Here is a 144,179-nt window from a genome sequence, read left to right as displayed (position 1 = left end):
CAGGTATATAAAATTACTGCTCGTAGATACAGAAATTGCAAGAGAAATGAAGGCGTGAGGATTCGTTAAGTGATAAGAGAGGTAAACAAACTATCGGCCGAATGCCACTCCTGACGAAGTATATGAAGCTATTCGGGAGCATATTCGATCATTGCCGAACCAGGAAAATCATTACAGTCGTCACAGATCTGCAAAAGTTTGCTTGTCTAATGATTTGAATTTGAATATCATGTATACATTCTTTGGAGAAAAACATCCTCTATATCACTGCAATGAACACACTTATAGAGATATTTTTCACTCAGACTTCTTTCTACGGTTTGGTCTTTCCAGAGCTGATACCTGCGCGTACTGTGACAGGTTGTACGTAGAAAAGATATCAGCACAGGCGGGTGAACAGCGGAAAGCTATTGAAGTTCAAAGTAAGTAAGTAAGTAAGTAAGTAAGTTAGATCATGCGAAAGCTGAGATAGCATACAAAGCAATGCCTGCAGATGAAGAAAAAGCCAAACAAAATTCTACGTATGTCGTCATGTTTACTGGTCTACAGCAAGTGCTTTTCTGTCCTGTATTATCCCACTCATCTGTTTTCTATCAAAGACAGTATGCGTGTTATAATCAATCCATTCACAATGCTGGCATAAATGAAGCATCAATGTGTTTTGGCATGAAAGTGTGGCGAAACGAGGTTCAGCCGAAATTGCTTCATGTATATTAGAGTTTATTACCTCGAACTATCAGCCCCTAGCCCCAGGAAAGGAAAGGACTCTTGTACTTTGGTCTGACAGATGTGTTGGCCAGAAAAGCAACTGGCGTATGCTGTCACTATTTCATTACACCCCGATTGTTTACAACAGTGAATCAGAAGTTCCTAGCGTCAGGTCATAATTTTCTTGTGATTAGCTCATTTTATTCCTCAAATGCAGGTGAGCCTATGTTATATAGAGAACCATGTCTAAGGGCTCTAGAATGCAGGATTTCTTAGAATAATTTCTTAAGGCCCATTAAACAGAGTTTTTGTTTCCTCTTTTTCATTATTTCCCTGTCCTTTTTATGCATCCTTTTCATCCATTCCTTAGTTCAGCTACTGTTCTCTTCTATATTGAATGCGTTAAGTTGGTATATTGTAGAACTTGATACTTTAATTCACTTTTAGTAGTAGGTTAACTTATATTAAAACATGAGCTTTTATTCACAGTCTCTTCCCCCCTTTAATGCTGACAAGGTTTTATGAATCCAAGTGAAAAATTTAAATGTTTTGTCGTAGATCATAAAGGATCTTCTGAAACTGAAGATGTACACTCCAACACTGCTGACTCTGCACTGACAGTGTTCTCATCCCCACAGTTCTTCACAGAACACTACATAACATGCTTGTAGTACGGTAGTAAAATATTTCATTTCTAGTTGCTTTTACTTTGGGCTACATTACACCTTATGCTGTTGTATGACTGTGATAAGTCTGCTTTTTTCGTGTTTATGTTTTTTATTTTACATTTGGAAGCATTGAAATATGCTGTTTGAAACAGAACTGCCTTAATGGTTTATGTAGCCCCTCTGATCTCAGCAAAACCAGAGTAGAGAATATGATTTCATTATTTCAAGTTATTTTAATCTGTCTATAAACAAACTCTATGCTGAGAACAAAAAATTATTTAGAACAGTTGTAACGTTTCTAATTGGTTCACACAACTTTTATGATTTGATTGATATGATTGTACATATGAAAATGGTTCATACAATTTAGTGTTTATGCCTATCGCTGCTTCCTTCCAAATTCTGTGTGAGATGGCCCCAATTCCATCCCTGGTATTATACCTTCTGATATGGCTAGAAAATATTTCGCATTTTATATTTTGTTCTCAGTCTCATCCTTTCTCTGACATAAGGAGTAGGCAAGAATAGTAACACGATTCTCAGCACAGCCTTTGGTTATAACAGTTCTCTGCTGGTAGAAATCTTTCTTAAACATTAGTGAAATTCTGAAAGTAACTGTAATACTAGAAATCAATTAATTAACATGCTCATTTGTTAGTGACTGTATTTGTAGATGTGTGCTATGAGCATACCTAATATATCTTATTTTCCACAGGAAAATTTTGAACACGTATCAGAAGTGATAGCTCTGAAAGAAGAAGTTAATTCGGAGTTAACAGAGCCAGGGTCATTGCAGGAAAACTCTCTTGAGGTAATGTACATATTTTGATAAGCCATCATCAGGAAATGGAAATGGGTAGAAAATTGCTCAACAGATACCAGGGTTTGATCCTTCATTTCAAGGCACAGGATTGATAGTCCTACAGAAAATATACTTTTTTTATGAGATTGACTGTTTACTTACCTAGTTTTCACTTTTCCTTCAAGTTGTTCCACAATCTTGCATTATGATTTGTGCAGCAGTTATGGTTATTCCAAAGACCTCTATTCTATTCTATGTTATTTGGGATGTGGTATCATTCCTACTAATAATTTTGAATTCGTAAATAGTTTTGAACACAAAGTAGCTAAGAGATACATTGTTTTGTTACTGTTACAGGATATTTTACTAGTTGTTTCCAAATGAAACACCTTTGTTATCTTATTGATTATATTAATTATTGATTTCTAGATAATACAGTAATTTGTTCATACAAGTTGCAGGTGATATGCCTGTTTACTGTGAGCATTCGCTTGTATACTACACACATTGCAGCCATCTCGTGGGAAGTGAAAAATATTCTTATTCTTCCTAATGTGATCTGTGGTGTTACTAGTCCATTTTGACTTATAATATTTGTACCAGGAGGTACACCTCAACCCCGCACATTTAATAGAAGTGCCTTAAGGAACACTATCCATCGAACAAAACTGGAAACCGCTAATGCATAAAGTTGGGACATTGATCAGAAGATATCACTACCGAATAACTGAGTAATATTTTATTTTAAAGTTTCCTAAACTAACTGGATTTCTTTGTGTTGTTTTGGTGTACATCAAGAAGTTTGAACTTTTCTCCATAGATGTCCCTGCAAAAAACTGAGGTCATGCACCCTGGTGCAAGGTGTCATAATTAATGATTTTAAGGAAGTCTTGTGTTTATATGTTTTCTCAACTAAATTGACTTGCATGTATTTTGATAGTTCATGGTTTGCAACACTTCCTTCTCATCCTGCCAGCTTTGGAGTCTGGCCAATCACAAATTTTCTGTATTTATTTTTCAGCCAATCATAAGCTTCTTGTATCTTTTTGAGTATCCAATAAATTGAGAGGGTGTGGTTGGATTTAGTCCGGAGCATTCTCAAATCCTCTCCTCGGGTATAAAATCCGCGGCTTATTCTAGTTACCTTGCCTTATTCTCATCAAATTTCTCAGTGTGTGTATTAAGACAGGAGGCGGCGTGCCTAATTCTTCGGTAAGAAGTACATCAGCCCAGGTAATGGCCACCAGTTTTCTATCTCTGTACCTATATCCGCAAACTCACCCGAGGGGAAGGTTCTAATCTTTAACTATGTAACCATCTGTTTTCTAAAATGTAAACTTTCTTTCTGTTAATGTAAAATTTCATACAGATTTAAACTGTAAATCGCGGAATAGAGAGTGTGTCACCATCTCCAATTCCCCCTCAATTTATCTTGAGGTGACTACGATTTTGTAATTTCTCTTTCGAGTCACCTCAGTAGTGTGGGATTCCCTAGCCTCTGCATCATCGGGCCACAAGCCCAAGTAGGGTTTTAAAACTTGGTTTTCAAGGAGCACAAGTTTACGACTGCATACATTTTGAGTTGGGGCCAGTATTTTATCCTGTTCTTCTTTTCCACAAAGGCCCAGTATTATGGGTACTAGATACCCCTGTGTAATGGAATTGTAAATTGTAGGTTGTGGCTAGAGAGGCCAGAAATTGTAAGGTTTTGTGTTGTTAACTTGAGTAGGCTGTAAGGAATTGGGAGCACAGCCACCTTAGTTGAATTTAAAGAGCATGTAAACTCTTGTCTGATATTGGTGCAATTTTGAGTGGGGCCTTTGGAAGGCCGTATGTGTAACCTTTGGAGCAAGATGCTCTTGAACTGTGTCTTGGGAGATATCTCTCGTTATCTAAACAAACACAACATTTGTGACGTTGTAAATTGGGGCTGGATGCTCAAAACTTGTAATTTCCAACTCTTGGATTTCTACTCTTGTTTGCCATTTTGTACCTGACATTTTGTTCCTTGTCCTAGTGAAGAATTTTTTAAAGTTTCAGATCTGAAAAGAAATACAAGCTCTATTTTAATGTTTAAATTAATCTTTGATGTCATAGATAGACTCATTCAAGCCGACACCTTTTTTTCACCTCTCTGTATTCCACAGATAATCCTGGAGCAACATGCAATGAATAGATTAGTGATTCAAGAGTAATCTTGCCTTTCTGTTTCATACTTCGTGAGGGATAGTGTTTGTGAATAGGCCTAGTAAGTTCACCGTTACTCACCTGAACATTCGTTACATGAATGAATTCGTAATTACCAGGATACACATTTGATCACTGTCATCGTCCACTTCATAGCAAGCATGTCATCTTCCTTCAGTTTGACTATGTTGCTATGGGGTATTTCATTGTCCATTCATTGAGATATTCATTTCACCATCTCTTCTGGGAGTTCTGGGTTAGCTGCTGAAAATATAGCCATATGGGCAATGTTCTGATGAGAGAGGAAGTATAATCAAGATCAGAGAGTGTAGTAATTGGCTCTCCTATAAGGAAATAAGATGCAGTTAGGTAGTGATTGTCAAAAGGGTCATCATTTAGCTTTGGTGAGAGGTTGTGAGTATGTGTTGTAATAATGGTCCCTTCTTTGTTGGTGAAGCGATATGAATCCATCACTCATCTGAGCTCATAAATCAGACCCTTGACAGCTGCTTCCCAGATTCCACCGAAGTGTGGTGCTACAGGAGGGATGAAATGCCACGTGAGTCCCATTCCTGCAGTTGTGTGAAAAGTTGGTTTTCTGAGGGTTGTCTTGCAGAAAGGCCTTGATTTCTGTAGCTGCTCCGAAGAAGTTTGTGCCGTTATTGCTGTAAATGTTCAGGGGTTGACCTCTATGAGAACTAAGTCGATAAAGTGTGGAGAGAAATGTTGTTGTCGTGATATCAGGTATCATGTCTATCTAGATGTCCTTGGTAGCTAGGCGGTCTAGTCTTGTTCGATTTCACACTTTTTTTACTAGAATTTTGCCAGCGTAGTCTATTCTAGTTTCAACAAATGGGTATGTTGGGGTTAGAGGCACCATTTGTGTATTTCACATTAATTGTTCTGAGTTATCTGCATTCAACTTAGAACACTTGAGACGTGTATGAGTATGTCTTCTTTCCATCCCCTTTGCTGATGTGATACTAAACTTTTCTCTCGGAGTGTTGGGTGCCAGGATGAAGTAGTCGAAGTTGTTCTGCCATCATAATTATATTTGCGAGATGAAGCAGAATTTCTAATGTTTCCACTCCACTAGTATTGGAGTATTGTGCAGTCTTACCCCGATAAGAAGATGGCCTTCTTGATGTATGATTTGATGTATAATCTTTATATGAGTTGATAGTTTCCTACACAACATTAGTCTAACATTTGTATACAGGATTCAACTCCGATACAAACAGTGGACTTATTTCACTCCATGGGTTGTTTACAACAATCTCATGACTGGTCCATATTGAAATGTACATTAATTCAACAATGTTACAAAAGTTTACTGAAATCCATCTATTCAGTACACATTGGGTTCTTAATATTAAGATTTAGATCTTGTCATAATAATTTAAGGGGACATGTTTCGCCCATTGCATGGGCATCATCAGCCGTGATCTCATTCCTAAGCGGTAAAAATCAGGATCCTGATTACTCTAGTCAAATGGTTACATAGAGGAACGTGTGTTATAAAAATGAGGAACTTTGTTGTAAGTTCACAAATGACAATTTACACAATTAAGGCAAGCCTAAAAATATTTGGTGACAGATGCATGTGTTATGAGAGTGGTCCTTTCTTTGTGGGTGAAGCGATAAGAATCCATCACTCTTCTGAGGCGATATATCAGACTCTGGACAGCTGCTTCCCAGATTCCACCAAATTGTGTTGCTGCAGGAGGGATGAAATGCCATGTCAGTCTCATGCCTGCAGTTGTGTGGAGAGTTAAGGCCTGTTTTCACTTGTAGGACTGTGCTGCGACTGTGCTTCGACCGTGCTGTGTCGCCGCAATCGCCAAAGAGTATGAAGCATTCCATTTGCATTGAACAGCAGTTGAGTATTTTCACATGTAGGACTGTGTCCCTATCGTGTTGGTACCGTGCTGTCATGGATCGCCAAGCAGAGCGATTACAGCCCACACAGTCGTCGCCTGGTCTCAGCACAGTACCACATGTGAAAATTAGGAACGGTCGCCCTAGTGTCGCCAAGCCGGACTTCCGTCTTATTTCGGTGGTAATCGGAAGCACTCGGTCGCACGTGATCCAGAGATAAACGAGGACAGAATAACATAGAGTGCGTAGTACGCTGTCTGAGTACTGTGCTCGTTGGTTGAGATACATTGCGTGATAGTTTGCAGTAATAGGTGTGGCGCAGTTGTCTTCCTTAAAGATGGAAGAACAAGTGATCATTTTAGTTCAACAACATGAATGCCTTTATAATTTCCAGCATAGAGACTATGACAACAACCATTTAAAAGACAAAATATGGAAAGATATTGCAGTGCAACTCAACATCACTGGTAAGTTTCTTCTAGAAGGCTGTTATTGTGCAGGAAGATATCGTTTAGGCCAAACTGAAGTGATTAATTTGTACTTCCCCGCTATTTTCAGCTGAAGAATGCAAAAATAAATGGACTTTGCTGAGATCTTACTATAGAAGAGCCTTGAACAGGAGAACTGCGAGTGGCCAGGGTGCCAAGAAAATTAAAAGATGGAGGTTTGAAATGCAAATGGAATTTCTCAAACCTTTTCTACAGGAGGAGAGTAAGTTCAAATGTTTCTTAGGTTATCCGTAAAAATTAGAAACAATTATTATTATTATTATTATTATTATTATTATTATTATTATTATTATTATTATTATTATTATGTTTCAGAACTCACACAAATTTGGACGAAGAACGGGAGGAAAGTGAGGGCACATACGAGTCTGCTGACAATAATGCTGATAATTCAACACCACGATCTACTCCGTCCCCAGCGGTATCAACGGTGTCAATAAAGCGTAAAAGAGCAGCATCACCGGAGTCATCTACACGTACATCTGATTTAGCGACAACGTTAAATCAGTTTATTTCATCCAGAACCACAACTCAGCAGATGTTGGACCCAGCCAAAGAAAACTGATGACGTTCTTCGACGACATATCCGAAACAATACTGAAATTTAATGAACTCGAACAGGCAGAAATTAAGCGGGAAATTTTCAACATTGTTAACAACAAGGAATTAGAAATTCTTCGAAAGGAAGGAATGCAGGGAAACAGCAATATAGTGGGATATAATTTCGCTAATATGAATACTGGGAAAAGGACCCGTCACGTTTCCGCACATGGCAATCTCCCTCATCTCAGCTTGTATGATCCTGGCACAAGTACTCCAGCCATAATACCGAGTCAAGAATCTCATTACCAGTAGCCTAGCATGAAGTACAGAATATAACATTAACATTTTATTTTTTAACTAGTGTCATTTAGTAACAGAACATATGTATCATGTATTGTGCTGAAAATACAGTGAATAAAATACAGTTAAGCAAATTGTACACGTAGGCCCTACGTCTTTGTGTTATCAGTTATTAATCACACCTTCCTTCCATCACAATATCCCTTGTCTAGGGACCCAATTTGTCATTCATTTCACGAAACGTTTCCCTGACTCTTGTAGCCTCAAAACTTCCATGAACCCCAACGTGTGGTAGCGCAGTAAACAGTGATTGCTCAGAACGTATTCTGTTGTCTTCGTAATTGTTTACTACTGGCAGGTCACTGAGTAAATAGTTGTGTAATACACAGACTGCCAACACTACTTTTTCAGCATTTTCTGGGTGCATATGGAGTCTTCCATAGAGTACCCTATGTCTCTGGACAGCAATGCCAAAGGCATTCTCCACTACTCGTCATGTTCTCGACTGCCGGAAATTATAATTCGCCTGCCTTTCATCACTGTGAGCTGTGGATCCGGGGTACGGACGCATCAGATACGTTTTCAATGGGAAAGCTTCCCCCCAAGTATTACATAAGGCATAGGCCCATTACAATTTGGCAACGGTTTAGGACCTGGTATATTTAACGTTTTGTTTTCCAAAGATCTTCTTAAAACTGATCTTGAGAATAGTCCTCCGTCACTGGACTTACCATAACCTCCTACATCAGCAGCAATGAATCTGTATTTGGCGTCCACTAATGCCAAAAGAACTATAGGGAAAGTATGTTTATAGTTATAAAATAGAGACCCACTTCTTGGGAGCGCTTGAATAACAACGTGTTTTCCGTCTAAAGCTCCTATACAGTTCGGAAAACACCACAGATCATAGAATTCTTCTGATATTTTCTTCCACATTTCTTCAGTAGGTTGGGACATTTCTTGTGGAGACTATTATAGAGTGAACAGCTGTCGGGGAAATTCTGTAACTGAAACTCACGGAGATCTGTCCGGCTCCATGGCTAAATGGTTAGCGTGCTGGCCTTTGGTTACAGGGGTCCCGGGTTCGATTCCCGGTAGGGTCGGGAATTTTAACCTTAATTGGTTAATTTCGCTGGCACGGGGGCTGGGTGTATGTGTCATCTTCATCATCACTTCATCCTCATCACGACGCGCAGGTCACCTACGGGTGTCAAATCGAAAGACCTGCATCTGGCGAGCCGAACATGTCCTCGGACACTCCCGGCACTAAAAGCCATACGCCATTTCATGGAGATCTGCGAATTTCCAGATGCGAGATACCTGGAAAATGTGTAAAAATTAATATTAATATCTACTCAGTGCACATTTCAATGTTAATTCAATGTTAATTCAATGTTAATTAACTGCATATATATGCGTATAATGCTAGTGGACATGCAAGTGCCAAATTAACACCAAACGTACACTGATGTACAATCAAAATACTTCCGTACATATGAATATTATTTACCGTAACGTTAATGCTAGTCTCTCTTCTGCACTTATGGATTTCCTCCATTTTGAATTCTTTTTCGTGAGATGTGGTTTCAGTTGTTGAAGCAAAATGTCAAACTATGAGTAACTCATTCGAAAATATTTTACGAATTTTTCTTGGTCATTTCGTAGCCGACCAAAAATTGTGTGAAACTCTCCTTTTTCTCTCGTTGTAAACAATTTATGAAGCCAGTATCGTTTCTTATTTTTCTTCTTCTTTTGTTGTAAAACAATGTACGCTGTACAGGCGATAACTACGTCTTCATCGTTCGGATCCATGTCTCCAAGCTGTGAGCACAGATGCAATGAACAAGGACCACATGACCACAGCACAGTCCTATATGTGAAAAGACACAGTAGGCGACACCGCCATAGCACAGTCGAAGCACAGCCGAAGCACAGTCCTACATGTGAAAACAGGCCTTTAGATTTCTGAGGGTCAATTTGCAGGAAGGCCTTGATTTCTTTAGCTGCTCCGAAGAAGTTTGTGTCATCATCGGTGTAAATGTTCAGCCTACAGCCAACAGTGCATAAGCTCAATGCTCCGCCCATGTCCTCTCCTCCGCCACACCCCCTTCCCCAAATACCGCACAAATAGAATACAAGAAGTGCAAGTGTCATTCGTTCTGATGCTGTAAAGGCAACTAGTTCACACCAGAAAGGTCGAGGGGATAGGTAAATGTATACACGGCCTCTTTCATCAAATTTAACCCTTTCTCGTTATAGATTCTTTACCACACATCCCTCAATAGTAGATTTCAACGTTGAAGCTGTAGCCATCTTCAAGCATGAGCTTCCCCATTTGACTCATAGGACAAGAGGAGGTTATCACATCAGCAAGTAAAGACATACATGGCAACACACAGTCGTGAACATTTTTTTTTTCACTTCTTCAACAAAAATAAGAAGACTGTGGCCTCGCCATACAAATATAGGTTTAACAGAGTGTCCACCCATATGGGAAACCGGGGAATGTCAGGGAATTCAATAAATAACGGGGAAAAATCTCGAAATTTTGTTCTTCTGCCAGATGAAATGGACATACCATATTTGTCTGTTAATAGAAGCATATTTTTCAATTTTTATAACATTAATCTTGGGTATGTCTTTTATGCAAGGAATAAATTGTAAATAAATGTGAATAAACATTAAAAAAACCAAGTGTGATCTCGAATGTGAAGTAACCAATAGCTTCATTAGCTATATGGATAGGCTATAGCAAGCAGTAGCAACTATGATCGATTGAATTTTCAATGTTTTGAGCTGCTTACTATTGTATATTCTGTGTTATTGGGGAAGGACGAGGCCTATATTACGTATAGACAAAATTCCACAACCCAACGGATGACTGTGTTTGTTTACTATGTAATGACATGTGTGATAGTCACTACTTCATAAAATGTATAAACAGACAAAAATCACCGACTGAATGCAGGGAAGTGTGAAATTCGCTTAAACTTAATACTCATTCGAGTGCTCATAATAATAATAATAATAATAATAATAATAATAATAATAATAATAATAATAATAATAATAATAATAATTATTATTATTATTATTATTATTATTATTATTATTTATTATTATTATTATTATTATTATTATTATTATTATTATTATTATTATTATTATTATTATTATTATTATTATTATTATTATTATTATTATTATTATTATTATTAAACGTGCTGATGTAGGTAAACCTTGTGTAAATTTGTAATGCATCGGGACACCGATCGGGCCGCGCCATGTTGAGTTTCTAACCTATCTGATGAAATGTTTCATGACGGATGTGAGTGAATGAGGCTCCACAGTAATCAAGTGATTTGAATGTGTTATACAGCACTGGAAGTGATAAAAACTAGCAGAAATGTTACATTTGTATTTACGAATCGATACACCCACACGTTTTGTTGGTATTGATCTTCTTTTTCTTCCAAATTTGCATTGTAAAGAAAATAGCCCACCAAAACAACGGAGTTGGGAGCCCAGCCACTACCATTGCTGCCAACATAGCGGCCTCATAAAGTGCCTGCTGGATGACTTCATTAATTTGGACAGCTTCCTTGAAAAAATTGTGCAGGCCATTTCGACCCGCATAACAGAAGTGGTCATAAAAGAACTTGAAAAAAGTTTAAAATTTAATATTGAAGCATTTTCAGAGTTACCTGAAAAACTTGAAAGGAAGGAGGCAGAAATCCACAAACGTAAGGAGGATATGGATGCCAAGTGCGATTCATTGGAGCAGTACGGCAGGAGAAATAATGTAAGAATTTTCGGCATCCCTGAATGTTCGAACGAAAGCTGTGATGAACCAGTGCTGAACGTGTACAAAGCAGTAGGTGCAGATGTTAAACTTAATGACGTTGATAGGTTTTACAGAGTAGGATCTCGATCACCAGGGAAAACGAGACCTATCCTCGTGAAATTTTTGTCTTATCACTCACGGCATGATATCTCCACTAGGAAAAGGAAACTGAAAGGCTCATCCACAAAAATTCATGAAGATCCTATGAGTATCAGAATGTCCATCTCGAAGATGGCAATCCAGCATAATGGTCTTACAAACACTTCGACTTACTCAGGAGACATTGTAATCGAGAATGCCAACAGGATGAAATTAAGAGTGTGCCAGTTAAAGGAACTTCCTATGGCATAAGCTTCTGTTGCAGTGCTGCCTTATCACTTGACAAAGTGAGTTTACTCCCATCCTTTACTGTAAGTCACAGCTGAGAACCTAGTTTTTATTTGTTTTCAAGTAGCTTTATCTATGTATTTAAGCATTTTCAGAGTTACCTGAAAAACTTGAAAGGAAGGAGGCAGAAATCCACAAACTGAAGGAGGATATGGAAGCCAAGTGTGATTCATTGGAGCAGTACAGCAGGAGAAATAATCTAAAAATTTTCGGCATCCCTGAATGTTCGACGAAAGCTGTGATGAAGCAGTGCTGCACGTGTGCAAATCAGTAGCTACCTATCTATCCATTTACTGGATTTATTTATCTATTTATCTAAATATCTATTTGCTCATCTCTCTTCTTATCCTACCACCTGTCCATCTACTTACCCTTTATTAGAATTTTTCTAACTGGTTCTAAATTAAGTCAGGCCTCCGTATTATGTCTACATTGATCTAACATCAATACTACGTACAATAAGCTCCTACTTGTGTATTCTGTATGCCTAATCTGCTGTTTCACGTTATCACTGTTATTATTATTACTACTGACAATTTAACTATCTAAAATGCTTTAATTGCTGACCATTCATAGGATGTAGTCGCATGCTGTGTTCTAGTTAGTTTCACTTTAGCAATTGGTAATGCATACCACAAACAGCCGTATTCCCGATGACCATAGCAATACATTCCCTTGTCACACTTCCCCTTCCCAACCCATCCCTTCAACCTGTCTACCTGCTAGTCTATTGACCCAATCCCCACCCCTTGAAGCTGAAATACACATTTTCCAGTCAGCCCTAAATAGACATAAAAGTGCACTTCACATATGTCACCTTAATGCCCAGAGTTTAGTTTCTCAAACTCGTATAGATGAACTAAAAGCGATTATCATACCACTGTCTTTGATATAATCTTATGCAGTGAAAGTTGGTTGAAAGTCAAACATCAGGCTAAGAATCTAGAATTACCTGGCTACTGCCTTCTGAGGAATGACAGACTTGGTTTAGATCAGAATATAAATAATGACTAAAACAGGTAAAAACATTGTATATAGATGGGTTGAATTAGATAATGTAAGGGTGTATTCTGCCCCAAGGCAGGTCCGAACCTCCGCAGAGGTGTTCCTGAACCGCGGTTTATGTACGGTAGCGTGGCCAGTTCCTTTCCGCTCTTCCATTCCATTATCCCCAACAACAGTGGGTGACAACCCATCCAAATCTCGACCCACCCAATATTGCTTAACTTCGGAGATCTCACGGGATCCGTTGTTTCAACACGGCTATGGCCGTCGGCGATGAAATAGATAGGAGATGATTAATAGAGAATAGGGAAATAAGGGAGGAGTAGTTGTTTAAGGAGGGGCAGCTGGATGGATTATTGGAGGTAGAAAACGTGGGTAGGGACTGTGTAAGGCATGGAAAATCGAATTCGGGTCTGGAAATTTAGCATTTTAAAAAATCAGAATGAAGAAGTTGAATAGATTATTGGGTTTTTCAGAAATGTCGTTTAAATTGAAATTAAGGTTGAAGTATTGGTCAAGGTGAATGAAAGAATGTTCATATCTTTTCAGTAGTGTTTAGTAGGGGACCTTTGTTAATAATTTTAATTATTACCATTTCCTGTTCAATTTTGGTGAAATTATGTTTAAAGTCTTGTATGTGTTGTCCTATTGCAGAGAATCCGTTATATTTTATAGCGTTGACATGTTCAGAGTATCTGATAATAAAATTACGTCCAGTATGACCATTGTACGAAGAGCTACAGTTGTTACATTTGAATCTGTATACTCCACATTTAGAAAAGCATTAGATTTATTTTATGAGTTAGAGTTGTGTAATATATCAAGATTTCTGTAATTGGTTCCAAAAGATACTTTCACATTGTATTTTTCAAGAACGTTGGTGACATTACATGCGTCTTGAGTGAAAGTGAATGCAGTGGCCACTGCATATTCCTCTTTCACCACAGCTGTTATAATTGACCCACTGACCAAATTAAATTACGCTTTTGCGGCAATCTCAGTTATAACTCCAGTTATGCCAAAATATACCGGTACAATATCTTGTAGATGAAAGATTTCTTTCAACACTATATACTACTGTATAAATGATATTGAAGTATTAAAAATGTAAAATTTTGATATATTGATGTGTTGTTGGATTAGTAAAATTGGTTTGTAGAAATCCTATGTGTGGTGTGAAAATCTCATTTTCAGTATAAATTGTTGTGTAGAACTATAAATTTAAACTACCTGCAGACTTTATAGTGCTTATGCAGTGTCACTCTACATTATTAACAGTTAACTTTTCTCAGATGCCCAGCTATCTTTTAGCTGTTAATTTTAATACAATAATTGGTTTTACAGTAAAATAATGATAATCATTAAATTTACTCTATGTTAGTTGGTAATTCACCCAGGTGTCATTGAAATGTGTTTGATCTAACCCAGTTTCTTCCCTTTAGAGATAAACTGACCCATGAGTGCTTCTCTATGCCCAGATACCTTCAATCCTTGATTCCATTTACAGCATTTACCCTGTAATTTACTAGTGTTTTCTTACTTCTCTCTGACTATTAGGTTCCAAATATTCCATGGGATAATTCTGGACGTCGGTTTGTCTTCAAACAAGTGTACACGTTGCTTCTTAATGTGGATAGATCTGTGTTGATGTACTACAGTACAAGTTCATAGAACTATTGCGATAAACCTATTTCTTGATTGTTGTCTCATTTTCTCTGTCCCTCAGTGGGAGAAATCGTTTCTTGTGGTGCTGAATGTTCACATTGTCAACAAATGTTAGTTGAAGTGAATTGTTTTTGAGTGTTTTTCACCAACTGAAGTTCTGTTAGGATCAACTTGCGTTAGCTTGATCACCTCAAGAATCATGCCTTTGGCACTGTTTCTAAATACGGTGCTTTCATGGTGTTACTTCGGCCTGTGCTGCAAGAATATAAGCATAAACTTGGAAGCATGATATATCGTAATTCCAATGCTGAAATGTTTGATAAATCTCTTAAAGGGATTCTTGGTGAAAGACATACGGAGAAGCTGCGAGGAGCATAGGTAGGCAGACCATCTTGACTTCAAGGGAGGAAAACACACTCTGCATGGAAAGATGTGCCTTTGGGTTCTATTTTACTCTTCACTTCTCCAAAGTAACCTGATGTATCATAAAATGTATATGAATACTTATGTCCAAAGGTGCATGTAAATCTGGCTATCTGTGAACACCAAATTTTTTAAATTATAACTTACCTCTTAACATATTGTTTGAAATTACATAGTAAGATACACTTACAGTAAGTTCTTTGTAGCTATCGGCCTGCATTTGGGGGATGCCGGGTTTGAACCCACTGTTGACAGTCATGAAGTGCATGTTTTCCATGGTTTCACACTTTCACAGCAAGCAAATTATGCAACTGTACCTTAATTATGGCTAACAGTTGCTTCCTTCCCATTTTCTAGATCTTCATCGCCATGCAACCTATCTGTGTCAGTGTGTTGTAAACCAATAGTAAAAAACAGTTCTTTGGTGATTGAGAAATGGCAGAAATCTTAAAAAAAACAATATTCCATAGGTTATGTTTAATTAACTTTCTTAATAAAGCTTAAATTTATGAATTCTACTGGCTACTGTTCTTTGACCGATAATTACATTGAAATTTTTCACTTTTTTGTCTCTTTCATAAACCAAGGAAACTAAATATTATGTACATAGTCAATGAAAATTTTCAGGCCCATAAGTTCCATAGATTCATAGTTTAAGAATATTTTTGTTTCAGTTAAACTATTGTAATTAGGATACATCTAAATGTGGCTTAGAATTATTGTAGTGTAGTTATTTTATTAGTAAATATTATGGTTTCTTTATTATTACATAATCTTTTCATTTTAGGGGGATTTCTCCCTAGAAACTTGGTTCTTACTAAAATTCTATTGTTTCAGTAAACCTGTTGTAATTAGGATAATATAAGTCTGGTTTAGAATTGAAGAATAGCTATGTTAATTAGATAGTAAGTTGCATGCTTTGGAAAGGCCAGAAATCACATGACATCAGAAATGTCTATGAACTTATCTACCAGAGTACATCCAGCAGGAATAGTGTTGACTTCATTGTGTACGCAAGCCAGCAAGATTGAGTTGCTGAGGTTCAGCGCTATTCAGAGAGCCTTACGTCAATTACACTCAAAATTGCAGCCTCTCGAACTTGTATTTTCTCTGTCACCATCTAGCTGTGACGACCTAGATAAGGAACAGCATTGGCAGGAGCTATGAGATCGTGTTTCAGCGTGCCCTCAAGATGAGTTCCCAGTTCTTTGTGGTGATCGTAACGCGCATGTTAGTCACACAAAAAATTGATATAGCTGCCATGGTGGTAATACCTACGGTATCTGATATGATGATGGGACTCATATTTTGGATTTCACCGAGGCAAATGACTCGGTTTCGGCTAATACGTTCTTTAAAAGTGCATCGATCACCTCATAACCTACACTTGTGGTGACTGCAGTAACCAAATTGACCTTATCCTTGTTTGGCACCCTGATCTCCAACTAAGAAAGGGTGTGAATGTCATGTCATCTGTGTACCTCCTCAGCATGAGGTAGTCATAGCGGATTTAATGTATCGTAGAGGTGGAGGGATAAATGCCCCCGAGAAGATCAAGTGGTGGATGCTTAAATACTAGGAGACCCTAGCAGACAGCATAGATTTTCCTCTCATTGACCTGAATGCAATTGACATCATGCGGACACATGCTACAGATCTTTCACTACAACCGTACCAGTAAACTTGGGTACGACATAACCTAGTTCCTACTGTGTTGAAAATGAAACGTTTTCATGGGTGATTCCAGTTCAAGAAGGGGTGTAGGAAAAGACAAAGCCATACAGTATGTGAACTGGGTTTCACAAAAGACTCGAGAACACAGGGAAAGAATTGTCCTTGCCGAACGTGTGACTAAGACATCTGTTGCTGAATCTAGGCGCACTCACTGTAATGATCTGTGTACAAGGTGTATCACAAATAACTATATTGACTAAGGAATCAGGCATGCTCTTTGTGTGATGTCGTGAATGAAGGAGCATTCAAATTCTCGGCGAAATGTTTCTTTTTGAGGAAATGAAGTTTCATTGTTACTTCCGGGCGTGCAGTTGAAATTGATGAACTTGCTCTATTTGCTATGCCAGAGAGCCAGCAGTTGTGCGTAAGAAAAGGGAAGGGAGGGGGAGTGAAAATTGGGAGACAGAGGTAATGCTCCGTGCGAATGCACAAGTTTCTCGTTCATTTCGCATAGTCGGTTCCGAGCTCCGGTAGGCAGTGTACAGTTTGTTCTACACGAATCGACTACTATGTGAACCCCATAGAAAGAGAAGACATATTTGTACCAAGAATAAAGGCAGCTTTCCAAACCGTTCGCCACACTCTACTCATCCTGAAAAGAGTCCAAAGTCTCTCACTACTACACCATAGTGAAGTATGCAACGAAGTAGGAGGGGGCCATACTGAACATATACTGTAATCAATCCAATGGCCGTGTTGATTCCTTCGTTCAGTATTTCATTGAATTTACAATGTTATGAGTGAAGGAATACACAATCGCGGAGTTGCATCTTCGAGCATGTTAATTTATATAGAATATTACTGCGACAAACAGATGAGAGAGAAGCAATCTGGTGCTTTCCTTGACTTACACGTGTGTTGTTTAACTGTGTGTGTGCAGTTACAGCTATTTAATAAATGAACTGCGGACATTGCCAGGAAGCATTATCTCTGTCTGCATCATACACTACCAATCGCGCAACAGGAAGTAACAATTATTTTCCCCGTCAGTCTGATTGAACCATCGTTATTAACGTAACACAAGGATCCTTGATTTTTTGGTCGGTATAGTTCTGATAAAATCTGTACACTACTGAACTCAAAAGAAGGAGAAAAAGAACTATTTTCCAGCTAACCAAAATTGACACAGGTATTGAACACACTGTGTGCATAAGAGGCAAAGATGACTGGTGATTACAAGACAGACAGGAAATCCTCAATTGCAACAACATTTGTAGAATTTTCTTGCATTGAATTCCCACATCACCCTGTTCCAGATGGTAAGTCCCATCTTATGCATCACATCAAAGGAAGTCGACAGTGCCATTATGAGTATGAAAAACCAAAAAGCGCCATGACCAGATGACCTTCCAAAAATCTTCTGGAAATTATAGCAATTTAAAGAACTCATTATCAACGGGCTGAGAAGCTTCTTCAGAGTTGTCTCTGGATCTGTTCCCAGTCATTGGGCTACAAACATCCTTGTGCCTATTTTTCAGCAAGATGTCGATCCAGCAGTGTGTGCAAATTTTCGTCCAATTTGCCTGTAATTGTACGTGAGAAGATCTTTGAGAGTGTCCTTCATTACCGACTGGGTGAAATCGTTGGCATTATTACTAACCAGTGCATCTTCATTAAGGATGCTGGAACAACTCATGCAATTTCACTGCCAGAATGCTAATTGAAAAGCACTAAGAGCATCAGCAGTGAGAGTACTTTGCCTTCCTTGATCTTGAAATGACTTTTGTGTTCCACACCGTGTGATCCGGTCTGCACTTGTGACCATGGTGTACCAGAAATGCTTATAATTTGGATCAAAATGCTGTAGAGGAACACTAGATGTTGTGTATGTTGCGCTGTCAACGTCTCGGAGAGCTTCTCACTGAAACTTGGTGTGCACACCAGTGTTCCACACTGTCGCCATTGCCCTTTGTCCTCAGCATGGACACCACCACATGGTACCTGCAAGAGGGTGTTCCTAGGACTCTCTTATAAGCAGATGATGTTGCACTTGCTGATAGACCCAGAATGGGACTGCAGCATCAATGTGAAGACTGGAATACCTGTTTCTCACAATACGACCTTAGAATGAACAAAAAGAAGAGTAAAGACCTGGAAGTCATCCGGACCATCTCATGGCTCCATCTAAGTTGATTCAGGTATCTAGGATCATGCCTACAGACTGATAGTGGGGTAGTTGCTGAAGTGCGAATTATGATAAAGGCAGCATGGATGAGATGAAGGGAAGTCACAGGCACACACTGTGACTGAAGGATGCCACTACATCTGACGTTCCGAATATACTGCATGGTACTACGTCTTGTTGCTGTGTACGGTGTTGAATGTCGACAGGCTGGGAAATGTATGGAGTATCAATTTTACAACATGGGAATGTGTATACTCCATTAGTTTTTGGGCATCATAGTCCTGCAGCGCTTAAAAAACACGGTCCACTAGCGAGTGGGCATCACACCTGTCACTCGTGAGGCACAGGACATGTCAGCTATGGTATGGTCGTGTCCTTTTGCAGTATCTGATGCAATTGACAATTTCACCCAGTCCTTTGGAATTACTTTGCAATGTCCATGTGGACCTACAATAAAAATAGATATTGAAAATAAGATACAAAAATTTAAAACTAGAAATCCTGCTGGGATTGGTAACATTTCTGTGCATATACAAAATCATTTCGTTGACATATAGAACCTAATCTGTAGTGCTTAACTTATTAGTGTATGTGTGAAGCAGCTATACCAGATGAATGAAGAATTAGTGTAGTAGCACGCTGTGTATAAAGAAAATGTGATAAACATAAAGCCAATTATTACGTACTAGTCATCTTGACTGGTGTTGCATGCAAGCTCTTGGAATGCATTCTTTCTGATTGTATTATACACATTTACGAAATTACCAACTGGTTTGATACAAGGTAGTTCAGATTCAGGAAGCATTATTCCATTAAAGCTCATCTTGTAGATTCCAGCAAGGCATAGCAGATACATTAGATTCAGGATTTCAAATGTATCACGATTGACATATCTAAGGCTTTTGATAGGGTAGAACTTGGGGAAGACTACTTACAAATATTAGTGCAGTTGGGCTAGATAAAATAGTGGCTAAATGGGTGGCTATAAAGATGTGGCCAAATTAATAGAGAAATATTAACAAATTGAGAATTGAACACATAAGATGTTACCAATTTTTAAGTTTATGACTTTCATACTTGGTATGCATCCCCTTAGCTTTAATGAGTCACTTTATTCAACTGGGCATACCCTCAATCAGTATTTTACACTGACTCTTTAAATCATCATCATGAAACCAAATCTGAGCAAGCTTTTCAATCAGGCCAATTTCTGTCATATGTTTTGGGGACTTTTTCTTTGCTGTCGCCCAAAGATTTTCTTTGGGGTTCATGTCTGGACTGCTTGTAGGCCAATCAAGCACTTTTACTTACATTGTTTTCCTTTAAAAATTCCGTTAATGTTTTGCTTTCTGGCAAGGAGCCTCGTTTTGCATAAAAATAAATTCACTTAGGTCAAACCACTCTTGCACCTGGAGTAGCAGACGGGTTCTTAATACTATACTGTTCACGTCTCGTAGTTCCTTCTACAATATATAGTCGTCCACAGCCGTACCAAGAAAACACACTCCAGACCATCACTGTAGTTGGATGCTTCACTCTCTGCTTCACACAATCTGGACGGAATGCTTCTCCTTCTTTACTTCTGACATATTGACATGCCTCTTCTTCGACAGTAAATACTGATACAAACCTGAAAAAAATGAAACAAATAAGCCTAAAATTAATTGCAATAAGCTGTAGAGTTTCAAAGGAAAATTTCATACTTGTACTGTACTGTACAGTTGCATCAGTTAGATTGGATTAAAATGGAACAATGAATGATAATTTATTAATTACAGTTATTGTCATGGACTTGCCGTTTTGCAGTCATCAGATAAGAAATTCTGGAGATTCTGGGCCCACTGGAACCTCTTTGCAGCCATATCAGGAATAATCTTTGGTATTCTTCAAAGTCGCCTGGCTTTCATTCCAGCATTAAACAACTCTCGTCTCACAGTCCTGGCTGATATGAATGACCCATACTCTCCTAACTTCTTATGTAAATCTGAACTAGTAGCCTCGCGATTATTTACTAAAAAGTTAATCAGTTTTCACTTACTCCTTGGGGTTAGTTTCTTCTTTTCCCAACAGTTTCCAACACGTTGACATTTTGTCTTCCTCTTGTCTTCACATTTTTAAATTCTACTTACAGATTACTATGATATTTGCAATCTAGAATCTATCTCTTGCTGTGAGTATTTTTTCTCAACAAGTAGTTCTCTGACAATGCCTATCTTTCTTTGCGAAAGTTCCTTTCGTCTCCCCATAACCTCAAAATTTGTCAGTTCTCTAGAACCACGGTTAAAAAATTTCATCTCAACTCGTGAATATTGTCAATAACTTTGTAATTTACAGAATGCACAGTCTTAACAATAGGTCACATTATTTACTACCATACAGCAACAATATGCAGATATAGATGATAACAGAACATGAACACTAACAAAAATGTCACAAAAACACATGAATAATGAAATTATATTGTGGTTCTCACTGTAGCCAATATATAAAAAATACATTACTTTTTCTGCTATTGGCTTTACATCGCACCGACACAGATAGGTCTTATGGCGACGATGGGACAGGAAAGGGCTAGGAATTGGAAGGAAGTGGCCGTGATCTTAATTAAAGTACAGCCCCAGCATTCGCCTGGTATGAAAATAGGAAACCACGGAAAACCATCTTCAGGGCTGCCGACAGTGGGGTTCGGACCCACTATCTCCCAAATACTGGATACTGGCCCACTTAAGTGACTGTAGCTATCGAGCTCGGTAAATACATTACTGAGGACAAGGATATCCCAAGGGGTAACTTTATTACCAAACATGTTCTAGGATTAGGCTGTAAAGGTCGATAATTTACGTAAAGATATAAATATATCCTTTACCCTAATAATTGATGATGATGATGGTGCTTGTTGTTGAAAGGGGCCTAACATCGAAGGTCATCGGCCCTCTCCCTAATAATTATGCCACATCTGGTTTATTTCTAGAAAATAGAACTGAGAGCTGTAGAGTTGGTGAAGCTATACTTGATCCTGTAACAATTATGGGATTGGGTCCCACAGGGCAATATTATGAGACTTTTATTTCCTAATATATATATATATATTGCACCCATAAGCGAATTTGCCTAATTTAATTCATAATTAAAATTGAATATTACACATATGAGATACCACAGTGAGGCTGTGAAACTAGCAGTCACAAAGGAACTTTCTGGCGCCAGCCTGACGGCGAGAGAATCCACGAAACTCTTCTCTAGACACGACCAGATTGTAAACCACCCATCCAATAAATTTTATGACACCGCCGGGGAGTGGGCACTTGCTGTTCGTTCTCATGAGAAAAGCACGCGGTGAAGCCTGACCTATTTAGCTAGGACAATAGAGGACCAACGACAGTAACCGCCAATTCGTGGGAGGAAGCGGATGCACCACGTTTTGAAAGAGCGCGAAAGTCTCAACCAATCAGAATATTCTAAATTTGAATGAGCTGTCATACCGGGAGATCTATAATCAGTATCTCGCGATCTGAAGCCCGATGTGGTAGTGAAAAACAGTGTCCTAACTTCTTTATAATATTTGGCGAATTATCAGTGCCAATCTGTGATTAATCAGTGCCTAATTAATAAAATTCAACTTCGAACGGAGGAGTAATAGAACCCAGAATAAGGAGCCATCATGGCTGAACGAGGCCATCCACCGGAAGAAAATAACACCAGTGACGCGCATCATCGTGTGGATTATTCTATGATCATTTCCCGCGGCGCAATATCACATGTGAGTCGGACAGAATTTAGGAAGTTTTGAGTATAAATTTTGAAAACCATAACCTACGGATGTACGAGAAAGCGCTCCCAAGGACTAGATTATTACGCCACATCCCTTCCACGGAACTATTTTCCTGGTGGTGGGAGAAATTTTTATAAAACCCAGCGACCACAGGGTCGAACACTCAGTTACTCAGTGTGAATCAGTTACTCTCAGAATTCTCAGTGCGAATCAGTTACTCAGTTCTTCGCACTCAGTGTTTAGAATTCTCAGTGTGAATCAGTTATTCTCAGTTACTCAGTTATTCTTAGTCGTTCTCAGTGTTTTGAGTCTTACTCAGTTATTCTCAGTTCTAGAGTTCTCAGTGTGAATCAACTCTCAGTGTCTTCGAAGTTCTCAGTTCACAGTTGTTTTGAATGCTCTCAGTTATTGTCTTGAGTACTTTGGTGTTATTTCAGTATTCTTAGTGAATTTACGTTTTGACAGAGTGACAGAGTGTGTCAGAAAAATGCATTTAGTCAGCTTTATTTTGGCTGGTACCAAAGCGATTAGACACTTGTAGGCATTTTAGGAAGCCTTGTATTATTTACTTGGGAGAATATGCATTTCAGAAAATGAACACTTTCACAGACTTTTGCTGTAAATGCAGGGAGTGTAGGCAAGAATTACACTTTCAACTTGAATGAACTCACATTACTAGTCGAGGAAAACAAATTCATGTTCCAGCAGATTTACATAAAAACATTTCTAACCAGTGGGGAGTGTTACATGTGAGATCAGTATATAATTTCCTCCACAACATAAACGGTATTTAGCTTGATTCTACCATTCTACAAACTGTTTGGCAAGCGAGATGTTTATGGGCGGAAACTAGTAAGACAAACGGGAAGGTGATTGACTTTATTCAATGGAGGCCGCAACAGCAGACCTTGAGGGAACAGTTATGTTTCAGTAGGGTTAACGTACTGTAAGCTGTAATGTAAACAGAGCTGAGGGATCGTCGGAAGGCCAGCAGATGTTTGCAGGTAAAGAGCGAGGCGACCTTCATCTACACAACAGGCAGGAGGCTGCAGTGGCATCTTCTAAACTTTCACTGGAGTGAGAGAAATGCGAGTGTTTTTTGTGCTAATATAATCGTGTGTCACGGCATGGCAAGAATGTGTCAAATTTGCGTGTGTAATGGAAATCTGGAATACCACATCACCTTGAAGATGGAATTCTAATTCCCACCATGACCGGGACCGGTGGGTGAACTGACCTGCTTCCACCATACAGGTATGAGCATCATAAAATCATGTAAATAATATGTAGGACCGTGGCAAAATCGATGATCAGTGTAGTTTAGAGTACTAGGTAAGGTTGTAAATAATTCACAGTAAATATAATAATAATAACAATAATAATAATAATAACAGTAATAATAATAATAATAATAATAATGTTTATGTTGCATTTTCAGATAGGCTTATTTTTGTGCACTTTGTTTAAGTAGATGTTTGTTTGCGTGTATTCATGGTTGATTTCTGTAGTATGTCATTTTGACAGTTAGGCAGCTTTTGATTTTGATCTACGAGTGTAATGTCAGTTTATTATTATTATTTCATCATGATTTTAGATCGTTGGTTTTTGAGTTATATTTTCTTTTGTTGGAGTTTTGATGTTATGGACACTACCGCGATGTTTTCAAGGTTTATTTTCACTATTTTGCGCATTTCAGTTTGTTTTATGTTGCGGAATCATCTTTCAGATGACCGGTTTTGTTGGTATTTATCCCGCGGATTTTTGCGACGATTTCGGTTAGACGCGAGTATATTTTATTCATGTAGTTGCGGTTGCGCACGTTTCAACATTTGTGTTTTGAGAGGCAATCTCGTCACTTCCTTTTATAGTAACAATGAGCGCCATTGATGAGTCAGCTCTGTGATTTTTGTGATGTGTTAACAGTGAATGATCGAGAGATCGAGCTAGATGATTAATATCCCTGATGATCTACGTTGATGATGGAAATATGATATTTGAACCATGTCTTGAATTTACATGAGAAGTCGTAATGTGCACGACAGATATTGTTGCCCGCCGGGTACGAGCGAGGCTGTATTGTGGGAATAATGAATTATAATGACGTCGCGAATTAATGAGGAAATAGAAGTGTGAAATGAAGAATTTAACCACGTGCGTTAAATCTGTTACGACATGGGTATGATACTACAGGCAGGAGCCTGTATTTGTTAAATAGTTCCAGGGAGAATAGATGCTCGACAAATAATGCTAGCCAGTGTACAATGTGGACAGAGCGACGAGTCAATGTGTTTTGAATATTTATGTAGAGTCACGGATAACGTGAAAGAACAGTAAATTTTTCCATCAAGGTTAGATAATATTATGTCCAGACATTTGTCGTCTGAAATTTGAGATTGCCGTCAAATTCGCAATATTTTGCTACTCGCAGCGGGGTGTGTTTTCTGGTAACTCCGAGTTTGTTTTGCGCTTTTCTATCCTTGTTAATTTCCAGTAGGCCGCGATGGTGGGATCCAGTTTGTTATTGTTTTCTTTCTGAGTGCACCTTTGACCGTTATTTGTAGGACGCAAGCGCATGTGAATTATTTATATTTGATTTGTTGTAAATAGATAAGTGTAGCTAGGCTAGTTTTGTTTTGATTCCTGTATGTTTTGATCGGAGCAGTGGTTTCTCCGTTAAATTAATGTAATGATGTAAATAAGAGGTTAGATGTTAGGTTTAGTGGGTCATCGATTATGTCACAGTCGAAATAGTAGTGGTATGCTCATACCAGGCATCCAAGTAATTACCAAACTTTCTATTTAAAATCCACTACAATTTTTATTTGGAATGAAGCGATCTTTAAATAAACCAATTGTATAAAACTGCCGCAATAAGTGGTAAAGAAGATGGTACCTGCCTCCATCTAGTGGTGATACCACAAATTTGAATTTATAATGAAAAGCAGTTAGCGGCAAAGTCAATAGAAATTTTAATGTACAAAGATCGCTGTCATTCGATAATGTTAACATCAGGCACTTGGCCTAAATTTTGTTTTATTTTAAGAGTCCAGTCTATCACAGGCAAGCAGTTGAAGTCTGACATGTAGATGAGTGGTTGGATACACTCAGAGTGATGTTACGATAATCGATTTGTTTAATCATGAGAGGTTGTATAAGACAACGGTTATGTAGGAAATGAAAGTGATGTTCATGGTTGTTTTGTTCTTTTTCTAAGAATTATTTCCTTAAGTGATACACTTGCTGAGTGCAGTCCAAGATTATTTAAATTTGGGTATTTTTCCCAAATGAGCAACATGTGTTAAACATTTAATAACTCTGATAAGTCAGTGGATTGATCGACGTAACAGAATTTAATTTACTTTATTGTGAGTCAACTATTTTAATTTCATTAATTTATATTTGAGAGATTGTTTCTCTATTATTTATTTCTATATTTCAAGTAGGTGGTTTTTCTGACCAGAGTTTTTTATACAGAGTCATTTTTATTCAACTTGTAGACAATGTCAAGATAGTCTGGCATATTTTAATTAAGGTGTTTGACCTTCAGTCAGTTTATTCAGGCAGTTTATGTTTGTTTTGTAAGGCAGACCTTCAATTTTTAATATTTTATTTAGTCACTTTTATTTTCATTTGTTTACATTTTTCACTAGTTCAATCTACGTCCAATTTAGCATTTTGCATTTTATTTGAATAAATTAGTCTTTTATTTAAATTTTAATTCAGTCTTGGGTACCGTCATTTTAGTTAGTTTACCCCTTCTTTTCATCTCCCTCACTCCTCTATCAGCGGGTGGCCTCTCCGGGGATATCGAACGGGCACGACTGAGAAGAAGAGTCTACATGCAGCGGTGAGTATGATTTATATGTCATTTATTACAGGAGCAGCCGGCGCAAAGAAGAAAGAAGAGATCACCGCAGTTGGTGCCTTAAAGGGCACAGGGGCCGGAGTGAGGAGTGAAAAGCGTGGCGCCCACCTTTAGGGGCTAGATTTGCTTATCCCCGGGACTTTGCACTTTACATTTTATTTATTTTGTACCCAGACTAACAGCCATGAACATAGATTTACTGAGTGTTGATAAATATGAATGCTGTGATAGTACTGTTTGACAAGTAGTGGTATTAATTATAAATGATATGTTTTGTATAATTTTATCCAAATTTTAGGATAAAATTGTTTTGTATTGGTGATTACTGTGTCTTGCATGTGTTGGAGGTAGTGTTGGGGAACCTGATGGTCTCAGTCGTATTCTCTCAGCATATAAAATGTCGATTAGCCAGGAGCAGTGGGACAGGTTGATTAAAACCATTAACGATTTAAGTGTAACAACCAGTGAGTTGAAATCAAGTCAGGCCGAACTATCGAATAAAATAGAAAGCAGCCAGGCAGAATTAGCTATTGAACTTGTAAACAAGGTAGAAAGTAGCCAAGCCGAATTAGCTGACGATTTGAAATCCAGTCAGGCCGAACTTGTGAACAAGGTAGAAAGTAGCCAAGCCGAATTAGCTAATGAGTTAAAGGCCACACAAGGCGAATTGAAATCCAGCCAGGTAGAACTTGTAAATAAGATTGAGAGTAGCCAAGCCGAACTTGCGAATAAAGTAGAGGCAGTACACGGGCAGGTCTTGGAAGAATTTAAACAGTATGAGATAAAGCTCGAGGAGAAATTCATGAAAAGCCAGGTCGAATTGAAAAAAGGGTTACGGGAAAACCAGGATAAACTCATGCAGGCGTGTAATGCAAACAGGCAGGAGACGATGGAAGAGATAAGGAAGTTAGCCGATGCACAAGTACAAATACAAGAGCAGTTAGACAGCCACAGCGCGACTGTTGAGGAAAGTATGAAGGAAACCAGGGAAATGGTGCAAGATCAAGGCACGGATTTAGCTCGAGGTATCATACTCTTGGAAGAGCGTATAGATAAAATTGAGGATGAGACTAGAAAAGAGATGAATAAAGCATGCGTACAGATTGGAGAGACCCAGGAGAAAACGAGCCACGAAATCATGACCTTAAAGTCGGAGACCCAGGATATTACAAAGAGGTTAACCGAACTGACAGAAAAGATAGCAGAAACTGAGGGTGCGATTACACTCAGCGAGCAGTCAGTAAGACAGGAAGTTAGCGAGGTCATAGAGGGAAAAATCCAGGCAATTAAGACCCAGGGCGAAAACTTGTCGACCTTGGTCAAGATGTTAGTCGACAAACAAGCCGAGTCCCAGATAGCCAGAGAAATTAGGATACAGCCGCAGCACGAGCCGACACAGAGCGAGCCAATAACCCAAATATTTAACATGGAGAGGACAATGCCCGAAAGTACGCAAAGAACTGAAGCTTCCACGCAAATCATAAACATCGTGCGTACGAGTGACGACCAACCGAAGAAATTCAGTGGAACGTCACAAATAACACCAAAAGTCTATCTTAGGGAATTGAAACAATATTTCCAAGACATTAAAGCCCCTGAAGAAAAGAAACTACGCATAGTAGAAAAATATCTCGAAGGACAGGCAAAGACCTGGTACTACGGTTTCGTAGATACTTTTAAGACGTTCGCAGATTTCGAGAAGGCTTTCCTCGAAAGGTACTGGTCCTTATCCACACAACAAGCACTCAGAATGGACTTGTACACTCGCAAGTACATGTCGACGCAGCCCACACGATACTTAGACTTCTTCCTAACACATAGGCAATTAGATTCTCCAGTGTCAGACGCAGAGATCGTTCAGACGATAATCAAACAATTTCCGTCGGACGTGCAGAGAATGCTCATTACAGCGAGGGTCGAAGATCCAGCCCAAGTTGAGGCTATATTAAGGGAGCTAGACGCTACATCCACTAATAACGTACCGCAGAGAGTGACCAGGCAAACGCAGGAACATAGGGCTTACCTAGCTAATGCCGCCAGCGAAAATGCACGAGGCAGTGTACAGGTAAACGGCCCGAATTCAGGTGCTGTACCGCGGCGAGATACGAACACGAGACGCCAGGAGGAAGAAATCCAACGTCCGTGGTTTAGAAAACATAACTACCCAGACAGGCGACCGCGCTACCAAGACAGGCAGCCATACCAACGGAGGTACCTCTCACGTGACAGAAGGCGATGGGAAAATGCAGGAAGAGATAGGCCTTACTATCGCGATCCTGAAAGGAGATGGAATGAGAGAAGGAATTACCAGCGAGATAGGAACTCGGACCCAAGGTATCAAGAGGGGCGCCGATACATCAATGACCTGAGAAACAAACAGCAGCGCGATCCATGGAAGCAGGCGATCGAATCCCAAGACATGAACCCGGATATCACGGGGGCCGAAAGCCTTGAGTTCCAGCAAACAAGAAGGAGAGGAAGCGAGGACCGCAGACCGCTCAATCCGAATGCACCGACGTACGAGGGGACCGGTGCTAGAAAAAAAAAACTTCAATTTCGAATTAGTAGCTCCATTAGACACTGACTCAGCCACAAATTTTACCATTGAGAATGAAGAGTGGGAAGTAGCGAAGGTAGATTCATGGATAGCGCAGCCTGAGGACTTATTAAGTGATGAATTCAAGCAGGAGAGCCCACAAATTTTACCTCTACCTGTGATTAAAGTCAAAATTAATGAAACAAGCATTTTAGGACTTTTAGATACTGGTGCGAGTATCAGCATTATTTCGAGGAATCTGTTTAATGATTTGAAAGAGAGAATGAGCCTACCTGAGATTCCGGTCTCAACAGTAAAAATAAAAGGGATCGTGCCAGACAGGGTGACTACCTGTAAGTCCCAGACATACCTGGAGATGACAATAGGGAGCTCAACCTACAGTCATACATTTATCATAATGGCCAGAGTTAATTACAACGTAATTCTTGGAGCTGATTTTCTAAGGGATACACATGCCGTCATTGACCTTGCAGGGGGCGTGGTGAGATTCCGAAGGAATGGAGGTCACGACAAGGTGGCAATAAATCCGGAAACTGACGAGGACGAAGCAGATGACAGTACTGACGGAGACTTCCACGATATCTTAGGAGCCGAGCATGGGGATGAACAGTTAAATATTTTGGACCATGAGGGGATTTTTACCGACATTTTTATGGTAGATACTGCAGAAGATATTGAAAATTTAATCAATGACAAGGTTGCAGAGTTTAAAGGAACGAAAGAACAGAAAGATCAATTAAGAGCCTTCTTAATTGAACATCAGGCCGTATTCGATTCCAAAGTAGGCCTTATCCCTAATTTTACCTATGTTTTCAATGTTTTGGACTGGGAGCCATACAAACGTAAGCCGTATCCAGTGCCGGAGAAATACCACGAGGAGGTCAAACAAATTATCAAACAAATGGAAGAAAACGGGATCATCTCGAAGCGACCTACTCCGTACGTGAACAGCCTTGTCATAGTAAAGAAAGCCGACAATTCCCTGAGGCTGTGCCTCGATGCTCGTCAATTAAACTCCAAATTAATCCCGGAGAATGATCAAGCCATGCCTATTAAGGACGCAATTCGTCGATTTAGAGACATGGAAGTTTTCACAGGTGTAGACCTGACCAGTTCTTTTCACCATATCCTTCTGCATGATAAGTCGAAGTTACTAACAGGGTTTATGTTTGATCAACAGACCTATGTCTTTGAAAGACTTCCGTTCGGAACACGCAACTCTTCCAGCGCTCTCATACGGGCACTTGACAGGAACCTAACAGACGAAGTCAAAGCAGTTACTACTTTGTACATCGATGACATGATAATTGGAACTAAAACCTTTGAAGAAAACCTCCAAAATTTAAGTAAACTGTTTAAAAACCTTATAGAAACTGGATTCAAGGTGAATATCAAGAAATCACACTTCTGTCAGCCGGAAATCCTATTCCTAGGACACGTGATAGACGGCAAGGGAATCCGACCAAATCCGGTAAAGTTAGAAGCGATAAGTAACTTCCCTAGGCCTACCAAGGTGAAACATATCCGACAATTCCTTGGTATGTGTCAATTCTTTCGAGAACACTGTAAAAATTTCACCGAAGTCGTAGCACCACTACAAGACCTGCTATGTAAGAATAACAGATGGAAATGGACACAGGAAGCAGAGACAGCGTTCTCGAGTACTAAAGAACTGTTAGCCAGGAGCATACGATTAGCGTATCCTGATTTTAACAGACCATTTATCCTTCAGACAGACGCATCTAAAGTGGGCATAGGTGCAGTCTTATTCCAGGAACAGGACAATGAGTGTATAACCAAGGACTATTTAGGCTTTTACAGTAGAAAATTGAGGTCGCACGAACGGAACTACACAACTACAGAGCTGGAAATGCTAGCCATAGTCCAAGCCCTACAGCACTGGCGGAAAGTTATTTATGGGTTTCCAATCGTCATTAGAACTGACCACAAAGCTTTAACGTTCATGTTAAAATCAGCTGTTTCATCTGACAGAATTACTAGATGGTCACTGTTCGTGCAGCAATTTAATTTCACCATTGAACACTGTACCGGCAAGGCAAACATTCTAGCAGACGCCTTGAGCAGGAACCCAAATAAACGTGAAGAGCAGGTAAATTATGTGGACTTAACCCAGGAAGACCGAAATGTACTACTCCGACTGAGCCAGTTACCAACTTTTCAACAGGCTGATCCAATCTTACAGCCGATTATCCAGTATTTCCAAGGAGCAATTCAACAAGGAGACCCTCGTTATGACGAAATTCACAAGGCCGCACAAGAATACAGACTGTTAAATAATCAATTGTTAAAATATGCAGATAAGGATCATACTAAATTGAAGATTGTCGTCCCGAAAGGATTACAAGAAGAGCTAATATGGCATGTACACCGTGTTATTGGGCATGGAGGTATTGATAAGACCGTCGCCACAATTCAGGAAACTTTCACCTGGAAAGACCTAAGGAAAACTGTCAGGGATGCAATAGTTACATGCGACACTTGCCAGCGTGTCAAGGCGAACTCCTACCTTTTAAAACAGAAACCAATTCCCATTCTACCGTCAAAGCCCCGTGAGTTATTCGCGATGGACATTTATGGAAAAATCCCGAAATCGAGGAGAGGCAATCAGTTCATATTAGTCACCATGGATGTATTTTCCAAATTTACAAACCTTTCTCCAATGCAAAAGGCCAATACTAGGTCAGTTTTAAGATGCATTAATAGGGAAATAATTCCGGCCATGGGAAAACCGGAGAAATTATTGACAGATCACGGAACACAGTTCACCTCCGCTGAGTTCAAAACTGGTTTAAGGCAATTAGGAATACAGCATGTTCTGAGTTCAACACGTCACCCAGAGTCGAACCCGGCAGAAAGAGTAATGAAAGTCATCGCAAAATTCAGCAGAATTTATATCCCAGAACAACATTGGCGATGGGTCGATATTCTCCCATTGATCACTGACTGCATAAATAATACTGTCCATGAAGCAACAGCGAAAATCCCAGCCACAGTGCATAATGGCTTACAACCGGCCAGGACGTGGAGTCCAGTCGTCAATTGTCCGCCTGAACCCCAATTATCTCCGGAACTATGTATACAACAGGTACGGGAGCACTTAAGAGAGCAAGCTGACCGCAGGCTGAGGAGAGTTCGTAGAAAAAAATTCCACAAGCCATTACGGGAAGGTGAAATGGTATTGATCCGTAGACCAGCCATCTCCGATCCTGAAAGGAAGTATTACGCAAAATTCGCACCATTGTACATCGGTCCTTACCGCATTGTCCAGAATATGCAAAACAATGCGTATAAAATTAGAAGTTTAGATGGGGAAAACGAAATGATTATGAATGCAGCAAATCTTCGAACATATAAAATAGCACCAGGCGCAGCTCAAGTAAATCTCGTGGTAAAGCCAAGGAGCTCAAACGCAGGAGAAGACGCGTGTACCGGAGCAGAAGAAGAAGATGATGATGATGACCCGTGTACCGAAGCAGAAGAAGAAGATGATGATGATGACCCGTGTACCGAAGCAGAAGAAGAAGATGACCAGGAAACCCTATCAACGCACCCAGGAGACGACAGTCATTTCGAGATTGAGACAGGTCAACAGACAGAAGAGAATTGTCCGGAATGCGAACAGAACTCAGCCGAGATACTAGCAGTCATGAAACAGATTGCAGATGACCTCGAGAAAGAGAACAAACTTTTAGAGAGAGAAATCGGAGAAAAACTCAGACATGAGCAGAGGTATACTTCATAGTCAGAAGTATACATTCGCTTATGGCTGCAAGTATGTCTAGAATATCATTGGTTGAATTGAGAAATCTTCCACTATCGCGTAAGATTTCTAACGGCGTAAGGGGGCATTGCACCCATAAGCGAATTTGCCTAATTTAATTCATAATTAAAATTGAATATTACACATATCAGATACCACAGTGAGGCTGTGAAACTAGCAGTCACAAAGGAACTTTCTGGCGCCAGCCTGACGGCGAGAGAATCCACGAAACTCTTCTCTAGACACGACCAGATTGTAAACCACCCATCCAATAAATTTTATGACACCGCCGGGGAGTGGGCACTTGCTGTTCGTTCTCATGAGAAAAGCACGCGGTGAAGCCTGACCTATTTAGCTAGGACAATAGAGGACCAACGACAGTAACCGCCAATTCGTGGGAGGAAGCGGATGCACCACGTTTTGAAAGAGCGCGAAAGTCTCAACCAATCAGAATATTCTAAATTTGAATGAGCTGTCATACCGGGAGATCTATAATCAGTATCTCGCGATCTGAAGCCCGATGTGGTAGTGAAAAACAGTGTCCTAACTTCTTTATAATATTTGGCGAATTATCAGTGCCAATCTGTGATTAATCAGTGCCTAATTAATAAAATTCAACTTCGAACGGAGGAGTAATAGAACCCAGAATAAGGAGCCATCATGGCTGAACGAGGCCATCCACCGGAAGAAAATAACACCAGTGACGCGCATCATCGTGTGGATTATTCTATGATCATTTCCCGCGGCGCAATATCACATGTGAGTCGGACAGAATTTAGGAAGTTTTGAGTATAAATTTTGAAAACCATAACCTACGGATGTACGAGAAAGCGCTCCCAAGGACTAGATTATTACGCCACATCCCTTCCACGGAACTATTTTCCTGGTGGTGGGAGAAATTTTTATAAAACCCAGCGACCACAGGGTCGAACACTCAGTTACTCAGTGTGAATCAGTTACTCTCAGAATTCTCAGTGCGAATCAGTTACTCAGTTCTTCGCACTCAGTGTTTAGAATTCTCAGTGTGAATCAGTTATTCTCAGTTACTCAGTTATTCTTAGTCGTTCTCAGTGTTTTGAGTCTTACTCAGTTATTCTCAGTTCTAGAGTTCTCAGTGTGAATCAACTCTCAGTGTCTTCGAAGTTCTCAGTTCACAGTTGTTTTGAATGCTCTCAGTTATTGTCTTGAGTACTTTAGTGTTATTTCAGTATTCTTAGTGATTTTACGTTTTGACAGAGTGACAGAGTGTGTCAGAAAAATGCATTTAGTCAGCTTTATTTTGGCTGGTACCAAAGCGATTAGACACTTGTAGGCATTTTAGGAAGCCTTGTATTATTTACTTGGGAGAATATGCATTTCAGAAAATGAACACTTTCACAGACTTTTGCTGTAAATGCAGGGAGTGTAGGCAAGAATTACACTTTCAACTTGAATGAACTCACATTACTAGTCGAGGAAAACAAATTCATGTTCCAGCAGATTTACATAAAAACATTTCTAACCAGTGGGGAGTGTTACATGTGAGATCAGTATATAATTTCCTCCACAACATAAACGGTATTTAGCTTGATTCTACCATTCTACAAACTGTTTGGCAAGCGAGATGTTTATGGGCGGAAACTAGTAAGACAAACGGGAAGGTGATTGACTTTATTCAATGGAGGCCGCAACAGCAGACCTTGAGGGAACAGTTATGTTTCAGTAGGGTTAACGTACTGTAAGCTGTAATGTAAACAGAGCTGAGGGATCGTCGGAAGGCCAGCAGATGTTTGCAGGTAAAGAGCGAGGCGACCTTCATCTACACAACAGGCAGGAGGCTGCAGTGGCATCTTCTAAACTTTCACTGGAGTGAGAGAAATGCGAGTGTTTTTTGTGCTAATATAATCGTGTGTCACGGCATGGCAAGAATGTGTCAAATTTGCGTGTGTAATGGAAATCTGGAATACCACATCACCTTGAAGATGGAATTCTAATTCCCACCATGACCGGGACCGGTGGGTGAACTGACCTGCTTCCACCATACAGGTATGAGCATCATAAAATCATGTAAATAATATGTAGGACCGTGGCAAAATCGATGATCAGTGTAGTTTAGAGTACTAGGTAAGGTTGTAAATAATTCACAGTAAATATAATAATAATAACAATAATAATAATAATAACAGTAATAATAATAATAATAATAATAATGTTTATGTTGCATTTTCAGATAGGCTTATTTTTGTGCACTTTGTTTAAGTAGATGTTTGTTTGCGTGTATTCATGGTTGATTTCTGTAGTATGTCATTTTGACAGTTAGGCAGCTTTTGATTTTGATCTACGAGTGTAATGTCAGTTTATTATTATTATTTCATCATGATTTTAGATCGTTGGTTTTTGAGTTATATTTTCTTTTGTTGGAGTTTTGATGTTATGGACACTACCGCGATGTTTTCAAGGTTTATTTTCACTATTTTGCGCATTTCAGTTTGTTTTATGTTGCGGAATCATCTTTCAGATGACCGGTTTTGTTGGTATTTATCCCGCGGATTTTTGCGACGATTTCGGTTAGACGCGAGTATATTTTATTCCTGTAGTTGCGGTTGCGCACGTTTCAACATTTGTGTTTTGAGAGGCAATCTCGTCACTTCCTTTTATAGTAACAATGAGCGCCATTGATGAGTCAGCTCTGTGATTTTTGTGATGTGTTAACAGTGAATGATCGAGAGATCGAGCTAGATGATTAATATCCCTGATGATCTACGTTGATGATGGAAATATGATATTTGAACCATGTCTTGAATTTACATGAGAAGTCGTAATGTGCACGACAGATATTGTTGCCCGCCGGGTACGAGCGAGGCTGTATTGTGGGAATAATGAATTATAATGACGTCGCGAATTAATGAGGAAATAGAAGTGTGAAATGAAGAATTTAACCACGTGCGTTAAATCTGTTACGACATGGGTATGATACTACAGGCAGGAGCCTGTATTTGTTAAAATTTCCAGGGAGAATAGATGCTCGACAAATAATGCTAGCCAGTGTACAATGTGGACAGAGCGACGAGTCAATGTGTTTTGAATATTTATGTAGAGTCACGGATAACGTGAAAGAACAGTAAATTTTTCCATCAAGGTTAGATAATATTATGTCCAGACATTTGTCGTCTGAAATTTGAGATTGCCGTCAAATTCGCAATATTTTGCTACTCGCAGCGGGGTATGTTTTCTGGTAACTCCGAGTTTGTTTTGCGCTTTTCTATCCTTGTTAATTTCCAGTAGGCCGCGATGGTGGGATCCAGTTTGTTATTGTTTTCTTTCTGAGTGCACCTTTGACCGTTATTTGTAGGACGCAAGCGCATGTGAATTATTTATATTTGATTTGTTGTAAATAGATAAGTGTAGCTAGGCTAGTTTTGTTTTGATTCCTGTATGTTTTGATCGGAGCAGTGGTTTCTCCGTTAAATTAATGTAATGATGTAAATAAGAGGTTAGATGTTAGGTTTAGTGGGTCATCGATTATGTCACAGTCGAAATAGTAGTGGTATGCTCATACCAGGCATCCAAGTAATTACCAAACTTTCTATTTAAAATCCACTACAATTTTTATTTGGAATGAAGCGATCTTTAAATAAACCAATTGTATAAAACTGCCGCAATAAGTGGTAAAGAAGATGGTACCTGCCTCCATCTAGTGGTGATACCACAAATTTGAATTTATAATGAAAAGCAGTTAGCGGCAAAGTCAATAGAAATTTTAATGTACAAAGATCGCTGTCATTCGATAATGTTAACATCAGGCACTTGGCCTAAATTTTGTTTTATTTTAAGAGTCCAGTCTATCACAGGCAAGCAGTTGAAGTCTGACATGTAGATGAGTGGTTGGATACACTCAGAGTGATGTTACGATAATCGATTTGTTTAATCATGAGAGGTTGTATAAGACAACGGTTATGTAGGAAATGAAAGTGATGTTCATGGTTGTTTTGTTCTTTTTCTAAGAATTATTTCCTTAAGTGATACACTTGCTGAGTGCAGTCCAAGATTATTTAAATTTGGGTATTTTTCCCAAATGAGCAACATGTGTTAAACATTTAATAACTCTGATAAGTCAGTGGATTGATCGACGTAACAGAATTTAATTTACTTTATTGTGAGTCAACTATTTTAATTTCATTAATTTATATTTGAGAGATTGTTTCTCTATTATTTATTTCTATATTTCAAGTAGGTGGTTTTTCTGACCAGAGTTTTTTATACAGAGTCATTTTTATTCAACTTGTAGACAATGTCAAGATAGTCTGGCATATTTTAATTAAGGTGTTTGACCTTCAGTCAGTTTATTCAGGCAGTTTATGTTTGTTTTGTAAGGCAGACCTTCAATTTTTAATATTTTATTTAGTCACTTTTATTTTCATTTGTTTACATTTTTCACTAGTTCAATCTACGTCCATTTTAGCATTTTGCATTTTATTTGAATAAATTAGTCTTTTATTTAAATTTTAATTCAGTCTTGGGTACCGTCATTTTAGTTAGTTTACCCCTTCTTTTCATCTCCCTCACTCCTCTATCAGCGGGTGGCCTCTCCGGGGATATCGAACGGGCACGACTGAGAAGAAGAGTCTACATGCAGCGGTGAGTATGATTTATATGTCATTTATTACAGGAGCAGCCGGCGCAAAGAAGAAAGAAGAGATCACCGCAGTTGGTGCCTTAAAGGGCACAAAATATATATATATATATATATATATATAAACAATATGAATAATGAACTTTAACCAGAGATAAGGCTTTTTGTGATAAATAAGTTTCACGATTGTGAGTGATTGCAAAAGTCCTTGACAAATTGTAAGATGGACATCGGGCAATGTTATGTTAGTAAATAGGATGAAAAAGTCAGGTTGGGTGTTTCATAAATAGAATGAGACGTCTCTGGTTTAATAATGGTGTTGCTGGGGTGAAACTTCCTGTGTAAGTACCTAGTTATTAATAATAAGAATAGATCTTCATTGTCCTAATCACATATACAGGATTGAAAATAAAATGTACAGAACTCTTAATGTTGTAAAGGAGAGTGCATATAAAAACTCCAGTATGGCCACAATGAGAGTATGAGACCGTCACCAGTATTACTTGATTAGAGAATATGAAATAATCCACAGAAAGCTCTATTTCTTGTGGGTGATTTCTGACAAAAGAGTTGTGTTACAGAGATGTTGCAAAGTTTCGGCTGGGAAGACTTGGAGGAAAGGTACAAGCTGTTCGATTAAGCAGTATATTCTGAGATGCCATTGGAGAGATGGCTTGGAATGACTAGTTGATGAATAAATTTGAGTCATGTTCTTTAAATGTAGGAAATATCACAACATGAAGATAAGTAGGATTTCAAGGGGACAAATGTTCACTTATAAGAAGATAATTTAATGAATGAAACAATTTACCAAGGGAGTTGTTTCATACAGGTCCACAATCTTTTTCTACATAAACAACCAACAGCACTAAATGGTGTTGATTGATTGATTGATTGATTGATTGATTGATTGATTGATTGATTGATTGATTGATTGATTGATTGATTGATTGATTGATTGATTGATTGATTGATTGATTGATTGATTGATTGATTGATTGATTGATTGATTGATTGATTGATTGATTGATTGATTGATTGATTGATTGATTGATTGATTGATTGATTGATTGATTGATTGATTGATTGATTGATTGATTGATTGATTGATTGATTGATTGATTGATTGATTGATTGATTGATTGATTGATTGATTGATTGATTGATTGATTGATTGATTGATTGATTGATTGATTGATTGATTGATTGATTGATTGATTGATTGATTGATTGATTGATTGATTGATTGATTGATTGATTGATTGATTGATTGATTGATTGATTGATTGATTGATTGATTGATTGATTGATTGATTGATTGATTGATTGATTGATTGATTGATTGATTGATTGATTGATTGATTGATTGATTGATTGATTGATTGATTGATTGATTGATTGATTGATTGATTGATTGATTGATTGATTGATTGATTGATTGATTGATTGATTGATTGATTGATTGATTGATTGATTGATTGATTGATTGATTGATTGATTGATTGATTGATTGATTGATTGATTGATTGATTGATTGATTGATTGATTGATTGATTGATTGATTGATTGATTGATTGATTGATTGATTTTCTTGTTCTTAATGTGATGTACAGAGAGGGATGATTGATATTTCAATGGTTATGATTCAAGCATTGTGCACCTGTTGGGAAAGTGGTAGGTATAATTTGGGATTATTTGATATTAGTCTGAAGTATTTTGGGAAAGAAAGTATATAGGAACATGGAAATGAACAAAGAGGTGACAAGTCAAGTCATGTGTAGAAGGATGGGATCAGGGGAATGTGAATATAAGAGGATAATGAAAATAGCTAGTCATTGTGGAAATAGGGATCAACAGAAAGAGAAGCAAGGAATCGTATTGGGTAATGATTTGGAGAAAGTATATATATATAATTCGCTGGGGCCATCAAGGACCACGTTAAGTCTTGTTGCATTTGAACTTGGCCTTCTTTAGAGCCCAAATTTCCCTCATTCTTTGTGATTGGGCCTGCTTACGCTCCTCTCTCCAAGGGGCACCGTGTCTTCTCTTCGGTTGCTCGTCTCGGTTTAGCCCGTTCGTCAATATTTTCTTGCGGAAGAGATCTCTGTTAAAGGCGTCTTCAGCTGAGATATGTAGCATTTGCAGGTCTTCTTTGGTATTTCTAAACCAGGGAATTGTGGTTTTGGGGTTTGAATCAAAAAGTGAAAAATTTCTTTAGTTAACTTTCTTCTGTCCATTCTTTTCAGACGACCGTAAAATCGTGCCCGTCTTTTTCTGATTGTGTCGGTAATTTTCTCTATTTTGCTGTAGACTTCCTTGTTGGATCTCTTTTGATGGATTCCATTTCTGTACTTTGATCCCAAGATTCCTCTCACAATTTTGCGTTCTCTTTTCTCCAGTTCTTCAAGGAGTCCTTTGTTGGCATTTAGAGACAGGGTTTCGGCTGCATATAGAACTACTGGCTTCAGAACTGTTTCATAGTGACGTATCTTGGTGTTTTGGAAAGGCATTTTTTGTTGTAGATTGTGCGGGATGTTTGGTAGGCTATTTCTAGTTTGCGTACTCGCTCCTGAAGTGCTTCTTTGTCCAGTCCATTTTTCATGATGATCTCACCCAGGTATTTGAATTCGTCTACTCGGGTGATGTCCCCGTATTTTGTATGGAGTTTTGGTGGAGCCTCTTTGATGTTAGTCATTACTTCTGTTTTCTCAAACGATATCCGCAAACCAGTTTGTTCGGCAATTTCCTTTAAAATTTCAACTTGAGCTCTAGCGGTTTCTATGTCGTTTGAGAGAACAGCAATATCATCGGCAAATGCTAAGCAGTCTGTTGCGATCCCCTTGGATTTGGTTCCTATTCTCAATGGACTGTAGTTGGTTTCCTGTAATCTCACCCGCCAGGTTCTGATGATCTTTTCAAGAACACAGTTGAAGAGTATCGGGGATAGCCCATCACCTTGTCGGACTCCTGTTTTGATGTCAAAGGAATGCGAGAGACATCCGTGGAACTTCACCTTGGATTTTGTATCGGTCAGGGTGGCTCTAATTAATGCCAGCAGTTTCAAATCAACTCCAAATTCATTTAAGATATTTAGCAGGACTTCCCGATCAATGGAGTCGTACGCTTTCTTAAAGTCCACAAAGACAGACACATACTGCTTGGACCTTAGTGTATAATATCTGATGATCGTTTTCAGATTTTGGATCTGTTCAGCTGTTGAGCGACCTTTTCTGAACCCTCCTTGGTATTCACCTATTTGATGTTCGACTTGTGCTTCCAAACGCTCCAGGATGGCAAGTGATAGAATTTTGTAAGTCACGGGTAGCTAAGATATTCCTCTGTAGTTGTTGATGTTCTTCATGCTGCCTTTTTTGTGTAATGGATGGATCAAAGCTATTTTCCAATCTTCGCTTGTTCCAAATTTCTTCTATTTGCTTTTGCAAGACATCAAGTGATTCTTCTGGGGCATATTTCTATAGTTCTGCTACTACTGAGTCTTCCCCCGGCGCTTTGTTATTTTTGAGACGGGCAATGTGGCGCTTGATTTCATCTCTGTCGGGTGGTCTGGAACCTGGGTACCTGAGTAAGGGTTCCTTGGTCTCAATGGCGCTTTGCGGTTTAGAGCAATTAAGTAAATTCTTGAAGTAATCTGCCAGAATGCTGCAATTTTCTTCATTTGACGTCGCCAGTGTGCCGTCCGTTCGCTCAAAGCATAGAGATGGTGGTTTATAGCCAGTGAGTTTGCGTTTGAAGGCTCTGTAGTAATCTCTGCTTTCATTCTTCCTAAAGTTTTGTTCTATCTTTTCAATGAGATATATTTCGTATTTACGTTTCTCAGTTCTGACCACCCTAGCTGCTTGGGCACGTTGGGTTTTGTAGGTTTCCCAATCATTTTCTGATTTCGTAGAGTTGTACTGTTTCCACGCATTGAGTCTTTCTTGGAGGACTGATTCGCAGGTACTATTCCACCAGGCATGCTTTTTGCTTCTCTTGATTTCTGCAACGTCTTTGGCGGCCTCAACAAGGAGACTTTTGGCGTTGTTAAAGTCACAGTCATTTGGTCTAGCCTTCTCCTGGGACTCCTCGACCTTTTGCCGAAGTTTATCATTGTCGAAGCGTGTGATCTGTTTGGTTGTCTTCCTTGTGTTTGCGGGAATTGGTTTGAATTTGATAAGAGACACATTGATGCCTTTCTTTACCTTGACATTCATAATCTCAGGGCTGTTTCTCCTGGAGATCGCAACATGATCAATTTGGAACTCTCCGAGAGCTTGGACGGGAGAACACCAAGTCATTTGCTTTCTGGGTAGATGGCGAAAGTGGGTCGACATGGCCTGCAGGTTGTGATTTTCGCAAATGTTCACCAGTCTTTTGCCGTTGGGATTGTTTCTTTTGTGAGCAGGGTAATTTCCTATCACTTTCTTGTACTTCTGCTCACGACCTAGTTGGGCATTGAAGTCACTCAAAAGAAGCTTGACATGGTGTTTGGGGATTTTGTTGAATTTTTCATCCAGTAGGTCCCAGAAATTATCAACTTCGTCTGGATCAGACTTGTTCTTATCGTTTGTAGGAGCAACTAGGGCGTAGGTTTTGTTCGCGCATTTAATTGTGAGTATAGACAATCTGTCATTCACAGGTTCGAAATTTGCAACCAATTTAAGGATCTTGGTTCTAACAGCAAACGCGGTTCCAAGCATCACAGCTCCATTGCGCTTTGCTCTTGAAAAATCGGCAGCCTTCAGATTCAAAAATCTCTTAATCTGGGTACCTTGTTTCCTGTAGGGCCACTATGGATATCTGATTTTCGTGAAGAGCTTTGGTGAGGGTTTTCAGCTTGCCAGTTTGTGTAAGTGAATTTATGTTGAAAGTTGTTAGAAAAGTTTTAGATTTTGGCCTGAGTTTTTGACTCTTCTGGTACACCGAGACGCTCCGACACGTCTCTTGCATGATGTCGAGTCTCCCCCAGAATCCGAACGAGACTCGTGCGCCGTTGCGTTCACGACAAGGGATTTACCCTGGGGTATGTTTCTTGAAATGTTGTGCCATCATGCTTTTTGACTTGATTTTGCTTTGGACGGGTACCCATCCTTTTACAACTAGGGTTGTTAGCCCTAGAGGTTGCCTCAAGATGTTTTCTGGCTTCTGGTCATTTACCAGTCTTCGCCGTAACCCTGGCAAGGGACCAGTTTTTTTCACGGTGGTATTTTATTTCCCTACTACCCTCTGACTCTGCTGGCGGCAGAGCCAGCGAGCTTCCCCAATTCCAATGGGACGCGCCCGATGGAGGTAACCGGTAAATCCCCACACGGGGATATTTATTTATTACGATTATTATTATTATTTGCCTTAAATTGTACATGTACACATACATGGATGTGCCTCCATCCCCACATGTATGTGCTGAATATCACAAATATGTAGGCAATTTTAAATTTACATATTTTCAGATGTTACTCCTTTTATATTGCTGCCTTGTCTACTGCTATCCTACTTTGTGTTCCTTGTCACGTTCGTATCCCTCTTATCATTTTTCTGAAAAGCATTGTCAAAAGAGACTCAGGTTAAGACGCAGCAGGTCATTGTGCAAGTTACGTTACAAAAAGGGGTAAAAATGAAATAAATGCAATTTGTTTTAATCTAATAGCAGTTGTATAGTATTATTTGAAGTAATGACACATGTATATGATTTCATTGTTTGTAAATACTGAAGATATTATGAGTAGAATTATGTAAATAATGTAAATTTATTAAGGATGAGCTGTGTGTTTAATAGAAAAAGTAGTGTAAATTGTATAATACTGTATTTTATGAAATTATCTTCTGTGTTCATTTAATATTTAGTGTTTGATAATAATGTATTTTCGTGTACCATTTGCCACCAAGGTAGACACCTCTTTTTCATTTGAAGTGATTTTGATTTGATTGTTCCTTTCCATTCTTATATTTTTAAAATGGCATATAAATTCTTTATACTCTTCTTGTGCCACTATGAAATTTATAATCTCAGCTGTTTCTTGTTTAGGCCTATATATTTTTATTCCCTTCTTTTCCCGTCTTTATTCTATTCTTTTTGTTTCTTACTTATAGCCGTCCGAAGATATTAAGGAGGATATATTCATAGAAGAACATGCGGATGATCAGCTGTTGCCGTACATCAAAGAAGAAACAAAGTACGTACACTAGAAATCCCACACAGTATGGAATAGGTTGTACCTATTGTAAGAGTTGTGTTCAGTAGTGTTTGGTTTATCTCCAAAATGTGGCCATTTTCATCAGTTTAATCCTTTCTTTACAAGGTTACATTTAAACATTAATATCTAAATAATGTTATTGGTTTATTTTTCTAAAATATTCACAAACTTTATTGTTCCATCATGTAGTTTTATTGAATAAATATCTACAAAAAAACTCTGGTTAAGCTAGATATTTTTGAAGTGTATTTGTTTACAAAAACTTTAAGCAACCATGAAACATTAACAAGAAAGTGACGAGTTAAGTAATGTATAGAAAGATGGGAACAGGGGAATGTGAACATAAGAGGATAAAGAAAATAGCTAGTCATTGTGGAAATGTCTCTGTCATTGCATCATTTGTTCATAACATTCTTATCATCTGAAATGATATCTGCAACTATTGCTTCCAGATATTCTCAGTAATTTTTTTATGTTTGTACCAACTGTGACACACAGAAAAAGCCATGTGTGTAGATTATAAGCTGAATCTACAAATTCAAAATTGCTAGGTTTTATGTACATTGTAGCAATATAATTATTTCAAATTAACATAATTAGGTTCATTAATCAATATAATGATGGCCGAGTTCAATAGTGCGATAATAACTCAAAAATGTCATTTTAATATTTTATTTATTTAGTTAGATTCTTTTTTTTATCTTTTCTGTTTTCTTGTGTGTTAGGTCTGATTCCTCCATTTGCAGATGCCAAAGTAGATAATGTGTTGTAGAATTGAAACTTTCAGATCAGTAGTGCTGCATCTTAGATATCATAGGTTTCAAATAAAACTTCCACATTTTTATAAGCATAAAAAATAATATTGTGGTATTGAATTTATTTTTGGTCCAGTGTTGTTGTCACACTTGCTCATTGTCACCAATTCCCACTATTCATTTAGTGCTAATTGTCAGTCAGGAGGTTGTAGTGTGTTGATTGCAAACACATTTACACAATTAGTATAAACTAATAAAATGGACAGCTACAAGTGAAGTTTTAAATTTGTGCAGGATGCCTAAAAGAATTTCAGATTTCTTCAAGTAAGTGAATTTATTATCTTATAAGAGTAGGTAAATAATAATAATGTAATGATATAATACTATTTCAAAATTGTAACTTTTATCACTGACATTACAAAGTAGCACAAGTGTATATCCTGTTTTCAAACATGTAATATAGTAATGTTTTTTGAACTGTACGTGTGCCATTGGACTACTTGCTAATTAATTTTTTGCTGTCACACCTTTGTTGGTTACTCTGTGAAACGATCTTTGATAATACCTAGGAAATGATTGTATAATCACGGATTGGTGCTCTGAACTGAGCCCTTGTAACGGCAGGTCCTGCAATGGCTAGTCACAGCGTAAGGTTTGACTTCAAACTAGATTAGTGATGGAAACTATGAATTCTGAAAGATTTATCTGATTTTGTGGGTGGTTAGAGTCTTCTCCACTGTAATCTGACGCATTGACGTGTTCCTACTCTACATTCACAACTAGTGGCAAGAAATATTCATTTCAGTTTTCAGAACTGCCCAGCACCAGCTTACATTCTGTCATTAGTCAGAGTACAACCATGCACACAACTGAAGATCGCCCAAATACGTCAACTCTTAGTGGTTCAAATTCTGCTGTTGCTTTGTAATTATTGTGTAACAGTACAAAATAGGCTATGTTAAAGAACAAATATTATGACAACCATTAAAAATGTTGCTTATGAATGCTTTTCACACACAAATGCATATTTAAATTTTTGGATGGAGTTTAAATTAGCTTTCTTGTTCCAAAACATATCTTGCGCAGAGGCACTCTCGAACCAGCAAAGCAACTAAACTTCTGTGTGTTTTCTTTTTCCTTTATATACAAGACAGAGGACTTTCCATTGTCTTTATAGCAAAGTCCATTGTATATTATAGATTTTAGATGCTTCTGAAGGATTCAGTTGACCGGATCTTATCTGCTGCTTCTCACTTTGTTTTATATCTCACCTCAGGTGCTATGATATCCTGGTTCTCATCTCAGCTGTCTACAAATATCGTTCAGCAACTAAAATGACTTCTGTGAAAATGTCTAAAAAGATTTGCCTTGTCAATTTGGTACTGAATTATATAAGAACAGGTTTTAAGATACATAAAACTTCCTAATCGTTGACTTGTGGAAAGACACATATTTCTGAACTTACCTATTAGTGATGAGATTTCCTTCCATTAGTGGAGAGACACATTGCCCTGACCTAAATAATTAGTGATGAGGCTAACTTCTGTTTGGGTAAGGACACATGGTCTTGAGCTAACCACTTAGTGATGCTGTTTCCTTCCACTTGTAGAGTGTCGAGTGTCACATGGCCCTGAGCTGACCAGGTTGTGCCACTCCTCCATGGTCTTCAAATTTATAGACCTGATTGGAGTGAAAATAACAAATTGATCAATCTGATCATCTGCTATCTATGATGGATGTATGCAGAAATATGAATTGCAAAATTCCATTCAGGCTAGAATGAACTGACAGACTCCCCTCATGTTGGTACTTGTAGAACTTTTACCAGATATTCAAACTGTCACTCCTGATGAACACAGCTAATCCTGAAATTTTTATTTTGTTGAGTTATATATTTTCCTTTATAATGCATTCTGTCATTCGAACACTACTGTATTTTGTGAAAATAAGTCTTTTTAGATACTGGACATAGGCTTTAGTGAGAGAATTTGAACGTACTCAGCTGAATGATAGGATGTGTAAAATAGCCGTTGTATCCCGTTTTTATAACAGAATATTGATCAATCTGCTTCTTGTTATTCTGCTTCTTTAGAATAGTCCTGCCTGGCGGTAGGGTCTGGTGTTGTGATTCATTCTCTCCAGTTCGATCTCGGGCCATGTCTGTATGTAGTTTCACAGCTTCCAGGTCGTTGTGAACTTTATCTGTCCTATGCTGTCTTGTTCGTCATTTGCGCCTCTTTTCACCGACTTTCTGTGTATATGCTGACTTTCCCAATATATGGTACTCTGCACGCCACACTTGCCCAAACCAGTGCACATGCCTTTCCTCAATTTTCTTCTGTATTCGTGCAATGCCAAAGGTTTTCTAGTACTGCAGAACCTCGATAATTCGAAATCGGTTAATTCAAAATCCCGCCTAATTCGAAGCTTCTACCTTTCCCGGAAACTTGAGGTACGGTTTTGCATGTTATTTAAATTCTTTAATTCGAAATACGGAAAATTCGTAATTCGAAGAACACTGTCGGTCCCCATTACGGAAATTCAGACTTATACTTCAAAACTGCCTCAACATTTAAGAAAGTTAATATCTTTTATGTTGATTTAAATTCAAAACTTATTCTGTTCATGATAGAATGCGTCTTCCTGAACCTGCTGGGGTAGTTTTCCGTACTTTCACTCACTTCGGTGCGTCTACAGAGTGCTTCATATTTGCTATGTTACAGTAAAATCGTAATTCTATTGTATCCAGCGATTTAAGGAACGCCACAATATCACGTAGCAGGTAGTGGGTGGAGAAGTTGAATCCGCGAACACTGGCGATGCTGACAGTTGGCGAAAAAGCGTGCATATAATCACCGAACAATATTGTAAATGCCAATGAAACTGCATTTTTAAGTGCCGAGCTCAGACGGACTTGGTTTTAAAGGAGATGGTGCCAGCCGGGAAATCGTACAATGGTGGGGTCATTGTACTGAGTTGCAACGCGCTTGTAGCGGGAGACTTTCTTTCCTGGTCATAGCAAAGTTCGATAAGCTACGATGTTTTGAGGGTGTCGGGCACTTCCCGTGCTAGTACAAGGCATCTAAAAATGCAAACAGTACAGTAAACCTAAAAATGAAGCATTTGCACAACAGAGCCAGCATGATATGCCCTCGTCTTTGAATCGTATGTGTTTTTCCTTCGTTGTGTAATGTTATGTTTGCCAGTGATTTATCCAAGTGCGTAAATGCACCTTTTTGGATACTTTTTGGAAATAGCTTCTTCCATGGCATATGACAGTTTTAAACTGTGAATCAAAGTGATTGCATGTTTTAATGGGTCTGAGAACACTTTGTGACGCGGCAATTACCGGTAGAATTTCGAGAGAGGTACCATAGCGGGAAATCGTACAAGGATAGCGTTCACTATACTGTGTTGTAAAATTGTAATGCAGACTGAAGCGAGAGACTTTCTCCCCTCTTCATAGAAAAGTTCTATTAGCCATGATGTTTTGAAGACATCGGGTACGTACTTTCCGTGCAAGTACATGACATCTAAAATGCATACAACACAGTAATTCAATTAATAAAGGACTTGGGCAGGGGAGCTAGCATAGATTTCTTCTCGTCTTTGAATCATGCTCTTTTTCCTTTCATTCCGTGAGGTTATGTTTGTCAGTGAGTTATCCAAGAGCGTTATTTGAGTACTGTAAATGCACCTTTTTGGATACATTTTGGAAAGAACTTTTTATATGGCATTTAAAAGGTTTAACCTGTGTATCAAAGTTAATTGCATGCAGTAACAGGTCTTAAGAATATTTTGTGACGGCAAGGGTTGGCATATCTGAACTACAACTTGGTGGTTAATTCGAAATCGCATAATTCGAAGTCCGATTTTTGCGTTCTAACGGCTTCGAACTAACGAGGTTTTACTGTAACATCGGTTGAAGTGTGATCCACTCTTGTTATGCCAGCCTTCCTCGTAAGCATCTTTGTATCCATGATGCTTAGTTGGCGTTCTACCTCTTTAGCTGCCAACGATTTTGTTGCCGTAGAAGACGACAGGACGGATAACAGTTCGCTAGATCTTAGATTTTAGATGGTCCTTTTCGACGGTCGCAAGGGCGCCCGTTGTCATTCTCCACTTCAGTCAGGTTTTGTATATCCGTAAGTTGACTTCATCAGTAAGTCGGCTATCATCAGAGATTGTGGAGCCAAGATACTTAAATTTCTCTGCTCGTGCTATACCTTCACCGTCAACATGCATGGTTCCAACTCCTTGACGATGTAAAGCTATGTATTCTGTCTTCTTTTTGTTGAGGCGCAGGACATATTGCACTGGTCGATTATTCCAGTCTTTTGTTTGACGCTGGAAATCAAGCCTATTCTTTGCAGCAAAAATGATATCATTTGCATAGAGAATTGTCCACGGTATTGGACTGTGTAGGTCTGACGTTATGGAGTCAATAACAAGAGTGAACAGCAGTGGTTATAAGGCAGGGCCTTGGTTGACTCCTACAGTTATGCGGAATTCATTAGATGCTCCTGCGGCAGCTTGATCATAAGTCTTTGTCTCTTCGTAGAGCATTTATACCCTCTCAACAAGGTGCTCTGGAATGCCATGTTCTTGTAGCGCTGTACCTGCCACGTATTCCGGTTTCTCCGTAAAATATACGGATTTTGAGTGTGTTTTACGGTTGTACGTGTGAATAACGTTATTGTACGGATTTTGAATATCCATGCTTGGTTACGCTTTCTGCGGTCAAATCGGATTTGACTTTCGATAGTGGCTGGTAATACGAGATGCAGTGTTTGAAATGCGACCGGTAAATGAATCGATAATCACATTATCGATTACCACTGTGCTTTTGTCACCTGTTCGACCTCAACTGCTACGTACTTCATTCAATGAGATGTTCCCAAACAAGTAGCAGGCTGCGATTTTGAAGAAAAGAAATCCGTGAAAAATAGCAGGCTGTGAATTTATACAAAACAACTTTAGTAACTGCGTCGTGCTTCGTAGTAGCTGAAAGGCTTTGTTTGTGTATGTGTGTAACATTGACGGTAGTTCTGAAACTCGTGAAATTGTGTGACGAATTTCTAAGCGATCTAGTATTTTTAGTGGTGCTCGTAATGAGTTACTAATAAACTATATTAGGCCTATCAGTCCTTTCGTGAGGCATATTCTGCTTAATTTCCTTGTTTTATACGATCACGGGAAGTGTTCCCAGTGTTAATTAAAAACAGATGAGCACTTATTGAGATGTAACTTCGTGTATTTAATTTCAGGGTTGACCATAACATATAAGTAAAACCTCGATGCATCATTCTTCAGGGGGCAGGGAGGAAAATGACGACGGATGCGGGAAGAATATAAATGCGGGCAACATAAAAAAGGGGGAATGCAAAATAATAAAATACGGGTACTGTATTGGGACATTTTTCGTTATGTAAATATATTATTATTATTATTATTATTATTATTATTATTATTATTATTATTATTATTATTATTATTATTATTATTATTATTATTATTATTATTATTATTATTATTATTATTATTATTATTATAAGAACAGCAATAATGGCGCGTGGCCTCCGGAGCCGGGTGCAGGTCTTGGGAGTTGTAGCGTGATAGGGGATCTACGCGCATATGAAAATGCTGCTCTACCTATTATAAGATGAATTCTAATGTTTAATTCGGCAAACAGACAGCCTCCGAACCATTGGAATGAACCAAGGAAATTTAAAATCCTCGACCCAATCGAAACCCCTTGAACCAAAGGCCAACACGTGCTAACCATATAGCTCATACTAAACATAACGGTATCAAAATATTGCAACCATGATATAGGCCTACGAGGTGGAAATATAAAGCGTGAATTTTACGCCCTTTCATTTCACTTTTCTTTACACATTTCTGAATAATTGAAATCCTTTAAGTTCAGTTCTCTTATTGCAAATTAAAGATACACGTGGATATTACGGCGATAACCTGTATTAGGAAAATATTCCATAGACCCTTTGCAAACGATAGGTTAGATACCCAACACGGCGCGGCTCTCGCAACTCAGCTCAGACGATGTTACAGAGGTTAGAAATTCAACGCGGCGCGTTTCGAATTATGTCACAGCGGCTTGTGCGAAGCTGCCAACTTAGGAACTAGTTACAAGACTAGGCTATGAGAAAAGATTATTGGTTTGGTCCGGCTCGTAACAAGACTATTGGGCAGAGGGCAACAAAGCGGTCAACAGGCCTCTAGCATCCTACACATTCCACAAGGTACGACGTGACTAATCACCCTGTAAGTAATTAAAACGAATCTGGCGCACTGCGCGATTTTCTCTTTTTTTTTGAACGAAGTTGGGAGCCCTAGCCAGCCTATACCGACACAGAAAATGGTGGCAAATTTGAGTGTTACGCTGTTTATGTTTAAATTCTTGTAAATAGGGATACTTCAAGGGGTCGGTAGGTGGGTCGAGGAAAAGCGTTGGCACCAGGAATCTCGTAGTGAGGTTGCGCATGAATAACCTTTGCACAGCACTCCAGCCTACAAGATCCTTGTTCAAGACTAGCAACTCCGAATTGCTCGTACATTCTCGCGTAACTGGTTGCCGCTATTATATGCTAAGCTTATTGAGCAGTCCCTCTAAATTAAAAAAAAACACTTTTGCGTATTTTTTCTTACGTACGATCGATCAATGTAGGATAATTGTGACCGAGGACAAATAATTTTTCGACGATCGATCCGATAAAATTATAGTTCGAGAAACGATAGATGCGGGGAAATTTAACACTGGTTTATATGGAACAATTTTGAGACCGAATAAATTCAACGATGAATATGGGAAAACAACAGTTCCGGGAAAAATGCATCGAGGTTCTACTGCCTTTGACTTGTATTAGTATTGTTTATAATCCCCCCTTGCCGTCATTTTTCATTATGTCTCAAGACTGTTACGCATGCGCGTGTTGTTAAAAATTTTCCGCTTAAGGATCTTCCGGATTTCTCTTTTCGAACGTTGGCAGGTATGGGTTGTGAGGTACCCGATGGAAGGCCTTCTCAGGGTCCAGAAAGTCCTGATAAAGCCTCTTATTCTTTTCACAGTGTCTCTCAAGTAACAGCCCTGCACCGTGGGTTGCTCCTGTTGCACCAGAATGTTTGGCTTGTTGTATGTTTGGCTAAATCGGTAATCCTTTTATCGAGGATTTGTTCGAAATCTGTCATTGCGTGGCTCAGAAGCATGATCGGGTTGTAATTAGAAAAATCGGCAGGACTTATCCTACTTTGAATGGCTACTCCATCGCCAGTCTGTTGGTTTTTGACCGTCTTTGATGATATGGTTGAAAAGTTTGCTTTAAGCACTCTGCTGCTTCCCCCCATTTGGAGAAACAAAACTCTGCCATTGATAATCGGGACAGATGGCTTTCCCTGGTTTCATTTCTTTCAGCATAGCCTGAACATGGGTGACGTCAAATTTCTGCATTGGCCCTTTAAGAGTGGAGGTGATGGGCATTGGTAGATATGGAAATTCCAGTATTGAAATTTAGTCAAAATAATTCCGCCAGTGTACTCGCACTTACCACCAGTCTAATAGAAAATCGTCTGTTACCTCATTGATACAGTAAAAACGTTGGACTTCTTCCGTTTTGCGATGCCTCGATTTGACTAATCCTTAAATATTCCACTCGATTTCGTGCGTGTCAAGTTTTGCATGTAGACCTGCTTACCTGTTTGCTTTTGTTACAGCAACAATCTCCTTCACTCTAGTAGCGGCTTCTTTGTAGGCTTTCCAACGAGCTAGAAACTCATGGTACAGCAGTTCCTTCAACCGTACTGCATACGTAACATCGTTATTGCGAAGCCATGCGTCATAGTAAATCCTTCGTTGTCGTCGCCCAGACTTAGTTTTTCCAGGAATGGAGCGTGCGGCGTCTTTCACTTTAGTCCGACTCATTTCATCTGTGGTGATTTGTGGCATTGTAACATTTTCAACAACGTTGGCCTCCTTCTTCAGGCGCCATCATTTGATCCCATTTCGTCCATTTCCAGCGAAGTATAGGGCTGATGATGACGTTATCCGCAGCTTGCAGTTACTGATCGTGGTTGCATCGCATTTGTTTGATAAGGAACAACTGTTGTCTCTAAAACATCCTTGAGATTCCTTCGTCTGACGAGGATGTAGTCAGTGTGAGTTGGTGGGAGCCACTGTATTACGTGACAAGATGAATATCACGCTTTTTGAACCTTGTGTTCGCGATGATAATTTTCTGCATTATCGGGAATTTGTTGGTCATTATCGTTCCTCTGTCCATATCTATGTGCGCCGTGGTCTGTGTGTTCTTCTTTCCTCCGTCCGACAGGTTTAGTCATATCCCAAGCAACGATAAGATACTCAGCGGTCTTCTTGTAAGGCAGTGCCCAGAAGGCATCTTTGGTTCCCGTGCCCAGGCCAGGTTTGGAGCGTTCCACTGAAAAATTTGAATTTCCTTCTCTGCCCAATGTAGACAAGTTACATCAAGCGATTCTCATACTTTTGCACCTCGGAGATTGAACCGCCAAATTTTGCTGATATAACAATGCCAACACCATTATGTGTTCTTCGGCTTCCGTTTGAAATCAATTAGTAACCTCACCCTATTTCGCATGACTTTTACCGCTCCACCTTTTTCCTGCACCTCACAGATGCCTATATGCCTTCTCTCAAGTTCTGTGGCTAATTTGCTACTTCGTCCAGTTCAGTTATGAGATACAGAATGGGGGTACTTGCTTGCTTAGCCGTCACAACCCGTGTGACGGTAACCCTTGCATACTTTTCATGCTGACTGGGCACTGCCAATGTGCATCCCTTCAAGAGTATGCCCTAACCATGGTTCTGATTCCATGAGTCATATTTCTGTAATCATGTGCCAGTATTATTTTACGGCCGGCTTGTCTTGAAGCATTTTAGAGCTCATGACTGCAGGTAGTTACGCAGCTCCGGATATGGGGAACAGACGCCTTTTGTAGCCGCTCTTCTAGAGTAGAAACACTACGCTCCATTCTGGATTAACTTCCAAAATGGAAGAGTACCTTTTCTGCCAACTGCTTCGTACCAAACGTCTCGATGTCCGCCAATGTTGCCATTGTGCTGTTTAGTCGGCGAGGTCTATAATATTTCGCTCAATATTGCCGGCAGGCCGGTGGTGAACCCGTATCCGTCACCTGGGATGCGCCACGTGCTTCAGCAATGTAGCTGGTTCGTGCAGAATAATTATCAGGCCAAAGTGAAATACCATTTTATTGAAAAACTAATTGTGAACCTGATAAATCACTTCTGACAAAAATCACACAATCACATAAAGAACAATGGCCACAGACATTTGCACCTATTGCTTGGCGTAATGTGCCAATACAATCCAGTGTCATGTTTTCTTCCCCCTGTTGTCTAGTGGTATCTTGTTAGATGATCAAGAGGTGTAGCCTGTCGTATCTGGAATCAATGTCCCACTTTTATTTCTCCACTTATTTTCTCCTAAGAGTGCAGTAACAACACATGGTCGAGGCTCCCACTACTTTGCTTGTGAGGAAGCCTTGCATTCGAATGGGCCATGTGAATTCAGTGCATACAGCATGAATTAGGAAGTGCTACTTCATGTTACAAGGTATTTTTGCCTGCGTGATCGACTTTTCCCATTTTCCTGATCTTACATTTAACCAAGAAGTTTGTATTTCTTGCTCTTCTTTCCTAAAATATACAGAACCAGTATGTCGTGAGGAGACAGGTACAGGCTTGGATGCTATCCTACGATGTTATCATTCAACTAAAAATAATCACTTTGTCTGTGAACTTTGTCTTTCACGTAGCACCAATATACATTACGGTGAAATTCAATGTCCTGTATTCTTGAATTTTCACTCAAGCCTTGATTTTTCATGCTCCTTCTAGCTGTAGAGTTAAAGGAACACTATTAAAATATTCAATGACATGATAGCTCTCATTTGGGTTCAAATTCAGGATATCAGAATTTTGTAATAAAAGACTACGAAAGCCATTCTATTTGCAGGTCCAGACTGTTGATTGCACATCAAAGCTATGTAATTAGAAATGACCACACTGTGATGTAATAGAATGCTACACTGATATGACAACAATGTACAAAGAAATGTGTATATTTCTGTAACTGAAAATAACATTCATAAAATATTAGCCATGGTTCAGCAGATCTGGCTGATTCGGCTAACAATGTTCTCAATTTTATTAACATCTACAATACTAATTCTCTAAAACTACCTCAGCAACAAGGTTATTTCCAAAAATTATTACTTGCTTGCCATAAAGCGCAGAGTGGTTGAAGTAGATCACAACTTCAAACCATGCCATACTTAGGCTAACATGTATTCGGATTTCAAGAGATAAATGTTTTTAGGCGGGACCACTTCTCGTGCATTCTGTAATTCAGGTTGTCAATGAGCTCGCACCTTCGTAAATCGTCAGAAGTTTCTTGCGCGTGATGTCGCGATTCGAGAGAAAATATGCACCACGTCACCGTAATGAGTGAGAGATTTTGAAATTTAGGACTACACTCTGAATTTGACCGCTGATGTAGTTTTCTCTCGGGAATGTGATGTCCATGAGTAACGAGCCCCCTTGCATGGGATATCAGTGAGAGGAATGTTCGGTAGAAATTCCTTTATTTGAGAGTTTTAGTGGAGTTTGCTGTTGAAATATTGGCCACGTGGTTTTTATTTTGTCATTGTAGATCGAGACCCGATGTGAGCAACGCAGATCATCATTCTCTGGATTGCGGAGGACGTTGTTTTACATGCAATATCTGTGGCAAAACCTTAAGCCGGAAAGAGAGTTTAGCAGTTCACGCGCGGACTCACACAGGAGAGAAACCATTCTGTTGCAATATCTGTGGAAAGCTCTTCAACGCTAAAAGCGAACTCTAGAAACACGTGCAGAGAGACACGGGCAAGAAACCATTCTGTTGCAATATCTGTGGTAAGCCCTTCAACGTAAAAAGCACACATACGAAGCACATTTTGACTCACACGAACTTGAAGCCGCATTGATGCAATGTCTGTGGCAAATGCTTTAGGCTCAAACATCACCTAGTTTGTCACACGCGCACACATACCGGTGAGTAGCTGTATTTTTGCAATATCTGTGAAAAGTCGTTCATTAGCAAGGGTGACCTGACATGTCACATGCTTACACACACAGGTGTGAAGCCGTTTTGGTGCAGTACCTGAGGAGAGTCATTCAGAAGCAATGGTCACCTAACATGTCACATACGCACATACACAGGAGAGAAGCCATTTTGTTGCAATATCTGTGGAAAGAAATTCAGAAGTAAAACTCACTTAACATTGCACATACGAACGCATACAGGCGCTAAGCAACACTGGTGCAATGTCTGTGGCAAATCATTCACCCATAGAGGCAGTGTAGCATGTCGCATGAAAACTAACACCGGCAACAAGCACCATTCCTGCATTGTCTGTGGCAAATACTTCAGCCAGAAAGCCCATCTAGCTTTTCACCTGCAAACTTACACAGGTGAGAAGCCGTACTATTGCAATATCTGTGGAAAGTCGTTCGCCAGAAAATATCACCTTCCTCGTCATTTGCAGAGTCACGCGGGCGACAAGACGTAATGGTACAAAGTCTGTGGCAAATCCTTCATCCAGAAAGGCACCCTAGCATCTCACATGGGCGATAAGCCGCACTGCTTCAATGTCTGTTCGATATCCTTCATCCAGAAATGCAGCCTTGGAGGTCACATGGGCTAGTAGCCACACCGCTACAATATTTACATTTAGCTCTTCTCCGGGAGAATTGCATTCTCGAAACACAAGCAGACACACACAAAGGAGTAGTCATACTGTTAAAATGTCTGGCAAATCTTCAGTCAGAGAGTCTATGATGTGAACCTCACTGGAGAGATGGCGCACTGCTCCGTGTTTTGTGGCAAATCGTTCGCACGCAGTACCAAGCTGTAGGTGCACACGGACGAGACGGCACACTAGCGTCATGTCACGCCGGAATGAAGCCGTACGGGATTAAATAAGAATGTTATTTTGCTTTATGTCCCATTAACTACTGTACGAGTGTTCGGAGTTCCACAAGACCTTCTCCAATTCTGGATATGTAGCCAGGCACATGTGATCGCACACAGCAAAGTAGTAAGGAGTTCTTCAGCCAGAACGGCACTTTTTCGGCAAAACTCTTGATGTACACCGGAGAGTAGTCCTTCCCATTTTGCCATTTTCTCTGAGATAAATTCTCAGAAAACACAATGCCAGGTCCGTGTGCGAAAGGATCAGAGGATATTTCATCAGTCACAGATAAATGACACCCGCTTGTTCTAAGCCACGGAAGTAGTATAATAAGCGGGTTCTGCGGCACCTCCGCCGCCGCACGCCTCCGCCCGCCTCCGCCTCCGCCGCCGCCGCCCGAGGGAAATTTGAATTTTGGCGGGAAATTTGAATTTTGGCGCGAGATTTGAATTTGTAAACAAAGCCACGTGCTTTTTGACAGCTGTCATCGACAACAACGCAACGCTAACCTCACTGCTGCCATCTTGACGGGCCTAAACCTCACTAGTGCCAACTTAACCTAACTAGCATGAGGTAAACAAAGCCACGTGTTTTTTGACAGCCACGTGCTTTTTGACAGACAACAACGCATCGCTAACCTCAGTACTGCCATCTTGACGGGCCTAACCTTAGTGGTACCAACTTAACCTCACTAGCATGAGGTAAACAAAGCCACGTGCTTTTTGACAGCCACGTGCTTTTCGACAGATTTGTAAACAAAGCCACGTGCTTTTTGACAGACAACAACGCATCGCTAACCTCAGTACTGCCATCTTGACGGGCCTAAACCACAGTAGTACCAACTTAACCTAACTAGCGCGAGATAAACAAAGCCACGTGCTTTTTGACAGCCACGTGCTTTTTTGACAGCTGTCATCCGCCATCTTTAAACTACAGAGCACCGTGCTGCCCTCTTTCGTCACCTGTCATCGGCAGTGCTGCCATCTTGACGGGCCTAAACCTTAGTGCTACCAACTTAACCTCACTAGCTCGAGATAAACAAATCCACGTGCTTTTTGACAGCCACGTGCTTTTTTGATAGCTGTCATCCGCCATCTTTAATCTATAGAGCACAGTGCTGCCCTCCTTAGCTACTTACCTTTGAAATGTGGTGGCGGATAATTTGAAAATGCTTTTCGACAAGCAGCCATCTTTAATCCAGAGAGAACAGTGCTGCCCCGGTGACGGCAAATTCCACGTGCTCTTGTTTGAAAACAAACTCACGTGCTTTTTTGACAGCTGTCATCTGCCATCTTTAATCTATAGAGCACAGTGCTGCCCTCTTTAGTTTGAAATGTGGTGGTGGTAAATTCCACGTGCTCTTGTTTGGAAACAAAGCCATGTGCTTTTTTGACAGCTGTCATCCGCCATCTTTAATCAACAGAGCACTGTGCTACTATCATGCGGGCAATTTCATCACCTGTCATCCGCCATCTTTAATCCACAGAACACCATGCTGCCCTCTTTGTGGCTACTACCTTAAGCACGTAGTAGCGGGCAATTTGAAAAGTTCTGTTAGCTATCATCCGCCATCTTTAATCAAGAGAGCACTGTGCTGCCATCTTTAGCTAGATACCTTTGAAATGTGGTGGCGGCAAATTGAAAAATTCCACGTGCTCTTGTTTGGAAACAAACTCACGTGCTTTTTCGACAGCTACCATCCGCCATCTTTAATCAACAGAGCATAGTGCTACCCTCTTTAGTTTGAAATGTGATGGCGGCAAATTCCACGTGCTCTTGTTTGGTAAACATAGCCATGTGCTTTTTTGACAGCTGTCATCCGCCATCTTTAATACAGAGAGCACCGTGCTGCCCTCTTTATCGTAGTAGATGTAAATTCGTCACCTGTCATCCGCAGTGCTGCCATCTTTAGCTAGATACCTTTGAAAAGTGGTGGCGGATAATTTAAAAAGAAAAATTCTACAGCAGCCCTCTCTCGACGCTAATTGCATAAGATGGCGGCTATACATGACTCCTTAAGGGTGCTTACGCAAGATGGCTGCTATACACAGGTTCTTATGAGACGCCCTTGGGATGCTTGCGCAAGATGGCAGTTATACATGGCTCCTTATGAGATGCCCTAGGGATGCTTGCGCAAGATAGCGGCTGCTCTTATGGGACGGCTTAAGGGTCCTTGCACAAGATAGCTTGAGACGCCCTAAGGATGCTTGCGCAAGATGGCGGACACAAGATGGCGGCTATACACAACTCCTTATGAGACGCTTTAAGGGTGCTTGCGCAAGATGGTTGCTACTCTTAGCTTAGAGGCTAACGTGTCGTGATAGTTCGATTCATTAAATTTAGGGCTTAAATGCAAAATGTTAAATATATCGAAAACGGTGCACCGTAGAGCAAAACGGACAAAATTTTTCTGCCTAATACCTAGGTTCGCAGTATGAGGAACAAGAAAATCATAGTCTAATGATGGGATCAACGGTTCGGTTCCTACTTAGGCCCTTTGGCATTTGCTCTGTTTTAGCTTGTATTGAAGCGAGTCTTCGTAACATGATCAGGTCTAGCTATGGTAGAGAGTATAACGTACCGTGCAGGTTCGATTCATTAAATTTGGAGGCTTAAATGCAAAATGTTAAATATCTCGAAAACGATGCATCGTAGAGCAAAACGGACAAAATTTTTCCGCCTAATACGTAGGTTCGTAGTATCAGGAACAAGAAAAAACATAGTCTAATGATGAGATCAACGGTTCGATTCCTACTTAAGCCCTTTGCCATTCGCAGCTATCTATTTCTACAAGATGGTGGCTGCTCTTATGAGAAACAAGATGCCTTGAGACGTCCTAGGGATGCTTACGCAAGATGGCAGACACAAAATGGTGACTATACATAGCTCCTTATGAGACGGCCTAGGGGTGCTCGCACAAGATGGCGGCTACTCTTATGAAGAAAGCTAGCTTAGAGGCTACTGCGCAAGATAACAGCTGCTGTTATGCATGTGGTGGAGGGCAATTTGAAATTCTATGTGCTTAATCAACAGAGCACCCTGCTGCCCTCTTTAGCTGAAATGTGGTGGTGGATAATTTGAAAAATTCTTTTGACAGCTATCATCTTTAAACAAAGGCGACTATACATAGGCTGTTAAGGCCTTATCATTCTCCTCCTCCTCCTCCTCCTCCCCCTCCCCCTCCTCCTTCTCTACCTCCTCCTCCGCCTCTTATGTCAAGGCATAGCTTTATATCGAACAAGTTTAAACCTGCATCGCGAAGGCAAGCGTGTGCAGCGATAACATTATTGTGCATGTTTAGACTTTCGAAACATAAGAAGAGTAGAATCAAACGCTGTACTCGATACGACATGTGATCAGAACATTGATTGATGCGTTCAGAAAACAAAATAAGTGATCAAGACTAGAATCGAACAATGTACTCAATACATCATGTGTTTAGAATATGTCAGGGGATACGCTTGTTCTAAGAAGATCAGATTGAAACATAACAAGACTAGAATAGAACACTGTAATCGATGTTGTTAACTTCAACATGTGATCAGAACATTGATTGATGTGTTCAGAACACAAAATAAGTGATCATGACTAGAATCGAACACTGTACTCGATACAACATGTGATCAGAACATTGATCGATGTGTTCAGAACACGAAATAAGTGATCAAGACTAGAATCGAACACTGTACTCAATACAACATGTGTTTAGAACATGTTAGGGGGGTACCCTTGTTCTAAGAAGATCAGAATGAAACATAACAAGACTAGAATCGAACACTGTAATCGATGTTGTTAAGCTCAACATATGATCAGAACATTGTTTGATGTGTTCAGAGCAAAAGTACAATTTTGATGATTTGCGCAGCTAACTCGCTCGGTAAACGATATAGCCAAAGTATATCTTCAAATTATTTACCTTCCATCATTCGTCTTGTGTGTCAAAATCAGTCGAACAAGTTATCGCATAAACATGGCTGAAAAAAAAATCGTGATAGGGTATGGAACCCAGGGGTTACATCTTATCAGAAGGGCAAAAAGGATGAAAGGACTCTTCCTCCTCCTTACCGCACATTCCTTGGCTAAAGGGCTAATGGGCTAAAGGGCTAATGGGCTAATGGGCTAAAGGGCTAATGGGCTAAAGGGCTAAAGGGCTAATGGGCTAAAGGGCTAAAGGGCTAAAGGGCTAAAGGTGCAACAACCTCATCGATCGCTATCAGCAAGAACGCTTGTACTTTGTTAAGTCTAGAAAATTAATCTTTATTGGTAAATGGTTTTATGTTCAGAACAAGGAATGGAACCTAGGGGTTACGTCCTACCTAATAAAATCCCCGAGGTGCGATGAGTTACGTTTTTCGAACTAGTGTTTGGAACACTGAACTTTTCAAGATGGCAAGAGTGAGGTTAGCAATGCTCTGTTGTTGGATTTTAAATTCCACGCTACAATATGCATAAGGTGGCAGCCCTTGAGGTTTACTCCCGTAAAGATGGCAAGAGTGAGGTTAGCAATGTTCCGTTGTTGGATTTTTAAAATTCCCCGCTATAACATGCAAAAGGTGGCAGCCTTGAGGTTTACCGCCGTAAAGATGGCAGCAGTGAGGTTAGCGACGCTCCATTGTCCTTCAAAGTGAGGTTAGGGTTCGTCAAGAAGACAGCTGTCAAAAAAGCACGTGGCTATGTTTACCAAACAAGAGCATGTGATCGTGACTTCACGGTCACGTAATCAATCCTTAGCTCGACGTCGCTAAGAGCAGCATTAGGATTAGCTATTCTTAAAAGTCTTGGGAACAGAGCAGCAGTATGAATTGCTATGTTTTAAAGCGTGTACACATTACCAATCGACTTTGCATGTATCGACTCTCGTACTAAACTTCTGCAGGTAGATTGTGCTGCTATCTTAGCATAACTTATACGCATGAACTTAAAGTACAGAGAATAGCTATGTCTCAAAGCGTGTACACATTACTTATTGATTTTGCATGCAACAAATATCGTACTAAACTTCTTCCTCTAGATTGTACTGCTACCTTAGCATAACTTATACACATGAACTTAAAAGTAGAAAGAATAGCCATGTCTCAAAGCGTGTACACATTACTTATTGATTTTGCATGCAACAAATATCGTACTAAACTTCTTCCTCTAGATTGTACTGCTATCTTAGCATAACTTATACACATGAACTTAAAAGTACAAAGAATAGCCATGTTTCAAAGCGTGTACACATCAACTATCGAATTTGCATGTATTGACTCTCATACTAAACTCCTTCCGCTAGATCGTGCTGCTATCTGAGCATAACCAATACGCATGACCTTAAAGTAAAAAGAATAGCCATGTTTCAAAGTGTGTACACATTACCTATCGACTTTGCATGCAACAAATATTGTACTAAACTTCTTCCGCTAGGTTGTGCTGCTATCTTAGCATAACCTGTACGCATGAACTTAAAGTACAAAGAATAGCCATGTTTCAAAGCGTGTACACATTACTTATTGATTTTGCATGCATCAAATCTCGTACTAAATTTATTCCGCTAGATTGTGCTGCTATCTTAGCATAACGTATACCAATGAACTTAAAGTACAATGATTTTCTTGTTCCTCATACTGCGAACCTAGGTATTAGGCAGAAAAATTTTGTCCGTTTTGCTCTACGGTGCACCGTTTTCGATATATTTAACATTTTGCATTTAAGCCCTAAATTTAATGAATCGAACTATCACGACACGTTAGCCTCTAAGCTAAGAGTAGCAACCATCTTGCGCAAGCACCCTTAAAGCGTCTCATAAGGAGTTGTGTATAGCCGCCATCTTGTGTCCGCCATCTTGCGCAAGCATCCTTAGGGCGTCTCAAGCTATCTTGTGCAAGGACCCTTAAGCCGTCCCATAAGAGCAGCCGCTATCTTGCGCAAGCATCCCTAGGGCATCTCATAAGGAGCCATGTATAACTGCCATCTTGCGCAAGCATCCCAAGGGCGTCTCATAAGAACCTGTGTATAGCAGCCATCTTGCGTAAGCACCCTTAAGGAGTCATGTATAGCCGCCATCTTATGCAATTAGCGTCGAGAGAGAGCTGCTGTAGAATTTTTCTTTTTAAATTATCCGCCACCACTTTTCAAAGGTATCTAGCTAAAGATGGCAGCACTGCGGATGACAGGTGACGAATTTACATCTACTACGATAAAGAGGGCAGCACGGTGCTCTCTGTATTAAAGATGGCGGATGACAGCTGTCAAAAAAGCACATGGCTATGTTTACCAAACAAGAGCACGTGGAATTTGCCGCCATCACATTTCAAACTAAAGAGGGTAGCACTATGCTCTGTTGATTAAAGATGGCGGATGGTAGCTGTCGAAAAAGCACGTGAGTTTGTTTCCAAACAAGAGCACGTGGGATTTTTCAATTTGCCGCCACCACATTTCAAAGGTATCTAGCTAAAGATGGCAGCACAGTGCTCTCTTGATTAAAGATGGCGGATGATAGCTAACAGAACTTTTCAAATTGCCCGCTACTACGTGCTTAAGGTAGTAGCCACAAAGAGGGCAGCATGGTGTTCTGTGGATTAAAGATGGCGGATGACAGGTGATGAAATTGCCCGCATGATAGTAGCACAGTGCTCTGTTGATTAAAGATGGCGGATGACAGCTGTCAAAAAAGCACATGGCTTTGTTTCCAAACAAGAGCACGTGGAATTTACCACCACCACATTTCAAACTAAAGAGGGCAGCACTGTGCTCTATAGATTAAAGATGGCAGATGACAGCTGTCAAAAAAGCACGTGAGTTTGTTTTCAAACAAGAGCACGTGGAATTTGCCGTCACCGGGGCAGCACTGTTCTCTCTGGATTAAAGATGGCTGCTTGTCGAAAAGCATTTTTCAAATTATCCGCCACCACATTTCAAAGGTAAGTAGCTAAAGAGGGCAGCACTGTGCTCTATAGATTAAAGATGGCGATGACAGCTATCAAAAAAGCACGTGGCTGTCAAAAAGCACGTGGATTTGTTTATCTCGAGCTAGTGAGGTTAAGTTGGTAGCACTAAGGTTTAGGCCCGTCAAGATGGCAGCACTGCCGATGACAGGTGACGAAAGAGGGCAGCACGGTGCTCTGTAGTTTAAAGATGGCGGATGACAGCTGTCAAAAAAGCACGTGGCTGTCAAAAAGCACGTGGCTTTGTTTATCTCGCGCTAGTTAGGTTAAGTTGGTACTACTGCGGTTTAGGCCCGTCAAGATGGCAGTACTGAGGTTAGCGATGCGTTGTTGTCTGTCAAAAAGCACGTGGCTTTGTTTACAAATCTGTCGAAAAGCACGTGGCTGTCAAAAAGCACGTGGCTTTGTTTACCTCATGCTAGTGAGGTTAAGTTGGTACCACTAAGGTTAGGCCCGTCAAGATGGCAGTACTGAGGTTAGCGATGCGTTGTTGTCTGTCAAAAAGCACGTGGCTGTCAAAAAACACGTGGCTTTGTTTACCTCATGCTAGTTAGGTTAAGTTGGCACTAGTGAGGTTTAGGCCCGTCAAGATGGCAGCAGTGAGGTTAGCGTTGCGTTGTTGTCGATGACAGCTGTCAAAAAGCACGTGGCTTTGTTTACAAATTCAAATCTCGCGCCAAAATTCAAATTTCCCGCCAAAATTCAAATTTCCCGCGGGCGGCGGCGGCGGAGGCGGAGGCGGCGGCGGAGGTGGAGGCGGGCGGAGGCGTGCGGCGGCGGAGGTGCCGCAGAACCCGCTTATTATACTACTCACGGACGACACTTTTTCTGTTTTCAGACTGGAATTGTGCTCAGTAACACACATTGAGTAGTCTTCCAAATGCGCGGTTAAACGGGTGAACAGAGAGGAATCATATGAAAAAGGCAACATAGTAAAAGACCAGAAGCGCAGGATAAAGAATTAAAACGTTTGAATAAACAATTCAGAGTAGTTAATAAGTATCAAATCATGTCAAATATTGTATGCAGTTGAAGAAATTGTTGCTGAAGGCTGAGCATACCTTTGCTCCCCTTCCCACATGTCACTGGTGTGTAACTTAATTTTGAGTAGACCATTAGCTCAAAACTGTACCTGCTCCCTCGGCTCTTGTACAGAAATATTGTGTCTGTCTACCTGTTCTGAATGCAAGTTGAATGTTCGACTTGTGTGTCCGAAGCTATTCATAAAGGTCACGTAGTTTTCCAGGAGGCGTCTGTAGGCGAGGACTCGTATTTCGACACCTGCAGTATACTCTTGCAAAAGTTTCTCCATTTTCATTTACTGGATGGCAGAGAACTGGCCACTCAATTTTCTCTAATCATACCTCGAGTACGTCACTAAAAATCTCTCACAACTAAACGTCGCAAGTGTTGAAAAGATATAGTGAGTCATATCAAACTGTTATTTGCCTGTTCCTGGTCTTCAGAATGAATCATTAACTCTTGTGCCTCAGGAGGTGTTAATGAAACTTGGTCACTTCCAGACATGATCATCCGGTATCAGGGTTGGCCTACTTCCTTAAAATAAAAGCTCACATAATCTGACTACGTTTATTCAATCAAAAATAGTGAAATATGATGGCGGGTGTGTTTATAAATATGGCCATAAACATTTGCCTGTAGAAAATGACATTAACATAACACTGCAGCTTGGTGATTTCAGGATGAAATTAATCCACCGCAAATAAAGCCTGAAGGGCTATTTACAGAAAACCACCTTGTGGATAAATAGAAAACAACAGCATGAGATTCAATTTGCTCAGCTCCATAAACAACTCAATCGCCTAAATATCAGGCAGTGATCCCCAGACCATTTCTAATTTAGACAGTCCACTAAGTCATCGTCAGCATAGGACAAGTTACCTGGACCCTCAATTAAATCTGAGTAACCTTCAATTCACATCAGTGAGCTATCAAGGTCATCCAATAAAGTAAATGTTGAAGGTCAAGGAAATGTGCCTGATGGCCAAACTGACCCCACATCGAAGTTAATTGAACGTGGCTGATGACCAGATTGACTATTCATTGAAGTTAATTGAATGTTTTTGATGATCAAAGTGAACCTCAAGAATTGGAGGACTTCAAGTGCCAGTGAATTAATGGTGTAATATTATACAACATAAAATAGTATTATTTATATTAAATGTATGAAGTTATATCAAAAACCAAAACAACATGTTGAAGTCTGTGATTGCAATAAATCTATGAAAACCTGTGAAAAGAAATTCTATAGTACTACAATTTTACCCATCTTATAATTTTGTTATAAAGTTTAATCAAACCCCAAAATAAACTCAATTCATGGGTAACCCTTAAACTTTATTGGTCACGGAGTTAAACTACATCCACTTATATAGTCCTACTTAAATATAAACATGCAAAATATTTCAAATTCTCTATGAACAACATGGACATAAATCATGAGTATCCCATAGACTAATGGCACAGTACTACTACATCTGATGGAATACTTTACTCTTTGTGTCAAACTAGAATACTCATCTCTCATCTAAGGGCAGTTGGCTGGCTACATCATTTCACAAACCTAGCATGGCCGAGCAATCCCAAGAATCCATTCCATGCGCTTCAACCACCATCCTATGTTCCCACTGGAGGACATACTAAGGATAATCCTTAACACATAGCTGCACTACGAACATATCAAGAAATGGAAAGCCTAAATATTTAAGGACATCCTTCTGACACCAAAATAATTATTTAAATGTTCAGTGGGAATATGAACTATGACTGTGTTATGGAAACATCAAAACTGGAATAAAAAGTCAAATGTTTAGAACTGTTACTGAGAATCCAGTTTATCATTTCCTTATGCAATAGAATTGAAATTCAAATAACTCCCTGTTTATTTTAACACCAATCATGTTAACGCCCCTTTTTTTTTTACAAACAGGGTCCGCCTCATATAAATGCGAACACCTGTTATCTCATCACACCTGTTTATACCTGCCGTGCTGGACTGGCTTAAAAGTGAGCAAAAAATTCTCTCCACTGACAGCCTTTAACTACAGCACAAATCTACATCCTAATACTTGTATTATCAGACAATTTATCGGTCAACATTATTGCCATTACGAATGAACTCGAGTCTAATGGGATCTGGAGAATATGATATGAGTGTCACTGGTATTAATAGTGTTATTAGATGATCAAATGATCCCTCTGGATATAGGATCCAATTCAATATTCAAACCAGGGACCATACCATATTTCAAAATATTCTGTCCTGGCGATTTTCCCTCGAGCATTATTCGCTGTTAACTCTGGAATATCTACTAGCAACATGTCTCACTGAGTCACATGGTTTCATAACTACATGAAGAAATGGAACGTATCTACCACCGAGAGTTATGGACAGTTACGAAGTTTCTCACCACTTGGAAATACAGTACTGCAGACGCATAAGACACCGACTTCAACATCGACCTCAAACATCATTAGACCGAACCATGTGTTACCACCTCCTGTCAAATTTATCGCGGACTGACCTTTAGCGAAACAAAGCATGCTTAATATCGCTACCAGTGTTGCTCCTAAGCAACGTATATTTCAAGGACACCTCACCAGTTTTCATTTAGACTGGTCCCTTCAACCCCATTGTTGCCATAAAGCTACAGGTATGTGTTTTCATAAAATGACTACAGATGCCACTTTCAGCACTGATCTAGTATGCGAAGTGAATCAGCTGGCTGTGATCTAGTCACGCCAGTGTTACAAAATCACTTTTCAGAACAATTAATTGTGAGTTAACTTTTTATATTAGTGTATTTGTCAACTTAATGTTCTGTTGTAAGATTATGTACCGCGATAAACTGAAATAAATATCATAGCTAGTGATTATATCTGATTAGAAAATGGTGTTGCTCTCAAGCTACATTGGGGTTATGTATAAACAAATCATTCTAACTTAACTTTTACCAACGGGATTGTAATTCCATTTTATACTTGTTTTATGCCAATACCCAACATGAAACCGACACAAATAAGGAACGAAAAGGACGTTCTTGATATTCTTGAACAGTTATCAGATGGAATTAATTATGAAATAGATGAATTGTCAGAGTTTGAGGACTCGGAAGATGAAACAGACGTATTTCTTCGAGCATAGTTGTGGCTCTCACAAATGAGCTTCCTGAACACAAAAACTTCGAAGTTTGCTTCAATAATTGGTTTTCTTCTCTTCAACTTGCCATAGCACTGAAAGAAAGAGGATTATTCTGTGTGGGCACACTACGTAATGACAGGATGGGCAAGTGTCCCCTGATGTCTGAAGCTGAACTGAAACGCTCTGGAAGAGGCAGCTACGACTGGCGTGTGGAAAAGGACAATAATGTGGCACTTACAAGATGGTATAACAGAAAAGCAGTGAATTTTATATCAGCTAATGCTGCAATTGATCCAGTAAGGAAATGTAAGAGGTGGAATGCATCACAAAAAGTAACCATGGAAATAGATTACCCCAGTGTTACAAAAGAGTATAACTTCTTCATGGGAGGGGTAGATTTGGCTGGTATGCTTCAGGAATTGTACAGAATTGATTTGAGATCAGTGAAGTGGTACACTAGAATTATATACTGGTGTATTAGTGTTGGTTTTGTCAATGGATGGTTGTTGTACCATAGACATCGGGCTCAACGACATAAAAGTGTCAATATTCGCTGGCAAAATTCCAAGCAAATATTGCAAGTGCGCTTACGAGATCAGGGCAAGGGAAAGGTACAAAACGTCGCTCCAGTGAAGCACTCAAAGAACCCACTAAAAGGCGAACATTTGCAGTCCGCCCAGATGATATTCGGTACAACGGGTATGAACTCTGGTAAAGGTAGATGCAAACTTTGCCCAGGTGGATTCACTCAAGTAGTATGTGCAAAATGTAATGTACACTTGTGCCTAACTGCAGCAATGGCAAACTGCCTCACACCTCGTCTTGCCTAGTATGCCTCATTTTGGTGCTGCATTGTTTTTTTGTGGTTTTCGTATAGCTGCATAGCCTTTAGTGGTGCTGTTTGAGGATCCAACCAGCCTCTGGGCTGATGACCTAACAGTCTGAAAAAAATTGCTTCACTCTGTTCCATACGAAGTATGCCTTACTTGTGTACTGTATTTGTTACTGGAATGATAGTTCTTGTAAAGGAAAGTCGTTTCTCCCATTTTAATGTTTCTTGTACTCTTTAATGTCTTATTTATGATATTGTAATGTTTCTAGTACTGTGTAATGTCTTAATAAAGTAGAGTAGAATATTTTAAATTGCAGTTTATTTTGTCTTCGAATTACCACTGATCCCCAATGTAGCTCTGAAGCAACATGTTCAAAAATCCAAGTTCAGGAGGGAATTTTTTTGAAAATGGCAAATATGCATTTGAATGTAACCTAATAGTATGGAACAGCACAAATACAAAATTCATTAAAATTATTTTTACTCTTGGGGTTCAAAGGGTTAATATTATTATTATTATTTCAAAATATTGTGCACAACTAGGGAGCATGACTCTACTTATTTTGCAAAGGAGTGTGGGTTCTTCTCTTCCCAGATTCTCTTCTTCCCTCGCTGTGTTTTTCATCTGTTCTTCAGTCCATGCAGTGGTGTTCACATCTTGGGTTTTTAGCAAAATTGTATTTGTTCACCAACGTTCTAAAGGTAGGCGTGCCCCGTATTTTTTCATCTGGTATACTGATTCCTTGAAAGGTCGTTTTTCTATTTTGATGATCCAGTTTTCTAGACTTTTAGTGAGGAGGCATTATTAAATATATTTCTAGTGAGTCTTTCATCGTCCATTCTATGAATATGGCCATCAAATTTCACCTCTTTCCAATTGTATCTGATATTTTCCCTGTATGTTTGTATAATTCCGGAGACCTCCTATTCATCCACGCCCCTTCTATGCATACTGGGCCATAGATTTCCCTGAGGACTCCTCTTTCTTCTTTTCGAATAATGTTAAAGAGTTATCTTTCTCCATTGATGAAAGTTTCTGATGTTTGTAATGCTTCAAGCTTAATTACGGTGTTATACATTTTTAATTTAGCATTCCAGGATATTGATTTTTCGTTGTACATTTTCCATGTGATTCTATGGCCTACTTGTAATATAGAAATCTTTCCCTGTTTGCCTCATGGTTTAACACAGATGGTTAGATGATTTCCCCTAGTATTTGAAATTATTTACCTGAGTAACATTACCAGACTGAGTTACAAGAATTTATTTGTGTAAATATCAAGGGGATCTTTCCATGTATCAGGTTATCTTGTATGAGATTTGGATTCGTTTTACATGCAATTGCTGGAAGTTTTTCCAGGGACTGAATTCACTCTTTTCTATTGTTGGATAAAATATCTGGACTGTCTGTGAAGGCCAAACATTTGGTATGAATTTTATGATTAAGTAGCTTGCCAGAAAATGTCTTGAGGCAACCTCTAAAGTTAAATACCTTACTTATACTGCTGAGATATATTAAAATGAAACTCTCCCCTGTCCTCAACCTACTAACTGTTATTGTTATTGTTATCAGTATGAGATAATTATTGTAAATATCAATTGTCCTTAGTGATGTAGTCATATGCCAAATAAATAAACAATAACTATTATAGTTATTGACATTTACATATTACAAGTTGGTTCAACAATAATAAATGTGTTTTAATATTTTCCACCTATTCAATACTTAAATTTTCACTTATAATGGTTACATAAATAGATTCTTAGTTACATGGGACATGTTTTGCTCTCAATTAAGGGAATCTTCAGCCTAAACACAATCATCAACAATATAACGAAATTAAAACTGGAAGTTAAAAGTTTAGTCAGTTATTAAAATTCGGAACATAAAAATGTGAAAAGTGATACAATATATAAAGATGCTAATGGAAAACTGTCTTATGATTAAACCATAATCTTGTCGGGGACTGAAACTCCTTCCTTGAAAATTCTAATTAAAAACAGTTCATATAAAATATTAGTGGAAAACCAAAGTGGTAATAATATAAAGCCAACGACATGAGGGCGTGAACACAAGCATAAACTTGATATTCATGAATACAATCTTTCCAAGGCCGCTGATGAAATTCGTCAGCAAGTGAGACAGAAGCATCTGTTGAAAAATTGTAAGTGGCCCTTAGCACCGGTAGGTAATAAAAATGGCTGAAACCATGCCAGAAAATGTCAGTAGATCCAGAAATAATGTTTTATGTAAGTGGAAGTTGTTATTTTTTATCTACTGTTGTGTTGGTTGCTGCCCGTCTGTTGGCTCTGAGACTCAGGGAATTCTTTCTCACAGAATGCCGTTGATCAAACTCTGAGCTCAGTGCAGTGGCTTTTAACAGGGAGGGCTACAACTCAGAATGTACTTGAGGTGGCCACACCTATTCTGTAGCAACTTGTATCCCGAACTCATCTGTTGAAGTACGTGACTACAGTAACCTGCACCATGAAATATTAATATTGAACTTATAATATGGTAGTAAGTTTAAGACTTAGCGGGGTAACCGCAAGGACTCTGTAGAATATAGGCCTAATTGTCACAAATTCACAATTCAGTACAAGTGTTTGCTACCACATTGAAGGACATTGCCTGTGATATATTTCCAGCTGAAAGTAGGAATTTTTATACCAAGGTTAGCTCGTCCCTTGGATACAATACTACAGCTGTAGAAAGGATTTCTGAAGATTATGATACTAGACACGCGTTACGTCCTCTGACACCTTCAGACAATAGGATGCCGTTATCTTATGGAATACTGTAGAAAGAGGCTACTAAAAGAGATGCCTGACTTGAGAGAGCATGGGTTAGCGAACTGGGGGCTTTAGCTGAGTCTAGGCATGATGTATTGTAAGTTGCTGTCTATCTAACCCCCCTTGGCCAACTCTTGTAGGACACTTTATTCTGAAGAGGTGGAGTTCTAAAAGAGTAAAGCTACTCCAGAGTCGAGCAACCTGTGCCGTTGTTGTGTGTGCATTGGTGAATTAGGGGTATTTAGTTGAGTCTAGACATGTGTGCTAATCTGTTGTCTATCTAACCTCCTGGGTCAAATCTTGTAGGATACTTCATTCTATAAGAGTAAAGCTCCTCTAGGGACACCCTTGCCTTAGGTAGGAGCCGAGAAACCTGTGCTGTTGTTGTGTCTGCATTGGCGAAATCGCGGGGGTCTGTATCTGAGTCTAGACATGTTGTGTGTTAAGCTGTCGTCTGTCTAACCTCCTTGGCTAACTCTTATAGGGGGCACTTCAACCTAGGTGTGCACAGTAAATGCCACTCCTAAGGATTCGAACTTGGAGTTGAGATAAACTCAAAAACTAAAAGAGCTTAACTGCATTTCAAATATCCTCATCCTGATTGGCATATGTGTACGATGAAGATGTACTGACTACAGTAAATGTGGAGACGTGTACATGTCAGCAGAAAAAAAGAATGACTTTGCGAGCTAAGTTGTATTTTTCCTATTTGGCGTAGTAAAGGAATGCGACAGTGTGTTATGAAGCAAGACACCTGACTTGAGAGAACTCGGAGTCTTCAGCTACAGGTCAAAGCATGTTCGTGGTGACGTCACCACAACGCTTGCTACTATGATGTCGTCATTCCACACATCTTCAATTTTTATGAGGTGAGATGGAGGGGTAGAATTGCATCAATGGTGTACTGCCAGTCGTAAGGGTGATTAATAGGGAGGGCTAACTCAGGGGAGAGCTGTGCTAGGACACAGGGGTAGATAGGCATACACAGAGCCTTATAGAGGCAATTCCCTAATTCCTCCTCCTTCTTATTCTCCTTCTTCTTCTTCTTTATATGTTTACCCTCCAGGGTCGGCTTTTCCATTGGACCTAACGAGGGATCCTACCTCTACCACCTCAAGGGCAGTGTCCTGGAGCTACATACTCTAGAGGTCGAGGAATACAACTGAGGAGATTGACCAGTACATCACCCCGCCTCGCCCACGCGTTAACATCTCAAAACCTAATTGCTGACTTTATTATGGTCAAAAGTGCTAGGTTAACCCATGCGTTTGACGCCAGGTTTATTTTTACAAGGGCGTTACAGTCTCAAGTTTGAGATTCGATTTTGATGCTGAGATTTGTGGGAACTGACGGCTACACATAAGACTAGGGATATGGTGTAATACAAATGTTTTATTCATAGCGGGCGTAATATTGGGAAGCATCTTGGAAATTATAGAAACGGTGAACCTAGGATGCACATATCAGCAAAAAAGAAAAAATAACTGCTCGTGCAAGTTGACTAGTTTAGATGTATTTGCTGACATATGGAATACAAAGTTCATTTTTTCTACAAGTTCGCAACATAGGTACAATCACGCAGGAAGACCTAACCTATCTTTGCACTGAATACCCAACATAATAGGTAAAAATAATGTAGTGCTGGAATTTAGCTCTGCAGGATTTCGCGTATTATCAGAATTCCCGAATACGGAATAAAATCCCTACCTATACTTCGCGTTCGATGCTTCTGCAGGCCTAACGTCGCGTTGGCCACGCATTAACCTCCTAGAACTTGACATGGTACCAGGGAGATGGTGTGGGTCTTAATACACAATGTGCTTTATTCATTGAGGCTTAACGCTGAAAAGCGACCTTAAGTCTTGGGGAGTCGAGCGCCGCGCAAGGTATCAGCCAAAGAAAGACAAGAGCTACGAAAGGCGTGGAAATTAAAGACTCCTTAGCCCTCGTAAACGTAATAGCGTGGGGGTCGGAAAAGAACAAGTGTTAACCGAGGAAGGTCGGATAGGATAGATAAAAGTGAGTGGCCTGACACAAGTAAGTAGAAGCACGCGTATACATGGGCTCTTATGGCACTAACCCGGCCGAGGCTGTGCTAGGGTTCCTTTCACATATTACCCTAATTCGAGGTTCTATCCTCCTAACCGAAAGCCTCCCTAACTTGCGACTCTCGGTGGAGTGATGTAACATAGGCAGGAGGGTGATGGAATACTGCTTTAAGAAACGACTAAAAAGGGGTGTTATGAGCTCTTAGCTTCCGAGCGTGGTATTAGCGGCTAGAGGATCTCAAGCTGAGTCTGGCATTAATTATAGTTGTTTAAATTTCTTGGAATAGGGAATCGAGGGTTGCTGTTACTTTGAAAGGATGAACTATTCCGTAGACAAACTGAGCTGCCAAAAAACCTAAGACAGAATATTAGAATTTTTAATAAAAAATATATTAACTTTAAAACTAAAATTAAAAAGTGAAGAATATAAATTTCTCTCACAGCAAAGAAATCTCCAAAAATTCACATCATAGATAATTGACAGGTCGTAACAATCCTAGAAGTAAACATTCAACCGTGAACATTGAGAAATACAGGTAGTTTAATATAAAACGTGTGGCATTCAAAATGACTGGTGAGGGCTCTACATTACAAATAAATTCAATGTTTAAATCATCCTTTAAGCGCGAAATTTATTCTTTCTTTCTTTGTTGGCAATCTGACTACAGTGCCACTCAGCTGACGAAGTAGGTTTCTTGAACATTATAATAGGGTTGCCATATCTGCAACATTTCGTAACTTAATCAATTTCCTTTTAGGTAATTCTCGTGGTGGCCAGTTTCATTTATATGATCCCATGTAAACCGGCTCTAAGGAGGACTATCTGTTAATTTGTGGTGTTATTGTGCGTTCCATACTCGGTGCTGACTGTGTGGGTCACTGTCGGAACATGTGGAGATTAGGGAATTGCAGCTGGAAGATGACAACCAGAGTGGTGGAAGAATTAGTGAGGCCTCCTAAGGAGACAGAGAACAGCACGAGTTCATGGGAAGATGTGCTGAAAAAGAGGGAGATGGTGATAGAACAGAGGGAGGAGGCATCTGAGAAGAAAGCAAAGGATGTGGAGAAAGTACGTAAGGAGAGAGAAGAGGAGTTGGGGAGAGCATGTAAGAAGAGAGAGGAGGAAAAGGAAAGAGCATGTAAGGACAGGGAGAAGGTGGTTGAGAAGAGAGAGCTGGCTTGTGAGATAAGAGAGAAACCTCCTCTCCAGAGGGAGAGGATTGGCGGAAAAGAGAGGAAGGTCCACGGTGGCGGGAACTGCTCGTCCAGTACGAACCAGGTCACGAAATCCTTCAGCAAATTCTATATTGGTCCGCTGATCAGGGATATATCAATGTGGTGAATTTCTTTCTTGCAAGAAATCCCTGTGTGGACTGGAAACGTACCGATTTGAACCATACTGAAGAAGGGGCAGCTGCATGTTGTGGAAGCACTGGTAGGAAAGGAGAAAATCGAGGTCGAGAGGACTGTCCTTTGGAAGGAGTGTCATTGATGTGAACATTGGTACCCACAGACAAGGAGTGCCTGCACTATCCTTGTCAGCCGTACAGGGCCACGTGGAGGTGGTGATGTACCTGGTGGAGGAGGGAGGTGTTACTGGGGAGTTGCTGGGTACTACTCTTGTACAAGCTGCTCAGTGGGGTCACCTCGATATAGTGAGATACCTCACCACACAAGACCCCACTAGTTTCAATGCAAAGACTAACAGTTGCACAGCTCTAACCCTTGCCGAACGGAGGGGGGAAGGCACCATGAGGTGGTACGCTTCCTAGAGCAGTGCTCATGAATAAGTAAGTTACTTGGACACACAACAGTAATCTAGTGTGTCTCCCTCTTTCCGTAGTACGATCCTTCCCTGCGCCTTGGAGGTGAGAAGGAGCCCTTCGTCCTCTCTGGAGGTTCAGTGCTACAACAGTGAGGGATCCTGCCGGTAACAAAGAACTCTGTGTTGTGTCGTTGCCTGGAAGCGAATGGTATTCTGTGCTAAGGCTTGTACTAATGTAAATAAATTGTTTCGAGGTAATTGTAGATTATGTCGTAAATACACTTTATTTTTGTATCAACTAATTCAGTTTTCAACATTCATAAACAACTTTTATTCGCAATCAAAACATGTTAACACCCGACCACAGAATACACAAAACCCAAAGAGTAAAGGAATAAACATTGCCAACTTTAACATCTACAAATATCTCGACAGTAATAAAACTGTTAAATATGAGTTAGTGTGTGTCCCAGCCCCATCTTCCTTGTGATTAAATTAGCAGCTCTCTGCCTCCTTTGTTCCCGAGGGGTGCAGACCATATGCCGCTCTCTAATTGGGAGTTGAGTAGAGTAATAAACAGTATCGTCGAATTAAGTGGTTGAAGCCGCTCTACAGGCTGAGGACACTGTGGATAGTCAGCACCATAGATCATTCAGGTATGTGACCTCGAGGAACGTTATCGTTGAAGACGCTGGCAACGAAATATGTAGCATGTTCTCACATAGGTAGGTGGCCTTCAGATATGGCACAGATGGGGAACTTGAAGTAATGTACGTAATTTTCCCATCACATAGATGACAAGCACATCAGTCATCTTATAATTTTCATGTTTTCATTCACCACTACGCTTACGCTTTCAGTAGTTCCTGCATTGATCCCTGCAGAAACAATTGAATTACTTTTTAAACAGGGATGAAAGTGAGAATCGATGCAAGTGGCTGTGTTACGGAGAATAAGTCAGACTAATGATCCACTTACCCCAATGCTTGAAATGTGATTTTACCAGGGTATAAAATCAGGCTTGAAATTAGAAACCATATTTTGATATTAATTACATAGTATTTATCAAAATAATAATGAATGATCTCAATTAACTTATGATGATAAAAATATATTTTGCATTGAATATTTGGTTTGAAAAGCTGTTGGCTCAGTAAACCCGCGTCCTCACCCTGAATTAGTGCAGCCCCTAATGGAGCCGTATATAACTTTTTAACCACTTAACTGGAATCAAACCCAAGCTAAATGTTATGCTGCCGTAGATTCATTGAAGTAGCAGAATGGGTTTGAACATAACACAGGTTGAAAGGAGGGAGCTGACGGCTGTCATACTGAGACGCACTATGCGATATTATGCGTTTCAATCTAAACATTTTAACTCTTACTTCCAACAAATCCTTTGCGAATCATTCCCCAAGAAATGCCGCATTTGATTCCTTGATGCGTTTATGAATAACCGTGGTATTGAAAAAGGAGGGTGCAACCTTCAGTCAGTCGCCACTGATCTGCATTTAGGGCAGTCACCAGGTGGCAGGTTCACTATTAGATGTTCACCCAGTATTTTCTCAAACCGACGTGCACAGGTCTTACGGTGACAATGAGATAGGGAAGGAAGTTACACTGGCCTTAGTTTGCCTGGTGTGGAATTTGGAAACCACAGAAATCAATATTGAAGTTTGCTGAGGTGGGGTTTGATGCCACTTTCTCCCGACAGTTATGTGGTCACTAGCTCTGTGGAAACATTTTAGTTATGCTGTAACTAAGCTGTGATGGGAAAAGTGCAAAATAAAAGTGATTGGGTTCAATTAATTACCCGAGCAGAAATTAATTTCTGAATGTAATCAGTAAAGCTACAATAATCGTAGGATGCGAGTCTTCAGAGAACCACTGAGTCTTTTACATGGGTATGCCAGAAAGAAATTCATTTGTCTGTTTTGTACATTTTAGTACAAGGACATTAAGTGGCTATCATCGCTGCGTGAGACTAAACAGACATTCAAAATGATAGCTCCCGAGCGAAAATAGAATGTCACTTTCGAGTTTTCAGGGTAACTAATTCAAATAGGGGAGCGAATATGCCTTAACCCGTTTACCGTCACGTGTTTATACCGGCTCTATTCTCCACAACGTGGGGGCGGTATGAGGCGACTTTAAGGGGGACCAAGGACTGTCAACTTGGGAGTGTCGTTTGGTGACCACGGTTCCGCTAGCTGAGTGTGGTATGAGGCTCCTCCACGGTTTGAGATTCCTCCCTCTATTTTGCCGATACCTTCACTTCTCCACCATTTCCCCTCTGATTAGTGTTAATAGAGGATGGTTGCCCAGTTGTACTTCCTCCTAGAACAATAATCACCACCACCGTCTCACGATTACCTAAATCTCAACAAGTTGTGAGTAAATGAACCAGTGTTGAGGCTCCAAAGTTACCAAGTTCTCGATGCGATGTAGATCGATTACTACAATGTATCGATTACAATTTTATTTTCAGAAGTAAATCACGAGTAAAAGTTACTAAAAAGGTAGTCGTTACAAGTAATTCAATTACTTGGGAACTCTATAAGTAAGATATTCGTGGTCATGACACAAGCTCGTATTACTACGTGTTAACGATACTGATGTCGGACCAGAGTACAGTTTACTGTATTGTTACACCCTGATTGTTACAGAGCACTTCATAGGCAAGTAATACCTGTTAGCGCTTGTCCCGCAATGGAGCAGGGTCTGCTGTTTTTTTCAAGCCAATCTTCACTTGGTTCTATAAGAGCACCATTTGAAACAAGATGAACATCCCTCATGTCTTCTTGAAGGCGATCAAGCCAGTGTTTCTAGGACGTGATGCGAAGTGCCTTCTGTACGCATTACGTGGCCAGACCAAGTAGGTTATAAAGATAATAGCAGAAACACTCTCGAGAGTGCAGCCACGACCACTATCTAGCGGCTCGCAGTGTGAAAACGAACAGCTGTTGACTGCTCCTTGTGGCTGCTATGACATAATAGCTGAAGCAGAGGTCTCGAAATTTCACCTCCACACGAAAATAGATTGGTTTTAAGTTTTAGACGAATTATGGAATAGCTCTCTAAGTACAAAATGTTTGATCTGCGGTTATAACATTTTAGTAGTCACGAAATATCCTGAGGCATGAAAAGTAACATCCGTTTTATGCCTACACCTAGACCAAAACTACTGGATTTTACATGTGATAGTCTACTGTCTAAAATTTTTACATTCCATGTCATATTCATTCAAAAATAAATTATTCTTCCGTTCACATGCAATTTTCTACAAATTGAAGATTAGTCATGACAAATTTCTGTAACAATTTGCATACAACTACAGGCCAGGGAACCATATATACTGACAACAATGCACATACCATAATTATATATATATATTCTACCAGGAAAAGTTCGCGGGTTTTGGGCATGAGAAGGACCGCAGGGAGTGTACGGTGATTTTGGAGCCGATACAGAGCAGGATAGAATCGCAGGGCGAATAATAGGTGGTTATACTTTTTCCAAACAATTTATTAAAAATATTCAAAAATTCATCACCCTGCAATATTAATATAGGACTCAAATCTTTCATTAAAAAAGTTTTAAACGGAGATCTTCTTGAATTCATTTCGAGAAAACATAAATAACACTGACCCTGTAGTCTTTTTAACTTTTACGAAAACACGAAGTATCAGTCTTGCACCTAGAGTCTTTCTAAGTATTAACTCATAAAATGAACACACACTTGTTCTTGAAAATTGAAATAAAGATTTAAATTCTTGTTGAACGTTTCTCAGTTCGTTAGTATTGAAATTAAGGATCATAGAACACTTGAAAACCATAAAGTTCTTCTACGTAATGTGAATGTTAATTAGTTATTAAATTTGAAAAATATATTTATCACTAAATATGAACTTCTTAGAAATGATGAAAAGTTATGAAATATTGTTCACACGTAGCACTGAGAATATCACTGTTTAAGATTAATAGTTTTGAAAAAAGTCAGTCAGTTTGTGACTACTCACTTAGAAAAAAATTTGCTTACAAATGTTTAAGTGGAGAAGGGGAGTCTGGAACATCCCGCGGAGTGCGGACGGAGACTCGAACTCGGCGATGTTCCATGAAGAGACCATGTTGACGTCCCTCGATGGGTACCATAGATGAGATGATGTTTGATGTAACGGGATCTTGAAGTATTTCACCAAGATTTCCGCTGCTCTGGGAGGTGATATTAGCACACGGAAAGTTCAATTGGTGCGATTAAATCACAGATATTATTATCACTCACTGTCGCAAAACACAGTTTAGTTCATATTCTAATTTTATGATGCTAAATGAATAATTACAGTCCTTGCTGCATAAGACACTATTTAAAATCGTCACTGATAACGTCTATAAATACACAGTTCAAACAGTTGAAAATGCAATGTGTAGTAATTTTTATCACCGTCTCTGATCACAGTCTCTGAACCACTATCGTAAGCAGATAAAGCTGATTTTCTGGTCGTGATTATATTATATTAGCATGAATTACCTAAGAAAAGGTTCTTAATATTCACCAAGTATATTACTGGAGAAAATCTTGTCCTGATATGGTACAAACACTGAGTAAATAAAGTTGTACAGTTCAAGGATGTACTATCTCAAAAGAAATGAGTCCTAGAATAATTAAAGTTATCGTACACGGTCGTTCCTGTTTATCACACACGATAATTTGAGATATCGTCGTAGTTCACTGTTATGCGAAATTAACAAAGTCCACACGTCATGTAATAGTCTGTGAATATCAAATACTTGACTTCTCACTTCAATGATTTCACAAGTGTTATATTCCGAAATGTCTAGAATTTATCGTCGTCGCGGCACGATAGAATAAATACGGTGCGACGTTCTTTACAAGTTTAACGACGATCGATTATGGCCATAATTTCGTACTCACGAAACGCGACAGAGTGTACTTTCTTCACGGGCGAGACTGCATGGACAGACTGTACTCGTCACGAGGGTCAGACGGCTCTCTCTCCCTCTGCCACACTGCTTGCTAGCCTTGACATAGTGGCATATATATCCCCGCCAGGAGGGTTGGCGCTATGAATCATGTGACTGAGAGTGCTCATTCTTCTCAAACTTTAAATTGTTATAATTCAAAAAGTACTGGACAGATGGACTTGAAATTTTATAACATCAGCTACAATTTGGCGTTCGTCCTGTTTAAATCGGTTCACGCGTTAAAACGTTCATGAAAGAAAAATACTTCGAGAAACGTCTCTAGGGGAGGTAAGTTACAAGCGGCAGGTGACGTCACTCGACCTTGCCTGGCTTGCTTGTGAAGTCTGGTAGGTACTGGAATGTTCCTTCACTCAGCTGCTCACATATCGGAAGGAAATGAATGCTGGAATAAAAGTTTTTAATCCATATGTGCCAGGGCCTAGGCATTCCTGGTACATCTTCCCTCAGGTCTGACGAAATAAAAATTCACAGGAATTTCTTTTCCAGGCTTTACTCTTCCTCTGGTACATATTGCTTTAAGTTGGCTTAGTTATAAATACCCTCAAAAGTGCCATCCAATCGTACAATTTCATAAGCTCCGTTTCTCAATACAGTGCGAACACGGTAAGGACCTACAAATATTGGAAAAAACTTAACGTAAATATTCTCTCAGGGTTGGAAGTAGCTGGTCTGCGTATTAAAATTAGGTCTCCAGGATTTAATGGTCTTCTGAACTTCCTATTACGTTGGCATCGTTCTCTGATGGCGGCTGCATATCTTAACGGGTCAGCGCGTCGTTGATCTTAACTTGCTGCGGCACAATTACGTCTGGTAAAGCTGGTAGAATTCTGTCCCAAGGTCGCTCTGGTTTTATCCCGCGATGCAGGCTGAGAGGAATGTCGTTAGTGGATTCGTGCACAGTAGAGTTTAAAATCCTTTGCATTACTGGCAATACCTCGATCCACTTCCAGTGTTGTTCGCTACAGTAAATTCGGCAGAATTTAGCGAGTTTTCTCATTATCCTTTCAGCTGGGTTAGCTTCCGGGTGTCTGATAGAATTCATGATATGACGGATGTTGAGTTCTTCTAAAGCCTGTTGTAATTCTACGGAAGTGAACTGAGGTCCGTGATCTGTCAATAAGTATTCAGGCTTTCCCATCTCAGGGATGATGTTCTTTTTCAGCCTCCTTAAGATGTTACCGGCATTAGCTTTCTGGATAGGCAACAGCATAGTATACTTGGAAAAGACATCCACAACAACAATGACATGTCTGTTCTCCCTGGTCGCCTTTGGCAAAGGGCCGTACAGATCGAGTGCAACAATTTCTCTGGGCCTTTCTGGGATCAGCGGTTTGGGAAATTCCTTGAGCAGGTAATTATTCGGCTTGATCCGCTGGCACAAGTCACAAGACCGCAAAATTCTCCTAGTGTCTCGCCTAAGGTATTCCCATGTAAATCTTTCCTTAATAAGGTTAACAACTTTATCAGTACCAGCATGACCTGAAATTGAATGACAATGCCATATGATGGCCTTCCTAATTTTCACAGGTGCATAAATCCTGCATTGCGTCTTGGCTAAGTCAATGTATTTCATAAGGATTCCTTCCTGTAAACAGTAGTTTGAGGACATTCGTTGAAGACGTGGGAATTCATCATCATCGGCGGGAATCGAACCCGATAAAAATAGAATTAATTCCCTACAATTGGCGTCTCTTCGTTGCATCTGGGCAAGGTAGCGCAGTTTGCGAAAAAATTCTTCGTCATCATCATTCATGGCGTTAACTTCGTGAATTTCGATGACGTCAGCAGGGTTGCGGCTAAGTGCATCTGCTAAGGCATTCTTACGACCAGGCTCGAGTATTACTGTGAGGTCGAACTGCTGTATGAAGAGAGCCCATCGGGTAACTCTTTCATTTGACATGTCTGACGACAGTATGAATATCAGAGCTTTATGGTCTGTGTAAGTCGTAATGGGATATCCATAAATGATTTTCTTCCAATACTGGAGAGAATAAACAACAGCCAAAGCTTCGAGTTCCGTTAAGGTGTAGGACTTTTCGTGAGGTCGCAGTTTTCTACTTAAAAATGAGATGAATAGTCTGTGATCGGGATCTTCAGATCTCACTTGATACAGCACAGCACCTATTCCTTCATCGCACTCTATGAAGAACGGAAGAGAAATATCCGGATAAACTAGTTGGACAGAGTTTTTCAACATGTCCTTGGTGGCAAGGAGAGCTCGTTCACATTCTCCAGTCCATTTCCATCTATTATTCTTAAGAAAAATTTGCTGAAGAGGAGCTACAGTCTCAGTATAATCTGGACAATGTTGAGAGAATAATTGACAGAATACTAGGAACTGTCTCACGTATCTAATGCGCTGAGGTCCAGGAAAGTCAATGATGCTCTTAATTTTGGCAGGGTTGGGCTGAATTCCGTCACCACTAATTACATGTCCTAGGAATAACACTGATGTTTGGAAAAGCTGACTTTTCTGGGCGTTTATTTTGAAATTCTTCTTCTCCAATTCCTGTAGGTCTAGGTTGACATCTCTCACGTGCTCTTCGAAAGTTCTCGAGGCAATCAAAATATCATCAACATATATCGTAGTTATGTCCTTCACTTCATCTGATAAATGTTTTTCAAAGGCTCTAATCAACACAGCTCCAGAGTTCTTAATTCCAAAAGGCATTTTGTTAAATACATAGGTCCTATTCTCAAACAAGAAGCCTGTAAAAAGTCTACTTTCAGCATCCAATTTTATATGATAATATGAAGAAGTTCCGTCAAGGCAACTAAAGAAATTCATGCCGTGGTATCTTCTGATGATATCCTTAAGTAATGGAGAACGGTCATATTCTAAGGTCAATCGGTCGTTGAGGACCCGAGCATCGAGACAAATCCTGATATTGCCGTTAGGCTTACGCACTATGGCCAATGGATTCAAATACGCAAGGCGATATTATCCCATCATCTGTCATTTTGTGAATTAGATCACGAACTTCTTCCCTATATTTCTTCGGAATGGGATATGGCTTTTTCTGGTAAGGGGACAAGTCATTTACATTGAGATGATACTCATAACCAACTATCACTCCAGGTTTATCATCGAACACACAAGCAAATTTTTGTAAAACTTCATTCTTACCCTCCTCCAATTTTAATCTGATTTCCGGGTCTTCAACCACACTGGCTATTGACATTACTTAATCCGGACCTATTATGGAGTTCTCATTAAATAGGGACTCTTCACTGTCCTCACTCTGGTCACCCCTTCTACTCTCTGCTACGGCTGGTGCTCCCTCGCTCGCAGCGGGCTCAATATTGTCACCACCGGCTTCTTCGAAATGGGCTTCATTCTCTTGAACTTCCAGGTCGCTTCGTCCTACCAGCTGCAGTCCTACGGAATTATTCTTTAATTTCACGAGGTTGGCATCATGGTAAATGGTTCCCTTGTATTTGATCATAAAATCTGATCCAAGTATTAGGTTGAAGTTAAGCCGTGAAACTACCAAAAATATGTGTTCGAATGACTGGTTATTTATTTCAAATTCCAAAAATGCCTGGGATTTGCACTTAACTACTTTACCAGGAACTATCCCTCTTACTTTAATCTGAGCTGCAGGTAATAATAAAATATTGTTCTGATCTTTAAGTGAGTCCACAAGCCTGTCAGAAATTAAAGAAGCTTGCGCTCCAGAGTCGATGAGCGTAATCACCTGTAAGTTGCCTGTGCGTACTGTTATAACAGGTAATGAACGAGTAATTATTGGCCTTGGTATCTGTGCGTCTTCGAACAGTAATTCAGAATCGTCAATGTGCCAGTAATTGTTGACAGCAATACAATAATCTGACATCTCGTCCTCGTCGTGTTTTGTAGTCAATCACCCTACTGTGTGATCGGTGTTTTTTATAGCGCCTGTTGATTCAGGGTCAGGCGATCGTTGCTCTTGGTATTCCAGGGACGTGGCTCCAGCTTCATCAGGATTGCGGTTTCTTTCCCTGACGTATTCCTGTGTATCCCTCCATCTTCTTTCGAGGTCCCGCCTTCTGGACTCGCGATTTCCGTCAGGAGTGCTTTCACGCTGCCTCCATGAATTCCTTGGTTGGTAAGGATGTCTGTCCTGATTCCTCTGACTTCCAAAATTTCGGAATCTTGTTGGGTTGGTAGGGCTCATTCTGCCTTCTTCACGTGTCCTGGGTTCCTCTCTCTCCGGCGGTTTTATCTCCGTAGAGTTCGTACTTATTTCTCGATTCCTGTTAGCTTTCGGATAGAGATTGTGTATTAGTCGTATCTAGCCTGCGCAAAGTAGCGTCGAAATGCTCCAATGTTTTAATGTTGGCAGCGACTAATATCTCCTGGACAGGAGGTGGATATTGAAGTGTCATCTGAATGAGTTCAATATCTGGCAAAGGCGGATCTAAAAATTGTAGCTTTTTAAATTGCATTAAGCAATAATCGGAATATCCAGAAGTATTGACTGAAGTGTTGTATTTTCTAACGTATAGTTGCATCTTGACGAGGTGTTGTGTCTCAACATCCCAAAAGCGTTTAAGAAGTGCCTGTTTAAAATCGTCATAGTTTTTAAAGCTACTCTTAAAAGCTATGAACCATGATAAGGCTCGTCCTTCTAGAAGCTTGGATACGACTCTAAGTTTTCTGTCGTCTTCTACCCTGTTCTCTTGCAGATAATCGTCGACATTTAACAAGAATTCTCGGGCAGTATACTCATCACGTCCGGAAAATTTGACTGGCTTGTCATCCGGTACTTTAATGAGGGATGTTGTGTTGTGTACTTCCCTCGACGAACCAGGAATATTGACGTCAGTCGTATGATCTCTGAGTTTAATTTGATTAACTTCTTCGGATAAGTTCTCAATTTTAGAATTAATTGAGGCGTCTAAATCTTTTATTTCCTTTCTCAAGTCAGTTTTAATGACTTGTACGTCCTTACAGAAAGCAGCTATCTGCGTATGAGTGCTGTCTACCTGTCCTGTAATACGCTTGTCGAGTTCTCCTTGCGTGCTTTTAATTAATCCTATCTCGCTTCGTAATTTGCCCACGTCACTCTTTAATGCATCTCGAAGGTTTTCCTGAACCTGAGCTAGCTTTACTTGAGCTTGCGAGATGTTACCATGGGATTCTTGAAATTCAGTTCGTAAATCTCTAAGTTCAGTGGAAAATGCTTGAACAGAAGGAAGAACATTTCTAAGATCTTTGTCTAAAGACTTGATGACCTCTGTCTTTATTTCTTCCTTGATAGACTCTAAGTTTTCAACGAACTGGTCCCGCATGTTTTTAATGTGGCTTCAACTTGTGCGCTAGAGTCTGTAAGTTTCTTTTCTAGGCGAGTTCCAGCTTCACGGAATCGTTGCTTGATAAGGGCACTGGATTCAGTAAGCCTTTTATTAATGACTTTATCGGCCTCTGCAATCTTGGCGTCCAAGGTCCTGTCAGTTTTAGAAGGTAAGTCTTCGACCTTGCTGTTTGACTCTGCGCCTGTATTTGTTGTTGATATTGAGTATTAGAATCAATTATCTGTGCCTGCAATTGTGATTGCGATTATTTATTAGACTCTACCATTTGCGCCTGTATTTGTGCTATCTGGTTGTTAGACCTATCGATCATAGCATTCTGGTCGTTATTACTAAGCCTGAGAACTTCGATTGCTGCAAGTAAATTATCCATATTTCCAGAATATTCGATTAAGTCAAATACAACAAGCTCTTCGTGTTCGTAGTAGCTGCAGTCGAACCCTATACTCGAATTGAAATGTAATATGACTCAAATCAAACCCTGAACGTTGCGGCTATCTATTACTTCTGGCCTCGTTCTCCAAATCGAGGTCTAATCACGATCGAAACGACGTTTATTATATCGTGCCTCCAATCGAGCCCTTCACGTGCGGCGCCATCTATTATTACAGGCGTGGCTCCAAATCGAGCCCTGAAATTTGGCGCGCCATCTATTATTATTCTATCCTCACTGTACCAGGAAAAGTTCATGGGTTTAGGACATGAGAAGGACCTCAGGGAATGTACGGTGATTTTGGAGCCGATACAGAGCAGGATAGAATCGCAGGGCGAATAATAGATGGTTATACTTTTTCCAAACAATTTATTAAAAATATTCAAAAATTCATCACCCTGCAATATTAATATAGGACTCAAATCTTTCATCAAAAATGGGTTTTAACGGAGATCTTCTTGAATTCAGTTCGAGAAAAAATAAATAAATATCACTGATCCTATAGTCTTTTTAACTTTTATGAAAACACGAAGTATCAGTCTTGCACCTAGAGTCTTTCTAGGTATTAACTCATAAAATGAACACACACTTGTTATTGAAAATTGAAACAAAGATTTAAATTCTTGTTGAACGTTTCTCAGTTTGTTAGCATTGAAATTAAGGATCATAGGACACTTGAAAACCATAAAGTTCTTCTACGTAATGTGAATGTGAATTAGTTATTAAATTTGAAAATTAAATTTATCACTAAATATGAACTTCTTAGAAATTATGAAAAGTTATGAAATATAGTTCACACGTAGCACTGAGAACATCACTGTTTAAGATTAATAGTTCTGAAGAAAGTCAGTCACTTTGTGACTACTCACTTAGAAAAGAAAAATTTGCTTACAAATGTTTAAGTGGAGAATGGGAGTCTGGAACATTCCGCGGAGTGCGGACGGAGACTCGCACTCGACGATGTTCCATGAAGAGACCACGTTGACGTCCCTCGATGGGTACCATAGATGAGATGATGTTTGATGTAACGGGCTCTTGAAGTATTTCACCAAGATTTCCGCTGCTCTGGGAGGTGATATTAGCGCACGGAAAGTTCAATTGGTGCGATTAAATCACAGATATTATTATCACTCACTGTCGTAAAACACAGTTCAGTTCATATTCTATTTTATGATGCTAAATGAATAATTACAGTCCTTGCTGCATAAGACACTATTTAAAGTCGTCACTGATAACGTCTATAAATACACAGTTCAAAGAGTTGAAAATGCAATGTGTAGTAATTTTTATCACCGTCTCCGATCACAGTCTCTGAACCACTATCGTAAGCAGATAAAGCTGATTTTCTGGTCGTGATTATATTATATTAGCATGAATTACCTAAGAAAAGGTTCTTAATAATCACCAAGTTTATTACTGGAGAAAGTCGTGTCCTGATATGGCATGAACACTGAGTAAATAAAGTTGTACAGTTCAAGGATGTACTATCTCAAAAGAAATGAGTCCTAGAATAATTAAAGTTATCGTACACGGTCGTTCCTGTTTATCACACACGATAATTTGAGATGTCGTAGTTCATTGTTATGCGAAATTAACAAAGTCCACACGTCATGTAATAGTCTGTGAATATCAAATACTTGACTTCTCACTTCAATGACTTCACAAGTGTTATATTCCGAAATGTCTAGAATTTATCGTCGCCGCGGCACGATAGAATAAGTACGGTGCGACGTTCTTTACAAGTTTAACGACGATCGATTATGGCCATAATTTCGTACTCACGAAACGCGACAGAGTGTACTTTCTTCACGGGCGAGACTGCATGGACAGACTGTACTCATCACAAGGGTCAGACGGCTCTCTCTCCCTCTGCCACACTGCTTGCTAGCCTTGACATAGTGGCATATATATCCCCGCCAGGAGGGGTGGCGCTATGAATCATGTGACTGAGAGTGCTCATTCTTCTCAAACTTTGAATTGTTATAATTCAAAACGTACTGGACAGATTGACTTGAAATTTGCAGGGTTTTACTTTTATAACATGAGCTACAATTTAGCGTTCGTCCTGTTTAAATCGGTTCATGCGTTAAAAAGTTCATGAAAGAAAAATCTTCGAGAAACGTCTCTAGGGGAGCAAGTTACAAGCGGCAGGTGATGTCACTTGACCTTGCTTGGCTTGCTTGTGAAGTCTGGTAGGTACTGGAATATTCCTTCACTCAGCTATTCACATATTGGAAGGAAATGAATGCTGGAATAAAACTTTTTAATCCATATGTGCCAGGGCCTAGGCATTCCTGGTACAATATATATATCTTATGTACATCCCAATGCTCTTGGATATGAAATTACATATGCGTTACTTTCTGTAATTTGGCATTTTTGTTTATCTACTGAGATGTGTTGAAACCATTTGTTTTATTTACAAAAGCTTTATTGAGGACTGTAAAGTATTTATGGGCCAACAAGGAATAACAGTTGTCACAAACACCTTCTACACTAACATATTCATCCATGAAGGTCTTCACTAACTTGCCTTTGATACCTTGAGTGCCCAACTAATGATATAATTGTCTGCATTTGCCTGTGTGGTTTGCACATTACTGTCGGCGATCTCATTTTCTTCATTACAATTAGGTCTCTTTTCACTAATATTTAATCCTTCATTCACAGTGTAACTTAGTTTAAATAATTGTGTTTGGTTAGGGATACTGCGACATCAGCCACACAATTGCTATCTTGTGAAGGGAATAGTATGTTATTTATCTAACAGTTCTTAGTGCACTGTGAAAATTAGATGCATCTGGAGCGACATTATTGCCCTCTTTACCCCTGACAATGGGAAATGAATTTTCCAGACAATCCTGTGCCTATCTTCTAGTGAATAGAAATTGAAAATCTATTGCTCCAATAATTCTGACCACAAAATATTAAGAGCAGTGACATTATCTACCCAACATTGATACATGTTGGGTTGAGTTTACTATTACCACCTCTGTTTAACACAATGATCTGCCTTAGATATTTTCAATTTCTACCAATTTTCCTAAATTAATATAATTACTGCAGAGGTGTTTTCTATACTGCTTAGGGCCTGTGGTACTACATTTTGAGGAATTGAAGATGTCAAATAGTATGTCACATATTTCAATTAAATAAGCTCTAATACCTGCAGAGGGTGAGAGTGAATTAAACTGAACACGGACCTTTATGCCACAAGCAACAGATTGCCTCACAGGCTGAACAGCTAAACACACTCTCATTGGTGAAAAGGAGGGAAGAGAAATACATTGTTTTGTTAAGTTTGGGGCTAGTCTGGGAACAATTGTTGAATCTTTGTTATAAAATTCTTCAATATGAGACTAGCTAAAACTTTCCCCTCCTACATTTAAATCATACTTCTTTCGAAAGTTTTTGAGTGATTTAATCAAGTGAGGGGCATCATAGATAAAGTATATTTTTTTACCATTTATTCCTGTTACTGGGATACCATGGTAGACAGAGGGGAAACAAGGCCGCTCAGCAACGGAGCAAGGTTTCGGGTACAGAACTAGCTCGGTAGCTTAGATACTAGATAGGAAAAATCAGAAAAATCAACCTAAATTGCTAATTAAGAATACGAGCTTAAAGCTCCCAGTTTTACAAATGTTACTTGAGCACTGTTGCTCCATGAAGGAGACAGGTCTCCCAATTTCATTTACAGAGTACTCACAACGTACAATCTGCCGAGAGCACCTTTTGCTCTACAACGTTACCGCCTTCCAAAAGGCACCATTCAATATTTACACTAACACCTCTACAAGAGTAGAAAGAGCATCTATGCTCTATGGACTTATCTAGGAGGCTGTGCTCCGAACCTTACACCCTTACTGTCTTCTCAAGGCAACCTTCAACTTTTATATTTACAACCAGAGCATCATTGCCCAATAAAATTAACACTTTCCAGGCCTCTCGAGACACAACCTACATTTTACAATTCAAACCGTATTCACTGTCTTAAACACTCAACAGTCTAACATCTTAACATAAATAATCAACTTTACAGAAATATAGAATACCCATTCTACCGGAACTTGGTGAGAGACAAAAATCACATATTAAAGTTACTGGCTCAAAAATCAAAATGATGCGCAGGCGGACACTTGCACTCCTTGAAATTTGCACTCAAAACATCAAAACCCTATTTGGACTTCGGCCCGAAGTTAAATAGTCTAAGCCTATACTACTGAGATGACTAGATGGAGAAAATATAAGTTACGAAAGCTACAGACAGAAAACGGTCACAAAGTCATAGTCACCTCTAAGTCAAGTTGATAGAGAAATCAAGAAGTGTCGCACACTCTATTCCCGAATTTTAACTAAGTGCTTTTCGGCTCATTTAAAACTTACATTAGAAGTAGATATTTACATTTCAGAAGACTGAAAATTTAATGTTATATTATTAAAGATAGGAAAACCTCCCCTCGGGTTAGCTTTCAGAGGCTGTCACATAGTTATTAAAGGGCTGCCATTACCTTAATCTGCTGGAATACTCGATGAAGGGCGAGACGCCGCCGCCTCATCTATTAACACACACTCAGTAAACTGGACGATCAATAAGGCAAGGTAGCTAGAAAAGGTACCAGATTTTATATCCGAGAGGAAGGTTCTAGAGAGCTCTGGGCTAAGGCTCAACACATCTCCAAAGTTTATTGGATAATCAAAAAGGTACAAGATTGATCCTATTGGCTAAAAGGAAAATATACGAAATCTATTATTGGTCGATATTTGAAGTTAGTGGACAGAGATAGAAGTGTTGCAAGCAGTAATACACCCAAAACAAAGCATAATCAAACCAGTATAGGAAACCTCAAAATAAAAATTACTTTAGGATTTGAATAGTTCCTCTTCACACTAGAGTGCATAACATAAGTTTTTGGGCAGAGATATCTGTAGAGATAAGTCCAAACTTCTTGCGCTAGTAGTTGCGACATTCATATATCAGATGGCATTCTTCAAGACGCTTCATTTCCCTTAAAGTCTCTCCTCACATTTAAAGTTTGACGTTTCGCTGGTTAGAAGAAAGAATATCAAGTTGTATTTTACAGACAGAAATTTTCTTGAAAAAGTTCATTTTAAGAGATTACGTTAAAAACAAGTCTTGAAGTCTTCTTTCGGCCGTACCAGTGTAAGATATACAGTTCAAGTTTTGACGGCAAGAGCAGCCGCCACAGCTGGTGCCCAAGTTGGGTTACCCGGATCCCCCAAGTACTCTCAGATACATCTCTCCCGCTACCTTGAGAGGGGTAGCCATGGTGTTGGTCGCCACAGACCAAATATAGTGACACTGCTCCAAGATGGGCAGGCGGTGGAGTTACCGCACTACATCCCTCGCGGGAAAGGATGGTGTTCCAGTACGCCGTTATGAAGGAGACGTGGCCAGAGCAGAGTGGGCCCTTACCCCACGCCGGCGTCCCTCGCCAGATGTTGAGGCACGGCCGCAGATGAAAGAGAGGGTACTGAAACGGTCATTTATTTGGCGACAGGAATAGTTTTTGTGGAGAGCGAGAGTTGTGTATTTTTCTCATTTTCAGTTTCAGATAAGGCGGGCTGCATCGAGGATGAGTGTGTGACTAGCAGGCTTGGACTTAGAGTCGGGAGATAAGGTAATGAGATACGGGCAACGGGATAAAATAAACCTAACTAGAGGTGAAGGTTGTACAGGATTAAGTATATGCACAATATACTGCCCTTAGGTGGATACGGGAGGGGTAGAAGGCCTCCCCATATACCTTACAAACTGATATTTTAAAATATGCCATTTCTACGGACTTAATGCAAAACTCTTACAAGGGACGCACGAGTGCGTTACCTCGTTTACTTTATTTACTTCATTGTCTGGTGACTGAGTTTTACAAGTTTCAAATATTCTTCCCTTCTTTTCGGACTCGCATTTTCCTTTTCTTATTGTGACCGGACTTTGTACTAGGAGTGCCTCCATTTCATTTTGGTTCTCGGCTCTTCTTGGCCGTGTGGCTGCTGATTTTCTGGCTCCCCAGCATTTAAGAGTAGAAAATATTAATTGTGAATTGTGGTTCACGGTACTATACCCATCTGATATATGGCTTTCAATCTGAGTGTCCGATTCCCCTCTTGGTAACTTCGTTCTAGAAACCTCTGCGTCTTCCTTTTTGAACAAAGTAAGCTTCTGTAGTCCCTCTGATGGGGACTTTATTTTTAAAATCTATTGTCTGACTATTTACGCCAAAGAATGAAAGTTGAATGAAAGTCTTGTGTGAAATGGGATTCCATTCTTCCTTGGATGCGAATTAACTAAGCTTCTAAATGTCCGTTTGTTATCTGTTGTTAAATCTCTATCACTTTCTCTTCTTGTTTGTTTTCTCGACATATTTTTCATCAGTAAAGGAAAGAATAAACGGTAAACATACTTTTCAAAATTTAAATTTTGTTTTCTGTTTTTTTTTCAGCCATTCAGCCCTCACGTTTACTTCCCTCTCCGGATCACGGAAAAACCTGGAATTATTGTTATCACTATTATTATTATTATTATTATTATTATTATTATTATTATTATTATTATTATTATTATGATTATTGTACCAGGCGGTACACCTCCACGCCGCGAATTCAAATATTGCGCCAGTTGAAACGTCTCTACAGGAGAAACTCTGAACTTTAAAATCTGTATTAATACAAAAGTTTCTCGGAAAATGTCCCTACTGTAAATTTTGAAGTGTTCTGAACTATGTCTATTTCGATTTGTATTTGTTTGCTCTGCAGCAAGAAGTATGGACATTCTCTTCTAGATGGCACTACTTAAGAACTATAATTATGCACCCTAGTGCGAAGTGAAGGAACTGTTTTTTTGAAAAAATTAGTATTCATAAGTTTGTTCTTTGTTAAATTTCTTTCATTCATATTTTGGGTTGGCAGTATAACCCTTCTCTTTCCGCCAGTTTTGAATTTAACCAATCAGTAATTTCTGTAATTAATTTTCCTCCAATCATAGCTTTCTTCCTCAGGTTTCCATGTGTAATTCCTAGTCTACCAATAAAGTTGAAGGAGTGTGCCTATTCATTCTTGAAAGGTCTCGAATTTTCCACGAGGGTATAAAAACTGCTGATTTTCTTGTCTCCGGGCCTCTTCAGTAACATCTTTCGCAGTGTGTGAATATATATAGCAGGGAGCGGGAAGCGCCTCTTTCTCCAAGCAGCAGTTCATCTACAAGGTAATGTCCTGTTAATATCTTCATTTCTTGATAGCTCAGCAGTTTAACTCTCGGGGAGGGTTCGAAACCTTTAGTATGTAAACTACCCTTTTAAAATGTAAATTCTTTCCCGTCTATCTATAAATTACAAATCTGTAAAGCGGGGATAGAGAGTGCTTCACCCTCTCGAACTCCCCTTCATTTTGAATTTGAGGTGACTGTGTTTTCGTAACCGTTTTTCTCTTCCTTCTTAAAGTCTTAAACTTATTTACCAACTAGTCACCTCCCTAGTATGGGATTAGCCCCTGTATAACTGGCCGAGTGCCACCTAGGTTTTTAGAAGTTTCATGTAGGAGTGCCAGCTACGCCTCCAGTCAATTTGGTTTTTTGGGCCATTTCATTTACCCAGTGTTTGTTTTCTTCATGTGAAGGCCCTGTAGGTTGGGTACAAGATACCCCTGTTTCACTGTATGTGTGCCTTAAGGGCAGTTAGGAATGAAGGTTGTTGTAGCCTTTGATAGGCTTGTAAAATTGAGAGCGGGTCTGCTCTTTTCCTCTTAACTTGGTAATTAGGAGCAAGTGCTCCTCGTACTTAGGGGTTTTCTGCCCTTCAGCTATGGTGGTTGTGAGCTGAGAGCTTAGGAATTAAACTTGAGGCTCTGTAAATTCTTAAATTGTTAATCTGCTACTTGGTACCTGTTACATCTTTGTCCACCGTGTTTCGCTAATTGCACCTCCCTATAACTCTCCTGAACAAACCTAACTAATTTAAATGTAGGTCTACCATTGCGATTCAAGTGAAGGCCATCTAAGCGCAATTCCTCATCTCCTATCTAACCATTAGGATCTCCAAATCTCACTTTCCATTCCCCGGATACCCATTCCACAGTGTCATTTATATCCCCAATCATACTCCATTCATTACCCCTCCTGCACAATACCCCAATGATAACCATCTCCGCTTCCTCAAAATTCTTCCGCTCTGCAGCAACCAGATCCCACAATTCTCCTGCTTGCTTACGTTGAAAACTACCACCGTCTTCTTATCCCCTTCCCGCAATTCTATTTTCCTCATCTGCCTTAATACTCCACTCTGGTTCCCTTTCCTCCACGTGCCTGACCAGAGCCTCAACCTCGCCATCTTTAGTTCCCCACCTTTTCCGTTCCCTTCACCCTCCCTCTCCCTCCTCCTATCAACTACTTTACGTTTCCCTTTCCTCTTGCCCTGGCCAATCTTTTTATCACTTCCCTGATCTCCACCTTCCCTCTGCTCATCTTCCTGCAGTGACTCAAACCAACATCTCCTGGACCCACTCCCTAAGGATAACTCTTAGCCATCGTTGTCCTTGACCTTAAGACATTTATCCACTTGTCATTCCTTCCGTTTTGCCTGCCTACCTGCTCTCTGAGCATCGGAAGTGCCAGCGCGGAAGTGTCCGTTACGGGCACAAAGATTTCCAGGAAACAAGAAGGGGAAGAAGAAGAAGAAGAGAAGAAGAAGGAGAAGAAGAAAGTATCCTGTTGAGTAAATGATTCAGACTTGAACATTACTGACAATATGTAATTTCTTCAGCTTAATTCGGATATATTTGAGGCCGCTGGAGCCACTAAGGCCTGGGGTTCAGGGCTCTATGGTGCGTGAGTTTTTAGATGAAGATCACAACCCAGTATCACTGCGGATTCGATCCTCAGCTTTTCCAGGTGGGAAGCCATCAGCTAAGCCACTGAGGTAATTACGCACACAATAACAATAATAATTGTACCGTGGTTCACCTTCTCCGTCCAGTTAAACTGCGTGCCTTCTATAACGCCATCTATGAAGTTGAACTTGAAATACTGTTATGCAAGACACTTGGATTTTCAACTATTAGATGCTTCTACCATCAGCCTAAGTGCCCCCTCTGGCGGGATTAAGGACAATTAATTCTTAATGGAAGGTTAATTTTCAGAGGTAGATAACTTTAGTTTTGAAGATTGTTTTGTCCTTGTGTCAAGGTTGTCACCAATCCTGTCCCCTCAATCGCCTGTATCGGTCAACCAATCAGAAATATTGTGAATATTTTCTCTAACCAATTAAAATTGGGGGGTGTGTACAAGCATTCAGCCTATCTGTAAGGAGTTTTGGAAACTTCGCCTCGATATACTATAAACGCTAGGCGCTTTAAGATCGTATTGTCATTGCCATGGCTCCAGTTTATTGTGTGCGGCGTATACTAAAGTGGCAGGGGTCACAGATCGGCGTTGGGAAGGCCCAGCAACTCAAGGTAATGGCAGAATTTTCTTAACATGTGATAGCTCTGACAGATAGATTGAGTTGAAGGTTTCAAAACTCTTTTATTTCATGTACATTTCTAAACCCGGTGGTTTAAATGTAAAATATTCGGCCAGCCTAAGGAATCTGTTTTATTCCCTACTGTGAAATATATAACGTAAGGGGACAAGAGTGATTACCCTATGTCGACTCCCATTCGTTTCGGACTGGGATGACTAAAATTTCTTATCCTCTAAATTATTAACACTATTTTCATATTTAGAGATTATCATTTGATCGCCCTGGCGCAGAATAGGCTTAGGCTCTATATCTTCGAACCATAACCTCACTTAGGGTTTTACAAGTTTTCTAGAAGGTGTGCAAGTTTTTTTGACTACCTGCATTTTGTTTTTGGCCAATAAATATCAATACTTTCTTTTTAAAAAAATGGCCATTTAGTATGGGCACTTATTGCCCATCTTTATGTTTCCGGAAAGGAAAATGAAAAACTGTTGAGCAGAAGTTATTGTAATTACCTCATTTGAAGATTGCCATTGTATAACCTTGTGCGATGTAAGAAATTTATGTCTCTGAAAAGTTGAAGTGTATTCAGTTATGGAGTTCACATTGCTAGGCTATGGAATTTAGTGAAGCAAACCTGCTCTTATAAAACAGTGTACCTGTTTCAGAGCTATAATACTCATCCCTTGTACATCATCATGCTGACAATTCTCTCTACTTTTGTACCTGGTTTTGGATTTTAAGTCGTTGTTGTTGGAGCTAAAGAGCTCATTATTATATTGTTATTGTTCATTCAGATCTTCTACTTACCAAATTTTAAATGAGAGAGAAAAGAAGGAATCAATTTACAAAATTTAGTACATTAAAATATGTCCTGGTCAATTCCTTGTCCGCCCATTCAGTCCAGCACCTTCTTACACCTCTGTGATCCACGATATTTCCGGAACAAGTGGTAGCGTGTAGTTTGATGGGCCCACCTTCTGACGGAATTACTTAAAATTTGAAACTGATCACTAAAAATTATTCGCTTTTCCAATATTTCCAAATTTTGGCAAAATTGTTTCATCATGGCTTGTTTCATCCTAGAGAGGTCATGGATCGTTGGTGTTTGCGCAAGAAAGAACTTGTTTATAAACTACATAGCAGAAAGTTTCAGTCTAGTGGCACGGTTGTGACAGAGGCAAATATTTTTTGGATTTACCTCTTAGTATTTCTGTACGGAGAGAATGAAGTTGGTGACACTTTATCCACGATCACCACTAACATTACAGACCTCGATTCTGTTTTGATTTTATTTTAAGGCGGTGAGCCCTCTCGTAACCAGCTTAAACGTTTTCAGACTAGACTCCTTAATTTCTATAATAGAGTAGGGCATCTAATGTTTCTTAAAATCAGTGATGAACACTCGAGTATACCAAACTACTTAGCTCAACGTATATCTGAGCTGTCTAATAAAGTTAGTCAATTGTTGTCTGGGTCTGCGGGTGAAAGGAGTGACTTTGCTGCCCCATTAAATGTCAATATGGAGGAGGATACGAACGAATCCTCAGACAGCGCGGAATCAGTAGAGCAAAACCAAACTTCTGCCCCAAACGAACAAATTCGTTGGCAATCCACAAAATCATCCGCCAGTTTTCATTAGTAATGCAGTTTTGACCCTCCTCAAAACCCGGCTACCCTCCGATTATATCTACGGGTGTTAGCAGCTTACCCCCAAGGATTTTCTAGATTTTCAGTTAACTGAAACAATGACGTAATAGCATTTTTAAGATTTGTAGTGGAATTTCAGGATCGAGCCTTGGTGTTTGCCCTCTCACATTCACAAATCTCACAGATCATTTACCCTTACACTGTTGGGGTTCTATCAGATAATATTGTTAAGGCGATTTCGGAAAAGAGTTCCATTGAAACCTTCCATGCCCACTTGTTTGCAGACTTCTTCCCTGAAAGAGCCGTGTCGTCCCTAATACATAAATACTACTTCCGAGTCCAGAGGCTAGATGAAATCCTAGCGGACTTCATATAGGTTATTAAACTTTACTAGAGTTTTTGCATTTCACTGTTCTGAAGGCCAAATTATGCAAACTATTTTGGAAGGGATGCCACCATCTTATAGATCATACTTGTGTTTCGATTCCCGTCCGCGAACGTTCAGGGAACTTGAGGCCATGTCAGTGTCAGCGGAAGGAGTGGAATATGCAGATACTCTGCGAGTCGCTCGAGATCCATCACCCTCTTCTAATATCTCTCAGCCATCACCTCTCAGAAACTTCTCTCCCCGTAAATGTTACGCGTGTGGGTCGGTCGACCCTCTACGAAATAAGTGTCCTGTATTGAAAACTAACGGACCTGAAAATGGAGCGTCTTATTCTGAAGGATGTATCAAATGCGGGCTATTCACACACCTGACTAATAACTGTAACTAATCAAACAGTACACCTTCTTGTCCTACTTCAGGTTTTACCTCTGCTAACCAGAGCAATAGAAAATGACAAGCGTGCAAGCTGCTCGACACCATCTGCATCTCAAAGCTCAGCCCAGTTTAAGTCTGGAACCATATGTTCTAAGGAGGGAAGACAAGGTAAGACCATCTTTGAAGGTCTCAAAGAGTGCCTCAAGATTGCTTCCGGTACTTCACATTTTGTTCCATTCCTTAAAATTAAAATAAACATTGAACATGTTACTGCTCTCTTAGATTCCGGAAGTGTTAACTCCATAATTTTAGATGAATGGTATTCAAAATTAAAGTTTTGTTGAATATGTTTCTTTATCTGCGAGATGTGTTTCGGCTAACTCTTCTCTACTAGATATTTTAGAATTTATTTAGGGGAAAATTCATATTTCTAAATTGGCATGGTAGTTTAAGTTATTTCTTGCTAAACAATGCCATTCCCTGTGATATTAGGGGTAGATTTTATATCATATTCCGGTATCGTGTTCGATCATCAAAGTAAAGCCTGCACATTCAAATTTAGGAGTAATTTTCATGTACCTCTTTTAAAATGTAATTCTGTATCAACTTCTGTGATTTAGCTTACCCAGAATGAGATGCCATTAGACCTTAGCCATCTATCTGAGGATCGGGCTAATTCGATTCGTAAATTATGTCAGTCAATTTACAACCTTTCTCGGAAAATCTTGCTGTTGCTGACTTAACTGAATACAAGATCGAGTTTCCGGTTTCCGTCCCTGTAAGACTTCCTCCATACAGTCTATCTGCACCTAAAATGAAGGCCCTTAAAGAAATCATAGACCAAATGCTGAGGATGTTATCATTCCACCCTCCAAGTAAGCGTATTCCTCACCCATTTTTCTGGTTCCGAAACCTCAAGGCGGCTTCAGACCAGTAATTGATTAGAGGGCGTTAAATCTTAAGATAGTTCTATAATCCGTGCCCCTTCTTGACTTGCATTCATGTTCTTCTTTGTTTCGTATGGCTATGTTCTTCACCATCTTAGATCTAACACTCCAGTGGGCGCGCGGAGTACAGGTGTCCTCCAGTGATTTTGTTTGGCGTGACTACAAGGGTTGACAACACTCGTGACCTTGAGCGGCCATATACCTTTCTTTCCACTCACCCTCCGCCCGTCAGTATATTGTCAGCTTTTATGTTCGCAAATTGTCGCCGTGACCTCGTGTTTATTTGCGCTGTGCAGTAGTGGAGGACACTTGTCCTCCGCGCGCCTACTGGCGTTACAGTTTTTTCCGGATATTGCTGTGGTATTTTTTATTTCATATTTTTGAACGTCTTAACGGTTAACAATAATGACCAGTGAAAGTGAACGTGAACAGGTACGCCGTTGGCTAGATGAGACTGAGGATAACGAGAGTGTTCTAGGTACAGAGGATGAAGAAGAACGAGAAGAAGACCACTTGGAATACGACACAGAGGGTAGAGAAGATGAAATCAATGCAGAGGATAACCCGGCTGATGTTCCTGACGACTCTGAGGAAATGCAAGTAGTAGAAGAAGCAGTTCCTCCTCCTGGCCCGGTCCTTCCTGTCGCTTTCGTCAACCCAGAGTATTATTTGGGAAAAGATCGCATATCAAGGTGGTACTTAGAACCTCAAGTTTCCCAGACTTCTCGTTCACCCAGACATAGCATTATGCCAGTTTTTCATCGCCCAGGACCTCAAGGGTCTGCGAAAAATGCTGTCACTCCAGAAGCTGTGTTATAGTGTATTACTGATGACGAAATGATGAAAAAATAGTTGACTGTACTAACAATTACATAACTAAAATTCACCCTCAGTTTATCAGAGAAAGGGATGCTAGGCCCACTGATTCCCGAGAAATTCGTGCATTGGTTGGTATAATATATCTTGCTGGGATTTTGAAGGCTGGAAGAAGAAGCGTATTTGAAATGTGGGATAATTCACAGGCACGGTAGTAGAGACTGTTTATGTAAACATGAGGTTTCGATTTCTTTTACGTTGTCTGAGATTAGATAACATACACAACAGAAATCAAAGAAAATCTGTGGACAAACTAGCTGCTTTTCGAGAAATCTTTGAGATGTTCCTGCTCAATTGCAAGAATGCATACATCTTACCATTGATGAACAGCTAGTTGCATTTAGAGGAAACTGTCCCTTCCGGGTGTATATGCCTCGTAAATCTGCAAAGTATGGGATGAAGATCTTTGCTATGGTTTCCACAACAACCTTCTATGCTACGAACCTTGAAGTGTATGTAGGGAAGCAACCAAACTGCCCTTTCAGAAGAAGCAACAACACGTCAGAGTTTTGAGACCGGTGCAGCCTATTTCAGGAACCAATAGGAATATTACATGTGACAATTGGTTCGCATCTGTGCCTTTGGCAATAAAGCTACGGGAAGAAGAAAAAGTAACAATGATTGCTACACTGAGAAAGAACAAAGCAGAAGTTCCCCCTAACTTTCAACCTGATAAGTGAAGAGAAGTCAAAAGCAATTCGTTTGGCTTTCAAAAAAGCTGTACATTGGTATCTTACGTACCGAAGAAGAATAAGGCTGTGTTGGCAATATCAACTATGCATGAAAACATGGCAATCGATCCAGATACAGGTGATGAGCGAAAACCCGTGGTATTTACTTCCTACAATGAAACCAAGTATGGCGTGGACATTCTGGACAAAATGTGCCGTCAATATGACACTGCAAGAAACTCATGAAGATGGCCACTAACAATCTTCTTTCATATTCTGAATGTAGGAGGCGTAAATGCTCTTGTAATATATAAAACAAATAAAAAGCTCGTCTTTGTAAGCAGCTGTGATGTTTTGAAACAAATGGCCTTCGCCCTGATTAGACCGCAAATTGAACATCGTATCAGTTTGGAGACGATGCCACAGGAAATAAAGACAAGAGGAAGGATCCTGCTGAAACTAGACAGGGATGAAGTTCCACCTCAACCTGCATCCCGAGGAGTGGCTAAGAAAGGAAGATGCTACCTCTACGGCAGAGCCAGGAACAAGACATCAAGGAAAAAGTGTGTGAAGTGTCATGGGTGGGTGTGTGCTGATCACATGAGAAATGTTTGTGCAAGGTGCATTGAATAAGCTAAAGTTTGTAAAGTGTCAGCATTCCGTTTGTGTTTTTTATGCTTCGCTAATATGGAAAATTAGGTGTGTACGTTAATTTTTTATACTACGAAACCAATTAATATCTTCAAACTATAAAGTAATGAAAATATTAATTAGTTTCGTAGTAACAACATTTAATTTTTATAGTTTGTCATTTATAACATAAAACATATAAACATATACACATTTTTGTAGCATTCATAACTAACATATCAAACTTATACACGTTTTTGTTTGATTTACCATGATTGTATATTTCCTACTTAATATTTTGTAGAATACACTCTTTTTTTATTAAAAATGTGTTTAATATATTGATTACTAATCCAAAACAAAAAAACATGATCGCCAAATATACATTTCATAGGGTAAAATGGCAAAACAAAGTGGAGGACACCTGTCCTCCGCGCGCCCACTCGCGATACGGCAAACCGCGCGCCCACTGGAGTGTTACAGATACCTCTGGCGGAAGAATCGAAATATCTGACTTTTTTCACTACTGAATGGAACCTGCATGAATACAATTAGGTGCATTTCTGGCTCTCTGCGGACGTGGTGGTCCTTACTAGGCTGCTAGTTAGTGTCTTCTCCGAAATTACATTTGGATACCTGTACCATTATCTGGATGGTGATAGTTGTTATGATATTAAATCCACCGAGACCTTTGAAGAACACGTCGATCAACTAGAGAAAGCTCTCAAATACCATCGTAAAGCTGGATTGACGGTCAAGTTGTCAAAGGTACGTTTTGCCAAACCATCTATGTCCTTCTTGGGGTATACTGTGTCACCTGATGGAGTTTCGGTCGGTCACTCCAGAACTCACGCAATCCGTAACTTCAAGCCTTCCAAAGATGCTAAAAGGGTTGGCAGATTCATCACTAAGGTGAATTCCCAACTTTCGCTAGTAGGCGGCAGCCCTAAACCTTCTCCTCAGGAAAGGTGTCAGGTTTGAACTGGGGGCTTCGCAGCAAGCTGCGTTTAAGGATCTGAAAATAGCTCTGTATAACGCATCGGTCTTAGCAGTGCCATATTTCCCCAAGAATTCAATTTTACAGACAGACGCCTCTTCATCTCAGGTCGCGGCGGTTCTTTTTCAGGAATATGAACTCGGAAGGTGGCGAATTGCCTATGCGTCTAGAAACTTGTTACTTCAATAGGCCAAGTACTGTATAAGCACTATACGAGTTTAAGACTGGCCGTACTATTTGCCTCAGAAAAATTCCATCTTTACCTTGAGAGCGTTAAATTTGATTTGGAGACCAACAAACAGGCTCTGAACTGTGTTATGCATAGGCCCCGTCGTACCGAGTGCATCGCCCAATGGGCAACTAGGATTTCAGCTTTTTCAGTTTGACGTGCGACACATTCGGGGGTCCGAGAATGTAGTCGCAGGTGCCTTGAGGCGAATGTTTTCCGGCGATTTTAATTATGTTGAACCGGAGGAAAGACCTTCATCTTCTATTTTCAAACCAAGTAGCATAAGTGCCATTTTGATTGATGCCTCTTTGTTATTTCACGATATAGCCAAATATCAACGTGAAGATCCGGTGCATGCTCCTATTATCCCTTTGTTGCCTGACGGTACTTTAAAGTATCATCTCATATTTCATGACTTTGTAATTATTCAGTAAATCCTACCCTTGTATTTTCCTCATGGTACTTTCAAGTACCTAATTCTTGAAACAGAGATATTTCATTTTTGAGATTGGTATTGATGAAAAACGCGGGAGATCGGTTTATTCTTAGGAGTGTAGTCAGTGTTACCACTGTAAACAAGTGACATTTTGATTGATTATTTCTTAGCTCCTATTGTTACATTCGACCTGCAAGTAATCTTAGTACATGTAAGTATGCTTCTGTAATGCAATAAAATACTCAATTCGATGAAATTTGTAACTGGTGCGGATATATAGCTAATAAATGGCGAGGTACTTAGAAGTACCGTCAGGCCATATGGAGGGTCTCCTGTTAGTCATATCCAAAACCGAAAGTAATGCTTTACTGATGCAAAATATTCGGCATTTATGAAGTTTTCTCAATAATTTAAGAATATTTCTCCAAATATTAAGACATACTGCATCTCAAAAGTACTAGTATCTATTACATTACAGGTTTGCAATATGTGTGACAAAGCAGCCAGATTGACTTATGACGATATCTATAAGATATTAATAGAGGACTTGCCAGATGATGATTCGGAAAATACTGATATAGAGGAGGAGGAGGAAGAAGTGCAATTACGACCAATAGATTTACTTTATTTGATGCCATTTTTATAATGAAGTGGATGCGATAACTCGTGAAGCTGAGGACGGAAATGTTGGAAACTTCCCACGAGAATCGGACGTAGCCTATCAAAGCCATTCTGGGGACAATACAGAAAATTGTACTTTGATAACTATTTTACTTCTCTCCCACTTCTTGAAAGGTTGAAAGAGGAAAATACTCTAGCATGTGGAACCATTAGAATGACTAGAAAGGGAATTCCACAGAATTTTATGCCTGAAGAAGGAATGGAAAGGGGTGTTCTGACCATAGAATTTCCTCGATGGACATCAGTGTTTTTCTATGAAAAGATAGTAAACGTGTGTGCTTAGCATCTAATTTCCATGGAACAGAAGGATGGAAGTAATGTTACTGTTGTTTGCCCGGTTGTTGTGCAAAACTACCGTGCACACATGGGTGGAATGGACCATGCTAACAGACAGCCTATATGGTTTAGACCGTCGATCCAAAAAATGGTGGCATAGATTATTTTGGGGGATGATTGAGATAGTATTTGTCAATGCCTACATCGTATACTGTAATATGAATGATAAAGTCCCTCTAATGGCATTCCGGCGTAATGTGGCCGTAGGACTGACGAACCATGTAGTGTTTTCCTTTGCTGCAATGAAAAAAGAACTGCTTTTCAGAGTATCATAATGTGTCAGTTGTATAGGTTGTATGAAATATGTTCTATATATGAACAATAATATTAGGAAACTTCACTCTTATTACACATATTTGCTTTAAATTTTGCTTTTACATTTTTGTAATAGTTTTGGGTATGAAAAACATGTTCTACTAATATTTTGAGACAATAAATGTGATATAATTTCAAAATGAGAACATTCTTATCTACCCGAATATGAAGCCTCCTATATGCCTGACGGTACTTAAAAGCACCAGGCCCCAAAAACATACCAAAAATTAAAATTATGATTTGAAAGTATTACCATTTATTATTTGAACATATTCCATTAGAATAAGGTGAAAAATCAAGTATACTTACTATTTTTCACTATTCAGCAACAAAGGGTTAGGGAATCCCTTTCATCTGGGAAATATGTCGTCCCTTGCGTTTTGAGGAATGGAGTTCTATGTTGCCCTTCGAGGCACGATCAGGAGATGAAAATTTTCGTTCCAGCAGTGCTATTACCTATGATTTTGAAGTACTACCAAGAGACCGCATTAGGGGGACATCTTGGCATCTATAAAACAAGATAGAAGATAAGAGGGACGTTTATCTGGGAGAGTATGGATGGCGAGATTTGGGAACTGGTCAAAGCATGAAAGTCTTGTTTGATTAGCAAGCCCACGTTGTCTGCCTATTTAGGACTATTGTCCTCACACCAAGCATCTCGCCCTATGGCGCGAGTGTACAGTGATTACGTCGGAATCTTCCCTTAATAAAAAAGGAATGGGAATAAATTAATTCGCGTATGTGTGAATGGTTTCACACGGTTCTCATGGCTTTTTCCGAATAGGCTTGTCACTGCTCAGTCCACTATTTTTCAATGCTGTTTCGTCATCTTTTGGACCCTGTTAATATATTGTTTCTGATAACGCTGAGGCGTTCCCCTCTAATTTATTCCCTAAGTTCTGTTTCGATCTCTCTATGTCACATGTCACGAAGTCTGCGTACCACCCACAGCCACAACCATAGCTGAGCGGGTTAATCATAATCCTCGATCTAACCTTATTGCTTTCATCCATGAAGTTCACTCTGGTTGGGACAATTTCTTACACTGGTTACTTTTATCATTTAACTCGGTCGTTCATGAGCCACAAGTTTTCTCCAATTTCACTCATGTTGAAGTTTGTCCCAAATACGCCTTTGTCAAATTTGTAGTCGATCAATGAACTTTTGCCAGAGACAATAGATCTAGAGAATATCCGGGATTTATGGAGAAAAGCTAGAAGTAATCTTAAGGCCTCTCATCAGAGAGTAAATATGAAGTATGATCATGGACAAAGAGTCACTAATTAAAATACCTGGAGATCAGGTTATGGTTAAACATTTTGCTCCCGCGGGCAAGCTTGCTCCCAGATTTCATGGACCTTGGATTATCCTTGATTTCTTTACTCCTGTCACCCTTTTGGTGAGTACCCCGGGAAATGAAAGGATGTTAGGGGTACAACTGTGTCGAGTAAAACCTGTGTGAAGGCCTTTGCTTTTTCATTACATGCCACCAAATGATGTTGTTGCTGATTTAATTATATTTATTTCCTTAGCATCTTATTAGTGTAAGTTTTATATAAGCAAGATAGAATAAGGAGGCCTTCTGCCCCTGTGGGTTGTGAAAGATTTTATGTAATTAAGTTATATACTAAGTTAACATTCATTTCTTGTTTAAATCCTTTTCGAAGACCTTCCATTCAATGATTTAATTATCATTCTGCCATTAATGACCCTGCCTCCAAACCTGTGTCAGAAACTCCGTGCACTAATCCTTCAAAGTCGCCAACCTTAGGCACTACATGTAACACTGTCCTTGAGTACGTTACATTTGCCCCAATGTTCAGTGTTACAGTGCCCTACATTCACCTTAGGCCACGTCGTGTCAACCAGCGAGAGATGCCAGGGCAGGGTATGGACCCGCCTCGTTCCGGCCGAGACTCGGTCTAAACTGACTCCTTTAGGATTATCAACTTTGGGATTGGCTTGGATGCTGGACTCCCACCGCCCACTCTATCCTTGGTCCGAAAAATGCTACTTGGTACTTTGTTACTATCCACTTGGTTGCTCCCCAAAGTATATGGGAAGATGGTATCTCAGGGTACCTTGTGGGTCCCGGTGACCCCATACTGACATCGTCAGCGGCGGCCGCTCTTGCCATCGACTCTGGGTGAAACAGCCCGAATTTCTACTACTTCGCAAAATTTATCTAAACTACCTTACTTCAACAAGTAAACAAGAACGGACTCTCTATAAAGTGATAATCCAACTTACATATGTTTCCTCAAAAATTATGAATGGCATGATTCCATATTTCAAAGCTGTTCATACCGTGTTAAAACCTTAGGGGGTGTCGGGCTGTATCGGGGGTAAACCTTCTCCGTCCAATTAATCTGCGTGTACCGGGCAAGTCGGCCATGCTGTTAAGAGTGCGCAGCTGTGAGTTCGTATCCGGGAGATAGTGGGTTCGAACCCCACTGTCGGTAGCCCTGATGGCTTTCCGTGGCTTGCGATTTACACACCACTCAAATGCTTTTGCTGTACCTTAATTAAGGCCACGGTCGCTTCCTTCCCATTCCTAGGCCTTTCTTTTCCCCTCGTCGCCATAAGACTATCTTTGTCGGTCCAACGTAAAGCAAATAGCAAATAAATAAATAAATAAATAAATAAATACATAAATAAATACATAAATAAATTAAATGAATGAATGAATGAATGAATGAATGAATGAATGAATGAATGAATGAATGAATGAATGAATAAATAAATTGCGTGCCTTCAATACGGCCATCTCTGTAATTGAAGTTGAAATAATATTATGCAAGACTCTTGGATATTCAACTATTAGATGTCTCTAACATCAGCCTAAGTGCCCCTTCTGGCGTGATTAAGGACAGTTATTTCTTAAGAGAAAGCTAATTGATTTGAAGATTGTTTTGTACTTGTGTCATGGTAGTCAACACTTCTGCCCCCACCCCCACCCCCCACTCAGTCTGCGGTATCTATCAACCAATTAGAAATTACGTGATTATTTTCTCCAGCCAAATAAAATTAGGGGTGTGTACAAGCATCCAGCCTATCTGTAAAGAGTCCTGGAACTTCCCCTCGAGATGCTATAAAAGCTGGACGCTTTAATGACGTATTGTCATTATCATGGCTCCATTTTATTGTGTGCGGCGAATACTAAAATAGCAGAGGTCGCAGATCGGAGTTCTGAAGGCCCAATAACTCGAGGAAATGACAGAATGTTCCTAACATGCGATAGCTCCGGCAGATAGCTTGAGAGAAAGTTTTAAAAAAAATTTACGTCAAGAACATTTCTAACCCTGGTGGTTTTAATGTAAAATTTTCGCCAGTCTGAGGACTCCGTTTTATTCCCTACTGGGAAATATGAAATGTAAGGGAACAAGAGTGATTACCCTCTGTTGACTACCATTCAACTCGGTATGGGGTGACTAAGGTTTCTTATCCTCTAAAATTATTAACAGTTTTCGGCATTTAATGTCCATCATTTAGTCGCTCCGGCGCAGAATAGGCTTTGCCTCCGTATCTGTTTGTCATAAGCCCACTTAAAATTTTTAGAGTTTTCTAAATGGAGTGCAGTTTTTTCGCCTCCCTGCATTTTGTTTTCCGCGATGTTTATCAACCTTTTCCTTTTTACATTATGGCCATACAGCATGGGCACTCATTGCCCCTCTTTATTTTTCCGAAAAAATGTAAATAATTGAGCAGAAGTGACTGTAAATAGCTCACTTGAAGATTGCCATTGTATAACCTTGTGCGCTGTAAGAAATTTATGCCTCTGAGAGGATGGACTGTATTACAGTTTGCTGCTCAGACTCTTAGGCTACGGAAGTTAGTGGAGCAAACCTGCTCTTTTTAAAATAGTGTACCTCTTTCAGAGCTAATGATACTCGTCCCTCATATATTATCATGCTGATAAATCTCTCTACTTTTGTACCTGATTTTGGACTTTAAGTCGTTGTTGTTGGAGCTAAAGAGTTCATTACTATACTGTTATTGTTTATTCGATCGTCTATTTACCAAATTTGAAATAAGAGAAACAAGAAGGAAGGAAATTTTTTCAAAATTTAGTGCATTAACTTATGCTCTTGTAAATTTCTTACCCAGCACTTTCTTACACCTCTGTGATCCACGGTATTTACGGAATAATAATAATAAAAATAATAATAATAATAATGATAATAATGATAATAATGATGATAATAATAATAATAATAATAATAATAATAATAATAATAATAATAATAATAATAATAACAAGGCCGAGATGGTTCTAGGAATACGAAAAAGATCTGAGGCAGATTGGTATTTCAGACCAAGAAATTCCTGACAAATCGCATTCAGAATGTTGGTGAACAAGTATCAAGGTTTAAAAATGGCATCAACTTCCAGAAGACGGAGGGGACCTTTGTCTGAAGAGCATAAACCGGCAGTCGCCGCTGGGCTCAGAAGATACTAGCAGAAGTCGAACCCGGAACATGAACAAGACCTAGGCACTAAAATGATGTTGGTTATTACCACGCAGTCTATACGGGCTCAACTCGATGTAGGTATATAAAAATTAGCTGATGGTTCTTGGTGTGGGTTACTGTAGCCATGTTCTATTTCGTGAACTAAGGGCAACGGTTGAGTGGCCTGGTAAGTGGTCCTGAGGGTCGGGATACAAGTTGCTATGGAACGGAAGTGGGCTCTCGGACATATTCTGTGCAATGGCCCTTTTTGTGCTCAGGCGGGTAGGACTACACACTCCACCGGTCGTCCCAATGGAGTAATTGAGTCCCACTCTCATTTGAAAGGCGAGGGATTCCTTGAAAACAATATGGCGAACGAAATGGAATTCGATGGGAAACTATCAATATTAATGGGGCCTATGGAAGAAAGAAAGTAGAACTGGTTGAGTCAGCAAAGAGGATGCATTTGTATGTACTAGGGATAAGTGAGATTCGGGTAAGAAGTGATAACGAGGAGAGACAGGAGATTATAAAGTGTGCTTGACGGGTGTTAAAAAGGGAAGGGAAGAGTATGGAGTAGGACTGTTTATCAGGAATACTTTCTGTTGGACATATAAATGAGCGGAATATGTGGGTAGATTTGGGAGTTGGATGAATTAGGACGAGAATTGTCTCAGTGTCTTCATCATGTGAGAGTGTAGATGAGGATGAAGTTGACAAGATTTATCAAACATTGCGTGGCATTGTAGTAGGGGGTCAACAGCAAGGATAGGATAGTGCTAATTGGCGATATCAATGCGAGGGTTGGAAATAGAACCTTAGGATTCGAAAGAGTGATTGGTAAATGTGGGTTAGACATGGAAGCTAATGGGAATGAGAAGCGTTTGCTGGACTTCTGTGCTAGTATGTATTTAGCCGTTGGAGATACATTCTTCAAGCATAAGGCTATTCACCGCTACACATGGGAGGCTAAAGATACCAGATCCATGAAGTAGACTATATCTTAACAGACTTCAAATTCAGGAAGTCTGTTAGGAATGTACGAGCTTTTTGGGGATCTTTCTATGATACAGACCACTATCCGATCTGTAGTGAACTAAGTATCTCTAGGCCTAGGATAGAGAAATTGAACTCTGTCTGCAAACGAATAAGAGTAGAGAATCTCCAGGACGAGGAAAAATGAAATGACACATGGTTCTTAATGCCAGGATTGTCCGAGGACATGTTCAGCTCGCCAAATGCAGGTCTTTTGATTTGACGTCCGTAGGTGAACTGCGCGCCTTGATGAGGATGAAGACAACACATGCACCCAGCCTCCTGGCCAGCGAAATTAACCAATGGTGATTACATTTCTTGACCCCGCCAGGAATCGAACCCGGGTCCCCTGTGACCAAAGGCCAGCACGCTATCCCTTTATCCATGGACCCCGAGCCAGAACGAGGAAATTAGACAGAAGTACATGGATATGAGTAGTGAGAAGTTTCGAAACGTGGACAGTAAGCAGGTTCAGGATAGAGAAAGAGAATAGGTGGCATACCAGGATGCTGTAATGGAAACAGCAAGGGAATGCCAAGGAACGACTGTATGAAAAGGTGGAAAAAAGCGAACATCTTGGTGGAATGATGAAATGAGAGCTGCTTGTAAACGTAAAAAGAAGACTTATCAGAAATGGCTCCAAACAAGGGCCGAGGCAGAGAGGGAATTAATTATACGTAGATGAATGTAACAGAGCGAAACAAATAGATGTTGAATCCAAAAAACGAGTAAAAGTAGGAAATCTTGGTGGAGGTGGCAAATCCATCATAGCACAAAGAGTCTGAGCTGACTTTTCCTATGCACCTCATACTGTAGAAAAGTCTAATGTTCACATCATAACCTCTACCCACTTTCTTTGATGTCATAGATGAAGTTGAAGCCCTACATGAACTACAGATTATAGTTAATTTAGTGGCCAGTCCCTTTCTACTCGTAGTGTCCTCAAACAAATTAATACATTCAACACCTTCACAATATTTACATTTGACGAACTGTTTCATAAGTTCAGATAACAAACCAATATCAACTACAACATATCCTTCACTAGCTTCACCTTCAAATGTATCATCCTTACTCTCAGCCTGTGTGTATGAAATTTTCCTCTTGGATGAAGTAGGCCTATGCACTGTTTCAGATGAACAACTTACTGGAGTGAGGTTAGAGCTATGGTTTACATCTCTATCAGTGTTACTGCCTGATTTTTAATGTATAAATTGCCGTAAAACTTTCGTTTACCAAACCTCTTTGTTCTACCCATCACAAAAACAATAATATAGTAACACAGAGTACGGATAAACGTATACATTTTGCATAAAAGAACTATAAGCCTACAGCACACGTTTCTATGGAATCAAAACAAACAATAACCACATGTAACTAAACAAATGCAGCCTTCACTATCATCTGTACATAAGGCCAGTACCAACATAGAAAATGTACATTTACCATACACGTATTATGTGAGAAGTGAAATGTTCAAAGAGAAAATATACCGAGAGAACATGGGCATGTCAGCTAGTGGCGGCCATTTTCAAAAACCCAATGTATGCCATTTAAACGGATAAATACAACCAAAAAATATATCGGCTTGTAGAGAAAAGCATGACGAATCATTTAAGACATAAAACAAAAAATGCATTTTTTGACCGATAATACCTGCCTTCTGTCCTTAAGTATCTTTTTAGTGAGACTTTCACCATCCATTCTTTGAATATGGCCATCAAATTTCAATCGCATTTTTCCAATTGTATCCGATAGTTTCTCAATATGTTGGTGTAATTCGGAGACCTATTCATCCACACCGCTTCTATGCATATTCGGCCGAAGATGTTCCTGAGGACTTCTTGTTTTTCGATAATTTTAGATATCGGGCTTTCTCCAATAATCAAGGCTTCTGATGTGTGCGATGCTTCTGGCTTAATTACGGTATTATAATATTTTAATTTAGCATTCCGGGATGTTGATTTTCTGTTGTACCTTCTCCATGTGATTTTATGGCCTACATGTAATATAGAAATCTCTCTGTTTTCTCCATGATTTAATGCAGATGGCTGGATGATTTCCCCATATATTTGAAATTATTTACCTGAGGAATTTTGCCAGACTGTGTTACCAGATTTTGCTTGTATAGCTATTGAGTAGATACTTCCATATATGAGGTTTTCTAATATGTGATTTGGATTCGTTTTAGATGGGGTTTCGTGAAGTTTTTCCAGGGACAATTCATTCTTGCCTATTGCTGGATAGAATATCTAGGCAATATCTGAAGGCCAAATATTTGATATCAGTTTTATCATTAACTAGATTGGCAGAAAATCCCTTGTGGTAACCTCTAATGCTAAATACCTTAGTTATACTGCTGAGATAGATTAAAATCGAACTCTCCTATGTCTTCAAGTTACTAGCGTGATGGAGTTAATTATTATTGTTATTAGCATGTGGTAATTATTGTAAATATTGTTTCTAGCTATGTAGCTATACGCCAAATAAATAAATATTTTTATAATTAGTGACATTTACAAATTACGAGTTGACCAAACCTTTTCAATTTGCATACACAACTGATTCTACGTCTGTGGACATGAAACCTCGCAAATTAACGTACTTAAAATTCCTGTAAAATTCACTGCTCTACTGCAAACATGTTCTTCTCTGAACAAATTCGATAAAAAGTACACTAAATTTAACGTCCCATGCTGAAGAAAAATATGACGAAATTTCTGTTATAATACAGTGGAACATCTAAAACACGCAAATATCGTGAATTTCGTATCGTGTCTTCTCAGTACAGATCTTAATAGTTGAAGCTATTATAAACTTCCACTAAAATAATACAAGGTCATATCAGCCCTACAAATAGCAAAATACACCGGACTACATTGTAGAAGTTACTGGAATTCACAGATCTTATTTAACTCTTATCACCTCCCATTTTCTGCTCATCGTCGTCCTTTGTATGTGTGGATTTACTGGTTTATTTTACGCAAGTTTGCATAATAATATTTTGCATTTTTGTTATTTTATTTGTATTGGCTTTATTCCAAGAATCTGAAAAATTACTCAAAATATATACCCTCGCAATTTTCTCCACACGCTAATAATATTAATTCAAGAAACTCACAGACGCTAGAATATTCGCCGTCCAAAAATGAAGGGCATACGTTTAGTGGTTGAACACCCTCAGTGCTATCAAATATCCAGGTCCTCTCCCATGATGTCATTCATACTCTCACAGTAGAGCTCAGTTAATAAGCCACCAGGTACTGTATTTAGATTTGTGGGGCCTTCCAGCATCAATATGTAAAGTTTGTTTTTGGTTATTTCAACAGGCATAATACAATATTGGGCTGATCAGGTACCAACAAAAGAGGAGAGGCTGGCATAGATTGGTCAGATTTGTGCGATCTAATTCTGCTGCATGATAACAAACTTTCAGCATCATTCAAGTGAGCGAGATTAAGGCATATATATAATCTAGATATTAACTTACAGTATCTGCGTAAGCAAACACATATCTCAGTTATCAGCGAAATCAGTAGAGCAAGCAGTCCCTCATCGTCCTGTTATATGCCAGATATATGCTGCAATCTGTCCGCGGACAGTTCCTTTTCATACATACATCTTCATTACAGACTGTTATGCCTTTCAGCGTTCAGTCTGCGACCATTTGTGAATTTATTAAACGCCAACACAATCCTCTATTTGCAACTAGTTATGTGGCCTCGTCTTAGTATTATACGTATTATTTTTAAATCGATAGAATCTAAGTACCTCTTCGAAGAAGATACCATTTTAAGTAGGCTGATTTGGAGAAATGTCAAATTTCACTGTGATCTCTTTGACAACGATCCTTTGAGCACCGAAACCGTCCAAGCTGGGAAGATCTCTTGAAAGCGATATCTAATAACAGGAGCGATGGATGAGACTGATGTAAGGAAGAGTAGCCACAAAGCCTGGAGGTTTCTTAAGCGATTGACTTGTGACCCAACAGCTCGAGAGGGTCATGCGAATGTAACATTTAAAATGAGTCTGGTCATCTTACGCGGCTATTCTGCATGGCAGCCATTGCCAGTTGCAGGAGCGGTAAGCCAGGAGGGATGGACGACATCAGATTACAGCAGATTAACCTCGAACCTACTACGCTGTCGTGATTAGTCCCACATGGCGCGTTCCAGGTGGCGGATAGGGGGAGTCCTACCCGGTTTGCCGGCCGACTTGAGCGAAATAAAATTTCTCTCTCGCGACAAAACACACAAACCTCTGTGCTTGGGGGCGAGTCCAAGGGATGCTGAATTTTGACTGAGGGAAACCCATTGGTTTGCGTTCCGAGAAATAACATGGGTCTGGGTTTTAGTTGTCATCAGTACCCACTATTTGAGGAACACCACGGGATAGTACGGGTCCCTGAGATATGTACAACTATGTGACGAACACCATGGGCTTGCGTTCCGAGAAACACCACGTGTCTAGGCTTTACCTGTGATTAGTACCCACTATGTGAAGAACTACTCGGGATAGTGTGGGTCCGTGAGATTTGTACAAATATGTGACGGATTTGTGTTCTTAAGAACACCACGTGTGTGGTGTTTACCTGTGATTAGTACCCACTCTGTTAGGAACACCAAGGTATAGGTCCCTGTGATTAGGACCTACTATGTTAGGAACGCCATGGTTTGGCGTTGTCTATGAGTGGTGCCCTAATATGAGGAACACCAGAGGTCTGCGCAGTACAGTGCCTATCAGTAGTACCGTCATGTGAGGAACACCGTGAGTCCACTTTACTTGCGATTAGTACTGCTACGTGAGAAATACCATGGTTCTGCTTTATTAGCGATACGTACCTTTATGAGGGACCGTTGACCTGGATTTTGAAAAAACATCATAGATTCAGGGATGTGCTATGGTAGCAGCCCCTTGGACAGTACATACCATTGTTTTAAGTTCATAATCATTGTTCATCGTCGTGTTTTTAATTGTAGTCGGAGTATTGATTTGGAATTATTTGTAAATTTTAATACTGTGAGCTGGATCTGCTGATAATATTACATTCATATTCATCCATTCATTATTCGTAATCAAGATTGAATTGTGGTCGTTGGATGAATTCTTGGACTTTAACAGTGTTACATTTCGTACCATTAGAGGCCGATGACCAAGATTCTGGGCCCCTTTAATCAACAATAATAACAATCATCATCACATCACGAAGGGATGAAGTAGACTTAGCTAATTGTTACACACGTTGTAGTTCCGTCATGAGGAAGGTAATCACTATACATCTCAGGAGATTTCTGTTGTACGTTGAGTGCAGCTTGAAGTATCTACACATGGTCGAGTTGTAAACAGACCTTCCTCTGTTATACTTAACGAACAGGCGAGGTAAGTTCCCATCTGCTACACCAATTTTGACACATGCATCAGGCACGTGGACAACAGCAAACTATGATGAAAGCAGAATCCAAGAGGCCAAGATAAAATTCCTTAGAGGAATAATAAGGAGGATATGAAGGGATAAAGTCAGAAATGTAGAAATCAGGAAAATAATTGGATTCCCTAAACAACAACAACAAACAACAACAATAAACTGAAATGGTATGGACACATGATGAGAATGGGAGAGGGTAGAGTTCCAGAGAGTGATTACTGAGAAAATAACAGGAGAAAGACATTGTGGAATACCCAGACAGAGGTGGATGGATACGGGGAAAGAGAGTACAGAGAAGAGAGGAGTAAAAAGTAGAAAAAAATATTGGAAGAAAGAAGGGAGTTGTGGAGAGATAGAAAGCTGAGGTGGTCCTTAATTCATAACTCTACCCAAGAGAATGGAAATGGAAAATTAAGAAGAATCTGTTGAACTGAAGACAAAAATTTATTCAACACTTCTACCAGCTCATTTCATCGAACTTTTACTTAAGTGCATTTTCTTCATTTGTCTGTGCATGTCATGTCTAATGACACAACCCAGGGTTGCTTAACACAGCACCCCTTGAAGGGAGTTCTGTGTCAAGCAACTGGTTTAAATGTTTAGCAGTTTGATCCCCACATGGTCCAAAACTAGTCTGTGTTGAATACCTTGAGTGGTGCCTCACTGAATTCATTTCAGCCAATAACAGTGCTTATTATTCACTTTGTGATATTTTACTGTAAAAGTAAACATAATGTACACATGTAACACGAGCTTCGTTCCTGAGGCCAATTCCGCTGATTCTTACTCATTGCCAGGAAACAGATTTCTATGGAAACACATATCTATTCAGGAAACTATGATGAATTGTATTTTGTATACTGCAACATAAGGGACACTAGGCCTACTTGTTCTGGCCTGCACTGGTTATTCTATTAATATATTCTTGATTTCACTTTCAAGTAACAACTACCTTTTACAGTTCCCAGAGCCAGAATATTGTCCTGAAGATTTTTCTTCCATTGCTGCTACTGGTTTAATATTGCCCTAACAAGATGAAGGGAAAGTGCTAGGATTAAGAAGGTAGCAGCGTTAAATAAGATTAATTCGAAGTCCCAGTCAACATCCATGGCTGTGACAATATGGAAGCTGCTGGGGAATGGGTAGTGCTGAGTACTGACATTCAGAGCATGACTAGTGCATATGAGTGTTATGAAAGGTGTTGCTCATAGGGTCAGTCTTACTGCAATAGTACTTTCTGGCCCAGTGAGGAAAGCAATAGCAAACTACCTCACTCCTCATCTTGCCTAGTACGCCTCATTTTGGTGCTACCATTGGTTTTTGCGGTTTCCTTATAACAGCATAATCCTTGGTGGTGCTATTTGAGGATCAAACCAGCCTCTTGACTGATGACCTAACAGACAGACAACGAGAAAATGGGGAAACCACGGAAACGATTTTCAGGGCTGCCTATCCTGGGATTCGAACCCATGCAAACTCACCGCCACACGCTCATGAAGAAGATCCTTTACACCCCAATAAATCAGGAAATATCTTACGAAAGAGAGGCAGCCTACTGTTAACTAAAACATCAGGAGTAAATACCGGATATGGCTGTTGTGGGGTAAGGATGTGATGCAGAAGAATCTCCATAACAACATTGATATACCAAGAAATCTACATATGCAGATATTTTCACAGATATCCTACACGGAACAACTCTCAAGATTTCGAACACTACCGGCACTAAAATCTTTCGCAGCCTACAGTGTAAAGAACAACTAAACATTCATAGCATCACTTTTAAATCGCACACAGATGCAAATAACACATCAACACAATAATTAAAATTATACCGATACACTACATCTTGTAACTTCTTTCTGAATCTAATATCCGCAATTCTTCACCTGCGTAGCCCTTCAGAAAAATTCCTCATTCCATTAAATTTAGATATCCGGTATATTGCTACAACACATTATTTGCCGGTTCTTGTGACGCAAAGGCCAGAAGGTTTCAAAAAAGAAATCTAGTTATATGCTTATAAATGTTTAATGCTTAGGCAAAAATAAAATTAAGAAAATTAAAAATATGTAGAATGCTGAAACTGAGAAACATTAGCATTAAATTTTTACGGTTCTCAATTGAGATCTATAAGTTTGGCAAAAGTAAATTACTGAAATTTGAACATTGCCGACAATATGTTAGAGGTAGCACACACAGTGTAAACTGATAGAAATCTCAATTCCTCAGTGAAGAAAATCTGTAACACAAGTAACGGTATAAGCTGAACAACTGGTTAATACGCGTCTGATAAAACAACGTACCTCACACTTCGAGACAAAACCCGATATTTTAATGTAGTCTACAGTAATCACTTAAAACAAACTCTTGAAGAACGACTTGATTTGTATCAGTCAGTAGAAGAGCCTTAATTTAGGAAAGGATGTATTACCAGTGATAACTCCAGAGTATACGGCACTTATTGAAAAGTTCATTGTGCGCCAAAGAGAATGAGTAAAGGGCTAATCGGAACGTTATTTTTCACTTATGTATGCAACGGCTGCCATAGAGACTGCCGGGCATGGGCGCCCATATGACAGACAGTTTGTTGGGGGGGGGGGGGGTGACCTGGGGGTATGCAGTATTTTTAATGTTTTGGAAGATAAATGGCGACTTTTATTCTGCGGTAGCATAACCCACGGTACCCTTGCCTGTTGGTGGAGGACGGTACTACAGCCTCTATACGATACTGACTTTTAAGTAATTTTCTCGAAAGGAAAACTCCTGACTACACTAGATTTTTGCCTTTCCCTGTGAGCTATGTTGTGGGGGGGGGGGGAGGAGACGAGGCCCCACCTTGCCCCCCAGGTATGGGCCTTGCTTGCTTGCTTGCTGATGCTTATGGGCTGTGTCTACGACATTTCACCCAGTCAATACTCGCTTACTCATGTAAACACACTAGTATAAATGAAAAACTTCAGTTCAATAATGGATGCTTGAGCTTGCAAGTAGAAAAACACAAAACACTGATCTTCACTATATCACATAACAACCCTAGTTTGCTAGAGCAGACTGTTTTCAGACGGGAAACTTCCAATCTTGCAATCACACTGTGTCTAAAGCTTCACCCACACGAAGAATCCAAAATAGCACTCGCAAGTAATACACGAATGATATGAGAAATCACTCAAATGGAACCTTCAAAAGCATGAGCAATTCTCACCCGATATTACAGACAGAATTATAACACGATATTGGCTTCATCTAGAAACAAATTTAGCACTGGAATAATCTCGACTGTAGGATTACAGAGCAAACAAGAAACACCGGTTGGAAAAACCTGCTTGAGTCACTTAAGATTAGTCATAAGTTTTTTACGGGGGTTAGCATACAAAGAACATTCAAATAAAATGTGGTTGGAGTCGCCATTACGAATATTTGTACCACACAAACAGTTTGTATCCTGCGTTAAATGGAAACGTGATCTATATTGTGGTGTAAGGGCATGATTAAACCGTAACCGAATGATGTTAATAATATGTCGTCTAGTATAAGATCCTCGTATAAACCAAGGTTTAACTAAAAGTGTTGGTTGTAAATGATAATAGAAGTTACCTTTGACTTGTGCAGTCTGTCTATAGAAATTCTGCCATTCTTGACGCCCCTCCTGTCGGATAACAACTACATAATCAGAAGCTGGAACAGGAAGACGAGAAGCTTGTTTTGCAAGACAATCTACTTTTTCATTGCCCTCGATACCCACATGACCTGGTACCCATACTAAAGTGATGTAAATACCGACGTTGTCAAGCATATAAAGGAGACTCTTGACATTGTATACATACCAATTATAGGATAACTCATACGAAACCAAAGATTGCAATGCACTCAGCGAATCCGTATAGATTGTAACTCGCGTATATCCCTGTCGCTGAACATAAAGTACAGCTTGCTGTATAGCGAATAACTCCGCCGTAAAAATCGAACAGTCACTAGGCAAACCATATTGTTCTTTAACATTTAGAGAAGGGATATAATAAGCGGACCCAACGCCATTAATGTTCTTTGCCCCATCTGTAAAAATGTTTATGCTTCGTGGAATATTAGAAAATTTCACTCTTTTAACAGGACAAATCTCTGTCCCCTGCAGACAAGTAACGTTAGTAGAGCCATTACGGAGAGGCCATATTATGTGAGGCTTATAATAAGAAACCTGATAGGGTAAGGTATAGGGTATTAAATTAACACTGTGTATTAAGGTACACTGTTTCGACTTCAATGTAGCAAAAGCATGAAACAGTACTGGCAATCTGCGTAAACCCTGACGCCGTACGGAATAATACTCCGAAAGTAACTGTAACTTCGGAATTAAAGGATGACTTGTTAAAGAAAACTTTTTAAGTAAATATTTCGTTGCAAGTATTTTTCTACGTACTTGTAAGGGAGCTTCGCAGGATTCGACTAAAAGTGCATTGGTAGGTGTGGACTTTAAAGCTCCAATACAGGAGCGTAGTGCTTTATATTGACAAGTGTTAAGAATATTCAAGTTAGTATACGATGCCAAGTCAAAAATATGCGATCCGTAGTCCAATACCGATCGAATAGTGGTTTTGTACAAAGATAGCACCACAACGGGATCTGCCCCCCATTGCCTACGGGTTACAGCTTGTATTACCTGAATATACCGTTCACTCTTCGAACGCAAATATAAAAAATTATGTTTCCATGTAAGTTTTTGTTCGATAAATAACCCAAGATATTTATGGTGACTAACCACTGGTATTTCATACTGATCAAAAACAAGTGGCGATCGGTCATAGGTTCGGTGATGTGTAAATATCATCGCTCGACATTTCGCTATGGAAAGATTTAACCCATGGGCCTCTAACCATGTTCTAGCTTCATGAAGCGTGTAACTAGTATGTTGTCTACAGAGCTGTAAATCTTCATGTGTATAATAAAGCAAAAAATCGTCAGCCTACGCCTGTAGTCGAGCATGACGTAAAATGACCGTTTCGAAATCTTTCATGAAAAGAGCGAAAAGAATACCACTCAGAATATCGCCCTGTGGCAACCCATTACTGACCTGCCGGGGCTGGATTGTATAAGGTGTCGATTTAAATCGGAGTGTTCGATAAGTCAGAAGTTGTCTGAGAATGATAATAAATCAGAGTTGCAAGTTTTTCCCATAATATGTTCAAAGGTACGGAATCATAAGCCCGTTGAATATCAAGGAAAACCGCTATGGTACTCCGTTTTCTATGACGAGCTAATAGAAAATCGATAACAAAACTATTAAATGCATCAGATGTACTGCGTCCCTTAAAAAAGGCATATTGATATCGAGACGTCAAGTTATAGTATTCTAATACCCATATGAGTCTTCGAAGTAAGATCTTTAGAAAGACTTTACGGAGGCACGAACCGAGTACGATACCGCGATAATTACTAACCTCAGTGGGTAACTGCTTATTTTTAAGAATGGGAATTAGAAAAAAGTCATTCCAACTAACAGGTGTACTATGATTGCGAAAAATATCATTATACCTGTTTAATAATGCCTTCTTTTCTCTAAGAGGTAATAATTTGAGCATTTGATATGATACATTATCTGGACCGGGGGAGGAATTTGAGCACGATTGGAGTACTGCCTCTAATTCCTGATAATCGCAGGGTTGTAGCAAGACAGAAAAACGTGCGTCTATTGGGTCTTGGGAATGAACATACTGTGGAACAACAAAATCTGGCGTCTCTTTAACAAGAAAATCAGATAATACCTGACCTGGGATGGTCTTAGCAGGGGAGTGCTGCGTAACTCGTGTGATTGCCCTGATAGCATTCCACAAGTCTGCAAGTGGAACCTGACGCGTGAAGGACGATATAAACTCCCTCCAAGCGACACGACGTTTTTGATGGAAAATGCGGCGAGTTTGTGCTATGTGTCGTTTGAGCCGGAAGTAATTTTCAGGTGTTGCGTGCTGCCTATATTGTCGAAAAAGTTCTTTGCGGGTTTGAATCAGCAAATGACATTCCTCGTCCCACCATTTCACATGCCCAGGTTTCCTAGAAGATAAAGGGGGTGAAACGATGGTGGGGTGGTGAAGATTAATATAATCTGTTAAAATCTGCAGTAAAGTGTGATATGAAAAATCATTTTCCGGTATTTTTTGTAACGCATCTTCAATGTAAGCAGTATATATTTGCGGTTTAAATCTCCTCAAAGATCGAATCATGTTATTTTGAAATGTGTGCTGCGGTGGAGAAAAGGGTCTGCCGACACCATAAGAAATAACAATAGGGAAATGATCACTGGAATAAGTATCACTCAAAGTATGCCATGTAGTGATAGGCACCATATTTCGCTTCACACAGTGTTAAATCTACTGCGCTAGGAGGGGCAGAAGGCGCAGTCAAACGCGTAGGAGAGCCATCATTCAAAATAGCAAGAGCATGGTTATTTACTGCATTAAGGAACTGTGTACCTTGAGGTGTATCCATATTTCCTCCCCACAGTGTGTGATGAAGATTAAAGTCCCCAAAGATAAAAACATATGGTTCGGTAGTAAATTGTTGAAAGAATTCGTTCCATTGTCTCTCAGTAATGGAAATGTCAGGAGGACAGTAGATATTTACAAGTAAAATATGCATATATTATAATCCTATAACATATGTATGGGGTATGGCCTGAATATTCGAATGAGTGCGATATGTCACGGACGAGTGGACCAAAAAGGCAACCCCACCGTAACCGGGTCCATCATTACGTAAAACTTTGTAATTAGGATACTTAATGCGAGTCTCAAGATTAAACCAAGTTTCTTGTATAGCTAAAAAGTGAGGTACCGTTTCCTGAATTAATTTAAATAGCTCATGACGTTTGTTCATGAGACTTCTAGCGTTCCATTGAATGATTCCGATCATAGAATTGAATAAAACTACAAACCCTGTCCCTTAACTGGAATACGTTATGAGCTAACGCTGGGTGATCACCCAATAATTGTACCAATTGCTGAATAGATTGATAAAGACCACTTTGAAGATATTCTCTTTGCCTATGAAATGACGAAAGCGGTTGCGCCATTGAGGCGCTACTCGTGGCAACAGGTTCGTCCAAAGGTGCCTCCATCCGCCGGCTTGCGTTATTGGAAACAGGTGTAACTCTTGAAGCTGCCATCTCCATGCGGGGAATCTCTCGAACCAAATTTTGATAACCTTCCTTATCATATCCTGGGACTGGTACTGGTCTCGGTGATTTTAAAATTACTTGTGTGAATTTTCTCTTACAGGGATTCGACTGTGTAGGAGTCTGCTCCTCCCCAGTTAAAGGGGGAAAATTTTGGGAATTGTCTACTACATTATACTCACTAGGTTGGACTTTTTGTACAGCGTCTTTGAACGATAAGTTCTGATGGCCCATGATCTTTTTAATGTGGACTTGCTGTTGGTGAGTTGGACAGTCAACATCTCCAGTTGAATGGGTGCCGCGACAATGCACGCATTGCAGGAAAGTTTCCGTACAGTTCGCCGTAGTATGGTGCAATGCACATTTCCCACACCTTGGACTTGTCGCTCGGCAATGCTTATCAACGTGACCGTACCGTTGGCATTTTTTACAGATGATGGGAGCAAAAACATATGGCTCCACCTCTAAATGCACCTGATATAAGGACACATACTGGGGAAGTTTCTGCGCATGAAAAACCACTTTTATAGATCCAGTAGGGACATACTGTGTTCCGTCTTCGTTAACAATTCTACGGTTCAAACGCTTTACAGATTTGATAGCAGCAGGAGACTTTAAGTGCTTTAAAATAGCATCCTCTTTCAAGGTCTTCTCTACTCAAATGATAACTCCTACCCGCAATACATTAGAGCTAGGTATGTATGCCCGTAACTTAAGCTCAACTAATAAAGGGTGTTTCAAAAATGAATTTGCCTGTACAGCATATACAAATTCTATTTGTACCCTATTTCGTCCCTTGCGGGCCACTGATTTTATGCCTGGAATATTTTTCTCATAGAATATTCTACCCAGGGTCATAGGATGTATGTTACCGACATTGCCTGTTGCTGTGGACTCCACAAAAATAATGAAAGGTCCATAATGAGTACTAGGATAAAGTTCCTGCGACTCAGTCTTCGAAATCGAAGCACCAGTCTCGTTATTCACCACCGCATTTGGTGCATTGGATTTATTCACTGTACCACTATTCTCACTTGGACTATCATCCTCATCCTGGTCCATTTGAACTGTCTCTTCCCTAGCTACTGTGAGGGTTGAAGGATCAGGAGACTCCTCACCACCACTTTGCTCCCCCATAACGTACGAATTACACTCGTAGAATCACTACTCAATACCGTCCACGCTACCTCTTCACAGCGACTGTCCACTCAACTGCACACTAGCACTGCTAAGAGGGAACTAAGGTATGGGCCCACTTGGGCCGGGAGCTGCCACAAAGGTTGCCAGGAATTGCATACTAGCGCCTCTGGCCGTCGGAGGCCTGAACTAAAATTACCGGGTGGGCGATTTAAATCGTTTAGCGCGTCAGGTCCTCAGGATCTCATTCTCCCCCACCCTTAAATATATTCATTTCTTTCTTTCTGTTACCCTTTTCCGAAATACTTCATTCTGAACATTGATACACCTGGAGATTTGCCTGTGCTTCATTATTATTTTGCTGGAGAAAAGAAGTTTGCCAGCCTGTGCTGCTTATTATAATTTTAGTTTTACTAATTTACAAAGCCATGAAGGAACGGAGTGACCGGCATGGCCTGTGCTGCTCTTTTTTTTTGTGGTGAGGGAAAAAGAAGCTAACTGACAAAAGGAGGAAGGAAGGAAAGACGTGACCCGAAGGCGAGTGGGATTGGCAATCCTTCTCTCGGATTAAGAACTACAACAGAAATAGACACTAACATCACCTCGTGCATCAGTCCTCTTAACACTATCGAAGCCAACCTCAACAGTCAATAGTATCAAGATATGCCACTTATGCAGGAAATGAAATATAAATACAATGTAAGAAAGAAAGCCATACACAGGAACCAAAATGATGAAAGGAAACTCATATGCTAAGGGGGATGTTTGTAGGGTTCAAAGGTAAACAGAAATGGTACATGATCGTTTGATTTATGGAGCTATATTCTACCTACTATCCACACTACTACAGGTATAAGAATTGTGTAGAAATTTCCACAAAGGTTTTAGTGATCATGGTATATCATAATTTCATGACATTACATTCAGTAGTGTTATTCATCAATTAATAATCATCAGCCAGAAAACAATAATATACAAATACAAAATCATTCATTTTTGAAAGAAAGAGTGGAACTGACAAGTTACAACATAATACTTTCCTCTCTTTTTTCCAGCCTAATGTCGCACAGGCGCGTTTTCCTACATCTACATCAGTATTTACACGCTTTCATTGCATTGCCTGAGGGTTATAGTCGCATGTAGATACCTGATGTACTTCTACAAAGTGAGCCTGGTATTGTTCTACATTAGCAAAATATTTCCAACAAACTTCACATAAAGAAGGTGTTATGCTAGGGTGTTTTGTTTTAATATGGCGTGTGAGGCTATCCCGTCTTGTAAATGTAACCTCACACTGCTCGCAGGGGAACATAGTAGGGTTATAGTCAAAAGTAGGTACCTAATGTACTTTTAGTAAGTGAGCTTGGTACTGTTTTACATTAGCAAAATATTCTCTACAATCTTAACAACATGCAGATGTTATGTTAGGATGTTTTATTTTAATATGACGTGCAAGGTTATCCCGTCTTATAAACGTAGACTCACACTGCTCGCAAGGGAACGGCGTGTCCCCTCTCCCTGCTAATAGTAGAGTAGAGTGTTAAGGTGAACAGAATATGCAACAAATTCTGAAAATAGTACAACCATTTATCAATAGAGATTAGATAAAAGAGTAAAGGGTTACGTATAGTTGTGATGTTCGGAAGAAACCAAGTTTTAACCTATAGAGGTCAGACATTGTCACGAGTTTGAAGTTACAAGATTAAATGTAAAAGTGACGGAGACACACATAGTTGTAAAGTCCGGAAGATACCAAGTTTTTACCTATAGAGGTTAGATATTATCGTAAATTTAAAGTTAGAAGAAGCAAACTGAGAGATAAATGTTTCATACCTAACAAAGTAGATGCACCCTTGCAGATAACGATCGATGAGGGTGTTGCTGCCGTTGTCAAAAATATAGTAACTCAATGTCCTTCTCTCCAGTCGCAAGGTTAAAAACTTGAAAAAACGAAAATTCAATTAATAACGGTTACATACAGTAACCAGCATGAGGTTTGAAGAGAACAACCATTTATCAATAGAGATTAAACGAAAGTTGCAATGTTCGGAAGAAACAAAGTTTCAACCTATAGAGGTCAGATATTGTCGCGAGTTGGAAGTTAAGAGATTAAATGTAAAAGTAACGGAGACACACATAGTTATAAATTCCGGAATAAACCAAGTTTTAACCCATAGAGGTTAGATATTATCGTAAGTTTAAAGTTAGAAGAAGTAAACAGGGAGATGAATGTTCCATACCTAACAATGCATGCGGATTACGATCGATCGAGGTGTTGCCGCTGTTGTTAAAAATGTGTCAACTCAATGTCCTTCTCTCGAGTCGTAAGGTTAAAAAGTAGAAAAAACGAAAATTCAATTCATAACGGTCAGATACAGTAACCAGCTTAAGGTGTGAAGAGAACAACTAATTATTAATAGAGATATTACTGCCTAAGAGTAGCACATAGTGATGAAAGGAAAGGAAAAGGAAGAGCATGAAGGTTAGTTAGATTATTAACAGAACTGCCTAACACTAACCAACAGTTTAGGCTTACTTTAAGTTGAAGACTGCAAACTCATGAATGGTTACTGGAATAATGTTGAGAGCAGACGATGATTTTCTAAAAACAAAGAAAAAAGTCGTAAAAATATCGAATAATAGTAATAATAATAATAATAATAATAATAATAATAAAAATTATTCAATTAGTTTTCAAGTCCATGTTACATCCAATGATTCTACGCATTTATATACACACTTTTGCACACCATTTACGGCACCAGGACCGCCTCCATCTGGTCCATCATTCTTTGTAAATCCTCCGTCCACAACTCGTTATCCAAGTTGCCTCGTCTGAAGTCGATTAGCACACTCTCACACGTTCTTTTTGGTACGATGGTCTGTAGGTAGGCCTGTAGTTGTTTGCCCACTTCCAATTTGTCCATGTGCTTCTTGAACAAGTTGGTAACTAGCCCGTCCCACGTTATTCCCACCTTGGCTCCATTGTTCATAAGTGAGAGTTCGTTGGCTAGCATCTCGTACTTTCTTCCTTTAGTGGTTTCAGTCTGTTTTAGGATATTTTTGTTTGTGATTCCAACTTCAATTAACAGGATTTCATTCTTTAAAAGGTCATGTATCATCAGATCCGGTTTGTTGTGTTCAATGCGAAGCTCAGTTTGTATGATGACGTCTGACTTTATTCTAATCCGCTGATTGGATATGACATTTTCCACTTTATAATTCTTTATTTTCTTAGAATTACTCAGCCCATACCTTTTTGTGAACATGAAATGCAAGCATCTGACAACGTCATTGTGGCGTTTCTTGTAATCCAAATTAAGCATTCGTCGACATTGTGTTGCCAGATGGTCTAGTGTCTTATTGCCCTGGTTGCAGTGTGGGCACCTATGGAATATACTCCCATAACTAAAGAAGATGTTTCTGTCTTGCATCTTAAAGAACATTCCTTCTTCCTGTGGAGATTTATTCCCCTCATTAGCCATAACGATGACTGTTTTACGTCTACAAATTTCTCCTGTTGTTCACGGAACAATGTGGAATGCATTGACTTAGCCATGATTCGATCCATTCGCACCTCTTTTTGTTTCTGTTTAACTACTTTTACCGTTAAATCGTTTCCGTCCTCAATTTGGTACTTCCGTTTCAGATGCTCCTCAGTCAGTCCCTGATGACTTGCATTTCTTCTTTCACTTTTTGCGATAAACTTCGTTCTTGTGTTTGTTGAAAAATATTTACATAGTTCTAGTAAAATCAATTCGACCTTCTCTGAAATATTTTGTAGTCCTCTTCCTAACTCATGTCTTTTCAGGTACGGTCGTTCCATATTACCTGCTATTCTGACGATATTATGCTCTCTTAAGATTCCTTTTACCTTCAGATCAATGTTGTTAAATTCGTCGTGCTCGTACGGAATCAGGCCAATATAATAGTTAATAGTTGAAAACGCGTACTCATTTTCTCACAACACAGTAAATTAATAAATAAAAGTGTTTAGCACGACCTGGGATAATAACAAGCAAACAAGAAATAATAAATGACCAGAATACATACCCAGAAATCCCAATGGAAAGGCCGTCGCGATTTGTAGAAGCAAATCAGTTAAACTAAGTTTAACTACTAATTGGCTGAAATAATAATTCCTCAAATATTTTTTGAAACAAAAATTTTATAGAAGGTAAATCAGTTAAAGCAAAATCCGGACCTTGTAAAACTACAAGTCAAAATATTTCAGATATCAATTAATTGAAATTTAAATCAAATTAAAATTATTAACATCAGTTATCAGTCATTGAACGCTAACCACAGAAAAACCACCAGAAAACCTTTCTAATGCACTATCTCGGGTATCTTTGATGCATGAAAACAGACATAAACCCCAAACTTCCCACAACTTCAATTATAGGGAGAAGAAAATTAATAAAGAACCAAATAACCCACAACAAGGACAAATAAATAAATATCACACATCCAACCGTTACAATACTTAGGTGAGACATGAATGGCTAGACAACGCACAATCAATTATCATGCCTAGAGTAAGTATAAGGAATGAAACAATATACAGTATTAACTCTAGTTACATTTTAAACACACATCCGTGAAATCACAACCCAGACATCAATAGTTGAAATACATTCTTTCAAGATTCCAAATCATATCCTAGTCAAAATAATTATTCCATTACACAGCTTCAACTTCCATATTACACTACACATAATCTCATTCCAAAAGAGAAGAAAATGACTAGTAACAGTAAAAAAATATTCCAGAGACATGGAACAAACACGTTTAGTACAGGTGAATAACCTATAGTAGGAGATATCAATGTTCAGAGCCACGGCAACAAGCTGGCTATAGTTGGAGACAAATGTACATAATTAGATGGAGGGTACGCGTTAAGGCGAGTCATCAACAACCGAACTATCAGCAATTACCAGGCAAATAACACTCAATATCGATACCTACATCGACACCCTAGGAGTACCGGGACATAAAATGGCAATAAGAAACACGGGAGACGAAACCACTCTGAATTCACACCGTCGCCACAGTTTTCAATAATCATGCACATAATACCACCATTTTCTTAAATCACTCCATGAAGAAATAAAGGCAATGTACCTCAATTAAGTGACCAATATGAAGAATAAGGTGCAGACATCAGACACAATTCACTACCAGTTATTCCCAAGGAATCTCGGCCTAAAGATGATGATGATGATGCTTGTTGTTTAAAGGGGCCTAACATCGAAGGTCATCGGCCCTCGGCCTAAAGAAAACACACCAGTCAAATCATAAGTGAAGTCCGCAGATAACCACTGTAGCTTCGCAGCAAACAGATATCCTACCAAATACATAGAAACGGGTTAGATAGATGATCCAAGACTCTAGTACCGACCGAATGAGCAGAATAATCCCACAACTATTCTTCTACATCACAGAACGTTATGTTATTATGCCAACAGCACTAACCGAGATGTAGCTTCCTTGATAAAATACCTAAGACAGGCAGGTTAATCGAAACGAACATTAAGGTACTAGCAATTAAGTAAGATGACCTCATAAGAACAGGTTATGGCAGAGAACATAAGAAGTTGAGCCAAGACCAAGACGACAGACACGAAAATAAGCATATTAGCTAAGAATCTTTCCCAAAAGAGTTGTAGATAAATTAGATGAGTTTTCCCCAAAACCAACATGACATCAAGAAAACATATTAAAGGCAATGGACAACCTCCTCTTGATGTCCACACCACAACTACCCACAAACTAGATTACCACAACAACAATCCAACATCACTCTAATGACCACAAGTGTAGATGCGTCAGCCTCGAAGGTAAAGGACACAATCCTCGACAACATCCAACAAATCACAGAGTGCCTATCCAATATCATCATCACAATAACCACCATCATGGCTTCAGAGGAACGCAGTCACCTCATAACGAAACCATAATGCCACCCCGCAATCCCCAAGAATAAATCCCATAAGCCAAAATTCACACCCTTAGACAAGGATCAAAAACCATACCATTAAGGCGAAAGAACGCTACGGTCCTCAGGTCATGAATCCTTCATAATCTCAACCTTAACCTCACAATAACACACAAAATCAATAAACCCCAAGTACATTACGTGATTCTACAACTCAACATCAAACAATACAGTGGAAAATTGGTCCTAATTTTGACCTAAAACTTCAGCGAACAATGATAACAGCGATGTACAGGCAGAATACTTGACCACCTTTCAAACACGAAGTCCACACTATTACTAACTTGCATAGAGTACAGAAATAATATAACAAAATTTAACAGATATAATAACTTTATAATCAACATACTAAACATGAAATAGTGTAAGGCAACAAGTGACTCAAGAAGGGAACACTATGTAATCTGAGAATCCAATGACCCCTAAGAGAAAACATAAGTTCATCTAAATTGAGAAATCCATCTCCCAGGAATCCAGAATTAAGATACAGTAAGAACACAAGGTTCATGCACACAGCAAACAGTAATTCTTCCCAGCCCCGGGCGACAGTACTCCGTAACAATTAACTCCACTCGGATTAAAGCAGAGTATGCCCTATTTTCAACACTTACGGCCAAGAGATTCCATGGACAATACCTATCAAGGGCCACAGTTTCAGAGAAGTACATGATGCAAGATTCTTAATAAGATTATCACAGCAAATAAGTACTCCACAGAAGGAAAAATCTCATCAGATTTCTAAGATACATCCAAATTTTTTACAGTACTACGTTGCCGAACGCAGTCAGAGACAGAAAATTAGGTATCGTATACATATTCCAGCATGACCACACTTCTTTACAACCGACAAGCACCAAAATAGGTAAATAATATCACTAAGTTGCTTCTTTAGACACTTACTATATCAAATCCAATAACACAGGGAAAAAATTAAATCACGGTTAGGTTCTCCTACAGACATCCGTCATGCAAACCGCTGAATCATAATACCAAGGTCACATTACCAATCATAGAACCACATCAGTCCTCAAAATTCAATCTTCTACCATAACAGGTCTCCAATTAAATTCACACCAATCCATAATTAACAATAATAATAATAATTAGTTAAACTTCCAGCAATTGATCACCGAAATGTTAATTCCACGGATATACTATATTTTAACAGGATGAAACCATTTCGCACAGCCTTCTTTATACTTCTCTAGTTCAAGAAGATCCATACCTCACCGGAGATTAAAACCATCAAGGTATAGCTACACTAATACACAGGTTTCCAATATTCACACAGACAGGACAAGTTCCGCACTTCCATCACCCAGTTCAATCAAACATTTAACAGGCTAATTACCACCAAACATCCGGTAAGATTTTTGAACTCAACCCAAAGACACACAACACATCAAGCCGCTTTTACTTGGGATAAATGTACTCTCCGAATTATTTTAGCGATAGAATCGGTGACAAGCATAGATACAGGGCTCAAAAGCTGCAATATCGTACAAGGTCCCTGGAATCTGGGAGCTAATTTTGAAGAAAATTTATTTATAGCCTTACTGACAGGATAACATTTTACGAAGACTTGGTCTCCAACACTTAACTTAATGGGTTTTCGGCCGTTGTCATCGTTTTTTCGTACCTTTTCATATGAAACAGCCAACCTAGCTTTGGCCTCATCCCACACTTTCCGCACATCACGAGGAGTAGATACTTCAGGTAATAGTTCCTCGATTCCAAGGAGATTTGATAGAGGAGAAAATGGAACAAAACTGAACATTCATTCCATGGGGGTTTTACCGTGAGACTCATGGGTAGCAGTATTGAAGGCATAGGGCAACCAATGAAGACAGGTGTCCCACTTGGTATGATTCGAGTGGTGGTAGGCTATGAGAGCAGACTTTAAATTCCTATTCATTCTCTTGGAATGTGACGGGTTGCGATAATACGGAGTAGTGGTCACATGGGAGATGACAAGTCAAACAAATACTTCCTGAACAAGTGACTAGTAATCCCAGCAGCATTATCAGAAACTAAAAACTTAGGTGTTCCAAAGGAGGCGAAAATAGAATTTAAGCAGGAGATAGTGGACTGTGAATTAGTCGACCTAGCCCGGAAGATCCAACAAAACCTGGTAAAAGCATCAATGAATACAATGCATGAGTATTCCCTCGACTGGAACGCGGGAAGGGTCCTACATGATCAATAAACAATCGTTCCATAGCTCTGGAAGCTAGAGTCGATGACAACAAGCCTACGCGTTTGTTTAGGTTTACTAATGGCACAACTCTTGATGTCCCGATCCATGTGTTTCCAAATAAAGAACTCCCTTATTTTTCGACCTAGTTTTGAAGTTACCCAAATGTCCACTAATGGGACCATCATGATAATATTGAAATATAGCAGGGATGTACCTTGGGTACAACGATCTTTATCTTTTTATCATGACGGGATTGACAACAGAGTACTCATTTTACTAAGGAATAGGGTTTGATAATTTCACCAGACTAATTCTTTCCAGAATTTCTTTCAACTGGGGATCGTCATTTTGGTGCAGACCAATATCTTGATACAACAAGGGAAGATTAGTCAAGATAGGATTCACAGTTACCTAACCAACTTGAGATATACACTTCACTTCCAAGTTCTCAGCAACCTCCTCTCCATCAAACATGCGACTAAGCCCGTCAGCGATTACATTTTCAGTTCCACGAATGTGCCGAACATTAAAATTGAAGGCAGAAATTCTCAGTGCCCACCTCGTTAGTCTTCCCGTCCTTTTGGGCCTTTCAGAACCCAGGAAAGAGCCTCATTAGCGGTCTCTAAATCAAAATTAACGTGCTCCACATAAATACCGAATTTATCCAATGAAAATAGTACCGCTAAACACTCCAATTCGTAGATTGAATACTTCCTCTCCAGAGGAGAGAGAGATCTAGACGCATAGGCGATAGGTCGTCTACCCATTTCTGACTCTTGCAATAAGACTCCCGCAATAGCCTTCCCAGAGGCATCGGTTTGGATTATGAACCGTTTATTGAAATCAGGAATAGCAAGTTTTGGAGAATTTCTTAGAGCTTTCTTCAAGGCCTCAAAGGCTCATTGTTGAGGGTTTTCCCACACAAATTTGACATCATTTCTACGTAATGAATTCAAAGGAGCAGCAATTTACGCATAATTAGGAACGAACTTTCTGAAGAAATTGGTCATACAACGAATCTGGCAAACCCTTTTACATCTTTAGGAGTTTTGAAATCCTGAATAGCTTGAGTACGGGCATGATCAATTGAAACACACCGTGACGATACAATATGTCCGAGGAAGGAGATCTCAGATTTGGCAAAGTTGGTTTTAGAAAGCTTGGCTGTTAAACCTGCTTTCTTCAATCTTTCAACTACCTCCTGTACATGCTTGAGATGATCTTCTAAATTTGCTGAATACACGACCAAGTCATCGAGGTAATTAATTACGAACTTAAATTTCACATCCCCAAACACAGAATCCAGTAATCGTGTTAACAAGGCCGCTCTTGTCGACAAGGCAAAGGGAATCAAGGTGTATTCGTACAAATTCCAGTCGGTGGCAAAAGCAGTGAGGGGAATAGATTCCTCATCTAGAGGCACTTGGTTGTATGCCTGATTCAAATCGAAGGTCAAAAAATAATTAGCACCATAGAATCAAGAGAAAAAATTGTGCAAATCAGGTAAAGTCACTGATTGCATGTAACCTCCTGTAACCTCCAGATGCTTTGGGCACCAGAAACATCGGGGACGAATATGAAGTGATAGAAGGTCTAATGACACCATCCTGGAGCATCTTATCAATTATTTCCTTTAATTTCACCATCTTGGGTGGGGCTAACCTATAGGGCGGAGATCTAATAGGAATCTTGTCTGTTACATCAATGTGGAATTTAACACTAGTCAACCCCAGCTTATCAGTGAAGACTTCAGGATACATCGCACAAAGATCACGAATTTTACAAGCTTGGTCGTGAGGCAGGTGATCAAGATCTAACTCATCACTTCCGCTTTCCTCAATATCCTCATCCAAGGCACAAGCAGGATACTTTTGAAACATTACATCCTCGTGAAAATTGAAATTTCTGCCAGGACAAAACTTGAAGCTAAAATTTCTATCTTGTAGGTTCAAAATCATTCCAACCTTGCCCATAAAATCAGCACCTAAAATTATTTGGTAAGATAAATCAGGGGCCACGAGACAACCTGTCTTCCAAGTGAATTCAGCGATCCTGATTTTGACTGAAATGGAACCCAGAATCCTCAGTCTGTCTTCATTAGCAGTCACACAATTAAGATTAGAGACCCTAATTTCTGGTAAATTACAACAACCTTTCATCTTCAAATACCAAGCCACACTCATAAGTGTTACAACGCTACCAGAATCAATCAATCCCAATGCAGGTTCGTTATTGACTTCAAGGCAAATGGTGGAAGTTTTCGGAACGACATCTCTAGAAATACCTACTATTTGAGGAAAGGGAACCTTATTATTAGCATGACCTTCCACCCAAAAAGTTTTCTTTAACAGCATTGGGTACATCAATGGGTCATTGAGAATTACCATTCCTCAGTTTAGGGCACTGTCTTTTCATATGCGACTAAGATCCGCAAAAATAGCAACTACCGTTTTTTCCTTGACTCAATGTACACCTTTTTCTCTCGGAAGGAAAATTATTCCTAAGGTGACCCCTAGATCCACAAGCATAGTATTTCTGGGATGAAGAAGAGATGACAGGGTGAGTGGAGATATTATTAGGCTTATAAGAAACACAGGGAGGTGGATACCTAGTGTGCCGAGACTCATCTCAATGTTTTACGTCCTCGGCAAAGGTACAAGCTTCCTCAAGATTTGCGAAATTACTAGGGCCTTTAGTTAATGATAAAAAGGATCTGTATTCAGGTGTAATACCTTTAAGGATTCGAGCTACCAACTCTCCTTCTGGTACTATGATTTGAAATAATTCACAATAAAACTTTAAACCCTAAATGTACCGGGCGGTACACCTCTACGCGACGCAAGTTCAAATCTTGCGCCAATTGAAACTTTTCTACTGGAGAAACCCAGACTTTAACCACTGAACTAACTCTACTAGTTATCAGAAGAGGTCACTGAGTGTTTTTTATTTGCTTCCGTTTTTCATTGATCAAGAAGTGTGAACATTCTCTAACAGATGTCTGTACCAAATAAACTATGGTAACACACTCTGGCGCAACGGAATTAATTCTCTTGAAGACATTTTGTTTTCTTAAGCTTTGTCTTTACTAAATTTTGTTCTTAATTTTGGGTTTGGCAATATTAATCTTTCTGTCCGCCAGTTTTGAACTTAGCCAATCCCGAATTTCTTTAATTAATTTTTGACCAATAGTATCTTTCTTCTTCGATGTTGATGTATAACTTTTAGCGACCCAATAAAATTGAGGGGGTGTGTCTACTCATTCTTGAAAGGTCTCGAATTCTCCACGAGGGTACAAAAACTGCTGATTTTCTTGTCTCGGGGCCACTAGTATAACATAGTGTGTGGATATATAGCAGGGGGCGAGAAGCGCCTCTTTCTTCAAGCACCAGCTCTTCAACAAGGTAATAGCCGTTTAACATCATCATTTCTTGCTAGCTCAGCAGTTTAACTCTCGGGGAGGGTTCGAAACCTTTAGTATGTAACCTACCTTTTAAAATGTAAATTCCTTTTCTGTCTATGTAAAATCTACAAATCTCTTTTACTGTAAAGCGGGGATAGAGAGTTCCCTTCATTTTTAAACTGAGGTGACTACGTTTTTATAACGGTTTCTTCTCTTCCTTAATATATTAAAGTTTTCTCATACGGGTCACCTCCTTAGCTTGGGATTAGCCCCTGTGTTTCGGCCTCGCGCCACATAGGTTTTAAAACAAAAACTTTGGTGTAGGAGTGCAAGTAATCGCTTCCATTTAAGTTTGTGTTATTTAACTCGTTTTGTTTTCCTTTCTGAGAAGGCCCAGTAGATTGGGTACGAGGTACCCCTGTATCATTATATGTGTGCCTTGAGGGCAGTTAGGAGTGAAGTTTGTTGTGGCCTTTGATAGGCTTGTAAAATTGAGAGCGGGTCTGCTCTTTATTAAATTTGATTTCTGTGTGCCTCTTAGAGGCTTAACATTGTAATTTGGAGCAAGTGCTCCTTGGCATGATGGGTTTTTTTGCCCCTTTGTTCCATTTTGTACCTTGGTAAAGTTGGGCTAATAGCTCAAGGATTGTGATTGAGGGGCTCGCAGCCCAGACCTTGTAACAATCCTCTAACACTTGTAAATTCCTTGTATCTGATGTTTGGCTTGTTGTTAACTTGTTAAGTTTTCAAATTCTATGTCACCATTGTTAAGTTTTGAAAATATAACCCTTGCTGAAATGTTAATTCATCTTTCGAACTTTGTAGTTGAGACCTAATCAGCCCGCACCTTCTTTCACCTCTGCTGTTCCACAGATACCTCGTAATAAGTGGTAGCAGGACGTGGTTGAATGAGTCTCAATTTAGCCCCTTTTGACGGTTAAATATTGCTTTTGGTTCGAATTCTAACTATTTTCTCCGTCGCTGGAGTTTTTCGATTCTTTTAAATTTGTAAAGTTCTGTCATCATTCCCGGCCCTCGCGATGTCCTCCATCCCGGCTATTTGCGCAAGGAGGAATTAATCTATGAATTAACAATTAGAAATATGCAATCTGGAGGCACGGTTGCAGTAGATACCAACATGCTTAAAGATTCCCTTAATTTGCCTATTACCATCCCCTTTTTGGGAGAAAAAGAGATTGACGATGCTCTCTCCACGATCACTGACAATAATACTGAGCTAGCATCTGTAGTTAGTTCTTTTGAAGAAAATGATCTATGAAATAATCAACTTAAGCGTGTGCAAGCTAGATTGTTTCATTTTTCTAATAGTGTTAACGATCTGTTGTCTCTAAAGTTGAATGACATTCAAAGGATGGAAGCTAATGTTGTTCTCGAAAACCTTTCTGCATTGTCCGGTAAAGTCAGCCTATTGTTAACTGGGGCAGTTCCTCCCAAAACCGACCAACCCGCTACGGTAAACGTAGTTAGCGAGGAAGATTCTTCTAAAGGAGAGGAAAATAAGAAATCAGTAGGAGTTCAACATACGTCGGCCCCATTAGAGAATGAGTTTGAACGTCGTACCTCTTTGAATAATGCACCTTCTGACACGGCTTCTACGCCACTTAGTCCTCTACCTTCTAAGCCCCTGGCTTCAGCAGTTTGCCCCATCCTTTAGCAATATTGCTCAGAGGTATTTCTAAGTTTTCTGTTAACTCTACCAGTGACGTTATTTCATTCTTAAGATTTTTCGTTGAATTTCAGGATCATGCACTTGTTTTTTCTCCTTCTCCGATTCAAATCCTTCAAATTATTTACCCTTATTCCATTGGTGTCCTCTCAGACAAGATAGTTAGGGCAATTGCCGAACAATCAACTATTGAAGAGTTTCATGCACACCTGCTGGCAAATTTTATTCCGGCTCGATAAGGTCATCACTAATTCAGAAGTACTATTACCGTGTACAGCAGCTGGATGGAAATCTTGCCGACTTCATCCAATAGATTAAATTCTATACCAGGGTGTTTGTTCTTCACTTCCCTGACGAGTAGATTGTACAGGCCATTGTGGAAGGCATTCCTCCATCATACAGGTCATACTTGTGCTTTGCGTCGCGTCCTCAAACGTTTGCCGAATTAGAGGCTATGGCTGTCTCAGCGGAAGGGGTTAGATACGCCGACACCTTACGTGCCGCGAAAGAACCCCCAACTTCTTCTAGTAATTTTCGGCCTCCACCTCGCCGAACCGTAACACCCCGCAAATGCTATGCTTGTGGGTCACCTGACCATCTTCGGAACAAGTGCCCCTTGATTAAACTCAATGGGACCAGGAATGGAGCAGGGTCATCACAAGGCTGTTTTAAATGCGGCGCGTTTTCACATATTGCCAAGAACTGCCCTAATACTAACGGCACCCCCTCCTGCTCAACTTCGGGTGAAACTTCTACCAACAAGCATAAGTGACTAGTGGCTCCGGCTGAGTGGGCAGATTCATCCTTTCAAGGCTCAGCCCAGGTTAAATCCGACGAAAATCCAGGGAAATATCAGAACTGTTCTACATCCCCCTTTTGAATGTCACAGAGAATGTCTTAGGATTGGGGCGGATTCACCCGCACCTGTTCCCTTTATCAAAATTGAATTGAATAATGAACCTGTAACAGCTCTATTAGATTCTGGCAGTATTTGTTCTATTATTCCGGCTGAATGGTACTCCAAATTGAAAACTGTTTGTAAACTTCCTGATTTTTGTTCGACTTCGGTTCACTATGTTTCGGCGAACTCATCCCCATTAGAAATTTTAGGTTTTCTGTGTGTCAAAATTAGAATTGCTAAATTTACTTGGAAGGTTAAACTGTTTTTGGCTGAACACTTGTCTTGCCCCATCATTTTGGGAGCAGATTTCATGTCTTTTACTGGTCTAGTGCTCGACATTCAGAGCAAGTCGTGCACGTTCAAATTTGCTTCGAATTGTAAAATTCCCTATTGAAATATAGTTCTGTGTCCTGTTCATCTGTTTCGCCTATCCAGGATGAGATGTTGTTAGACCTAGACATCTCCCTGAGGAGCAGGCTGATAGTATTCGCAGGTTGTGTCAGTCGTTTCCAGAAGTTTTTTCTGATACTCTTGGTGTAACTGACCTTATCGAATACAAGACTGAGGTGACTGATTCGATTCCGGTCCGATTTCTACCTTATAGGCTGTCTCCACCCAAAATGAAGGCTTTGAAGGAAATCATAGATCAAATGTTGAAGGATGGTATAATTCGGTCCTCTAAGTCGGCGTATTCATCGCCTATTTTACTTGTTCTGAAACCCCAAGGTGGCTTCAGGCCTGTGATTGATTACAGGGCTCTCAATCGGAAGGTGGTGTTACAATCAGTGCCCCTTCCAGACCTTCACTGTTGTTCTTCATGGTTTGGTAAAGCTAAGTTCTTCACCATCTTGGATCTTAATCAGGCTTATAATCAGATACCTCTGGCTGAAGAATCCAAATATCTTACAGCGTTTGCCACGGATTGGAACTTGTATGAGTACAACCGCGTGCCTTTCGTGCTCCCCACGGGAGCAACTGTGCTTACGAGATTGCTGGAGAGGATCTTCTCCGACATCAAATTCGAGTACCTGTACCATTATCTTGATGATGTCGTCGTATTTTCTGAGACCTTTGAAGAACATCTTGATCATCTTTGGAGCAATTAAAGGCACAATTACCCTAAGTGACAGCACCAAGGGTCTGACCATGCACCAAAGGCACCACTCAGGCGCTTACCCTCTGTGTACATGTGATCCGTGTGGCCGTGCACTGCGGAATCTCGGGAAGACGCCATTGCTGTTTGGTGAGAAGAACGGGATGGACGTGTGTGGCTTCTCTCTCCTTAGCGAGGTGATTTCCCTTAAAGGAAAACACCAACACCTTGGGGAACCAAAGATATTTAATCAGCATAATTAAGTAATTAACAAATAGAAAGGAAAGTCCTCGCTGGAATAATAAAATTAAAAATTAAAAATTTCAGACCAAAACCCTACGGTCGACCGTTTATAAAACAAATAATTATTTAGTTTCTAAAGGACTTAGTAAGATTATGTAGATTAAAGAAACACCTCATCAACTCATAAGTTTTCTTACAACAAAATGTTTTCTTTGTACAGTACCAAAGTTTTTTTAACATCATTTCAACCATGAAAAACAACCTTGACAGAAACAGTTTTTAATATTGATACTGAAAACCCCTTTTTAGGATGTGTCAACGACCCCCTGGAAGGATGGGTAGGTATTACGTGCACTTTTGACGAAATAATAATAATAATAATAATAATAATAGTAATAATAATAATAATAATAATAATAATAATAATAATAATAAGCTCCGAGACACCGGGAGGATAAATGAGCAGAAGGAAAAATTAAAATCTCAAAGCAAAATAAAATGGACCAAGGTAATCCGCGCACAAGGCAGAATTCGTAACAGGCACATCAAATCCCAGTCATCTATCCCATGACAACAACATCAACAACATTAGCATTCCCATGGCAACGACCAACAATGGGTCAAGGGAAGGAAGGGCCCAATCACAGGCCGCAAACAACAATAGGCAAACACATACAAAGGACAAAAGGAAACAGGACGCAGAAAATAACCCAAATACCAATAAAAGCAGAAAAATTTAATTAAGTTAATTTAAAATAAAATTAAACAGAGAAGCAAGGGAGAAAAGGGAACCGGGACAGAATGTACACGTAACACACAAATCCCTGAAGCGACTCGCTTGTATAAATTATTCCAGTTAAATAATAGCCTTTTACCACAAAACTTTTAGGCCTAGAAAAGTCTTTAATAAACATCAAGTTTCCCAATTACGATTTCGAAGAATCCAAAACGTTCTTTCATATAGTACGCAAGTCCCAATTTAACAGACGTAATTATACATGCTATAAGTTCCAATTAACAAGCCAAAAATTTGTAATTCCACAAGGCAAGACTTAGTTTTTAGATGACGCAAGTTACATGGTGTCGCACACACTTTCTTCACATAAGGAAATTTTCACGACTTTCACCAAAAATCAGTAAAAGTTTAGTTGTAACAACACTTACAGTTTCATCAGAATTTTTGACGGGAGTTTTGATATTGATGATAAATCTAAGGTTGAAGAATATGATGAAACTAATGTTGCTAGTGTGGGTGCCATTCTTTCGGACCTACCTTTGTTGTACCATGAGTATGCAGATCATCAAAAGGGTGATCCTGATTTGAGAGAAATCATCGACAAAATTAGTGATGGAATTGTGGTCAAACCTTATTCTCTGGTGAAGGGTGTCTTATGCTGTAAAGGTCGAAGGACACTAATTTCAAAATTGTTGTTCCCAAGGTTTTAGTGCCAATCATCTTCAAGTACTATCACTCTTGTCCCATTGGTGGCCATCTAGGCACCTTTAAAACTAGGCAGAAAATTAGACAGTTCTTCGTTTGGAAAAGAATGGATGGTGATATCCGAAACATGATTCGGTCCTGTAAAATTTATTCTATCAGCAAGCCTAGTTTGAACAACCGTGTAGGTCTATTATCATCCTCACAAGCCTCTCGCCCTATGGAACGGTTATTCATCGATTTTGTAGGTCCGCTCCCTCGCTCTACCTTGGGAAACACTCATATCTTCGTTGCTATTGATGCGTTTTCTAGATTCTCTTGGATTTTCCCCACTAGATCTACGACTGCTCGTACGACTATAAGTTGCCTTAATTCTATCTTCGCATCCTTCGGTCCCCCCAAGTTTCTGGTTTCTGACAATGCCAGTGCTTTCACTGGTCACTTGTTTAAGAAGTACCTTTTTGAGCTGAGCATTTCCCATGTCACCACTACCCCATACTATCCTAACCCTTCTTACGCCGAGAGGATGAACAGGAACCTCAAATCTGCTCTAATTGCATATCATCACAATAACCAATCCAAGTGGGACTCTTGCCTGCACTGGTTGGCTCATCCCTTCAATTCTGCCACACACGAAACTCATGGTAAAACCCCCATGTCACTTATGTTCTGCTACACCCCGTACTCCCCTCTATCCAATGTTCTGGGCATTGATGATCTTCTTCCAGACTTGTCTAAACCAAATGACGTTCAGAAAATCTGGGATGAAGCCAAGAAGAAGTTGTCTGTATCCTATGAGAAAGGCAGGGTTAAGTATAACAAGGGTAGAAAGTCACCTAGGCTGAAGGTTGGAGATCAAGTTTTTGTCAAGACCTATCCCATTAGCAAGGCTATTAACAAATTTTCAGCCAAACTTGCTCCTCGGTATCATGGTCCCTGTACTATTTTACAGTTTTATCTCCGGTGTCGGTACTGGTGAGTGACCCCATCGCCAAGAGGATTAGACGGGTTCATTTGTCCCAGTTAAAAACAGGTTAACGCACGTTTGGACTTGCGGATCAGAGCTACCTTTCAGTGAGCAAATTCGATAGGTCTCCGTGGGTTATTATGTAATTATTCTGGTCTAGTGTGAATTTGATCATGTAATATTTTTCTTCCTTTTCTCATGTACTGTATTTATTTTGCGGAGTTTTGGTATTGCTTATTGTACTTAACTTCTTTCCTGTCAACCATGGTTGCTTAGTTGGGTGAGAATTTTTACCACTTGTTTAAGCTTTTGGTACCTTATCTGCTGCGTTCACGCCTCCGGTGATTCTTGGCATGACCATGTAGTACCTTTCTAGCGTGTTCTTGTTCTAAACGTTGTATTTTGGAAAGGTAATTGTGGTTTGCGAGAAACGTGTGTACTTTCTCTTGCTCTATTGGTACCCAATTTATTAATTGGTAATATCCAACTACTCTTTGGGTCTGGGTGCAGGTCACTCCGTCTATCATAATTCGATTATATCCTGATCATTGACGTTTGCAAAATTTTGATCATAAATTTATTTATTGGCTCTTGTACTGCTGTTGCCTTGGTTTGGTACTCATTTTGGAAAATTGTAGACAATTTCTGCTCTGTGCGTTGTTGTTAATCCGGTTGGAAAGTGGTTTGTCTCCTAACCCCTATTTATCTTGCCCTGTTCTAGTTTTTGGTCCTAGTTCTTATCTGATTCCTCGCGGGTAATATTTCGTTTATCTATTCCAATTGTGGTTTTGTTTGGTGTGCATTTGTTGAAACGAATTATCTTTTGGTTATTTTGTTGGTGTAAATTGTCTAGGATCTGGATATCCCCGGTATTAGGTCCTGTTGGGTATGTTTGGTTTTGCCTGTGGGTATTGGCAATGGCGGAACTCTGTCGTACGGAATTGGTGGTGGTTAGCTGTTTGTCTTTACGGCATGGACTTCACAGTCTTCACTGTTTTCTGTCTCCAACTTCTGGCGACACGATTCCCTAGGTTGCGAGTGCTCTGATGTCCTTCTCTGGGGCATTTCTGTTATCTGTTGTGAATTCCCGGTTTACTGAGTTATCTATTCCTAATCATTCTTGTACCGATGGTTTTCTGGTGAGAAAAAAATCCTGCCCCGGCTAACCTAATTTGGTAAATTTTTCTTAGGGTTTCCTTCCTGGTAGTGGCGGTTAACTAGGTGGTTTCTTATTGTATTTCTGCTTGCAGGTGGTATCAATTCTTCACTCTTCTGAAGTTCTTACTTCCCTAGTTTTAGTCTCTAATGTGGTGTATTATTCTTGTAGTATGTTGTTTAAACGAGTTGTAGCTCCATGTCGTCCTGCCCAGTCCTTTTGTTATTGTGGTGTTTCGCATGTATTGCACTAATGGATCCTGAACCTGAGGAGTGCGGTCTCCTTTCGTGCCTAGTAGGTATTGGTTTCGGTCCTGTCTTAGTAATGTTGTAAACGGTACCGTGGTTTGGTTTTAGGTTTATTTGGTGAGGTGGAAAGATAGCTTCACGACATGTTGTTGAGGGTAGTTGCTGTTTTCCTACCTTTTTAGTTAACGCATGTCCGTTGTGGTCCATTTTGGTTGTATTGTTGTAGAGTAGTATTGGTTACTTGTTGTGGCGCTTCGGTATGGGCGGTGTTGCCTTTAATTTACCCTGTGTCCCGGTAGATTGGGAAATAAACTCTGGCTTGGATTTGCTACTCTCTGTAGGTGTGTCTTATCTGTTTGCATGTAATGTGTGATTTCTGTATGACCTGGTCTATTTTGATTTTAATTCTCTGCATACCCTAGTAATCTGACGTCATCATGCAATTATCCTGTACTATAATGTTCTTCTCGAAATAACCTGCCAGCCTATTGGTCCTTTTTCCTTCTGGAGTGTTTGAAAACCTTGGCTATCGTTTGGTCATCTTGTCGTTCTGCGGTGCGCCAGTTGAAGATGGGATCAGCTAGTGCTTCATAGGCGGCATTGAAACATTCCCACTATCTGGTGATGTGGTTGTTTAGTTGTGGTTCTTATTTCTCTGTTATTTGGAGTGTTTTCCAGCTACTTGGTTCGTGACCTACCTTTCATATCTTATTTACCTTGTACTATATTTGGTGAGGTACCTGTGACTGTGTGGGCACAGTGTGAGTCTACGGATATCACTTATTTCTAGTCCGGGTTTATCCGAGATTTCTTGTGGATAGTCGGTAGGGAATCTTGTCAGATGTTGCGTTGGCTTAATTGAGGTGTTTTATTGAACCTTTTAATTGATTGAGTCGCCCATTGTTATGGTATATGTTTGTATGTGTAGTAAAATTGTGAGAAATATGATTTTAGATTGGGTAACACTCCTATCCTCCTCTGCGAACCATGTGACCTTGCCGCGGTGGGGAGGCTTGCGTGTCCCAATGATGCAGATAGCCGAGCCGCAGGTGCAACCATATCGGATGGGTATCTGTTGAGAGACCAGACTAACGAATGGTTCATCGAAAGGGCGGTAGCAGCCTTTCGGTAGTTGCAAGGGCGGCAGTCTGAATGATTGACTGATACGGCCATGTAATAATACTCAACATGGCTTAGCTGTGTTCATATTGCTACACGGCTGAAAGCAACGGGAAACTACAGCCGTAACTAACTCCCGAGGACATGCAGCTCTCTCTGTATGAATGATGTACTGATGATGGCTTCCTCCCGGGTAAAATATTCCGGAGGTAAACTAGTCCCCCATTCGGATCTCCGGGTGGGGACTACACGAGAGGGGGCGATCATCAGGAAGATGGATACTGACATTCTGCGAGTCGAAGCGTGGAATGTTAGAAGTTTGAATCGTTGTGGTAGGTTAGAGAATCTGAAAAGGGGATGGATAGGCTAAAGTTAGATGTAGTTGGCATAAGTGAAGTACGTTGGCAGGAAGAACAAGATTTTTGGTCAGGCGACTACCGAATTATCAACACAAAATCAAACAGAGGAAATGCAGGAGTTGGTTTAATAATGAATAAGAAAATAGGGCAGCGGGTAAGCTACTACGACCAGCATAGTGAAAGAATTATTGTCGTCAAGATAGACACCAAACCAATGCCCACCACAATAGTGCAGGTCTATATGCCTACTAGTTCAGCGGACGATGAAGAAATCGAAAGAATATATGAGGAGATAGAAGATTTAATACAATATGTAAAAGGTGACGAGAATCTAATTGTGATGGGAGACTGGAATGCAGTGGTAGGCCAAGGAAGAGAAGGTAGTACAGTAAGAGAATTTGGATTGGGACGAAGGAACGAAAGAGGAAGTCGTCTGGTTGAATTCTGCACTGATCATAATTTAGTCCTTGCCAATACTTGGTTCAAACAACACAAACGACGGCTGTATACGTGGACGAGACCTGGAGACACTGGAAGGTATCAAATAGACTTCATTA

The sequence above is a fragment of the Anabrus simplex genome, chromosome 10 (assembly GCF_040414725.1).
Source record: "Anabrus simplex isolate iqAnaSimp1 chromosome 10, ASM4041472v1, whole genome shotgun sequence".
Lineage (NCBI taxonomy): Eukaryota > Metazoa > Arthropoda > Insecta > Orthoptera > Tettigoniidae > Anabrus > Anabrus simplex.
Note: the sequence above shows the minus strand (reverse complement) of the source record.